The 111,628-nt window shown below is 41.7% G+C and overlaps 4 protein-coding genes across 5 annotated transcripts; 2 read left to right on the top strand and 2 right to left on the bottom strand.

Moving 5' to 3' along the window:
• Positions 1–6,268: 6,268 nt before the first annotated feature.
• On the bottom strand, positions 6,269–18,330 carry CHAC2 (ChaC glutathione specific gamma-glutamylcyclotransferase 2). Its single transcript, XM_088526002.1, has 3 exons — positions 18,175–18,330; positions 9,808–9,843; positions 6,269–6,732 (listed from the first exon to the last, which is right to left on the bottom strand). The coding sequence occupies exons 1-3, from the start codon at positions 18,307–18,309 to the stop codon at positions 6,349–6,351; spliced, it is 555 nt and encodes a 184-aa protein (XP_088382128.1). The 5' UTR covers positions 18,310–18,330; the 3' UTR covers positions 6,269–6,348.
• A 1,303-nt stretch (positions 18,331–19,633) lies between these two features.
• ASB3 (ankyrin repeat and SOCS box containing 3) lies at positions 19,634–34,322 on the top strand. The gene is made up of 9 exons (XM_010218132.2): positions 19,634–19,842; positions 21,769–21,927; positions 25,452–25,564; positions 26,099–26,234; positions 27,333–27,510; positions 28,925–29,122; positions 30,062–30,313; positions 31,493–31,626; positions 34,030–34,322. The coding sequence occupies exons 1-9, from the start codon at positions 19,647–19,649 to the stop codon at positions 34,290–34,292; spliced, it is 1,629 nt and encodes a 542-aa protein (XP_010216434.2). The 5' UTR covers positions 19,634–19,646; the 3' UTR covers positions 34,293–34,322.
• A 10,897-nt stretch (positions 34,323–45,219) lies between these two features.
• PUS10 (pseudouridine synthase 10) lies at positions 45,220–75,960 on the top strand. Its single transcript, XM_010216730.2, has 17 exons — positions 45,220–45,372; positions 46,811–47,077; positions 48,830–48,916; positions 56,201–56,235; positions 59,122–59,233; positions 60,813–60,874; positions 63,387–63,432; positions 65,447–65,511; positions 66,415–66,500; positions 69,427–69,552; positions 70,730–70,786; positions 71,713–71,789; positions 71,882–71,937; positions 72,062–72,179; positions 73,361–73,503; positions 74,078–74,177; positions 75,711–75,960. The coding sequence occupies exons 1-17, from the start codon at positions 45,247–45,249 to the stop codon at positions 75,747–75,749; spliced, it is 1,602 nt and encodes a 533-aa protein (XP_010215032.2). The 5' UTR covers positions 45,220–45,246; the 3' UTR covers positions 75,750–75,960.
• Positions 75,961–79,791: 3,831 nt separating this feature from the next.
• REL (REL proto-oncogene, NF-kB subunit) lies at positions 79,792–111,215 on the bottom strand. 2 transcript variants are annotated; one of them, XM_088525973.1, is made up of 10 exons: positions 111,134–111,215; positions 106,475–106,617; positions 103,340–103,488; positions 98,502–98,593; positions 87,049–87,189; positions 83,029–83,133; positions 82,534–82,746; positions 82,085–82,153; positions 81,898–81,972; positions 79,792–81,444 (listed from the first exon to the last, which is right to left on the bottom strand). In XM_088525973.1, the coding sequence occupies exons 1-10, from the start codon at positions 111,138–111,140 to the stop codon at positions 80,669–80,671; spliced, it is 1,770 nt and encodes a 589-aa protein (XP_088382099.1). In that variant the 5' UTR covers positions 111,141–111,215; the 3' UTR covers positions 79,792–80,668. The 2 variants fall into 2 exon arrangements, with proteins under 2 accessions (XP_088382099.1, XP_088382100.1); XM_088525974.1 differs by lacking the exon at positions 81,898–81,972.
• Between the last annotated feature and the right edge of the window lie 413 nt (positions 111,216–111,628).

Below are 111,628 nucleotides of genomic sequence, written 5' to 3'. Positions count from 1 at the left end.
AGCCTATAAGGAATATATATTGTTCCAATTCCTTCGGATAAATCATTATGGAATTAATGCTTTCATGTGAATAGCTGCGGTATTAATACTTATTTTGCTGCACTCCTTTAGAGCATTTTCTTGTATCAAGTAGGAAGCTTCCTCTGACTCCTGAAAATGCAGTGCTTAGGTGGAAAATTAAGCAGTGACAAAGCATGTAGGGTTCTTCTGTTGTGATTCACTTATGTGCCTAATAGAAAAGTTAGGATGCTTTTAAACCCTGATCCATCTGTAACTGTTTTAATCTAAAATATCAAGAGCTTTAGTTTTTTTTTATACAATATTGTTTTATTCAGTATTAATAATACAGGTTTGTGGGAAAACGAACAGGTCTTATTCTCAATAGTGGTTTACACTTGAGAAACTATTTGTAAGTAAATATGACTACGTACTATAGGATCTGTGGGTATTTTTCTACAATGAGGACTGTACAAGTATTGTAACAGAATAAATAAACTGCAGATAATGAGAAATATTTCCCTGAAAAATACTGATACCATAGTTAGTGTTAGGATAGCTGGGGAGCAGTAGGGAAGCTGCGTGGTGATGCAGCCAGGTTTTAGGCCACATTGGGAGGTCATGGCGTGGGTTGGGTGTCCGGGCACAGCTGTGGCTGCCCTGCAGTTCAAGAAGGGCTGTGGGTGGGAGCAGCAATTTAAAAATCACCTCTGAGCAGGAGGAACCTGCTCAGCAGATCTGTTTGGGGGAAACCTCTTAGGCTTCTTGCAGCCTTTTCTCATGGAGCTCCAAGGCCGAGTGTTCTTGAGCTGCTCTCTCTTATCAGAGAGTTGGGCCTGCGAGAAGTGAGTTTCTGTGCTGGAGTATGTTCACTAGTAGAGCACTACATAGGGAGTTTACTGGGACCAGAGCTTTACTGATGAATATAGTGAGTTGAAAAAGACTGCAAGTGATACTAAGTTATTAAGCATTAGAGAACCAAATCTGACTGTGAAGAACTGCAGAACAGCTTTGATTCTTTAACTGGATGATAAAATGGCAAGTGAAGCTTTATAGACTAATAAGGAAGGCACACTGGTCAGGAAAACAATTCTAACTGCATTTCTACAATGAGCTGACTATGGTGTCTCAGTAATGAAATTTTAAGGATAAAATAAATGTTAGATACAGTGCTCAATGGTGGGGAAAAAAAGAATGGAAGAAAAAAAAAAGAAGAAATTTAACAATGATCAGAAAACAATGAAAACATTATTATGCCCCTGAAAAAAATCATATGTCAATTTTGAATACTGTGGAAAGATTTGGTTCCTCTCACTGGCAAAATTAAAGAGGTAATAGATGTGGACCATGTGCAGTATTACATGGGTTATAAAGCTATGGAATAGCTTCCGTATAAACAGTAAGTAGACCAAGATCCTTCAGTCTGGAAAAGAAGGAATTGAGGGAGATAAGACAGATCTACAAGGTTGGGAGTGTCAGAGAAGGGAGTGAGCATTGTTGTCTGCTGCAGTACCAAAACAGGGAGGTATTAATAGAAAGTTTGTGTGACATATGCAAGCTTCAAGTAGCGCATAGTTAACCTGTCTTGTTTCAGCAACACCTTTGTGGTATAGATGAGGCCTGGAAGACTCAAAGAATTAAAGAATGGAAATTAATAGATGTTAGGAGCTCAGTCTTAATTTGAGGTAAAGTGGAATGAATTGGAGGCCCTGGAAGAAGGGGAGCAGTTGGTGATAGGGTATAATATGGGGATATCTTGTTTTGTACAGCAGTCCTTAGCAAACCCTGATAGAATGGGCACTGAATACTCCATAAGAAAAACAGACTATTTTGTGGTTTGGTCTAGGAATATGAAGGCAAAGTGAGGAGAGGATACCAGGAAAATCCCCAGTGGTGGTGGATGAGGACAGCTGTGGATAGTACCCCATCAATTTGGAGAGGTTGGTTTAAGATGTTTTGTTCCTGGCTATTGATCATCTCTGTTCTGTCAGCAGAGATGCAACATTACGGACTTATTTGGGCAAGAGCAGTTGAGTTTAAATAAACTTTTTAAATAAATGACTTGAAGTTCCTATGTTAACTTTGCCCTGATTAGAAGTACAACTTCCAGCTGGGGTTGTTATGGCTGAGATAGAGCTGATTTCTGTCCTTCTGTCCTTCCATCCTTCCTTGGAGCTGTAGCATATATTTTATTTTTTTAACCTCTTTTTGCTTCCTAGGTTAGGAGTAGAATCTGTGCGCAGACACTTACCAGGATGGGAAGGGAATTAGAGTTCAGTTGGTGAGGTGATATATACCTTATGAAATAATGGGATAAAATAAGATAGTCTTCTAGTATTGATGGGGGATGCTACAACCAGCGTTGTAATGGTGTTGCTCTGGCTTTGAAGGCTAAGTTGTGTTTAAAATGGTGGGTTTATTTAATTATTTTCCTATAAGGGATAACCCGTGTGTGATATTTTGAGCAAATGAGTAATTTTTCTTCTGTTCTCAGTAAAATTGCCTGAAATTTTCAGACTTGAAAAGCTTCTTTAACACTGCAAAGCTGTCAGCTCAAGAACTGCATCTTACATCTTCCATTTGCTGTGAAAACTGTTTCATTGATTCTAAGTTTAGGGTAGTACTGTGTTTTTAAGGAGTATTCAACATTGCTTGCTTCTGAGTGACTAAACCGAGCTCTGAAAGAAAGTACCCAAAGGCTCTGTGTATATAGGTAACTTGTAATGGGGTGATCAGCTGCCTGAAGGATTCAGCACAGAATTTCCAAATTAGAGCAGAATAGGCCAGTTCCATCTGATCTTTCTTCACCTGTGAGAAATAAGGAACAGAGAAAGGGCTGAAGAAAGAAAGATGGGAATTATTGTTGGGGATCCTACGACAACTCTGGTGATTACAGACTGTTTTGACTTTCCTTCTCCTTGGATTCTTTCACAATAAGAAATACAAGTTTGTTTGCAAAAGTTTTATGATTGATTCAGAAGACAGGTCAGTTTACAGTCAGTGGCAGTCAAAGGAGTATGAAGAGTACTTATTTATGAAAAGTTAGACATGAAGAAAAAAGCAAGGAAAATGTTGCATATTCAGGTTACAGATTTCAATAGTCACAGAAGATGATTATGTATTTAATAACAATCTGGATATTAAATGGTTAAGTGATCATATACAAGAATATTGGGTATTACAGAAGTATACTTTAATGTTTGCATTTTGATTTTTATTCACAAATAAGAAAAACTGTATTACTGCAGTCTTTATACAAATTTAAATTTTACCGTGCAAGTTAAATTCATAACTTTTATGAACTTACAGCTTTTTTCAGGGCATTTTTTGGGGAGGTTTCAAAAGAGTTTGCAGGTATATAGCTATATACTGCTCAGTGGTAATTCCTTTCCATGTGGAAGATTAAGTGGATTGTTCACATCATCATGGGGAGATGAGATCTTGACCAGCTGTTGGACAAGTTGCTTTTCCTACAAATGGACTTAAACTTTACTGTGCAGGCACACCAGTGAAGACCGTGTAGCATACAAATACAAACTGCATCCTTCGTGCAGAGAAGGACACAGGGCCATGTGGACTACTTGGTGATTTGAATTTTCTACTTGCAGGGAGTGAAATCTGACAACGTGGATGACTCTTGTTTCCTCGGGCACTGTTTGGAAACAAGTTTCGAGGTAGTTTAGTCTGTGTGTGTGTGTGTATGATGAAACCGTCTCTAAAATCTCTACAGTTCCATCACAGATATAGAGACAGTTCTAGTCAGTAGGAAAAAAAAGAACTAATCACATGGTATAAAAAAGGTCGTGTGTCAAGTAATGTAGCTGACTGAGTACTAGGCTTTTGTGGGTGATTGAAGCTATGGGCAGAGTCACAGCTCAAATCCTGTACAACGAAAGCAGGTGTAATAACGATGCTCCATCGTTATTACTGCAGATTGCATGACTCTGGAATCAAATCTAGACTGTTATAAAAATTACAAAGTTTAGAGCTTAAATATAGTTTTAAAGAGAGCTTTTTTTTTTTTTAAATCAGTAGAATTGTTTTTTGCATCCCCTTTCTCTCTCAAGGGACAGGATAAGCCTTTGATGAAAGAATTAAAAAATAATGTAGAGGTTGGACATGTCCATTTGATCTGATTTAACGTTCCTACAGTTTACTTAAGGTAAGCGGAAGACAGGTGTGCACTCTCTCTCTCTTTATATATATTTATAAATAAAATATATATTTTGGGGGAGAGAAAGGTTAGTATTTCTTTGTAACATTTAAATATTCTTGAAATAAACTATACATAACACTTTTGTTGCAGTTAGGTATCCAGTAAACACTTAAGAGTTACCCTTTAAGTCAAGGGGAATAAATGTATGTGCAATGAAACACACTTGTATTAATTAATGTTCACTTGGGTGTTGACTATCACTGTAAATCTTCAGTCTGTCTGTAAAGTCACTCAAGTAATTCTATCTTCAGTCCTCTTAATGACTCATGTTAACTATAGAAACATGAATATTCTGATCATGCTTCTGTCCTGCTGTACGGCCAAATTTTTGGGGGGTTGCTTTTCCACTCAGTTATATCTGTCTTAAACCACCATGGCTCAGTGGAGAATCAAGACTGTTGCAACTATTCCATCAGTTTACAAGTAGCTTGCACGTACTAATTGGAAAATGGGGCCTCAGTTTGTGTGGGAAGAAAAGATGAGCTTCTGCAGTTCAGGTTAGTCCACCAGGTAGTACCCTATCATGCACTCTTAAAATAGCGGTATATGCCATTAATATTAACTGGTAGCTTCTAAATACAACTAGACTATTTTTGTCTTGATTAATGTTTGCTTAAAAGATGCCAGAAATGCAGTAAAATCGTCTGCAAAACAATCTGGGAAAATAAAAGATTTTTTTTTTAAAATGAGTTATCTATAATTTAGATTTAAATTGTAATATCCTACAATCCACTTAACCTAGGTGGCCTTTTCAAATGTTTCTTTTTAACACACAATTATGTTCTGTTGGCTTTTTATGTGGCCAAGTAAAATGAAAGCAGCTTGTTATTTTGATAATTCTGATATTTTCACACAATTGCAAGCACTTAACGGGAAGATGTAAAGACAAAAAGGGGCAAGGTGTAATAAACATATATGGCAATTGCTGATGCAAAATATAGGCTTGCAAGCTACAGCTGAACACATACATTTTTTTCAATATGAGAAAACATGATGCGATGTGGTATTTGAAATAGGACTTTTTATATATTAACATATATAAAAAAGAGCTTGTTAAAGATTAACCTTTAAAAATAACCTTAAATTTTGAGAAGCAAGAAAAGTTTTTGTTGGGATGGAAACCCTATTTACCTAACTTTTTCATAAAGTAAACCTACTAGCCTAAACTGGTGGCTTTCCAACTGCCTTTGGTTGGATGTCCATACAACATATAGAAGTCTGCTGAAGACACAGTTGCTTTCTTAATTGCCTTTTGTCTGTGAATCCCTGAAAAAATGGCTGAAAATTCTGACTTAAAATCTGTCCTCAAAGACTGGCTGTTCTTTATTTATTTTATAGAAGAGGTTACAGCACCATCTAAAGGCAGAGAGAGGAATTTCAGAACATTTGTGCTATATTGTGGATTCAGGTCATATCCAGAATTATTTTAACATTTTAGCTTTATGCTTTATATTAAAAGATGAGGCACCCATATGATATGGCTTATTTACATCAAACACCTTATGCTTTTCTTTTCAGGGGCTTGAAGTAATTAGCCTAGGGAAAGTATTTCCTTGACAATAGAACTGTTTCTCCTCTCCTAAGGAAAACTAACATGCAAAGGGTAAGGTTACTAATTCAGTGGAATAACTTCACTGAAATTAAGCTGAATCTTGGTATGATAAATGCAGTGTATTTACTGTGCAATTCACAATAAATACTTAACATCTTTCAAGCTGCACTGAGTCCCAATCCTGTATTCTTGAATCAGAAAGAACTATCACTTAAATCAAGGGGAGTTCTATCTGAATGCTGGCTTTGATCTTAAAATAACTTGAAGGCTTTTTCTAAACCTGAAATTAAAAAGAAAATCTTCAAGCAAAATCAGGCTTAAGTTATTTCTTTGAGATTTTTTTATAACGAAACATATGATTCAAACCTAAAACACTTCCCCTGCTCCCCTTTTCTACAGACTCTTAAAGAATGACTTTTTTAATAATGAGTCTTAGCTACTGTGTCTTGAATGCAAGATTAAAATAAATAAGATAGCATAATACAGATAAACATGCTTCCAAGTCATATGCCCGTTGTGCAACAAAACCATTCTTTTTAAGATGAAACAAGATCATTAAAATTGTTTTTTTTTTTTTATTTATTTATATGCAGTTTAAGTTTTGGTGTTTTTCTAGGAGTTCCTTTACTAGTTTCTCTAAGGAGAAGAGATGTTCATCTACATCTTCTGGTACAAGATTTCTGATAGAATTAGCAAGTTCAAATAGATATTCTGTGTTTCTTCCACTAGGACCAACTGCATTAAATATCTGTTCAGCAATTTCTTCTAGAGGTGCTGGGCCAAGGTAATTAGGGTTATCGCAAGATCCGATATATAACAATACATCAAATGGTTTTATTGATGTGTCTTTTGGATAGAAAATGACAGTTGTAGTCCTGTAGCCTCCTTTCTCTCTGAAGTCCAGATACGCCTTTACTTCGCATTCTTGTCCAGCTGGCAATCTATAAGCAACACCCCACACACACCCCTGTTGATATAAGGAAAGAAAATCCAAGCAGGATTTTAGAAGATACTCACAAATTAATGTATTTCTATTTTATTTTGGTAAAACCATCTTAAAATTGCATTATATATATATATATATATTTTCTGTTTTCTGTCTTACCTATTTCTTATGTTGTTCAATGAAAGATTCTTCTTCCACAATAAGAACTTTTTATTTAGGAAATCTTCATTCAGACTAATAATTATGTGGCTTCCTCATGTATTTTGATGCTGGAAACATTTGATGCAGGAATTTTGAGGCAGGAAACATTTTTTTGCAATTAAGTTTGAAATAGTAAAAACACTTTGCTTGGGCTTCTAAAGACTATTGCCTAAAGTGATGATTGAAAGAATGCAATGTATTCTCTTGACCTCAAAAATTAGTGCAGTAAATATTAAAGGTGTAAACAGTGCCAAATTAAAAGTAAATTTAATCAGATCCTTTCTCTATTTCATTGCAGTTTTATTTCTCTTCTTTTACTTGTGTGAAGTGAATGCACTCTCAGTTGAACTCAAGGAGAAGAAAAAAGCTAGGAGATGAACCTTTATTTTGCAGAACTAAACTTGACATATCCAGCACCTCAGCAAATACTGTTAGTGTAAATTTCATTACCACTCCTTAAGAATTTGGATATTTCTTCATTGTCTTCACAGATAAAAGCTCTAAGAAAGTACTTATTTTGGGGGTGAATTAATTACATTGCCCTATATATATTATTTCTATCATACAGAAGGAAATCCATGAGATCTGTGTATGGACCTCTTTTAAAGTAACACAGAAGAATGTTGATCCGCTTTACTCATTAAAGTCAACAAAATTGTTTCTTACTAGTATATTATTTTAAAATGAAAGGTGTTTTTTTTCTGTCTATTGACAACACCAAATGTAGATTCCTCCAGCAATTAAGTTGGTGCATATATACCACTGCTATATTAATGAAGACAGAGACTATCTATTGTCTTTCTTTCTAAAACTGGATTTTAGTATTTATCCATGACATAGGAACCCTCCTCACACAGATGGTCTTAAGTGCTGAATTTTGCAGTCAAGGCCATATGTTGGTCAATGGCATTTTATTTAAAAAAAAAAATCAGAGAAGCTGTAGAAGTTCTTTTTTCTTGCCTCCTCTGTAGATGGCTACACTATTAGATGTACTGTGGTTAAGAACAGCACTGGGCAATACCAGATTCAGTTCTTTCCCTCAACTTTTATGTGCGGATCAACTTAAGCTGTCTATTAGTTTTTTGAAACAGTCCCTTTTGTGGGGACATACTTAGTGCTGACAGAAAAACATATAAAGCATGTTGGTGATGGGATTTCATAACCTTCATTTAAAGCAGATATGTACTGTTAGATCACTTGGGTTTTGAGTGTCGGAGGTTGGAGCATCATGTACAGAAATCTGACAAGGAGTATGTTCACCTTTTCCTATGTGGTTTCCCCTTCACTGACAATGAAATGGAAGAAGTTAAAAAATAATTCTCTGAACTAGTACAGGTTGGAAAAATCTGTGTATCACTGGTGAAAAATAATCTACTTCAAAAGGACTGATAGATCAGCATAGAGCTGAGGGCTGGCATTTGTCAAGTGAGAGAACCACTACTGTTGAAAGTGTGCTTTTGGGGTGGAGAGGGAAGTAACAGTCTGCTAAGATGCCTTCAGAGTAAGGTTATATTTTTTATTTTTTAATGCAGAATTAGTAGCTGAAGTTAAAGCAAGTTACTTTTTTTTTTTTCTCTCTCCTCTTTTTGCTTCTCTGTCCATACCAGTTTCTGGAGAAAAGGAAAAAAAGAAAAAAAGAAAGAAAGAAAAAAACCCAGCAAAACTAAACTGGTTTGCTAAGGGGAAAAAGGTTCCTATGGCAACGAGTAAGTCTGCTTAGCAATACAAACTGAGTGACAACGAATATAACCATTCTTTGTTTATATAGGAGTCAGTGTAACATAATGGTGCCCTACAGTACAGTAATCTGAAAAAAACCCCACACCACTTACTAGAAAGGTACAGAAAATCACAATGAGAAACAGTGCACTGTGTTTTGCTGGTCTTGCTAACTGCAAAAACAGTTGAAGTTTACAGTTATCTCTACACTTACCTCTATTTGTTGCTGCTATTTCAGGGAAATGTCAGTGCTAAAAGTATTTTGCTTTGGCTAAGTAGAGATAACTTCAATACAATGTTGCATCACGCTTGAAGTCAACTTGTGGTAGTGGTGACTAATATATTGATAAGGCAGCATTTTATAAATGTGCAACAATAAATAAAAGCTACTCCCAAAAAGCCCATTTTGCTTAGCTAATGGTGTTGTGTTACATGTCCTTGCTCTACCTGTGCTTCCAGGCCACTCTTCCTGGCCTCCTATCTTCTCTGGAGGCTGCACTAGCTGCAGGGATCCACTTCCTTGAGGTGTGAGAAGCCTGATGGACATGGAAAGCACAGCTGCCCACAGCTGCACGCGTGGGGTTGGATGTGTCCCTAGTGCCACCTTGGGCTGCACCTCTTGCTTATGGAAAGAATCCCCTGGGAACAGGCCCTCTTGCTCCCTCCCCAGACATCGGGGCTTACCTCACAGTATTAAGGAGAAATCAAAATCACACTTGGTGGCATTTATATTCTTAAGCATTTTGTTTATGTAGCCACACACCACTGCAGCATAATCTTGGTATGTTTCAATCTTTACTTTAGGCAGCCAAGGTTCTGATACAACTTCTGTCTAATACCAGGATATCTTCAGGCACTATATGCTGAAAGCAAAATTCGGCATCCTTTGTAACAGAATAGCAGCAGGGACTATACAGGAAAATGCTTCAAAACATACATTTGGTAATAATTGACCCAAACTACTTCCAGTTGCTTAATTTAGACTGATTTATTTTGAAGAGTCAGGGATCACTGGTATTAATCCAGGAAATTTTGGGAGAACGTTTGATAAATGTAACTCAATTTGCTATAGGAGAAGCAAAAAAAAAAATGGAGACTATGTATGCAAGTTGGGATGCACTAGGAAGTTGTGTGCACTCTAGAGTAAATACTATAAACAAACCAGCAGTACTGTACCTCAGGGTCTTCAACAAGGGTCACAACTCTTCCAGGCTAGAATTAAAAGGAATACCCTTATTCAGTTAGAAGCTTTCACTGGAAATCATCAGCATCAAAGAAACACTAAAGCAATGAAAAGTAATAAAAGCGACAGTCAACTAAGCCAGGAGGGTCTCAAGAAAGTGCAAATCTTTGGATGATTGAGGCATGGTTTGTGTATTTTTTTTTAAGAAAGAGTTTCGTGTGTATTAGATTAATAGAAGTGATGATAAAATATTCTGTTTTGAATGGAAAATGTCTGCAACACAAGTTAATTTCAAGTGTAGTGATAAATGGGGAAATTTGAGTATCCTTGCTATGTAGGTGCTATTCAGATTCACTTCTTTTTCCATTTAAAAAGCTGGCAATAATTCACGATTACAGAACTATCCTCTATGCACCCTCCTCAGCCACCTTGCTTCTCCTCAGTTGCGCTGCTGTTTTTCATCTCTAGAAGCAAATGATGTATGTAAGATAATAAATATAAAAATGTATGGAAATATTATGGATTTATATACATTAAGCTTTTTACATGCATACAAAAGTATCATTCGTGGTCATAGGAAGTAATGTAACATGTAGAAGTCTGTTTTATCTGCAAGCTAGCAAAATATTAGCACTTATGGCTTAATTCATGCTAATTAAGTATAATAATGTCAGTTACATGCTATGATGCTTGGCAATTCCTAATCTTATGAGCATTTAGCTAGTTAGCTGTTTCTGAAAACACAGGGCAAAATCTGCTAGTGACTTTTTTAATATGAAGCAGCTCTTCCCTACTTTCTTGTTAAGTATCCTTAGTTCTGATAGTAGGACAAATAACTAATCTTTGTTGTCTGCTCTGAGATGGAGTGTCTGGTATCCCGCACAATATTCAAGGCACAGGTGCACCATTGGCTCATGTGCTATTCACTCCCCTCCTAATCATTAATTTCCTAATGATTCACCTATGTGTGTTTTTGTTTGCTTGTTTTTCTCCTTGCAAGGGTATTTTTTTCTCAGAAAACTATCTATAATGACCCAGTTGTTTCCTGGTTATGACAGGTAATACCCAACCTTTTGTTGTGTATACCCACTAATGGTTATTCCCACAAGGCTGTGAGCAGAAAATTTGTCTGTCATTTTATTGTCTGTCAGTATGCAATTTTTCAGTGAGTCCTAGACTGAGATATGCTGAATAATTCTGTGTTTTCAACATATTTGTTACCTCAATTTCTCCTTATGTTCCTGGTAACTTTCAAGTATGTTGCTCCTTCAACTGTAAAAGCAGATCACTTGATCCTAAATCTTGTGTTTTGATCTTTAATTGTGTTTAATTCCTTTTTCCCCCATGGAAACTTTTTCTCTCCCCCCCCTCCCCAAACCTTACTGAAAACATTTTAAAATGCAATCTGTTATCTTGATGGGATTATCCTTGGATTATTTTTGACTCCTAAACAATTTTTTAAATGGATTTGTAAGGCTTCTGCAAGAAACCATATTCTGCTTGAAATGAGTTACTTCCTCTAGATTTGCAAGTGATGTGTACTTCATTGGCAGCACTGGGATTAAAACACACAAACAAACAACAAAACCTTTTTTTCAGAGGACTGCATTGCCCATACCATTAAGAGTCCTAGGAGGACTCGCCATATGCCACAGTGCAAATCCATAAACATATCAGCTCAATTTTCCACATAGCTTTTTTTTTTTTTTTCCTTGACTATTAATACTTCTGTAACTTGTATGCTCAATACTGGTCATTGGGGTTTTGTAAATTATAGATTAAAGAGATGTTCTGTGGTAGGAAAACACTTTCTCTCTATTTCTGTTTCCCGAAATACCTTCCTTGAAAGCCTGAATGTTAAATGAAAGAGTAAGTACTGTACAGATATCATATGTGATGAAAGAACAATCTGTCTGTTTATCTAAGGAAGGAGGGGTTTTATAGAGTCTGTCTTGCATGAAATTACCCAAATTAAACAGCATTAAGGAACCTTGGGCATTGCCTTTGGTAGCTGAGTAAGAAAGTAACAACTCTATAAACTGTTGATTTTATAATTTAAACCCAAACCATCTTTATTGTGCTCAGAGAGTTCTGACAAAGGCAAAGTTGAAAGATCTAAATCAGATGCCTTTGACTAAAGGATTTGCTTGACTTTGTTCTGGCATTCTGCTGCCAGGAAGGCCCAAAAATGCAGCTCTGCAAGGACCACACTGAAACAAAGCTGAAGGTTTGGGGCCTCTCAAAAGATCTTCCTAAGCATTTATAGCTCTTGCCACTATCACCTCTCTGAATCAAAAGGGAAGTTGCTGGGGAAAATTAATCACATCTTCCTTTAGCTCTGTATTTCAATGCAGGGCCTCAGTCGTCCTATACTCTAGAGGCCCCCAGATGTATTCCTGTGTTAACTACGTGTGGCAGGAGGCATTAACCACCACTGTGAAGTCTGCAGCAACAGAAGCAGTAGTTACTCGCTGGCTCAGATATTTATGTTGGAGAAGACGAGCACTAGTGCATGAAAGTAAGAGGAAGGATGGTTTAAGATCCTGAATCACTTTGGCACCTCCTGCAGTCCTTTCCACAATCATTTATCTGCAACGTTTTGGAGGCAACCAGGTGCCAATTTATGACTCTTACAGATTTTTACCAATCTAGATTAAGTACAACAGGAGAATAGCATTAGCATGTTGTAGCATTCATGCTAGAGGCTGTAACAATCCTCCTGGTGAGGAGGGTTTGTTGAGTTACACTGAGATAATGTTCCCTGGGACCCCATCTTCATGGTTAAACAGCTGAGGTGTCCTCTATAAACTGACAAAGGCCTCCCACTGCTAGGCTGCTCTCAGTGGTTCTGTACCACTGCTCAGATGCTGAAATAACTGAACACCTACCAAAAGAAGAATCAATTAGTTTCAGCATCTGGGCATGAAAATAAACTAGAATGAAAAGAAATATTTACCTAAAAATAACTTCAACTTGATTACCTCAAAACCTTTCTCTAAAAGGGAGTTCAAAGTATGCTAATAAATGGGATTGCAGTAGTTTAAAATGGTTTCCTTAAAAGCATAAGCTTACTTAAACAAAAAGTAGCTTTTTATACTTCCTTCTCCTGTGGCTCACTCTGATCTAACAGTAGCCTGTCTGTTTTTTCCACTCACTGCACTACTGACAGCCCTTCAGCAGGAAGAACCTGTCAGAGTAAATGATTATATAGAACCAAGGCCAGCTGATGAATGCTAAAAGTTGGCCTGGAAGACAGACCTAAATTGGGAGGATATCTTTCTATTGTGATATTGGGTAATACTTTCAGTGTCTGATGAACATTTGAAAAATGATACCTATTGAAAATATGCTTTATACTAGGCAAGGCAGTTATGCCTACAAGGTAGAAGGGCTTTAACATGAGATTGAGATCGTCCTACACAAATCCAGACATTTTACCATTTGGCCACAGTGTATTGATCGGCCTGTGTTTCCCTGGCATGGTGTGTGTATCTAGCTGATTTATCTCATATGTGAAAATTCTGTATGAATTAAGGGCCTGACTTCCTCAACATTGTGTATTAAAACATTAAAAAAGAACATTGTGTGATTTAATATACAATTAATGTCATTTTAACTTCACATTTGAAGTTACAATGCATTTTTTCCTCCTTTCTAAGAAGTAATTCAGTGTTTATTTTGCCATACACGTAAGATGCCAGGAGTCAGAGTGCAGAGGTAATTTCTGAAGGGTGGCATTCCTAGCATTTCCTTTCTGAAGAACAGGAAGTGGAGAAATACAGACTAGCATGATACTGCTAACGTCTTTACAGAGAACCTTATCTGCACAGTTTCCTCAAGAAATGCTTGTCTCATTTCACTTTCAATAGACTAAAGCCCTATGTTATTTTTACCTAAAGCTGAATCATTCAGTAATTGGATACATGCAGAATCTTGCAGGAGTTTTCACTGGGATCCTCTAGATGGAATTTTAATCTGCTAGTGACAACACACTAGCAGATTAACACTAGTTTGCCTGCGAGCAGCTGATAGCCACTCCCAGGTGCACACCCGCACAGATCTTCTCTCCACCAGTGATCCTAGAAACAGGGCAAAGCCATGCATAGCTTTCCATGGAGGGATTGGCAGAGCAAAAATGCAAATATCTGATCAATGAAAGGGGGGAGAATCCCTTGTGTTAGTGTGGTCACCCTGCAGAGCAGTGAGCATGTGGATCTGCAAGGAGAAAGGGTTTTGGACTTTCTGGACTTTTGGACTTTCTAGGCACATCTAAAGGTAATTTCTGACAGAGGCATACATAGAACAAAGGATCCCTGAATGTCAGCCTCGCAGTGTTGGTTTCACAGTATGGCTGAGTTTGACAGTTGGCAAGAAGGGCATCTCTAGCATTCATGTGATGTCAAAGCCACGTTAACCAGAGATGGCAGCAAACAATGTATTAGCGTTCCAGTGTTTTTAGTGAGTTCAGGGAATGTACTATGCAATCAAGTGAGCGCCAACCCTAGCTCAAGGTAAGTGGCAAAAGCAGGTCATCAGAAGCGGGGAGGAAGGAGAGTTATAAAGAGAGGAAGTGACAGTTCACTCCCCTGGCAGCAGCATCTTTTAGATCAGTTCAGACCACATGGTAATAATGCTAGCTTCACACTTCAGCTCTTTTACTCTTAAGTGCTGTTTTTGTCATCTTCAGCAGAAGTGTGAAGAAATAAATTTAGTATCTCACGCTAGAAAAGGTCATTGAATAGCACTGCAACAGAGCTTCTTTATCTTATGTGAAACAGGCCTTGAAGCAAACAGGGCATTCAGACCTCTTCAGCTAAAGGCTCTTTAAATAGCATTGTCAAAAATTAGGACTTTTCAGAGTCATACATCTAAGTAAATCACTGCCCCTAAATTTTAAGCTATTTGAGGAGATCCAAGAACTGGATGATACCGAAAGAATTTACTATTTAAAAAGTGTAAAACTAATAGCCTAGGAAAATGTAGATCAGTTTGATATCATTGGATGAAAAATAGAAAACTGGTTACTTTGAGAGTCTCCTCAAACACTGGAACCTAGAAGCACAATTAATGAGTATGAGAAGCTATAAAATAGCAAGGGTGTTTAATGACGTCTCTAGTTAACCATTTGATCGCGGCAGAAGGTGAGCAGCAGCACGAGCACAGGGGTCACGGCAGTGCTACCTCGAGCTCTGCGCCAGAGCTCGCCACCGCTGCTGTGCGCAAAATGCCCCGTTTCCTTTGTTGCGCTGCCCGTGGAATGTTGGAGCAACCCGTGTTTGCAGGAGAGTTTTGTTGTTTTTTAACCTGTTGGCTACTGTGTTATTGCTGGTCTTTAAAATGTACTAATACTGGAGGGCCAATTTCTCTTGTAACCCACCCACTAGGGACTAACTCATCTCAGATGTAATAGAGGTTTTTTAAGGGTTTTATAGTGGAGTTTGGTTGGACTGGTAGAATGAGAAATCTTAGGTCTGTGTTTTCCTAGTTTATGTTGAGGGACTCTCTTGGCTCTGGAAGTAGTAGTAACAACTTAGGAATTGTTGTAGAGTTAAGAGTGTATTAAGTTGTTGATGCTGAGGAAAATGTGTGTTTTGTCAATGTCAAAGTATTTTGTCAAAGTATTTATAAAAAACATATGTAAAATCCAGTATCCAGTTTACATAAATAATAAGCTGTACCCTTAATATGTCTAAACAAGAATTTAAATGGAAGTTGAACAAAGAAGCCTTGGGGGCTTTTTTGTTTTAAGGTTCATTTTATACGCCTACATACAAATGTGGTTCTAGTTATGATCTTGATTGAAAATACAAATGTCTAAGCTATTGAGGGCAAAGTTGGTACTAACCTGATGTGGCCATTTTAGTACATGAGCAGAGTCATTGAGTGTTCCCCTAGTGGATTTCACCTAGCCCAACAGAAGATAAAGCAATGAGGTCTCCAAGGACACTTGCAAAAAAGAAAAAAGAAGTGGCCTGTTGGGCTTTGTTTCTTTATGGAGTTTAAAGAGAAGGACTTTCTCTGTCATGTGTGGTTTTTGTTTTGTCCTTAGCCTAGTTCCCTAAGGAAAGCAGGTTTATAGGATCACAATCTCTTTTCCCCATCCCAATAATTTTTGCCTGTGTGTTAGTTCATCCAAATTCAACAGAAGAACAAGTATTTCACAATGCTTGTAAGAAAACAATCTTTGTAAAGGGATGACTGGTAGGTGAGAATTACCTAAATTAGTGTTTCCACTGGAAAGGTGAGCAATCAGCTGTCTAGTCACCACTCATTACTCTGTCAGCCACTACACTTGCTGTGCCTGTCCAGCCAGTGAGGTGATGGCCATGGCTGACCAAGCAGCAGAGTTTGGAGAACGGAGGTTCACATGTGAGTATAGCAGGTTGGGTGAGATGAAAGCAGGTGTAGTGTAGGAAAGTGGTACTTGCTGTCTGGCTCTTTAGCACAACATGGGGAAGTGTTTTGGGCCTGAAGTTCAGAACTAGGTTGGTTGCATTTGCACAACACTGCTGCCATCCCCCAGAAACATCTTATGGGCCTGAGCTGGCTTGCAGATAACTTGTTTCACTGCCATAAGCTCCGTTATTTTTTATATTAGACACTCAGCTCCTGATGGTACCTGAACCATGGTAATATTTATTGCAGTAAAATGATCGTAGGAAGGCTTGATATTATCTTTAAGTATTGGGTAAGTCCTCAATATTTCACAATACAAAATTAGACTAACTGGAGTCAGAAAGCATCAGTTGTTCTTAAGACATGCTTCTACGTTTAAAAATAATAATAATTATTGCAAGCCCTGCAGAAATGTTGTGAATACTCTTAATGTCAGCTTCCACTCAGTTCTTCCCTATTGCTAGTAATCACTGTAAGGCATTACCTTGGTTCATTTCAAGCTAAGATGCATCTCCTTTGTGCTCACTCTGTATCTAATACAAAGTATGCTGAATATTGTCCAGTACAAAAATTACTTGTTTGGGCTAATACCTGTTTTTGGTATTCAGAGCTAGCAGGGTGTGTGAGTTAGTACCTGCTAACCTAGGCCAACAAGGTGTGCTGGCTCATCACCTGAGTCTCCATGCTCGTGACATGGGAGCTGCTGGGCAGGGAAGGAGGGCAGAGAGGTTGGAGAACAGCTCTAGGCTGATGAGCAGCGGCAAAAGGTCGGCATTTCTGAAGAAGCAGGGCAGAAGGGAAGGTACAGTGCTCCAGGTAGGATGTATGTATAAAAAGGGTTGGCAATTGCTGGTAAATCGAATGTATCTACATTCGAGTTAGTGCCATTACCTCCTATTCCCTCTCTTCCCTTGATTCTTGTTCCATCATGTGTGTATTTATTACGAATGCAGGGCTGGTGTTTAGAGGGGACACGATGAGTTCCCACCACCTGAGCAGGAGGGGGCCCCTCACTGTGCCAGGGTGACTGGAGGACAAGCACGGGGTGATGCTCGTCTTTACTTACTGGGCAGAGGTGCCTCCTGCTAATGCCCGTTCATCACTACAGCGCCATGGACTTAGTACAGAAATGTCAACATTAACTAGGACTGCTGTTCCTTTCAGGAGGAGGCCGCATTAACGTTGATGGTGCAGCAGTAAGGAGCTGGTTTACACAGGTGATGAGCCAGAGTGCTGCTGTTTACATTTAGCAGGATGGCTATGATTTAGCCACGTAATCAGCTTTCCTTTGCACCCAGTCTTCTCACTGGAAGCATATTAGCTGCCCTGACAGAATTTGGATATAAGTGTGACTGAGAGGAAGCTCAGGTAACCTGCTTCAGCACTAGATAGGAGCTTCATATTTTGTAGTAATGTTTTTTTTTTTTTCCCCATTTTTTGGTGTGAGATTTGAATTTCAATCAGATGCAACTGTAGTAGCAGGACAGATTGAGTTACAAAACTACAATATTTGAATATGGAACTTGCAGGGCATGTAATTTTTTAACACTTAATCTATGTATTTTAAGGTGTGATACAATCTAGGATTTTGGCAGAATACATCCTACCAAGTTTCCAGAGCTCTACTACGACCCGCAGCTCCACAGCGGGATTACTCGGTACCAACACTCGGGCTTTGCCGGCGGGCGCTGGCCGCGCACCGAGACCCCGTTCCGCGGGCCCGTGCGGGGGCGCGTGGCCTCCCGCACAGCCCGCTCCGCGTCCCCGCGCGGCGCCCTTTGCCTCCGCCCTGCGGAAGCGCTGCGGGAGCACTGGGAAAGGCGGGGGGCCGGCACCTCATGGCGAGGAGCAGCAGGGGGACGGGGCCCTGGAGCCCCACTCCGCGCGGCGCCGCCGCCCTCGCCCCCTGCGCGGGCGGCGCGCGGTGACTCAGCGGAGCCGCCCGCCCGCCCTGCCCGCCTCACCTTGCCCGGCACGCCGCGGTGGTCGGTGCTGCCCTGCCAGAAGCGGCGGCTGTAGCCCAGGATGCAGCCCACCATCTTCTCCTCGTAGGGGAAGTCCACCTTCCAGATGAGGGAGCCGTAGCCAAACACCCACATGGCTTCCCGGCCGCCCCCGCCCGCCGCTCGCCGCCTGCTGCCCCGGACTGGGGGCGGAGCGGCCGCTGCGCACTCGGGCCGCGCCGGGAGGGGCGGCGGGAGCCGCCGCGGCTGCTGCGGGGCCTTTGGGCCTCTCCGGAGCCTCCTGGCTGTCCCCAGCTGCTCCTGCCTCCGCAGTCGCCTGCAGGTTCTGCCGGAGTCGTGTGCACCCGGGCTCTCTGCCTGAGGGTGCCCTTCAGGAACGCGCCCGGGTCGCTGCAAACGGGCATCATGGCACTTCAGTGGGATTGCTTTTAGGAAGCAGTTGGTTTTCTAAGGTCGCTCATTTTGCTCATGTGTTTTAGGAGTTACATATTGTAAGTTGCCTAATGCTCTCACACATAATGCGTCTCAGGAAACCTCGGATTGGGTAAAAAGAGAGAAAAGCAGTGGGTTTGTTGTTGTTTTGTTTTGTTAAGAGATTTTCCTCCCCTTAAAAAGCAAAGCAAAACTGAAAACGTGTCTCTGACACCTTGGTAGGCCAATTCACCTTGCCTTACCTCCTCAGGGCTGGGTTCCTAAGCTTGATACTCTAAACTCTTCTCAGGTTTCCAAACTTCATGGGGTCTGCAGCTCAGGAATATCTCTTGACACCTTAGGGAGGAAGTCTTAGCTACTAGTGGAGCTTGAGTTTTCCTTTTGTGTGGGGAGGAAAAAAGAAAAGTCTAGGTGAGCAAATTTCACAGAAGAAGCTGTAGCACTTGTTTTCTTGGCCTGGCAAGACTTGGAACGTTGGTCAAAGCCATTTAGATGTGTCTCATTTTCCAAAAAAAAAAAAAAAAAAAAAAAAAGTATTCTCCCAACTCATGGGGTTGACCAGAATTTCATTAGAAACAGATTTGGGTCCCTAGACTATATGGCTTTGAGGCCAGTGCCATATACTTAGACCATGCGTGAGTCTTTTAAAAGTAGTAAAAGATACTTCTGAAATGCTTTACCTGCTCTAGGACTGTACATGCGATATAGTTACCATCATGATGTAATGATACGAAGATGCACGGGTTACTAACCAAAGCAGTTTTGTGTGAGACTTAAAATGTTACTGAAATGATGTGGCAAAATATTTCTTTGTGAGTGGTGCTGCTGCAAGGCTCCATTTTATAGTTCATTCAGCAATAGGACATGCCTGTGAAATGAGGCAAACTGGACAGACCCAGTGATTCTGTCCATGTATTTAAAACTATTCTGGGCTTTTGTAATCTGTAAATGTATATTTCACACTAACAGATACTTATTTTTTCTCCTCTCCTCATTTCTCTTATTTTCCCATCCTTGCCTCAGAGTTTCCTTTGTGAAGAATGGATTTCTCAGAGGCCTATTCTGATAGATGTTCTGCTGTGGGACTTGCAGCTAGAGAAGGAAATGTGAAAATGCTCAGGAAACTAATTAAAGAGGGATACAGCATTGATGTCCCGGATAACAGGGGATGGATGCCAATCCATGAAGCAGCAGTCCGCAATTCAGGAGAATGTCTGAGGCTACTTATTCAGGCTGGTAAGGAAAATTTGTTATGAGATTGTATGAATTTCTGTTGAAATTCTTCTGTGATATAAACCAATATAAATCAAATGCCTTTCTTGCATCATATTCTTATTTGGCTAGTAAATTTAAAGGTACCTTTCTAATATTTGACTAGATATCTTTTTTTTTTTTTCCTAAAAAAAAAGGCACTTTCTTACTCTGTACAGAGGTTTATTTGATATTATATTTTATTGCCTGGTTGAAAACATGTGCAGTCAGTGCTAACTATACTCACTTCCCGAAGTTCTATTCATGATACAGAGGAGTAACTATATTATGTCGTATTTAAAAAGCTGATGTAGGCAGCGGCCTACATTTAAAGATTTTTTCCTTTGGTAGTTGTAGAGCTCTTTGTACACATGAGAGCTGAGCGTGTCCAATATTCGGACAGTAACAGTGACAGGTGGAGGTGACCACAGGCTCTCTTCTGGAAGCTTTTGTTATTTCAGATGCCTGGATAAGATGGACTTAGAGTTTGTAGCACACTTACTAGAACATTCAGAGCAATCATCTCTCGCTCCTGCACAGCCTGGTCAACATTCCATCGTGCCAACCCTCTGGTCTGATTTAATGTGATCTGCTCACTAGAGGTTAGGTTCTAGGTGGCAACCTACGATGCTGGTTAGGCTCCTGCGAAGTGCTGCACATCTTATAAAGAGAATATGCTGATGGATAATCTGGTAAATCTCTAGCAGTGTAGAGCCACTAAGTAAAATAAATTTCTTTGGGCAAAATGATAAGACCTGTGATGGTAATATGATAATATTCAAAACAATAGCATGGTAATACTCATGATAACACAGTAAATGCTATCATGAGAAGTTGATTAATAATAATGAAAAATAGTAGGAATCATTTTGTCTCTATCTTCTTCTCCTTCCCTAAACCTTTAGACATACCTATCAAATAACAACACATCTTCCTTCTGCTAAACATTCTCTTCATATCTTCTTCCCATCCTAGGTCCTTGAAAGGTCTGATTATTGTGTTAGCTGTAGCTCTCTGTGTTTTACAGAAGCAAGATCACTAGCCTTAATCTTCTGTTTTGTATGCAAATTGTTTGTTCTCATACCCAACTCATACACAAATGCTGTTTTTTTTTTTTTTCCCCCTCTCACTTCGTCATGTCAAAGATGAGTTAGATTGCACACTGTTGATGAGGTCAGGCTCCCTCATATTGCTTACACAATGGATGTTTCTTGAAGAGTTTCCTAGTATGTTTATAGATTCCTCTCTTGGAGATCAAAATCTGGTCATATATACTAAAAACCCACCCGAGTGCCACATAATATATTTAAATGTGCTATGAAACTAGAATCTTACATTTGCTCTAGAAAGCACTTACTTCATGAGAAATCAGGGAGCTTAAGCAACTTATTGAGATACAATCCTGTTTCTAATGGTTAAGAATTGTCTCACTGGGGTGAATTTCACACTTTCAGCTTTCACTGAAGCTTCAAAATGGGATTTATCTTCAGCCATCCAAAAAAAATGTTGAGCTCCACCTCCTAGAACTACCTCCTGAATGCAAGAGAGAGTGGTTGTCTATACTGATTTCACTCATTACATTAAAAAGGCAAAGAGGAAAATTGTACTTATTGCAACAAATGTACTTCTTCACTTTATTGTGGGACAATCTGTCCTGTGGGTTTTTTTTCCCTTCTGCTCTAAAGTATTTGCTATCTGTGTCTGAGATTAGTTAAGAAACAGAATGACAACTGGTTCTGCCTTAACAATCTCTGTCCAAGGATGTACAGCCAGCAATGACTGATACTTGCAATAGTCTGAAACCATGTTCAAGTGTACTCTGTAGGCCATATATCTCCAATTACTCATTTTAAGAAAACAACTGTGTTAATCTATTGCTAAACATACCCCTTCCACGGTCCTTGCTTTTAGCTCCATCTGAGAAGTACCTACAAGCAGAGACGTTTGAAGGCCTGTGTGCGCTGCATCTCTCCGCCAGCCACGGGTGTGCAGAAAGCGTCAGCACTCTTCTGGGAGCTGGAGCTGATCCTAATAAGGTCACTACTGAAGCCACCACCCCGCTGTTTCTAGGTGATGCATGCTTGCTTGAGACCTGAGAATACTGACATGTAGGCAAGAGCCATGCTATAGCCCCAAGTTTATTCACGGCTTATCGTGCTTCATATCTTTTGAAGCCTTTTGTATAAATACTAAGGTTGTAGAATCAGAGATGGAGTGGTTTAAATAGTCTGCTATTTCCCTGCTGCCTCAGCACTGCATTTCAAAATCAAGTTGTAAAACAGAGTAGACTTTTATATCTTTGTTTCTTTCAAGCGCAGAAAAGGTCTAGAATCTTTTGTGTCTTTATAAAAGAAGCGAGTTATTTACATACTGAGTGGGCCAATTCTTTCTCTTCATATGTTCTGTGAGCAGGTGCTCATTGATTAAGTCAGTGCTTTAAAGTTTGCATGACTGTCTTCAGGTACATCTGTAAGAAATAAATAATTTTTGTGTGTTAAATGACTCTTCTAATTGACTTCTGCATGATGTATTTTTCGGTTACAAACTTGCTGGGTATTTTAGTGATCTCCTGTAGCAAAAGGTTGTCAAGGTATTTTGTAAAAGCTTATGAAATTGATAGGCAGAAGATCTTTTGGTTTTATTATGTGTAAACTAATATGTAGAGTTGCATTTCTGCATATGCTTATTTATTAGAATTAGTGCTCTACTAGCCATCTGTGATGAAATGCAAAAATTAATCAAACAGAAGCTGCAACCTATTTCTAATACCTCTTACCTTCTAAAATGAAACTTATTTTATGGATGATTTTTAGAAAAATTGTTCTTAAGTCCTATGGTCTGTTGTTTGGTTATTCTCAAGCACTTCAAAAATGCCTGCAGACGGAAGATTTTAGTCTCTAGTTTGTGTATGCTTCATATGTCTTATCGTTAGCATGCTGTTTAAGCAAATAATCCCCTGTTGGAGGGCCTTTTTAATGCAAGTAAATCAAACCCATGAGGGGTTTTTACCTTGCTAATCCTCAATAAACATAGCATTCATTGGCAAGTTCTTATTTTTATACTGAGCTAAGGAAAAGATCAAGTTGTGCACTGTGTTTAGATTTATTTAGGAGCCCATTCACTTTTTGCTTTCCTACAGCTAAGTAGCTTACTTGCTTAAAACTGCTTGTTCCAGGTAGCTCCTGAGGGGACATTGCCATGGCAGGAGCACCAGGTAGTGGCTCTTTGCACAATATGGGAGAGCCTGCCTAGGTGTGAGGGGATGTGGATGGAGGGACAGTGGGTGGTTGGAAAGCTGCTGTGCTTGAAAAGGTTAGTTTTCATTAATCATTTTGTATGGCTGGAAGCATGTGCTAAAGCTGGAAATATCTGGGGGAGGTAGATCATGGGCCAGATGTGCCCATGTCAAGGCTGAATGCGGAGATGATGTTGAGGGCAGGTTGTATAAAGCTTGGAGTGCCCGTCTTACAGCCACGGAAATGCCAATTCCTTATGCAGATGCCTGAAGGTAGCACCTAGATGCACAGAGAGGAGCAGAGAGGGCAGATCTAGAGCTGCCTGTTGCTTAAGGGCTTGTTGCCTGTGGGCCAGCAGGCGTCAGCCCGAGCTAAGCAACAGGACAGGACAGCCATGCGAGGAAGCCCAGCTCCTCATGAGCATCCTTCCCTTTGGCAGGGTCGAGATGCGCATGTGGCATTAGCTGTAGCTGGAAGCAGTTTCCTTGGGAACTTCTGGAAACCTTGGAGGAGCCTCTTGCTCCGTGTCATGGCGCATTCCACTGCAGCATGTGACAGGATTTTCTCTGTCCTGTTCGTGCAAAGCTGGAGTTAGGGCTTCCTTGACTGAAATTTTGCCAATAATGCACGTGAACATTTTGTAGGCTGTAGAATACTCTGCTGAGAGTTTTCAGGGAAGGCATTTACAGAGCAGCCTTTGCTTGTATTGTTTGCTTTGAGCCTTAGATATCTAACTCAGTTCTCTAGCATAAATATATATAACGGGTATATTTTCATTCCTTGCCTGCTTTGTGGTCTGCCTTAAATCAATGTTGCGCTAATATAAGCACTAATTATAAATGTTAGATGGTAAGAGGAATAGTATATTTTCAGTTTGGTTTCTTTTTTAGAAGTGTATTAACTTAACCAGAATGTTTCTACTGATAATCACTGTGAAATACGGTGTATCATTGATTGTAAAAGTCATTGAAGAACAATGGCCACATTATTTATCTCCAGACAAATGCCTTCTGCCTCAGAGAAATGGTCTGCAGAAGATCACTAAGTGATCTTTCTGTGTGTGCCTTGTTTCGCATAGCAAGTGGTCTGCTGGTTAGCGATGCATCTTGCAGATCAGCTATAAATGCTAAAAGGTGCATTTCTGCAAGAATAAAAATGCTGAGAATAAGGTTGAAGTTGGTTATCATGCAGAACATGGTTTAGGAAAGGGGAATTGACTAGAAATTGTTGCTATGACCTCTTCGATATCTTATTGCAGCTGTTGTCTGCATTAGCATTTAACTGTTCTGTGCTCACCTGGCATTTGGAAAGGTGTATTAAGCATAAGCAGAAGGCTCTCTCTTATCTGAAGGACTGAGGTTTGAGGGGCTGACTGCAGCAGCATGGGTTTGTGCTCGGTACATCTTGATGCAAAGGTGCATATTGTGAAATTGCATTTAGCAGGGTGAGTCTCTGAGCTCCAACGTGGAGTTCTTACAAATCCCGTTGCTTTCGGCTTCCAAGCCTCTGACTTGCTGCACAAATATTATTAAGCTTTATTCAGCAACAAATATATCTTAAATATGTAAAACACGGAGACGTTTAAGCTCTTTCAGTGGCCAGAATCACTGTGCCTGTTGCAATGAATAGTAGCACTAGAGAGAGCCCAGTCTCCACTTCTTTCAGTGGCCTTTTGGGGGGATTTAACTGTTATCATTTCTTTCCCGTCTTAATTTATATTGGTATGTAGCTGTAGCTACATTGTACGCATCCTCTTTGCCATGAGGTTAAATAGGGAATTAGTTCTGATAATAATGAATTATTTTGTGTGGCAATTGTGTGGCAAGTCAGAAGGCAAAACCCCTGTTACCTACATTTTACATTGGCATGCAATGTGTATGCAGCCCGGCAGGGCTGAGCAAGGTGGCTTGTGTGGGTTGTCATACATGAGCATATTCAGAAGATAACATCCCCAGCCTAAACCTTTGAGCCCACTGAAAACAGGTATCTGAGGAGGTTGTTATGGTTTCAGAAAAGCTGGTGTTAAAGCTGGTCTGATAAAAGTCTAGCTAAGCAGAGAAATAGCATTTCCTTAGGAATAAGCACAGAAGGCTCTGTTAGAAATCATTTGCTTTATATCAAAAATGCTGGAAGAGAGGTTGTGTGTGTTTGTTACTTAGACCAGACAATGAATATCATAGTAAGCAGTGCTGCACAATCATTTAGAAGAAATCGGGTTTTGAGGGGGAAAATAAATGTAAAGTAGCGATGGTTATAGCAGTGGGAACTTGGTGACAAGATCGTCTGAGTTGTGTACTGGCTCCTTTAATTTTATATCTGTAAAAAAAATATTTCTTTTTTTAACTATTCTGTTTGAAGCTGTTGAAAATGGACATACAGACATTGTAAAGCTTCTGCTTCAACATGGAGCAAATGTTAATGGACATCACTCTTGGTCTGGATGGAATTCTTTGCATGAAGCTTCTTTTCAGGTAACCTGAAAGTGCATCATATCATTTCTGTGTAATTGGTGTATTCTGAATGATGCTTTGTAATTTACCCTTTTTTGAAGGGATTTTTCCTAAACCACATAATCCATAAGGCAGTCTAAATGTAAACTCTTCGGTGCATCTGAAACTACACAAGGTATCGGGTAGCAATTTCTATTTAAGTATTATAAATGGTTGAATGTGGTTATCAGGTTATATATTATATTTGGGGAGTGAATTTGTTAAAATATTTTGGGGGGGGGGGCAGGGATGGGGAGAAGACTTTTCTTTCGCATCTCATCATAAGGAAATATCCAAGCTATTTCTAGAACAGAAATATGTTTGCTTAATGGTTCTAATGTACTAATTTCATTTCTGTTTAATGGGAAAAATGAAATTAAATTTGTCTAGCTTTTCAGTTTTTATTTAGATAATGGACTATATTGCATCTTTTCTGTTTGTGTTTTGAATCTATGGGAAAATGGGTTTGGTCAGTTTCCTGTTCTTTTTGTTTAAGAGTAAAATTATGTGTTTCAGAGACATACTGAGATAATAAAAATTCTCCTGGAGAAAGGCGCAAACAAGGAATGTGAGGATGACTTTGGAATTACCCCTTTGTTTGTTGCTGCTCAGTATGGGAGGCTGGAGAGTTTAAGAATGCTTGTGTCCTATGGTAATTGTCATCATTCATTCAGCCTCACTGTTCCTGGGCTTGCACTGGGTTGCCAGCAGATACAGTTTTGCTTCTATTCCTGCACTTCATAATTTCATAACTCTATCTTATTTACTGAAATCATGTTATTTCAGGAATTTGAACTACTTATCTGTAAGTGATACTAAGAAATAGGAATTCAAACCCATGAGAAGGTTAAGGACCAGATTTCATGGTCTTACTAATAACTCTCAATAGCACTACATAAGTGGCCTTATTTTGTTATGCTGATCTTGGAGGGAGCTGGAATGGTGCCCCCCAGGCTCATGACAATATTCTCTCCTCTTAAGAGAAGAAAATCAGACATAAAGCTCATTTTTTGGACTATACATGTAAGCCATGAATGTGATTTATAATTCTGCTTCTTACATATTTTTTTATTATTAGGATACAATGCACTGCTAATAATTTGCAGGGTTATGAGCCTAACAATTTGTCAGTAAAGCAAAATTATTGACATATTGAATAATGGCAGTGTCCTTTATATGGAGAAATGTATTTTCCTGTTACTTAAGTTTTATTAGTGTAGCGTAGATAATCAATATCTAAGGATCCATTACTTCACACCACTGCATTTTTCAATGTTTGATTTTTCAATGTTTCAATGATTAATCTAAAAATAGAACAAATAATGTAAAGCACTGTTTCCTCATCTGATCCTTGTGCTAAGGAATGTGCGCACACCAAACTCTACTGTTTTTTGAAAATAAGTTATTTTTTTCCCAAGAACCCGAAGCTGTACTTACAGGACTTCAGATGATCATCAGAACACTATGCTTTATACACACACACACACACACACACACACACACACACATATATATATATATATATACACACACACACACACACATATATATGTGTATTTGCATTTACAGTTTACAAAGCTAGCAACAAGCTAGTAAAATTTTTTATTTTTTATTTTTTTAATATTGCAGTGGAAAACGGTTTCATGGCAAAGTCGATCCGTGAAAAGCAATTACTAATTAACACTGATTTGTCATTTGCTTTGTGCTTACTTTGTGAATCTGTCACATAAAGTATGGGCCTCTTTGGCAGGTGCAAACATCAACTGTCAGGCCAAGGACAAAGCCACTCCCCTGCTGATCGCGGCGCAGGAGGGTCACACCAAGTGCGTGGAGCTGTTGCTCTCTGAAGGGGCCGACCCAAACCTCTACTGTAATGAGGAGGAATGGCAGTTACCTATTCACGCAGCAGCTGAAATGGGCCATAAGAAGTAGGTGATTGGACGATATCTTCACATGAATGAGTCTGATTACTAAAACCTAACCAGCAAAGTGAACATTCAGCTTGAAAAGGAGGAAAAACAAGTTGTCAGACTGATTTGTGGTTTAGGGTTAAAACTCTTCGGGTTTTAAAGGTTTGTTTGTATTTCCAGTGAAGTCAACGATTGCTCAAAATTCAGCATCTAACCTGGGTCTGATCCATTTCCAAAGCAATTTAGAGGGGCTTCCAAAAAGGGAGTAACTGTTGAAATCAGATAGAAATCACATAGTAGGCATATTGCTTTCTCATTCAAAACAAAACAATAGCATATGCTTTATACATCACTTGAACAGCCCTTAATTAGTATTATAGTCCTGTCCTTGAAGGAACAGAAAGAATCATAGGCAAGTAATGAATTAGCTGAACCAGCCAGAAAATCAAAGCCACAAAACTGCTCTGGTAATCCTTGTAAAATGTGTTTATAGCTTTGCCCAATCCCAATGAAATAAGGGGCTTTGCAGCAGAAAGATTACAGGTGGAAAGGAATTCCTAGAGTGGCAGGTCCCTTGGAGCTTCCCTCAGGACCCCTGGGATTTGCACACGTGTGACAGCACTTAAAGCAAGGGAACCACCTGTGAAGAAGTTTTTAGTGTAGTTGCTTTTGCCTTGATTGTTAGCAGAAGTAGCTCCTCAGCTGATTGCTGTCGAAGTGCCTCAAACTGAGGCCTCTACTCGGGTAATGAAGAGGTCAGACTGTCATAGATTGAGAAAGATGAAGAAAAATATCTCAGAGCGAGAGATGAGTTGGCCAAGCTGTCAGTACTAGAAATGTTTCTGAATCAAATGCTGCCTTCACTGCCTTTGCAGCCTCTGAGCATCATCAGTAAATTTTCCTGGCAAAGGAACCCATGTTTATTCACTAATCCCTGCTAGCTGAGAGGAATGTAAGTCAAAGGCATGAGGTGTGAGAGTGATTTTTCTGCTTCAGTCTCTCAATGAGTGCTGTTGAGCAGAAGTGAATATTCATTTTTGTCTGCAACTCACATGTTCAGTTTACCTCCAAACTCTAGAGATCCAAATGAGCCCCCCAGGCACACACTGCTGTAAAATGGACTGTAGGATAACATAGCCAATCAAGGTTTGGTCAGAATGTGTTTGTTGCTAACAGATTCAGAATTTAAGGGTATGTGCAGTAATATCATTCTTTAAGCCAGCCACGATGCAAATCAGTGGCAAAGCCTGTTATTTTTGTGTGGTCACATGGATGAAATGAGGAATGCTCTTCCCTTAAGCAGACTCCACAGTGAAAAAATAAGTAAGCTTTTCTTCTTAAGTGGCAATGAGTTTATGATAATTGACCAGAAAATTAAAAGTCACTGTTTGATAAGACCTCCCAAATAAGCAGTGATTTAAAATATTTGCAGTATCCTGGAGTTGCTCATACCACTTACTGATCGGATCTGTGATCAAGGAAAAGACAAAGTGAGCCCTGTGTACTCAGCGATTTATGGTGGTAATGAGGAGTGCCTGGAGATGTTACTTAAGCAAGGCTACAGTGCAGATGCTCAAAAGTGCCTCACCTTTGCCTGCAGATCGCCCATGTGCATGGTTTTCCAAAAAAAGTATGTATACCTCCCTATTTTCAAATTATTCACTAGTGTGTTGTCATGTTTTTGCTTTCTGAATGTGCAGAGTTGTTCTGCCCTCTTTCCTCCACTCCGGAGATGACAGAGTTAAGCCTGAAGCACCTGAGTGACGTGCGGAGTTTGGATTATGTGCGTGAGCTGCACAACCTTGTTCACACCTCCTTTGGGAAGCCCATCTCTTTGAAGAGCAGTCTTGTCAAACATAATTGCAGTCTAGCTTTCCTGCTTTCAAAAAGCCTTATCAGCCCATCTCTGTCTTCTGGGAACCGGGCTTGATGCTGTAGTTGAATCAGTCAAGACTCTTAATTAGCTAGATGCTTTTTAGTGAGGAAGAGTTATTAGGAAATACTGATTTACTTTCTCCATATGCCTGTGCTGTGCTTAGATAGGTGTATATAGAAGTATGTTTTAGACATACTTCTGTAATTAAAGGTTCCTTCCCATATACATATCCTGGAAATAGAAGCACTGGAAACTCCGCCTGCACGTCAGAACCCAGCGCTTTCCTGGAAGGTGGTTCCATGACACTAGAACAGGCTGCCCAGAGTCTTCATCCTGCTAGAGAAGCTGCAAACCCCAAATATTAAAGGATACATAAATAATATAAAGAGTATTATATAATAGTCAAATATACACATATATATGTAAATCCACACACATATCATCTTATTATAGGTGTTTGCAATATGTACTTGTTACATGTTATTAATCAATAGCATAGCATTTTTTTAAAACCTTATCGAGGCTGTTCCATCCATGTAAGAGCAGTACTGGGGTTGCTCACTAGGGCCTCCTAAAAGAGCCTTGCCTTTTAAGCTGATGTGTTATGGACACAGTGATAATTAGTAAAACTCAGAAGGCAGATGTTTTCTCTGATATGCTAACAAGATGCTATGCTTTGTATCCTGTTTATAGGTTTTTTGATTTAATTGATATTCTCCTCAAATATGGGATCACCCTCCTTGGGATTAACTTGGGATATTGCCTGTTGCATGGGAAGTTTACTTTGTTCCGACGCTTCTTGACGTTGGGGTGTGAGCTACCTTCTGAGGAGCAGCTGCCGGAGTTCATAAGCTATGCAGTGAAAGCACACGAGCAGTATAGGGAATGGCTGCCTCATCTCCTCTTGGCTGGCTTTAATCCATTGGATTTACTCTGCAAGTTGTGGTAAGACATATTTTTTAAATAATATCTGCTAGTTTGTTAGGTTTTTTTTTTTTTTTTTTTTTCAGGGGCACTCAAGGGACAGTCCCTGATAATTTGTTGCCATGAACTGGAAGCAGAGAAGATCATGGAAGGCCTGAAGGGAAAGATTTATGGATAAAGTCTAGGTTCAGTAAAACCGATTTCCTTCCCTGTTTGAGGAAGGAAGTCAGTGTGAGAATTGTTTTCTCTCTACTCTGGATAAAGGCTTCCTTATCCATTTTGATATCAAACATCTGGTTAGCCACAATTTTTGTTTAACTTTGAGTGTGCAAAGCAAAGCCACCAGTCTGTTAAAGAAACGTAGGCTACCAGAAATCTTTCCTGTATTTTTCAGTGAATGTAGAAATGCAGTCAAACGAGACATCTCTTAATGTTGAAAAACAATATGGTATTTTTTAAAAACACAGAAAGGACATAAAATAACCTTAACTAAAAACTCCTACTATGCGATTTTTCTGTGGTGAGAGCTTTTGTTTCAGGTGAAATTTCAGATGTGTATGCATTTAACTAGGAGGTTACTCCGTTAAATGGTATGGTTTTTCATCATACATAACACTGCAGCAGTTTAGTTATACTTGCTTATACTTGCTGCGCTACCGAGCTGAGGTCTTATTGAAAGTTCTTTAGACACTGTAAAGATTTGAAATGTAAATCATACTGATTTCTACATAGGCCGAGAAGCAATCTCTGGAGACAGGAGCATTTGAAATACTTGTGAATTCTGTATTGATTTAATTTAAAAAAAAAAAAAAAGTGGTATGAATTTTTCTCCAAATGTGATGGAAAATATTTTAATATCCTCATAACAAGGCCTTAAAATCTAGTTGGAAATGGGACAATTTGTTAATGGGAAGGAGAATTCTGCCTATTACTGGGGCCTGTAAATTTTAGAACAGTTCAGCCATTGCAGTCTAACTTCTTAAAAGTAAAGGGGGAAGATGTAATTGCAAGATTAAAGGGCTGTCCTGGCAGCATTAGTTTGGAATTCTCTTCAGTGTTTTTTGTTGCTGTGCTTCAGATGTAGATGGTTAAGGCTCTATCAGAAATAATAAAAGCATTCCTGCTCCTTTTTCCCCCCCAATATAATTTTTATGCTATTCTGCAAAATTAAATGATTTGTGGGATTTTATTGTTACGTAGGATTTATTCTGTCAATGGGGATGCCCTTAACTTTGTCCTGGAGTTCACCAACTGGAAGAGACTTCCTCCAGCTGTAGAACGAAACCTTTCAGACTACAAGGAGGGTTCCACTTGGATTCTAAGTAGTCATTTTGGTAAGATTCAATCGGGGAAAAAAGTCCTCTGTATATACCAGTTTCCAGGATGTACATGGAAAACAGTGTTTTGTGCTGCTGTTAGTGCTAATGCATGATGGCAATACAACGTCAAGTAATTAAAAAACGCATGTTCAGAATTGAAGGAGTGCTGGAGAGAAGGACGTTGCAGTAAAGGCTGTTCTTGAGCAAGTTGCTTCCCAGGGCTGGGTGCCTGGACCAAGGTAGGGGATTCGTCTCTGCATCCTCAGGGTTGGGAGTTGGTTATGTCCGTTCCGAGGTGGAGCGGGATTCGGGAGGCCCCTCTCCAGGCACTGGGTACCTTCCAATAATCCTGCTCCCCCGGTGACAGGTCCATGTTTGACAAGAAGCTCCTGGGCTTTACAAAAGCTCTTGTTGCTCTGCTGCCCTCCTGCTCTTGAAATAAAAGTCATCCCATTGCATATGGGAGCCACATAACCCTGGGCTGCTTGGTTAGGGGAAGGGATGGCAAAGATAGTGTGTGATTGTCAGTTAATAAAGAGACAAGCAAACAAATGAACTACCACTTCTTAATAATGAATAGGTTATGCTAAGCTCTGCTTGGGAGTTGCCTTTTGTTTTCCGTTGGCCGGCAGACATGATGTAATGTCTGCACCTGAGCCTTTGGTCAGTGAAATTAGCCTTTTTGTGCAGAACCTGCCTCTCGGTGCCTTCAGCAGAAGGGGTCCTCTCTGCTGCTTCTGCTGCTCTTCCTGTCTCTCCTTCCTCCTCGTTTGAACTGCTCTCGCAGCCAGGCTCTTGCCCAGGCACCTTTGCCAACGCAATTGCTCCCCATTGTCTTTCTGCTGCTTGATGCTGCTGGCAGAGACCCTGGTCTTCTGCCTCCTTTAATGCTTTTAATGTTTCCTCAGCCTTAGTTCAGTCTGTGTTCTTTTTGATTAGGTGTCTCTCACAACATCTAAAAAAAAAAACCCAAATCTCCTTTGGAGGTCAGTTTTAAACAAGAATTCCCTTTTTAACTAGCCTGGCCTTTATTTCTTCTTGCAGTCAAATAGAGATCAACTTCTGCATAGCTACAAAGCTTGTCTGTGTCTTGGGTCTGCATTTTTCTGGTGCTTTTAGCGAGAGCTCCATGTGATGTCTTAGGTTTGTGTTCCTTTAGGTATGTTCCTGATGTGAGTGAAGAAAAGCTTGGTCTAATAGTTGTGTTCTGGTTTGAAGCCCCAAGTTGCTGAAGCTGCAAGGTTGTCCTGGTCAGAACAGGAGGCTTGTCAGAAGGTAGTGAGAAATGTAACTTGTGTATAAAGGAGCTGTGAGCAGCAGTTGGAAGAGGGCAAGTCCTTTTGGAGGCTTCTGTCTAGTGGAATTTTGCTGGCTTACTATCATGCAATTGATGTTAGTGTTGTTGTATTTGAGGCCAAATCTTGAGGTTCGTGTCAGAATAAGCTATACTATAATATGAAAGCTTGCTTGACTGTACTTTTACAGACACATTTTTATATATCTTTGAATGAAGGGGTTGTCCCTGGTCAAATTATTTGGTAAAGTCTTAGACACAGTGCAAACCTTTGGTATTATATGCTAGTTTACAAAGGACTGTATAAAGTGAAAGGGCATTGGAGGTGCTCTCTCTTATTCCAGCTACACTCTGTTCTTCCAGAGGTCACTGTAAGCATTAAGAATATTTATTAAAAGACACGTTATAGAAGACCTTAGAACTCATGCTGTGACAGCACTAATACTCAGCTTGTCAGTATTGCCTTGAAATAAGCTGAGAGTTTGTATGCACCTATGACTCCTGTGTATAATCACAAGAGAAAAAGAGAAGAGGATCCTGAGCACTAGTTTCTCATTTCATGTCAAAGAATGCAAATAACTTTAAGTGTTCCGTACAAAAATGTGTAGTGGTCTTGGCAGGTCTTAATCCATTACAGGAAGTCAAGTTAAAATAGCAATGACTTCAACAAAAATAAATGAGTCTTGTTGCTATTTAATACTATTCTGGAAGAATATGTTACCTTTTTACCTTTTATTTTGTTGTTGTTGCTTGATTTACTGGACTTCCTTATTTTTCATTTCTTGTAATCTGGCATGGGCTTCTCTCTCTCCAGGCAGCTGGTTGTTTTAGGCAGGTTGGATGAAACTTTCTGATCAAGGATAAAACATTGCTGAAAAATTTTGAGAAGTTTAAGGGTTTATTTTGTTTATTTGTTTTGCTTTTTTTGTTTCACATAAGGACTATACTCTGTACTTAAGCTCCTGAATAGTCATTCTCTAGCAGACAAGGGACCTTGGCAACCAAGAACTCTGCTTGCTTATCTGGTACAAACACGGGGCGCTGTCTGAATCGGGGAACTGTGCACAAGCCACGTGCTCCCGTATTTCTGTTCACTGTTTGATTCATCTTTTTAAATTTTTCAGCCATCGTTCCTCCCTTGTCTCATCTTTGTCGTCTTGAGATCTGGTCCATTTTGAAGAGCGAGCGTCTGCGGCCGGAGAGCTTTATCCGTGGATTGCCACTACCAGCCTGTCTCCAGGACTACCTCCTCTACTTGGACATACTGAAGGCCAATGCAGTTCCCACAGTGGTGGAGTCCCTGCGGGATGGCAGCGAGGGAATTGCTCCTGCCGGTCACTGCAGCTCCGAAGGGACAAGGGGAGTGTGTGGTGCTGCTCTCAGGTGATGACACTGCCTGAAATTTAGCTCTGTCACTGTAGAATCCAGAGTGGCGATTGGCCGTGAGCCAGGGAAGAGCTACTCTGTACACAGCGATCTGTAGTGACAGGCCTCTTCATGGCATAGTTTTCTATCAGACTGAGGAGTTTGTTGCAAGATCTGAGGTGCTGGTTTAGAAAGTCTGTCATGGACTTTTTAAGTCTGCAAGAGTTTTCTGTTTCTGAAAGGAACTTCTTAACTCTTAAAGAATAAAATTAGCTTTTTCAGTGAACGGAGCTTAGAAAAGGTTGAAATGTATTTGGTCAGACACTGTTAGTACTAACACTTAATTCCCAGTAGTGCTTATACCAAATGAAATATCTGAAATTATCTGTATTATTATTATTATTACGACTTTAGATGTTCAGGAGTGATCTAGGTGAACCAGAAATAGGACCCCAATAGGAAAAAAGAAGTGTTTGCAGAAGTAATTGTTTGCCTGGTCCTCTGTGTTCACAACTTGAAGACCTGCATTTTTATCATCACTTTCAGCCATCTTTATGTGCCTCTTTCTATGCTGCTTTCACTGAAGCTATTTTAGGATATTCATTTGCATAGAAAAATGTGCAGAGAACATTGAATGCACCACTTACTGTTCATTCTCCTTACATGACCTCATGCACTTAAGTTTTTCTGTGCAGTCATTGCAAAATATCATTGGACTGTTTGTTAATCCAGACGCTCATATGAGTATCATATATTTTTTTCTATGGAAAACATGTACAAACCCTATTCATATCTCTAAGTACTACAAAAATAAAATGCTTTTTGAAAGGCTGAAGTGTCTTATGTCATGAATTTGCCTCCTCAACTCGCTGATGAACGAGTGCTCGGAAGTGCCCTTGTGGTGTTAACTGGTGTCTTCAGTGTCAGACTCAAAAAGAAACAGTTCGTGCTTGCTCAGTAATGGCTGTGCTTTTGCGTGAAGTAGTGGAGATTATTTCTCATTTGTAAGCTGTTTCTTTATTTTTCGCTTGTATCACTGTTGGATATTTTAGTGGTCTCCTGTAGCAAAAGGCTGTCATTGTGTGTCGCCAATGGTTTCTGGGGAGCTACAGGCTTTCGTGCAGCCTCCTGGGGCCTCCGTGCGGACTGGGCTGGGGTGACCCTATGGCTTTTCATGTGTCTTCCCAGGGCCTCCATGTGCACTTGGCTGGGGAGGCCCACGGGCTTTCATGCGGCCTCCCCGTAAACACAAGGCCAGAGGAATCCTATGGGCTTTCATGCAGCCTTCTGTTCCGGATGGACTCAGGATTCGGCAATAATCACGCAGAACGAGGTGGCTACATCGAGCATTTATTCAGGTGAAAGCACATAAAAGCAGCAAAGTATGGATAACTACTCACAAGGTGACACCTGCTGGTGGGATACTGGACCTGAACATCCTCTCAAGCTGGCAGATCAGAGAGAGAGAATTGCTGACCGGCTCCTGCAGAGACAGCGTAGGTCTCAGAGTTAGGAGTTTCTCCTCCCCGCCGCTCTCTCCGCACTGTCCCCTTTATGCTCGATGCATCCTGGCACACAGGGTCATTATGACCCAGGAGGCAGGCCAGGGGGGCAAACTCTGCCTTCAGTTGTGCAACTCTTCCCCCCTGGGTGTGCAGGCGCCCATACCAGTGGGGAGTCCCAGCCCTCAATTCGAGGGTCCTGCCTTCCTCCTCTTCTTCCTCATTTCCGGGTGTTTGGTCTCCAAAGCTAGTTTGGAGGATGTCTGTGGTTAAGTTGGCTACAAGCCTGGTTGAGCGGCCGGCTTCGACAGGTTTTTGGAAGGGGCTGCCTGTGAACTGGGCTGAGCAGCTGCATCCACACTCCTTATTGCTCAGCCTAGGCAGGCAAACATCTTTGTTCTCAAGATCTGGCCTCTGCTTCCAGCAGGAGATTTTTATGACTCTACAGATCATAGAAATTTCCATCTCCCATACATGCCACCCCATGATCTGTAGAGGTCAATCTATCACAGTCAAGCACCCAAACAGATAGCATTTTCATAGCAGTCTCAACCATGCCTTGTGTCAGCATTATTATGCAAAGGGATACAGCATATAATAATATTGTAAATAGAAATAATAGCACTAATAATAGTTTCTGTAGCCATGGCCAACCCCACATCCATTGTCCGAATGGAGTCCAATCACCACCCACTCAATTGGTGAGTCAATTGCTGTAACGTCTGGACCTGGGCGTGCATAGATGTGGTGTGGTCGCTTAGAGTCATGCAGCACATGCCCTTTGCCTCCTCACACCTGTGGCCATGCAAAAGCAGAAGCATATCTGTCGCAGCGCGGTTGCATACTGAACCAAGTCTACATCTACCAACAATTATGACAAAGCTCTCGTTGTAGCATTGCTGGATTTTGCTAGCCAGCATCCCAGTCTGCATAGCGTGGTCAATGCTTGTGCGGTAGTGATCCCTGGAGCCAACGCCTTCGAGCAATGACATTCTTGCCTTTTTTTTTTTTTTTTTTGAACCTGGTCTGTAAAATAGTAAGTCCTCCTGCTGTGCAGGGTAGCGTAAGCAGTCCAGCAGGCCTACATGTGAGTTAGCAGAGCTAGCATAAGCAATTTTCTGGCAAGTTCTGTGTACTTAGTCACAAGTTAATTATGTTGTCACTCATGCCAGCAGCAGGCTGCTTGGTCTACACTTGCCTCCTAGATGACCCTCAGAGAGAGGTGGCCATCACTCACATCAAGGTCTGGCATGGCACGTGTCCCTACTGCTCAACGCCTAATGGGTTGCAGCCAACAGCGGAGCTCGAGGTTCTTCTTGGTGGCAAACACAGAGGTCAACCCAGTCTTGCCCTTGACTATGGTAGGAGGCGCTTAGACTTTTCAGCTGGTCATCAAGGTAGTGTCTCACTTGCCTCATGCAGTAGCAAGCCGCTATTATGGCAACACACAGAAATTCTCATTAAATATGCCTAACATACACAAAATCACAGCCTCTAATAATAACTACATTGTGAGTGCACATATTAGAGTCATTAAACACAGTCTGGTTATAACTTTCATTACTTAGCACATATTTACATGTTGTTCTAGAATACACGCATCCTTCCCCTACATAAGCTAACAGGGTTTTATTATTGCTCTGCAGATTGATCCCATAATGGCATCCACCCTCTTTGGTATCAAAAGGAAACATTGCTCGCCCTAAGGGCATCATCTTTGGGGGTAGGGGCAAGTAGAGCACAGATAAACCTTCTCGACGGTGACATCCACCAGGGCCAGTACATAGGTGATAACTGCGTGGAGGACCTGGTCATGGGTGAAGTTCGCAGGTCTCCATCATGCTTGAAGCTGTCGCTCTTTCTCTGTGGCCACATCCCACACCATTTTTTCAGATCTTGGTGGGGAGGACTCTGTTGTCTCCGTCTCTCGATATACTTGCAAGGACACTCTGCACCCATGTCTGGGTCTGGGTGCAATGAAGAACAAGGGACACATTATTTTGTTCAATTCCCAGTGCTTTCAGCACGCCTAATGATCTCTACATGGGGTCGCTGGTCCTTCTGTGCCCCTCATACTGGAGCTTGGTTGTTGCTTCATTCTTGTATTCTATACTGAAGTTATGTCCCTAGTTTCTCTGCAAGGATACAAGTCAGAGTACGGCTCTCAATCCTCCTCCTTCCCCAGAACATCTGGTCCACTTGCAGGGGAAGGTGGGAGGGGCAGGTCAGGGTGTGGGAGGGTGGATGGGGAGGGAGGGCAGTTGCCTTAGTTTTCAAGAATCCTGTTTTCGCCATCTCAGGGATTATTTTGATTCTTGCCCCCTCCATTTCAACACCATCTCCCAATCCTCCTCCTTCCCTGGAACATCTGATCCACTTGTGGTGGGGAGGCACAAAATGAATGGGGCGGGGAGGGGGCTTAATTTTCCAGAAATCCTCCCCTGGGATCCCATTCAAGTATTCCTCTATGGTTTAATACCAACCCTTCCCTAGCAGGGAAGGTACTAGAGTTCACTCCAGATTCATATACTGCAGTCAAGGTGGCTATTGCACGATTCACATGGGGTATCCCTCTCATCAGGGTAAGGGGCGTCCACTCTTTGGCCAACCCTCTATTGTTGGGCACTCTGATTGATTGAATCATCTGGACCTTCCCTGGTTGCAGCACTCCAGCAGCTTAAAGAGTGTATAGCTTGATGTATATGTGTATAGCTTGATGGCAGTCGGTCGCAAGTTTTCCCTTGACAGGCTGGTCACTCAAACCCCAAACGAAGGTTACTTCACCTCTGCGCTTTTCTGGGTTCCTGTGCAATACTTTGACCTCCGCTCCCGTGTCCACCAAGGCACGAACCATTTGTCTGTTTTGTTCCGACAAATAAATGGTACTTGTAACGAATGGTCGATCATCTTGGCGAGCGATGTTACACTGGAACCTTTCGGACACTGGAGCTTGGCCATCCCCCTATTCTTGTTTTGGGCGTCCAAGCCTCTCCTGAGGGGAAAAAACTGGTTCCAGTTCTTCCTTTGGTCTGAATTGTAACACTATCCACTCTACATCCTCCTGCGGGTGCAATACCTGTGATCTATCAGCCTTGGACGTTATTCCTGAGCGTTGCTTGGTCGCCTGGACATTATATCGGTGTGCTAGTTGGTGTAATACTTCTGTTGGTTTCCCATCAATTTCCTGTCTATCAACGCCCTTCTGTAAAAGCAGACAGAAGAGCCGAGCTCGCTTCTCAGATTCCGACCCTGCGTTCCCACTCAGCCCTCTTTTCTCACTGCTGCCTTTTCCATCCACCTCTAACACCAATCCTGGAAGGTCCCCTATCTGTTGCAATTTTTCAGTTATGTTCTCAATAGGGTTTCCTTGTTCTGACATCAGAACTGGAATTAGATAGGGGCACCATGCTCCTGGGCATCCCTCCAACAACTTATTTTGCATCCCAGGTAACAACGGCTGTTGTAAATAAAGCTCTGGACTTCCCAATTCTATAGCAATCTTCAAGGCCTCTGCATTAAGCATGTGGCACCCTTGTCTTATAGTTACCCAGGAGAAGCTGAATGGGGGCCAATCGCTGTCATTAGTGTGGCGGTAAGTGAGACCCTCGGTTACCACAGCAATAAGACTCTTGTCGCTTCTGTCCGCTCTTCACAGGGCAGACTGTACATACATGTCATTAGTTAACCCCAAAAACCTCGAGGCATCGACACTGTCAATTATCACCGAATCGGCCCCTTCTTCCATTAATCTTACCATCCAGGACTGTGATTTCTCCATGGGTTGTTGTTTGTATTTGCTCAACAGATTTTTAATATCTTCGGGAGTGAAATCGGTTAGTTCATCCTGTCGCACCACTTGTCCTGGCCCTGGCAGCACAGCTTTGCTTCCTATTACCGGGGCGGCTTGCCTTTTTGGTTTGTCCTGCGATGGGCCCTTCTCCTCTGGTATGGGGACTTCCTTGTCTGATTCCCAAATATCCCCATCCCAAGTTTCCGGGCCCCCGTCAGGGTCGATGACAATGGTCTGCACCTGGCTCCCCTTCTGCCCCAGTTTTCTCCCTCTCCTGTTCTTTACCACTCGTACCATGTACTCTGTCGCCAATTTAGCACATTTCTCCTCCAGGAGCTCCCTCTGATCATTGACCTCCAGCAGAGCCTGCCTCTGCAGCACCTGGGTGGCTCGGACTGCCTGTAACTGCTCTTGGAGGAGCTGATTCCTCTCCTGTTCCTCCTTTAGCTGCCCTGCTAAAATCTTATACGCACACAGCAGAGCAACTCCCATCCAACCGGCATGTTCCAGTCGGACTGAGTACTTAGTACGGTCAGTCTCCCCAAACCGACCCCCAATACTGTAACACCGCCATGGGGTCCCTCTGAGTCCACGTTTCTGGAGATACCCGGGTGCAGGTCTCCCATCAGTTCCGTAGAGCATTCCATGGTTCTGGCCCCCATTCAGGGCATTCCCTTGGAGGCACATCCTCACTGCAGTCGCCAGTGCTGCCTGCAGCTCTCCCGAAAAAGAACCACCGCATGTCGCACACACAATAAAGACCACAAACACAATCAGCACGAACACGATTTCTATCTGGTGGCACAACCTCATGTAGCTATGCACTCGTCTTAGTGAGTTCCACTGTTTCAATAGCACAATGTCTATCCAGTGGCACGACGTCACCTAGCTATGCACTCCACTAGTGAGTTCCACTGTTTAATTGCCAAATCCCATCCTTGTCATCACTTATGTTCCGGATGGACTCAGGATTCGGCAATAATCACGCAGAACGAGGTGGCTACATCGAGCATTTATTCAGGTGAAAGCACATAAAAGCAGCAAAGTATGGATAACTACTCACAAGGTGACACCTGCCGGTGGGATACTGGACCTCAACATCCTCTCAAGCAGGCAGATCAGAGAGAGAATTGCTGACCGGCTCCTGCAGAGACAGCGTAGGTCTCAGAGTTAGGAGTTTCTCCTCCCCGCCGCTCTCTCCGCACTGTCCCCTTTATGCTCGATGCATCCTGGAACATAGGGTCATTATGACCCAGGAGGCAGGCCAAGGGGGCAAACTCTGCCTTCAGTTGTGCAACTCTTCCCCCCTGGGTGCACAGGCGCCCATACCAGTGGGGAGTCCCAGTCCTCAATTCGAGGGTCCTGCCTTCCTCCTCTTCTTCCTCATTTCCAGGTGTTTGGTCTCCAAAGCTAGTTTGGAGGATGTCTGTGGTTAAGTTGGCTACAAGCCTGGTTGAGCGGCCGGTTTCGACAGGTTTTTGGAAGGGGCTGCCTGTGAACTGGGCTGAGCAGCTGCATCCACACTCCTTATTGCTCAGCCCAGGCAGGCAAACATCTTTGTTCTCAAGATCTGGCCTCTGCTTCCAACAGGAGATTTTTATGACTCTACAGATCATAGAAATTTCCATCTCCAATACACCTTCCGAGGCCTCCGTGGACACAGAGCTGGGGGAGGGCCCTACGAGTTTTTGTGTGGCCTCCTGGACCCTATGTGTGCACTGGGTTGGCAGGGCACTACGGACTTTCATGTGGCCTCCCAGTGCCTCCATGTGCACTGGGCTGGGGGCCCCTATGGCCTTTCATGTGGCCTCCCGGGGCCTCTGTGCAAACACGGCTGGGGGTCCCTGCAGGCTTGGGTGCAGCCTCCCAGGAACTCCGTGTGCACGGAGCCGGGGGGGTTCCTATGGGCTTTCGTGCGGCCTCCTGGGGCCTCCATGTGCCCAGGGCCGGGCGGGGGGGGCGGACATATGGGCTTTCATGTGGCCTCCCAGGGCCTCTGTGCTCGTGGAGCCAGGGCACCCTATGAGCTTTGGTCCAGCCTCCTGCGACCTCTGTGCGCACTGGGCTGGGGGGGCTCTACGGGTTTATGTGCAGCCTCTACGCATACTGGGCCAGGGGAGCCCTACAGGCTTTTGTGTGGCCTCCCAGGGCCTCCATGTGCCCAGGGCTGGGGGTGGCCGTATGGGCTTTTGTGCCATCTCCAGGGGTCTCCATGCGCAAGGGGTGCAGGGGCAACCTACGGGCTTCTTGGGGCCTCCTAGCGTACTGGGTTGAGGGGGGCACTATGGGGTTTTGGGCGCTGTCCCAGGGCCTCCCTGCACACGGGCCCTGAGGGGACCATACAGGCTTTCACGTGGCCTCCCAGCGTTTTGGGGTGCAAGGGATCGGCAAGGCCATAGTGGCTATCATTCAGTCCTGGGCCTGGGGCCTCCATCTGCACTGGGCCAGGGGGGCCCTATGGGCTTTCATGCAGCATCCTGGGGTTTCCATGCTCACAGGTCCAGGGATAACCTACAGGCTTTCCTGTGGCCTCAAGGAGCCACCATGAGCACATGACTGGGGCGTCCCTAGTGGTATTTGTGTGGCCTCCTGAGGCCTCAGCGCACAGTGGGCCGGAGAGGGGGCCAAAGGGGCTTTCCTGTGGCCTCCCGGGGCCTCTGTGCGCATGGGGCTGGAAGGACCCTACGGGTTTTCCTGTGGCCTCCCGGGGCCTCCGTGTGCACTGGGCCGGGGGAGCCTCATGGGATTTCTTGCAGTCTCTGGGCACTCTGTGCACATGGGGACAGGGAGGCCCTACAGGATTTCGTGGGGCCTTGCAGGGCCTCTGTGTGCATGGGGTAGCAGGGGCCCTGTGGGATTTCCTTCTGCCTCCAGGGGCCTCTGTGTGCACTGGGCTGGGGCGGCCCTACAGGGTTTCTTGCAGCCTCCTGGGGTCTCTGTGCGCACTGGGCCTGGGGGCCTACGGGCTTTCGTGCCACCACTTGGGTCCTCTGTGCACACTGGGCTGAGGGGGGCCCTACGGATTTTTATGCAGCTTCTGGGACGTCCGTGCGCACTGGGTCGGGGGGTCCCTATGGGCTTTCATGCAGCCTACCAGGGCCTCCAGGCGCACGGGGCTTCATGGGCCAAACGGGCTTTCATGCAGCCTCCCGGGGCCTCCATGCTCACTGGGCCTTGGGAGGCCCTATGGGCTTTCACGCGGCCTCCCAGGGTCTCCATGCGCCCAGGGCTGGAGGGCCCTACGGGCTTTTGTGGGGCCTCCTACAGCCTCCGGGTGCATTGGGCTGGGGAGGGGGGCCTACAAGTGTTTGTGTGTCCTGCAAGGGCATCCAGCCATATGGGGCTGGGTGGGCCCTATAGGCTTTCGTGCTGCCTCCTGGGGCATCCATGCACACTGGGCCTGGAGGTGCTATGGGCCTTCATTGGACTTCCCAGAGCCTCCGTGTGCACTCTCTGCCGGGGGGGCCCTACGGGCTTTCGTGCAGCCTCCTGGGGTCTCCGTCCAGCTGGAACTCTAGCCTAGGTGAAAGATACCCATGTAAAAAGCGTTAAAGCTATTCATTGTATTGATGAGAAAAGCATGAAATGCTGCATCTGGATTCAAAATTGATACTGTAATATCTAAGAGACTTCTGTGTACATAGTAGCCTCCCTTATGATCTACCAAGATCATTTAGGAATGTGGCAATGGAAAATCTATTTTATTTCCAGCACGTATTTTTGGCTTTGCTCTGTAACAAGCCCACTGTACACCAGGGCCTCCTTTGAGCTTAGCATTAGGGAAAAGGACGTGTGACGTAAATTAGAATCCAAGCAATTATAACACAACATCTGGAAGAGTTCTGGGTCCTCCGATTGCTCCCTCTCCTTGTACTATCTAATTATTTTTATGGCCCACCTGTGAACCAATTTATCCCCATTACTACTCGGCAGAAAAAAAAAAAAAGTTATGGGACAGTTTTATTATTTTTTTAAATGAACTTTTATCCCTTTGCATGCCCATAAGTCCATGCTATTTTCTCTACGCCTTGTGGCAGGACTCTGCATGCAACACGACGGGTATTCGACCTGCACGAAGCAGCTCTCCCAACTGTTGCTGCTTCATGAAAAACCAAGCGCGCAGAATCCCCCTTAAAGCCAAACATATTGCTCAGCTCCCGCGAATCTTTGAGCCCCCACGGCCTCGGCACGAGGGACGCCGCGGGGAGCGCCGGCCCGGGGAGGGGGCGGCGCAGACACCCACTGGAAGGCGGGCGCCAGGCTGCCCGCGAGCCGCCCGCTCTCCTGGGGCCTGGGTCGCGGCAGCGGCTGCGCCGCCATCTCCGCCGCGCTGCGGGCCCCCCTCCGCCCCGGCCCGGCCCTCCCGCCCGGCAGGCGCCAAGTGAGAGCGCCGAACCGTCCACCGCCCGGCCTCCAGGCGGGGGCAAAGCTGACTCGCCGCCGAGCGCGGCTTGATGTCCTCGGCCTGGCGGCTACCTATGCCTGCGCCGGCTGCGCCGCGAGGTGAGCGCCCCTCCGCCGCGCGGGGGTCCCGGCCCGCCCTGCCGCTCGTGACGCGTCCCGCCGCGCGCGCGGCTCCGCTAACGGTTCTAACGGTCGCGGCGTGCGGGGCGGAGGGAGGCGAGCGGGGGCGGAGGTGCGGGCGAGGCGGCGTTTGTGCCCTGGCGGCTCTTAGCCCGCGTTTTGGGGCCGTAGAAAACGCGTGAAATCCGGACGGTTGCATGTGTGGGGGTGGCGGCGGTTGCGCGCTGCGGAGAGGGGCGTCAAAAAAAAAAAAAAAAAAAAGTCTGCCCTTGTAGTCCAGACACGGCCTTGACAGTCCCCTCCCCCCCCCCCGCTTTTTTTTTTTTTAATGTACCTTAGTTCAAGTGATTGTAGCTAGAAACATCTTGTGACGATTCAAATCTCGATTAGGTAAAGGAAAAGAAAACAAAACAAAAAACCCCTAAATGTTAAAAAAATAGTAGCAGCTTAAAGTCTTCTAGTAGTTCTTACATTCTGTCTTGAATAATCCATATTCAGGAGAAAGTGAATTAAGTTAAGTTTGCTTGTACTGAGAAGGGTTCGAGAAGGACTGAAACCTTAATAACAACTATGCAGTGAGCTCTTTGGTGGTACAGGACACTGGAAGACACCGGAGACTGAGCGGCATGGGGAAGGCAGGGATACATTGCCTCCTTAGCATCTTGTGATATATAAGAACTAGGAGGTATCAAATGTTGCTCACAGAAACAAAGCCTAAAACAAAATCAGGGGATTTTTCCTTCACTAGGTAGTAAACCTGTGGAATTCCTTGTCAAAGGATGTAGCAGAAGCAAAACATTTCAAGCTGACTGGACTTGACAGAGGTGCAGCACCTACTTGCTCTGCTTTTAATCTTCCTGTGCCATTTATTTCTGCTCGCTGTTGGAGACAGTCGGCTAACTGAGCCCTTCTTTTGAACAACTATTCTTATGTGAAGAAAAAAGTAGAAGTGAGTATCTCACAGGGGTTAGTATTTCTGGGAGTTGGTCCTCCCAATTAGTTGTGCCTTTGACTTAAGACAGCTAGATGTCCCAAACTTTTTCCAAAGGATGAAAAGAGAAGAAAAATCTAAGTGCTGCTCTGTTAAGTGAGTCATTTTTTTTTAATTATATGTATTCTAAGCTTGCTTTTTTCTTTGTTTTTTATTAGAATTATCCATCATGTCTTCACTAACAGAAAAGGACAGACCTATTGTTCAGCTGTTATTGAACACGGGCACTTGCCCGCGATGTATTTTCAGGTTCTGCTGCGTGGGATCACAGGCACCTTATAAACGTCCATACAAGGTTTCTTCTTTGTATTCCTAATTAGACTCTGTGAAGATGAATGCAGTGTTCTTTGCATTTACTTGATTTAGAAGGACATTGTATTATTGGGCTCTTTACCTGGGAGAATAATGCTTTACAAAATGAGTCAGGAAAAATGACTGCTGCTTACATAATGCAATTTTATTGAGTAATTACGGGAATGGTAGAATATAACAATTGTTGTGGGTTAAATGTTAAGTTTGACTGTGAAAGTTGCTAAGTATTTCCCGAAAATACCAGAAAACAGGGCATTTCAGCTGCTTCACAGTATGATTCTATCACTTTGGAGCCAAAGCAGCTATGACAGCTTTCTCTGTTCTTTTCCGTTTCATATAAGAAGGAGCAAAGGAGCAGTGGGTCAGTGCAGCTGAAGTGGAGGAGGAACCATGTGTGCGCAAAAATGTGCCTCCATGTGCACCATGTGTACCTCTTCCAGTAGAACTGATTAGAGTGCTGTAATTAAGAATTGCTGAGCACAAGCTAAGTGGAAGTTTTCCTTTTTTAATCATTGAAAACAGTGTTATCGTGCATCTTTTTTGAGTAAACTTACTGAATTCCAGCAGTATTACCAGCATTTTTCTAAGTGTGCACCATCATTCTTGCCCTTATTCTGTCTGATGTTCCTCCACCTGTTTTTGTCCTTCTGTTTCTTCTCCATATGTTTTTCCATTTTTTTTTCCAAGACCTCTCTCATTGTTCAGTGAGATAATAAACCTCTATTTATTTAACTTTAAATAAACATCTTCTTTTGCCTGGTCTAGTGCATATACATTTTGTTGTTACGCTTTCATTTGAAGGTGTCTGTCTTGATCTATTCTACTGATGTTCAAGTTCAGACTCTGGAATTCATCTTTTATAGCTTTCCTCCCTATGCTTTTCTATTTTCTGTCCATTATTTCAGACTTGTATGCCATTTGTTGTTATTTGTGGCTTTACCCACTTTTCCTGTGATTTGCAACAACACAGTAACTGCTTGTTACTGAAGATATTTTAATAAATCTTTCTTTCTGAACTACATTTTAACCTTAACATAGTTCCTAAAATTCAGAGATGTGCAGGTAATTCTTCCCTGTCCTCACTAGCACACCCTTTAATTTTCATTTAGTTTTCATTGATTAGTGATGGGGCCAAAGATAAATGCATTTCTGTAGGTGAGGAATGTTCTAGTCTTGTTGATTGATATGAAGAAGTCTGTTCAGTAAAGGTAAATTTCTCTGGGTAACGTTTTGGCAGAAGTGCAACTTTGTGCTTTTTAAATGGTGTGGATTTTTTTTTTTGGTATAAATAACAAGTTTTTAATTAGACTAAGGCTATTCTGGAGTGATTAACACTGCCTTTTAGAATGTGTTACAAGCTTGCTACAGCATTGAAGAAAAGAGGAAAAATCAACAGCAGTGGTATTTGTCTTTTATACTAGGATTTAATGAAGGAGTTGAAGGAATTTCTGAAAAAACATCCAGAAAAAGATGGTACAGTCTGTTTTGAAGTAGCTGATCCACCCTGTAAGAGAATCAGGCTTGAAAACCTGGAAGAGGGGCCTGATGATCTGTACCAGAATGGAGTGGTCAAGCAGATTCCTTTGGTTAATGAAGATAATACTGCTTTGGAGAGCTCACCAGTGAAGGTTTGCAGTGTGTGTTTGGGGATTCTTCAGGAGTTCTGCGAGGCGGACTTTGTTAAAAAGGTAAATGTTTGGTTCTTGATTTGTATATTTGCTTTTCTGGGAACTGATGAGTGCTGGAGCCTTAAGGTGTACATCTGGTGATTACAAGCCCATGCAACTAAACCAGCAAGATAAGGGAGAACAAGCTGAAACATTTACTCAGGTTGAATGTTTGAAGTGTAGGTGGCGCTATTCAACTACACACTGCTAACTGACACGGTGCATGCCCCCCTCCTCTGCACTTGGGAAATAAAATTTGTGTCTCTGTGACTGTATTTTACCCAGGCCTGGGGGGGCCTAGCTTAAAAAAAAAGGCGGGGAGAAGAAGAAAAGAGAATGAAGGTGCAATGGAGTGACTTATTGAAACATATTTTCCAAACCAAAGAACTAACAGATACTTGGTTAGATTAATTTAGGAGACAATACTGGGTCAGCTATTTAGAGTACCACTCTCTCATTGTAAATAATGATGCCTCTTCACTTCTCCCTTTAATGGGAGAGTATGGAGGCTGTGCTATTCAGCTTAGCTTAGCTATGTGCTGTTAATGTACCAGAACTATGTCTTTACCATATACTAATACTGAGAAAGTCACAGAAGAATACAGAAGAATTTTGATGGAATAACAGATTATAGGTGCTGCAGGAAGTATGTATCAGGGGAGAATATGGGCGTAATGAGTATTGCAGACATCATGTCTGAGAAAAAAAGTTGCCTATGTAACCAGCTGAAATATCAGCTGGAAAATCCCAGTGCAGTTGAGGTGTTTAAGTTTTTAACAAATAAGTTAAGAGTAAGTCAGATTAAAAAGTATTTGGCATAATGGCATGAATATATCAAAAATGAGACTAAATAGAAACGATATAAAGCATTGTATGTAGTTTCTGTTGTTGCAGGGCATTTTTTTCAGTTTAAAAGTTTCTTTTTTGTTTCTGTTGGCAGAGTGTATATACTTGTTTCAGATTCACACTTTTGATGTAAAATCTGACAGCATTTGTAAGGCCCACAAAGCCTGATTCTCTAACAAAACCTGTTTCTCTAACAAGGAAATTTCCTAATCTGAGATATTGTTTTCATCTTGAAAGCTCAGAACAAGTCTTTTTTATTTATAATCATTGACATTTTGGACATTCTCTTCTTGCATGTTTAAGATTATTTTTGGAGAGACATCTAACCATTAGCTCTTAGTAGCCTACTTTAAAATGTTTTGGGAGTGTTTAGCTTTCTGCTTTATTTCCAGTGGCAATTTTGTTTTTTATGTCAAAGCACACTAGAAATCTAGGCTATGTTCTGGTCTATGTGTGTAGTAATTGCATACTAATCCTGGAAAAACATAGGCATTCTGTTGTAAACTAAAGGATGAAATACTACTTTCGATTCTTACTTTGAAAAGCAATAGAATTAAAACTGTGGATTTGTGTTTGTTCCTGGCTTGTCCCAGGACCTTACACATATTTATTGTTGTAGAATACATGCTGAGTCAACTGTTCTGGCCTTTGATCATTGTACTTTGATTCTTGTACCAAAAATTATGTATGTGATTGGTTTTAGGCTTAAAATACAGAGTTAGATATTTCATAATGCTGCAGTAATAAGGATACCATTTATTGGTATCCTATTAAAAGCCAGACAAAACTTGTGTTTCACTAAGTCGTTAGAGATTACCATTTTGCATATTTAGCATCTGACAGTGTATTAATATGGATTTGCAGTGATTACACTAGATTATCAACTGAGTTTCATTGCTGGAGTTTAATATTGAAATCTTCTTGCAGGTGTGTCAAAAGGTTAAATCTGCTGACTACCAGTTTACTAGTTTTGTGCTTTCCGTATCCCTGCCCCCACAGCTGTCTGTTAGAGAGGTAAGTGCTTATAAATATTTCTTGGTTACTTAAATGCATAGTAGAGAAAGCATCTTGGTAACATGCAAGCTGGAGGTGGTTTGATTTTAATTGCTATTGTTTTAAAAGAAAACACATGCTAAAAGTGAAATCTGTCCTTCTCTTCCTTTTTGCTGAGCATTATTTTAATTAATAAAGTGTCTGAGTTGCTTCAGATGTCAGTTAGCCCAGAAGTACATCAGAAAAACTGAAAGGAGTTTCTTTAAACCCTTGGTGTCTTGCTGCCTTTGGTACAGATGCCAGCTCTGCTTTGTGGATCTTCTTGGAGAAGGAACTGCACAGCTGGTGCCTTTCCTGAAATAAATGATAATTGGTAGTGCAGAATGCAAATGAAGGAATTTGAAGATGGACTCTTTATCTCTGCAGCATTTTAAATGATGTAAAAATATGTATTTTTAGTAGTCACCTGTCTTGGCCATTGTTGAAAAAGTAAATGAATGTAATTGTAAAAGTACTAATTTTGATGGCAATTTTTATCAAACTTAAATTATTTACATTTCAATTATTTAAGTATAGAAGACAGCAGTAAGATGGACAGGTATATAAGTGACGTATTTTGGAAAATTGAATAAATATCCTAAGTATAGTTTAGCATGATCAGTTGTGCGATGTTTTACAATGTTTACCTGCTTTGTGACATGAAGTGATGCGAAAGTACTATTGTAAAGAGCAGCATGTAAATCTTCCAGATAGATGCCTCCTGTGGTAAGATGTAGTAGAAGCTTCAGTGAATGTGGCAAAATGAAGTGTAGGTCATCCTGAATTTATACATAAATCTGAGGTGAGGCCTGTTCTTATCCCACATAGTTTGATTATTAAATAACCTGCAACGCCTTTAGACTTGAATAGCAGTGTTAATTCTGGTATCTCAGGCAAATATCAGTGCGGTAACTGTTTTGTGCTAATGTATACTTTACTCTAAGCCTGCTAAGACTCTTAACTTTCCATCCTAAATTAAGTATACTTAGTGTGTTCACTTCAGCTGCCAAAGAATACCAGAACAGATTGCTTTGTGCTTTCTGGCTGGATTAAGTCTTTCAGACTAGCCAGGTGTATGGGTGCATGTGTTCATGTCCATGGTGCTCTTCAACTTCTCAAAAAGGTCAAAAGTAGCCCAACTTGATGTCTCTAGTGATAACTTCTGATGTGCTGGCCTGTGTGTTTAAAAAAAAAAAAAAAAAAAGAGGAGCCTTATTATTTTCATGGTACTATAGATTAGTACTTTTCAGTTTCCAGTTTACTTTGACTAATCATTGCTGAGGCCTTCTGTGTTCGTTGTTGTAGCCTCAGTCAGCAGAAAACAAAGGGATGTGCGAATCCCAACTGCAGTTTCCATGCCATCAAGTTATTAGTACTTTTTTTATTTTTTCATTCACCTTTAACCTGGCTACAGTTTATCTGGCTTAAAAATAACCTATTTTTCTTATTCATAGCTTGGCTATATAATTATATATAAAGAAAGAAGAATGTAATGCTACTGGTCTTTCACAGCCTCTCCGTGGGTTTATTGCCATAATGTCTCAGTAGAGGGTGTTATTGCATTGCAGTTTGAGCTCTGTCATGTTCTCACAGTAGTCTGAACAAGTAGAAAAAGTGTTTCTGCCTGTTTTTGAGGCAGTCTTGGCTGCAAACAGAGGCTAAAGATAATCGTTTCCTTCGAAGAGTTCCTCTTGCCGATTGAATTGTTGCATGTTGCCTGGTACTTGATGCACTGAAAGTGTGTGAGCTAGAAAAAATCACCTGGCAAAGATAGTTGGTGAAAATTGTACATTTATAGCAACTTTGTCTTCTATGTGCAATAAATTATCAGTTTGATAAAAGGAGTAAGATGCTGCTGTTATTTTTATCAGCACTTTTATCTTTATATTACTTCACATCCATTCCCTTCAAGATTTCTTGCCATTATGTTCAAGCAAGCAAACAGTACTTCAGTATGCCGTAGGACCAGGGGAATAAAAAACTGGTTAAGGAATAAGTAAGTGGGGTGGGATGATGGAGTAAAAACCTCCAAAATCAGATCTGCTGTCCTAGTTTCAGGTTACCTGGGAGCAGGGCTGTCTGAGGGGGCTCCTGCAATCCCTCTGTTCTATACCTGCCAGGTGCTAAAGCAGCTGGTCGTGTAGCTGTGCTCTGGTTGAAGGCGTGAAAATAGGGAGAGGCAAAAAAGAACCTCTTCAGAGTTGTGAATTTTTATTTGCCATCTATCCATTACTTCTAAAAATAATTAGTAGAAAAAGTTCCTGTTTTACAGTTACAGAAGAGCAGCAAGTAAAACAATAAGGCCATATCCCAGGATGCTTTGTGTTGAAAAACAGAACTTTAGAACTTTTTCTAAGTTCTTCTTTTAATTCTTTTGAACTGCACTGTACAAGAACAAACGTCATTTTTTTCATAAAAAGATACCCCCAAAGACAGCCTCCCTTCCATTGACCTTTTGTATGACACACAGATTTTTTCTGACTTCCTTTAAAAAAAAAAAAAAAAAAAAAACAGAATTTGTCTCTTAAAATTACCCTCAACAAATTTAATCATGACAATTGTCGTCCAAGCTTAAGATGCAGGGCAGGGCCTGAACAAGAGTGTGACATACAAATACTATCCAAGTGTAAATTTTATCTGCAATGCAAAGAATCTATTACCTCTTTTTGCAGATAGGATATCTTATTAAAATAAATCATAAATACAAGAGTTCCAAGTTTATCTCAGTCATGAGTGAGTCGTGCCCTTCAAGAAGGTGACTGTTCGCTGTGTCTGTAGTCTCAGTTGTGATCCGTCATCCCAGTACTTGCTACAAGGACATTGATGCAAATAGCATCTGTAGTCATTACTCCCTATAGGACTGTGTATACCTCATCATGGAATTCCCCATCTCAAGCTCTTTTCTAATACAGTGAACAAATGCAGTGGCTGGAATTGCACATGGTATTTCAACTGTTGCCACTGTGATCCCTCAGATAGCATTAGAGCATAGTGTCCTGCAGCGTGTAATCAGTATAGTGCCTGAGCTAGTGTGTTTCAGAAATCTATTTGCTGTTAAGCATTGCCCTGCGGGCTTGAGTTCTGTAATGAGCATTTTTCATTTTCAAACTACTTCACAAACATAAAGTAATTATGAAATAGAGGGTCTGGTCCCCTGCTTTGCATACAGAAAAAAGCAGAGAAAGCAAGGCAGGGGACTTGGTTGAATAGGATTCGGAATTTGGGATCTTTTGGCTTCTGTGTTCACAGTACCTTAGTTTATTCTTTCCTCTTCATTGAAGGGGGAAGGTAGTTTATTTAATTCTCTTTCACTTTTGAAATCAGGGGAAAGAAGATGAAATTTGATACGGGGTCTCATTTTATCATACTTATGGGCAGAAGATTTCTCTAGTTTGTAGTTGTGCCACTCGTAATATGAGTACAAGGGGTGAGATTAGCCACCTGAGTACTAAACCTGCAGGTACTTTAAATCATGAAATATAAGGCTGTTTGAATCAGCATTTGTCAACTGAAGAGCTGTAGACCTTGTTCTGTGGTTGCTATGTTCTCTAGTTAAGATGCGTGCTCCAAGAATTATGATTAGAAGCTCTATTTATTTGCGATTTCATCTACATAATATTCAAAGATTGCTATATGCTTCATAGTGTTTTGTGAAGCAGTCTTGCTCGCATTTGCTACATGTATAGTATAATGAATCACATTCACACCAAAACAGTATTTATCAGTACAATTACATTTATTCTGTTCAATAGGGTGCTTGTTTATGTATCGTGTATTTAAAAAGTTTGTGTTCTCTCTAGAGCATTCCTCTCTCCCCTTGGTTTTAAGATTCCACCATTCTTCTAGGCAGACCAAAGGCAAGATAGTAGAGAACAGTTCTTTTGACTGAGATATTTTGATTTGTTTGTTTATTAAAGCACTATATAAGCAGAAAGAAAGATAAAGAAAGAATTTAAAATGTTAAAGAATGTAGATCAGTGATATTTACTACTTTTGAAATAGGAACTCTTTTGGACACTGCAAGTGTGTCTGTAACTACATGAGAGGTTTATGGAGCTGCCTCTCTCTGACTCCTTACTGCTCCACAGGTGGCAAGCTACTAATTTTGGTTTCTCATTGTAGGCATGTAAGTAAGCTAAGTGACTTTGGTTTGGAATTCAGGGTAGTGAGACTGGACCTCTGGACTTTTTTTTTGGTTGGTGTTAGAGGAAAAAACATTTTTTATTTTTGTTCATAGAATCATAGAATTGTTATGGTTGAAAAAGACCTTTGAGATCATCGAGTCCAACCGTAATCCCTTCAACACCATTCATTTCTGTTAAACCATATTCCTAAACTCCTCATCTACATGTTTCTTGAAAACTAGTTATAGAAGTTTTTGGGTGTGATTTTACCCTTATTAATTGCTTTTGCACTGATAGGCATTTTGTTGAAATGTTGTGCAGCTCTTCTGAATATCTATGTCTAATATCTCTCTTGACAGAAATATAAGCATATAAATTAGTGTTCATAAAAGGGTGTGTTCCCCCCCATCCTGTCACTATGTTATCTTGTAATTAAAGGCAAAGATCTGTTGAGGTCAAAATTAAAATTATGGTTAACCGTAGGGCACTTGCACTGTACTGCAAGTGTAGATTAGTAAATTATGTTTTCATTGTGGTACAGAAAATGGAATTCATGCTCAGAGCACGTGGAGGAAAAAATTAAAGCCTTTAGGCTTTCGCACTAAACAAATTACTACAGTGAAATATCCCATCATTTTGTAGGATCAGGGTGTCAGTACGAAGAGGAATGAGTGAGACTGCGAAGGGATGCACCTCTAAAAATGTTTAGTTTCCCAGGGCAAAGCTGGTAAAAGATATGTTTTTGGAATCTTTTGCCATAGACAGCATTGGTTTTTTGAAACTCTTCAATATCTGATCCCTTTTCATTTTAAACTGTGTACAATTGTGTTGATTTGATGATAGTCCCTTGCACTTGCTTTTGTATTTCTTCTGTTGTACCTTCACACCACTGGTAGTTCTAGTTCTACTTTTAACTATTGTTAGAGTCAGTGGCAATATTGCCGCATTCTATTCCTTGGCTGGGACACTTAAGGGATGATATAGGGTCTTCTTTTTTCATCAGTGTCACTTATTCCAGAGGCCCACTACATTATGTTGCTTTCCATATATTAAGTTTCCAGAAGAGACAAATAGAATTTGAGGAGATTTTTGCTTGGATTGAGTACAGTCAAACTTTGCAACACATTGTCCAGAGAGGTTGTGCATTATCGGAGTCTGTTTTTGGAGGTTTTCAAGACCTGTTTGGCTATAGTCCTGAGCAGATTTGACTGATCTGCTCTGAGCAGGAGTTTGGATAGGGACCTCGTGAGGTTCCTTCCAACTGAATGATTCTATCGTTCACTTCAAGCAAATGCTACTTCTTGGCAGCTCTATACAAAGGAATGTATCTGGAGCTGCCGAAGAGGAGGATATCCACAGCAGGTCTGCAGAAAGCAACAGCAGGCAGATGAGAAATGAAAAAGAACTTGGGGTAAAATCTGCTCATCATTCTCAAATCAGGTCTTCCAGCAGTTTATAGATATGCTGTCTGATAAATAATTGTTAGTGAACTTCAGAGTTTTTATCAAAAGCAGTCTCTGATTTCTAATATTGTTCTTCAGCTTATGTCTCCCAAACTAAGTGATGTGATTTAAACGAGGGGACACTCCTCAGAGAAAGAGATTGTGATTACCATGAAACCAAGAATGGCTTTTATTTCATGTTTTGCTTTTGCTTTTTCTTTTTTAATTTATATGCCAAATCAATTTCCATATATGTGATCATCCATTTAGATATGCTTTTTCATTTCTTTATATGGTAGATAACCACTAGTTGCACTTGACTTAGGCTGTCAAAGCCTTTTTTTTTCCCCTCGTTATAGTGTTAATAGCAAGATTCAAAGTGTGTTTAATGCAACCTGATCTTTTTTTAAAAGCAAGGCAAGATTTGTGATAAATTGGTGGTGCCTTTGCCAAATTATATCTTAGAAAGATGCACCATATGTTTTGGAGATCTCGGCCTTCCTGGTGTCTTTTCAGTCACTTTCCAAATCGGTGCAATAGAAGACTGAATGCTCATTAATATTCAGTAATACTAATTTGTTTTTCATTTAGCCAGATATGCACATATATTATTAGAAATGTTTTTAAACGAGGTGATACTTGGTCTGGAATCTAAAGAAGCCTAATTGTTTGCCTGTGGGATAAAGCCAGTCTTAACTATCTCCCATGTTGAGGAGTTAAATTTTCAATGTATTCAAGTACAAGTGTACTGTAGTCAGAACACCTTTTAATTTTGCCTGTTTTATCTCCAATTATTTTTCAGTATTTTTCAGCTGGAAGAGTTGCCTAAAAAGGAGGGGAGATTCTGCATTTTTTTTCACATCATATGCCATATACACTTGTTATTTCAAAAAGATGAAATTTTAGATGCGACAAATAGGAGAATTGGAGGGAGGAGTGAGGAAAAGTAGAAGTTTTTAAAAGAAAGATAGAAGATTGAAAATGATATGACAGGCTATCTTTGGAAGTATTGTGTTGGCTAAAATCTAGTGAAGAAGAAAAGTAGTGAAGTATACAAGAAACAGGAAAATTTAAGTTGGCTTAAGAGAAAAAAAGAACTTTTATTTAGAAGTGTTTTCTTCTGACCATCAGCTTTTTGATGAACAGAGTTTTCGTGTGTCGGATTGCCCTAGAATCTAATCAGAGTTACTGCTGCTGGGACAGTGTCTCACTCGAAGAAGTGTACTTTCTGCCAAAAAGTTGTCCTTTTGTTTTACAGAGATACTAAGGCTTCCAACTGATGCAGTGGTAATTGCTTCAATTTTCTATTCCCCCAAAGACCTTACCATTGTTTTCTGTCAGGCAAGAGATGGGATAACAGACAATAAAATAGGCAACAGCCCATACAGAGCAAAAGATTCTCTGAGTGCTTTTGGGGAAAAAGAAAGAACCCTTCTTTAGATAGGCTTGCTGGTTAGTCTGCAGAGGAAAGTGCAAACTCCGGTTCTGTCCTACATACTTCTAAAGCAAATGCTAACTTATAATTCTAACACTTTTTAAATGTATATATATGTGTGTATATATATCTATATATTTCTCCTGAGCTTTGTAAACTTTAGTGTTCTGTCAACAGTCTCCGAATCAGTTGGAGTATTTTTGAGCCTGAATTTCACTTGCATTTTTTTTCTCTTTTCTTCCTGGGCATGGCTGGTGATCTATAGTGTGCTGCTTGGATGCTAGTAAAACGGGAAATCGGGTGAGTAATTTATTTTGGCAATCTTTATACCACTTATGACCGAATCCTCCAGATTTAGAGAAAGGAGAGAGGCTCTTACTATAATCTTTTTTTCCAGCATAGCAGTAATGAGAAACTGCTCATTGCACTTGACCTCCTGAGATGTGTCTGTTAGGAGAAATTTATGATCAAGCAATTAATATCATATTTTCAACATCAAGATGGGTACTTTGATATACAGGTACTTCTAAAACTTGTGGAATATGTAGAGTTGTTTCATCTGTCCTTGGCCAGGATTGTTACTTATTTTGTCTCCTCAAAGCTAATCATTAAGAAATTCAAAATTGGGATGCGCTGTCCTTTTATTTGTTTTGCCTTTTTTTTTTGTTATTGTCCATAGCTTTTATTATCTGTTTGTCAAGTAAGCCAGATACATCTTGTGCACAGAAGACATCACAAGATACTGACCTTTCTGTTTTTTCAAAATATTAGGTTTAGCTTACTTTAATAGTGACTGAAAATTGTTAGTCAGATGATGGTGAAAAATCCAAAATTAATGTCCTTGACAAACAAGTTTATGTGTAAAAGAGGTTTCTGTTGCAGCTAAGTTGGAAGCTGAGACTTGAACAGGAATCACCTGGACTATCCTTTCATTCTTAAAGCTGTGCTTTATAAGTTTGTTCTTAAAAGACAGTAACTTAGAAATTAAAAGTACCTTAGAAAGTAAATGGAAAGAAATTTTCTTTCATTCCTATGTCGTAATCTGTGATAGAAGAAATTGTCGCTGATGCTTTGAAAGTGTTCCTTTGGCTCTCTAGTTCAGTTGCTGTCTTTTCTAAGGCTACCATCCATTGTACCAATAAATTGGTGGTAATCTGTATCATTAATTGTGACTGGACCAGAGCTATCAAGTCACTTAATGCCAGCTATCAGAACTGGACACAGGGCATGCCTTTCCTTCCCTGGGGAGAAACAGTAAAGTAAAACAGTAAGCCAGCAGAATGGTTTCATATGCTGTAGAGAATACAGGAATCATTCTCTTCCAAGTGTTTTTTTCCAGGTATTTGGAGGTAGCATGCACTTTGAAAGAGCTTGCACTTCTGCATTAACTACCAAATCATTTTAGTGTACAACTTTTCATGTGCTTTACATCAATATAGAGTTTTTCTTTTTGAACTAAAGGAGAATGCTCATTCTGGGTAATTCAGCATTGCCACTTGTGTTCAGAAAAATCTAACTCATATATTGTTTTATAAGATTGAAAACTCTTTATTTTGCTGCTTGGATGCATGAACAACTAGGCATAAGATGGTTACAATATATAGTTACAGTTCATTACAAGTTAGAATTCAATTTTTGTTTCTATAAGGATAATAGTAATCAAGCATAAATTTGTTTTGTGTTTTCTCCAGGTTCCATTTTCTAGAATTATTTTTAAAATGGCAGGCCACTCAGTACAGGGACAGTAGCTCTGAGATACTAATGTGTTGTAGTGAGAAAGATGTTAGTACAGTGTTTACAAGTTAATTTTGACCCTTCTTTTATTCCTCAGTGTTTTGATGTTAGTTTAAGGGCCTGATTCCTTGTCTACTCCCATTCCTGGCCAACTGAAAATGTGTAGAGCTATTTTGAATGCAGAATTGTCTCTCAGGGCAAGATGAAAGAAAACTCCTGGGCTCAAAGTTAGTTTAGTATACTGGATTAATTTTTGATGGAAGCCGTGTTGGGTGGAAGTATCATTCGGAGACACAGTCAAAGATGATGAGTCACAAGTGAATTGAAATCATTTAGTACTGTCTTCACAGGCATCTGCTCTTCTACATTTCTCCCTCCAAAGGCAAAGACACAGGAGTTGAAATGTTGAGAGAATCAGTTGTGCCTGTCCCAGAGGATCAACTGAGATTGTCATGTGGGCTTCTGTCTTTATGAATTTGTGTTGATTGGAGTTTGTGCCTCCTTTAATGAAGAGCTAGATGGTTCTCTTAACAAGAGAATACAAACATAAATGTGTATATATGTATTTCTAACAAAAAAACCACATGCATATCTCTGAGCTGTTCTGTGGACTCTGAGGAAGCTTTTATAGCTTTGAATCTATCATGGAGCTATGGCCTGGGTTTCTGCAAAGCATGTTCCCACATAAAACAGAGAGAGGATCTATTTTAAAATTGTTAATGAAAGAAACATTGGCAAATAGAAAAAGGGCAAACCAAGGTATTTTTGGTTGGAACCTGTATGGGAGGCTTCTCAGTTGGCACAGGTGCTGCCCTGCAGGATCCAGATTCCCAGTTTACTTAAGCTGGACTAGCTCTTTTAGAAGTATCCTGCCTCCATCTGCATGTACTGCTGTCTTGCGTTAACACAATTGTTTATGTGACCAGCAAGAGAGCTGATCATTTAACTGATCTGACTGAAAAAATAACTTTCCTGGTGAGTTAGGATTCATTTTAAATGGAATCAGTGGACTGGTATGATTTAACATGCTATCTAGTGTCAGCATATGAAGGCTGACAGAAGTGTATGGCCTTTGCCAGGAAGAGACAACACAGTCTTATAGTTGCATGAGCTGATTGTAAAACTATACCCTTAGCTACTCCCAGCCAAACTCTGAAGTGTTTATCGGGAAGCCTTTTACCTGGAATCAATGACTGACCTTATAGCTTTGTAGTAATAAACACCTAGTTTATTAACTCTGTACAAACACTGAGTACGATCCCAGGAGATGATAGAACAGGCTTGCATTCTTCTGTGGCATGGTCTGTATGCCTAGTAGTTTGGTCCTGTTTATTTGTGCTTTGCTTGTTTGTCTAGGACTAGTTACTGAAGTTTGTGTTGGAATAGCATGTTGTATATCCATCTTGGAAAGACTCCTGTTCAAGTTATTGTTTCTTTATGCATGTGATTCAGAAAACTGGGCCTTTCCTTGGCAAAGGATGACATTGTTCAGCTGAAGGAAGCTTATAAGTGGATTATTCATCCCCAGTTGTCGGAAGAGTTGGGTGTTCCCGCTGATGGAAAGGTCCTGTATAAAAAAATGATTTTCTTTTCTCTCTTTCCTCTTCCTCTCTCTCTTTCTCTCCCCCCCGCCCCCCATCCCTCTCTCTCTCCCTTTCCTTGATCCTCTCATATTGATGAAGGTACATTCTCATTAAGCAATAAAAAAGTTGCACTCATGTTATCTTCACTGTAAGGAAAATTATTTTAACTTGAGATCTAGCTTCAGTACTGAAAAATCCCAATATACCTTTTTGTAGGCAGACCCCATTGCAATGACAGAAGCCACTGCAGTCTTTTACTACATCTCTGTTCTAGAGCAGCCGTCTTCCTTTTATCAGTGAGATTTCTCAGTTTTTTCATTTTCCAGAATCGCTGTTCTGCAGATGCTAAGGAATGCTTACATATTCCTTCGCGGACTTCCTGATTCTGCCTACACTGTTAGTGCATTTTCAGGTTGTTAGTGTGTTGTATTGCCATGTAGAAAAAGGGCAAACCAAGGTATTACTGGTTGGAACCTGCGTGGGAGGCTTCTCAAGTAGCAAGGCAAAATCTATTTGGGAAACGCTGAAGAACGAAGGACTGGTCCTTATTCATTTAATGACTTCTAGAAATAGGCATGTTGGAAGCTGTGATTGCAGTAAAGAGCTAGTAGGGATGCTATTTTTTTCCCCTATTTTCATATTTGATGTTTAAATTAACTAGACATTATGTCCATAACTTTTACCTGTCTCCAAGCCCTAGAAGTGACCACAGAACTAGACTCTGTGTGTTGATTGTCAACTTCCATAACAATTACAGGTTGCTTTTTCCACAGGGTACCAATTGAATGCATCCTTTTTGTCTTAGTGAAGAGAGTTATCCAGAAGTTATCCTGAAGAGGATCCAAGAAGCAAACTTCATACATACTGAGTTAGCAGAAGCCGTTCAACGCTTAGGCACTGAGCAACTCCAGACACTATGATACAATAAAAGTTACTTGTCTAGTGCTCTTTATGTACAAGGCACTTGAATATTACCCAATCTCCTCAATAGCCCTCCTGAGATATCCTGGTATCTGAATAACAGAAGTAATGAGTGTTGTTTGCCTAAGGCCAAAGAGGGAATTGGAAGGAGAATTAAGATTACGCTGGAGTTTCTGGTCTAGCTGTCAATCTACTAGGACATGTTGCCTTTCTTTGCCCCAAGGCCATTCAATCATTGCCCACAAAGCCCTCCAACAACATTTTGCAGTGGTGGCTACTGAGGTTTTTTATTTTTATTCATGCAGTACCCTGCTCTCGCAGAAGGTTTGTTAAGTTTAGTGACTGTAGTAGGCTTTGAGCAAATACTGTCTCTTGACTCAGTTCCCCTTGTGCAAAATGGGGCCAGTATCTATGATGTGTTTTTATGTTTTTAAGTGCTCTGAGATCTTTGGGTACTGCAGAAATGCCAATGCTATCATGATTAAAGATTTATTGCCCTTTTTTAGATGATGTTGCCGCATAAATGAGTTACTTTCTCTTTTGTCTACTTCACTGTTTTTCTAGTACTTCAATAAGGATGCTTGAACATACCCTCTCTATGCTTGTTTAACAAACTATTACCTTCCTTTTTTAATTTAGAGTTTGTTTGAAGTTAGCGTGGTCTTTGCTCATCCAGAAACAGATGAGGAGTGCCATTTTCTGTAAGTTTTAACATCAAAAATAAACAAAGATTTTTATCTAAATATTGTGCAACATGGTTAGTCTGGATTTGCAAATGAGAATTTGAAGTGTTTATAAACTAAAACTGCATCTGGATCTAAACTTCCTCATAGCCATATGGCACTTTCAAAGTCATTACTCTCTTCAATATAGGTGCATCATTTAAAAGAATAAATTCTAATAACACATTTAGAAGGAAAAAAACTCTTGAGGTGGTGTCTCGATTTTTCTGATCTTGTAGGAGACTTAGATAAGAGGGAAGGCATGGAAGTGAATTTATCTAACTTAGCTGGTCCATTACAAAAGGAAAAAAAGTCCCCTGACCACTGCATGTAGTCATTTTTGGGCTGTCAAAATAGAGCGTCTACTATTTTAATCCTTCTTTAATGCAAAAAAGCAAAATATTTCTGGGAATTTAGCTACCGTCTAATCTGATTTCTCAAAATCTAGCAGTATATTCTGGATAATTAGGTACCCTCTTCCTGTTTGCTGTTGCTTCCTGGAAAACAAGTTTCACTCAGTTTCATCACTTGTGCTCCTGCTACGTGTAAAATCCTGTCGTAGAAAGAGGCTTCCCTTAGAATTTCTCTGACCTGCTGCATGATGACTTCATATTTGGAGCCTCGAAATGATCTTTGGAGCCTTTCTAGATATTTCTGCGTTTACACCTTCCGACATTTTGTCATCTTTGCTTAAAAGACCCGTCTGCCACCTTCTTGCTTTTCAGAAACTGCATTCTTTTTATGTCTGGGGACAGGGAGCGGGGAGGCAGGAGTGTGATTGACCTGATACTAGGAAGAATTTATTGCCAGCGTCTGCTTGACTACCTTCCTTTCCAGCTTCTTTGGGGAAAAGGAAGAAACTTCCTTCCAGCTTTCTTCTGGGGAAAAAGGAGAGAAAGCAGCAGGGCTAAATGGCAATTCGAAATACTGAGAGCTGTAGTCCAGTTAAAAACTCAGGTCTCCAGATCCTACACCTTTTTTGTTCTTAATTTTAGTCGATCAATTCTTGTTTCTTACAGTACTCTTTCTTTGAAACCTAGCAATTCATATTTCCACCTTTTCCTTCCAGGTATTTGCTGCTTTTTCTGACCTTTCAAAAATGTTGAGGCAAAGCAAGTTAGGATGCTAATGTCAGTCCCTCAAGAGCAGTAACTGGAGGGTAGAAAGCTATAAAGACTCCTAAGTTCTGACTCTCCAGTTCCATGCTCCAGCTGCTCACGTCTATTCCATGTAACTTGATAAAATCTGTCTATTTTGCCTTCTCTTTATAGCATACTGAAAAGTGATTAAGGCTTAATTAATTTGCTGTTTCTTCAGAAAACCTTTCATTGCATGGTGTTTTCTCAGGTATCAGGGCATGCCGTGGGAATGGCTGTCTCTGGGCAGATGATGGGGCAGCAGTTTGGTTTTGATATAAATGTGATAAGTTTGGTAAATGCTAGAACTTAAATAATAACAGGTGTGTTTGTTGTGAAAGGAAAGTAGGACCCCATCTCAACCAGAAGTCCTCCCAACTTTAGGTCTGCTTTTGGATTGGATTTTCAAAAACGGCATCTGCAATTTCTTCTCTTTCAAGCTGTTTTTATATAGAATCCTTGGCTTGAAGTGGAAGATTGAGTTGCCTCTTGTTAGCTTATTTTTGGAGATTTTTATTTAAAGGAAAAGTGATATTAGAATTCTGGAAGAGGGAAGTTGTAATGCTTTGTGCTACAAGTAACTTTCCTGGCCAGCTTGTGTAAAAACACCAAGGGGATGTTTGTTACATGCTTCCTTTCGATCTGGAGTAATTGCAGAAGTCTTGAAAAGGAGCAGTTAAAAATGCTAAACTGTGTTGTAGGCTAGAAATGATGTCTAATTGCATACGCAGAAATCCACTAATAAGAACAACTTCCTCTGCAGTACTCAGAAAGAGGTTTTTCTCTGATTTAGCTTTCACTTTCATGAAGCAGCCAATAGTTTCATTTGAAGAGTTTTGAAGAGGCAAAGCACAAAGCATCAAACACTTGATGTTACTTTTTCCTGTAGTAAATTGCATATTCCTGTCTAGAAGCAGCAGCTCGAATCTCTGACTTAGGTATGTCTAGTTTGCAGTGTGCATTGCCCAAGAGCAGCAAATACAGATTTGAAGAAGTCAGCATAGGAGCTAAGCGTTAGTCACCACTGTTGTTGACAAGGATTAAGAAGGACTAAAAACTAAACTTCTTGTGCGCTTTTCCGTCCCATTTCAAAGCTGATGCAGCTGTGCTGCTTGGAGCAAAAGATGCTTGCTCAGCTTTATTCATGATTTATGTGTCTTCTAAAATTTCTAGATCAAGTAACATAAACTCACCATTTGTGGTTTAAGATAAAGTTCAGTTACAAATCTGCTCCACTGTAGAGGTGAGATGTTGGGCATTTCTGTACAAAGATTAATGTAGTACTTGCTGTGCTTATATGCTTTTAAGTCTCTCTCTTTTTAAGAATAACAACTAATTTTAATTTTTGTATTTAGAGCCAGAGCCTGTCCAGATTGTTTCAAACCAGCGAAGAACAAGCAGGTACAATCTCATTGCAGTTGCAGTTCTCTGCAATTCAGAATTTCATGGCAGGAGGTATATTGAAAAGCTGGATGATTGGAACAACAGAGTAGTGGTTAGTGGGTTATATGCTACCTGAATACCTATGGGAAGTGCAGTGCCACAGGAATCTATCCTGGAATTTGTCCTATTTAACATATGTATCAATTAATTGGAAGAGATTGCAGAGTGCATTCTTGTCAAGTTTGAAGGTGAGACCAAATTGGGTGCTAGGGGACTGGAGTACGTGTCCTAGGAGAAGAGACTGAGGCACTTGGGCTTGTTCAGCCTGAAGAAGAGAATACTTTGGGGGGAACCAGTGGAAGCCCCCAGGACCTACGAGGGCTTACGGAGAACAGGGAGCAAACAGCACACTGTGGTGTGTTGTGGGAGGATGAGAAGCAGTGGGCATAATTTGGAAAAGAAGAGGTAGAGACTAGATAGAAGGATTTTTTATTATTATTATTTTGCCACGAGGACAGTCAGACAGTGGAGTGGCCTACCGGAAGAGGTTGTGTAGCCTCCATTCTTGCAGATGTTCAAGAACAGACTGTGAAAAACAAAACAAAACAAAACATGAGCAACCTGGTTCGATCTCATAGGTGACCCTTCTTTGAGCAAGAGGTGGCTGAGACCTGTGGTTCCTTCCAGCCTTATCGTCCCATGACTTGGCAGCCTGCAGTGGCCTTGTTTTGGCAGTGGGCCAGCTGCAGCTTTGTGTCAGGCTTTCAGTGTTTTTATTTTTTCCCCTTTAAAGACAGTGAGCTATTTTCTGTTCATCAGGTGATTTTTTTCTTTGGGCAGCGTCATGGCTGTTTCATAACAGGCATGCTCCCCTGCTCATCCAGTTTCTTCTCTCTGTGTGAAGTAGGATATATATTAGCCCTGGCAAGTCTGCTTTCCTGTACAAACATGTTCTGCTCTGAATTTCCAGGGCTGCTTTGCTGTCTGTGACAGAAGTTCTCAAATTTTATTGCCTTGCATATCACCACCAATGGCTGCAGCAGCGATTCCTATAATTTCCCAAACAAGGACTCCAGTCCTGTGTTTTCATTTACTGTCCCAAATCTACCTAAAGCAGGACAGTACCCCAAACCCCTGTTACTGCTCTTGTTTCTCCTATACTAGAACTTCAACATGGTTTTCTCTGTCTTAGCCTCAATGAATTGGAAACAACAGCACCTGACTGTGTATGAAAGGATGGTAGTAGCGGCAGGAGCATCTCACTCAAGTCACTTGCTTTCCATGGTTCATGAGCTGCTAAGCTTTAACATTCAGCACTCTTATTTCTGAGCATGAATGAAGTTAAGAACTCTGTAAATGGATTTTTGCTCAACAGTCTTATTTTCAGAAGAACTAGCTACCTACTGGCACTGAGATAAAAGTTAGGATTTAGGTGCTTAATTCTTTGAAAATAGGGATGGTAGTTTAGGTGCTACTTTTTTTTGTTGTTGTTCTTACTTTTGCATATTTTGATATATCATCTGAAATGATGATCTCTTTCTAGAGATCTACTTAATGTTTCTTTCAGCTAGCCAAGGGCAGACTTAGCAACTGAATATCTTAAGGAGACCCGCTCAGAGTCAGTGAAACGTAGCTTTTTTTCCTGTGAGAAAACAAACAATACTGTTCATACATGTCATCTATAAACAGGGGGCAAACTAAAGATACTTGTTCAAATCCCAACTCTCACTTTGGCACTGGTTTAAATATACAGCTTTTGTCTCTCCTAATTGTATTGCTTCCATGTCATGAATAAAGTGACTCAAATGTATTTTGGAAAAAATGTTGCTTTGTATGGCCCTATTAAAGTTAGGATTAAGAACTCTTGTTGATACAGAGCTGCTTTTAGGCATAAGGAAATGTGAAACACAATTAAAAAAATGTATTGTGAGAAGTGTGTAGTGTTTATGGTGGTTTTTTTCCTCTTTAGGCATATCCTTTCTAAGCTTCTCTTTTTTTTTTTTCTTGACTCATTTTTTATTTCACTGTGCAGTCTGTTTTCACTAGAATGGCAGTTATAAAAGCCCTGGAGAAGATAAAGGAGGAGGATTTTTGCAAGTAAGTATACATTGAAACTGTTGTTAGGATGGGGAGGAAAATATTAGATGACTAAACAGTGCGCAAGATACCTATAAAAACAGTTTTAACTGTTTAAATTCTATTAGTATATCAGAATATATTGCTGTTTCTGTACTTTTGATGATAATAAAATGCCCTTCCGTATCCTTTAAGGATTAGTCTAAAAATGCTTGAATTAAGCCACAGAAGATAGGCAGTTGTACATGCTGAAAACAAAGGTCTTTTCCATTTTAGAAGAAGTGGTTCATTGGTTTATGGTTCACTAGTTTTATCAGGGTCCTCACAGGGGAGAAATTGTGGGTCAGAGCACTACAGCTCCACTCTGTGCTTTCAGCAGTGTGTCCTTATGGGTCTCTGGTTTGGCATGGAATTTAGAATGATTTGAAAAAAAAAAATAAATTTTGTTGTGGTATTGCCAATCATATACATTCAAAAATCTTTATTTACATCCCCAAATCATAGAAGTCTTTTACAGACTGTGGAATTTTCCTTCCATGTTTTGAACCTTAGAGATTGTAAAGTAAAATTCTCATCATGAGACTGACTTGTTTTTCTCATATATGTAAAATACTGGGAGTTAGATATTAATAAAGCACCAAATATTGTAATGGAGTAAAAATTCCAAAAATTATTGGCTCACTTAGGGGTATTATGCATCAAGAATACTGGATGATATATGGATAGAAGTGTGTTTTGCAATGCAGTGTTGTTGATTTGCTTAAAGTTGATTTGATTATTGGTGTTACAGCTTTTAATGTAAATACTGAGTTTATACCGTAGCTGTGTTTTGTGTAACTGAAGACATCATATGTCATTTTTGCTACAGTGATTGCCCATCATGTTCTAATATTACTCGTCTGTCTTCCACCTTTTCTTATACAGGCATTTTTCATGTCCTCCAAGTTCACCAAAGAACTATTGTGTTGCTCTGGAAATTCAGTGCAGTAATGGTGCAGTTTTTGTGGCTGGTACGTGATCCATTTTTTTTTTTGCTGTTGTGTTGTCCTAACTGTATAATATTGCTACAAGATCCAGGAGACTCTATTTGCTGTTTGTTTTTGTGCATTTAATTATATGTAAGGAGCAAGAAAACCCACAAGGCTAGCTCTGTCCAAGGGTGGGCTTCTGTTGAAAGGGGAAAAAATAACACTTATGCTACCTTTGCTGGAGAAATGTTTGTGTCAGAAATTACAGATCAATTTGTTAAAATCCATTCTGTTTATCTGCTCTTTTATTTTGAATTAGCTCTTAGAGATGGTGGACACGGTTGGAGGGGCTGGGAAGTGTAGACAGCTGTGTCTGGAGCAAGGCAGGGCTCCCCTGCGGCTCCCATATTCGGAGCTGGAGCAGGGGAGCATGTCCCTGTGTAGGTCACCATCTCCTTCCTGTGCAGTTCGGAAGCTCCCGCTTTTCCATGCCAACGTCCTTCTTTTGCTATCACTGCTGAAAGAGCTCTCTCTTCTGAAGACAGCACAGGCAGATGTGAAGATTTAGCAACTTCCTTTACCCCCTTGCTGATTAGGAGGCTCAGCCAGAAGCAGTTTATGAAATTAAGTATTTTATGCTGTTGTCAAAGCTTGCTTTTTCCTTGGAAGAGCCCTTATTCCTGCAAATCTTGCAGTTGCAACATGAACCCTGATGATAAGTACACGGTTTGGGAAAGGCACTGCCCCAGCAAATAAGCTCCAGCGAAGCTGTTCACTTGCTTGGACTTTGATTTGGATGCAGCCGTGTTCACCATCTGGATCTATCTGCGTATTATTCCAGCTAAAACTGCTGATCTTAATGCCATTAATAAAGGTTAATTTACAGAAAGCATAGCTGTTTTTGGTTACTCCTCCAAATTAAGATGGCATCTGAAATAATTACTAGTCTGATATGGGCAATGCAACATCACCGCGCATCCATGAGCACTGATGATTCTACAAACTTTTCCATCATCCACCTAAAAGAGCGTCTACCTTCTCCCAGCCCTATGCATAAGCAACCCATTATTTAAATATATGCGAATGACTGGTTATTTTTTACAAACCCTACAATTTTAATGCAATATAGTATGTTTAAAAGGATGTTAAAAATATCCTGAATAAAAGAAAACATAGAATGAAAAGAGAATAATGCAAAAGTGAATGTTCTCATGCAAGCTAGTTTGATGTTCATGACATGTCTGTTCCTTATTTTTAATTACTGAATAGACAGTTAAATATGCATTTTTGTGGACTCAAAATAGCCAAATCTTTTAGCCTTTTCCAAACATGCTGCTTTATATCAGGTTGGTTTGTTGGAGGGCTGCAGCAGGATTCATATATATGGAGTAAGAGAGGCTTGGCTTTCTGCATGTGATTTAATTTGTTTGTGATTTACATGTTATAGACTGTGATGGTAATTTTCTTTCTTCCTTTCCTCCTTTCTTTTTCTTCTTCATTTTCTTCTTCTTGCTTCTACCACTAAAACCAGGATATTTTCTTTAATTTATGAGGAATTAAGTCCAGAACATAAGAATGTATTTGATACAATACAATTATTTTGCTATTGCAGCACTTTAAATGCAATCAGGATCTTAATATGTAATCAGGATCTTTCAGAGCTAGAATTGCCTTGTTGACCTTATCTTGGATGTTTAACTGATCCCTTCCCCTTGACTCTTTTTTTTTTTTGACTCAGGAAAACTGTCGAACTGTGAAACATCTTTTTTTTTTTTAACCCAGTGTTGCTCAGATCAAAAGTTAAAATTATTAGATTGAGTTGGTGAGAGAAAAATATTTTCCTTTTGCCATTTTATGGAAAGAGAATTTAGCAGTGTGAATCTGACTTACAAATGATTATTCATAGTAATTTCATTATTTGCCTCAGTGAAACAGTATTAGTCAGATTGCCCATTTGTTTGTGCAGGATTTTTTTGCAGATCAAAAGGCAAAAAGGAAGCATTGTTAGAAATGGGAAAATATGATACTGAAAAACAAAAAAAATGAGAGGACAGAGGCATAGGTATAATATGCATAGATACTTTGAACTGCCTTTTTATTTTACATAGACTGGGTTTCAGATTGAAACTTGTTAGTGGAGGGGGTTACTCATTAGTTTTTATGAATGACTTTGTTCTTTTGTGCATGTTTTTATTTCTTACAAAGCCTACAGATAAGAAAGCTTGTCTTGGTCATCCCTGTCAGGCTTGTTCTCTGATTGCAGCAGTCTCTGCATTTCATGGGAGATGCCATGTTAATCTGAGATAATATGAGAATAGGATGCTCATCCCTTTAGGTGGTAATGTTTCAAGCTTCTGGGAATTTGTTCTAGTGTATTGTTAAGATATTTTGCTTGTGTGATTTTCCTAGTAACATGCCAAAGCATTTTAGTTTGGGCTTTGTTGTTGTTAAATGTACAGGAAATGGCAGAACCTATGTTGAAACCTGAACTACTTGATATGGAGTGGTGGGAACTTCTTTATTTGGGACCCAACATTCGTTGCTGGGCAGGCGTATGTATAGCGATAATTCGGTGTATTGGAGACTGGTTCAAGACCATGCTTTGATTCAAAAAACAAATTTGCATTCAGAATAAAGTTGTCTCAGACTGGGCACTTGAACCTCTGGCTTTTCATTATAGTTTTGTCAGACTTTATACAATTTTGTTTCTATGACTGTGCTGGAAGTTGTAACTACAGCTGTAGGCTCCACGTGTCTACCCTCAAACTGGCCAGCTCAGAGGCTAAACCTCTTGTAGATGTAGCAGCACACGTTTCATGTCGTTGCCATAGTACTCTTGTTGTAATGCAAGTTTACCCCTGTAAATTTATTTTCACGCTGCCCTTGTGAAAGCTAAGTGTTTTGTGCTGTGAAGCTGGAGCCCATTGCTCTAGAGTGATTACTATTAACATCCTTGTTTTTCTAACAGGAAGATACAATAAATACTCAAGGAATTTACCACAAACCCCCTGGATTATTGATGGGGAGCGGAAGCTGGAATCTTCAGTAGAAGAACTGATTTCACAGCATCTAATGGCAGAATTCAAAGCAGACAGTAAGTGTCCAGGAGATCTCTTGCAGTATGTGTTTTTCATTGTTACTAGAATACTTAATATAAGAGTACACTGGAAAAACTAGATTCTTCTTTTATCCTTTCAAGCCAAACTTGTCAACTTTGTAAACTCTGATCTATAATCAGATGCTTGCTTTTTTTATGTAGTACTTTTATGTAGTACTTTTATCTTTCTAAAATATCCTCTCAGTTGATCTTATGGTGCAAGTGTTATGGTTTTTTGTAGTAGTGTTCATGCAGTGTCTTCTAATCAGAAAGTTTTTCTTTTTGGGTACCTGTCTAGCCTCCAAGCCCTTCATGTTTTTGTCTTGATGAACTTATTTTTTGCAATGCCTGAAGTTACAAGCTAAATGCTTATCTAGCGGTTGCTCAGATGAAATAATAATTGCCCATCATTTGCCATCAATTAGGTCTAGAATTAGTGATTTAGAAGGTCCAGGAAAAAGTTGTATTAAATGCCAGTTTAGAAAAAAGCAGCTACTGTCATTTTACCCTCCTCTCCTCTTGCATATGTTAGTCTGAATGCTAGGAAATAATATGTCTTTAGGCCAGATATAGTGCAGTGCCTGATTTACCACAGGTAACTAGCAAAAGTGCATGTGCACAGGTGCTGAGAAAAGATACAAACAAATAGGAAAGGCACTGCCAGCACGTCAAGGCAGGAGACCCTTTCTGTCTGCACTGGTGAGGCTGCACCTGTAGCGCTGTGTCTAGGGCTCCCCGGTACGAAAGAGACACACACGTGCTGGAGGAATCAGCAAGAGGTTAAGGGCTTGGAGCATCTAACACAGGAGAAGAGGTTGGGAGCTGGGACTCTTATGCTGCAGAAGGGAAGCCTGAGGGGGGAACTTATCAATATACCTGATGGAAGCGGGAATTCCTTTAGGATTCTGCTGCTTTTTCACAGATTTTCAAAGCTCTGGTGTTCTCATTCAGGCCAAAAAACTAGAAATACTCAAGAAACTTGTGAATCTGAAGGACTAAACGGTATTTTTCCTCTGATTTGTTTAAGTATGATACAGGCTACATTTATAAGGTTAACTCTTGGACGTGTCTTTACAAACAAGTTAAGAAATAAAATATTTCACCTTTTAAAAGCTGTGGAGAGTTTTAAAAAGGTATATTGGAATCTCACCTTCCTTGTTGTAATCTATTGCAGGTTTTAATTTTTCTTCCTCTGGAAGAGAAGATGTAGATGTAAGAACACTAGGCAATGGTAAGGCTGAAATTCTCTTCTTAGACAGAGAAACAAAATGATTAGATGGAGCTACTCTGATAGATCTTGCTCAATGTGAAGTATTTAAGTGTGTGAATAGAGAGTGCTCTGAAACTTTTCTCTCAGAAGCGTTTTAGTTATATGTATGTATTTATTCCCAAAGACAGAATGGTTTCATTGAAAGAACTGGGGAAGAGGAGACCTCTGTTCAGTATCCTTGGCTGCACAGATGCACATAATTGTGTAGCTTATTAAGAATATTTTATTTATTTCCTTTTTCTGAACTGTTTGTCCCCCTGATTCCTGTGTTGGTTTCTCCTGAGTCCTCCTTTGCTTCATGGTCACTGGGGTCTAGGGAAGCCTTATTTTCTTTTTGAACATAGCTCCTTTCTAAAAGTCACTTGCTTTCCAGTGCGCTGAAGCCACTGTGGCCAAATGGGGAGAGGGGAGAAAAGACAAAAGTTAACGAGTTGTTCCGGTTGCTGTCTGATTTGCAGCACAGCTCTTGGCATTGCTTATACTGGGAACATCCCTGGCCCTGAGCATGGAAAGTGCAGCCATTGCAACAGATGTTTAGCTGAGGGAGCGGGATTTAACATTGTCTTGCACCTGGGCATTGCTGTAGGTGACAGAAAATAAGCTAATTAACTTTTTCTTCTTATTTTATTTTTTAATTAGCACAGACTTGTACAAGATGTCTTCTGGGAAGTTGTAATTTGCACATATTGCTGATACTGGGGTTTAGTAGCCAAAAAAAAGTCCCTTGTTTCTATCCTTCCATCTGATGCTACATCCCTAAACCCGCAAGCCCTATCCCTGTTTGCATAACAGCAAACAATCTTCACACCTTCTAACCTTACTGCATAAATGCAAATGTTAATTTAGAACAACATGTTTTTATGTTTTATGACTGTGCACGTTGCCAGGAAGGCCCTTTGCAATTGAGCTTGTGAATCCTCGTAGAATACATTTCACTGCTGAGGAAATGAAAGGACTTCAGCAGGTAAATCATTTGCACCTCATGGAACTCATAAAGCACATGCTTCTTCTCTAAGTGAGCAGCTTTGCTAACTGATTCTTTTTTAAATATCACAGACAATTAATAACTCTTCAGACAAAATACAGGTTCGAGATTTACAGCTTGTCACCAGGTCAGTATTTATCATCTTTGGCAAGGGATTTCAAAGTGGCGCTTTGGGATTCTGCAATCATTCTTGCTCATAGCATTATATAATTATGCTTATGCTAAGTGATTAATTACTTTCTTTTGTTTAGAGAGGCAATTGGACATATGAAGGAAGGTGAAGAGGAAAAGACAAAGACCTATAGTGCCTTAGTATGGACAGACAAAGCAATACAGAAAGAAGATATTGTATTTCTAGATCATCTGAAGGTATCTGAAGCTAATTTTCCAGAGCACCTGTCTTGGTATCTTAGAGGAGAATTAACATACATGCATCCACAAAGATATCTGGTTCTTCTTAATATTTTAATTGGATTCTTTTTGCCCTAGGGACTTTCATATCTCCCTTCCTTTTCTCAATCTTCCTTACTTCACCATTGCCATGTTACCAATATAGCTATCTGTTAGCCAAGAGAACAAATTATTGTCTACTGGAAAGTAGATGTTATTGCAAATAGTAAAAAGCACTGAATGGGCAAGAGGGGAATCTGACACCCACACCCCTTCAAGTGGCTTAGATTTTCTGTTTTGATTAAGTAAAAGGAGTGAAGATAGTCTTTTGTTATTCTAACTCTAAAGCCACTTGTCCACAGCAGCGGCAATTAGGAGCTTGGGAAAATACCAGAAAGAAGAGGCTTGGTGTAAGAAGAATATTTTGTTAATGAGAACCTCTCCAAATGTTGGCCAGAGAGAGACTCCACTGACAGTGGAGACAGAGGGAAGTGTTCAGATTTCATTGTGTTGCACTATGGTTCTTGGCCATGAAATAATTCTCAAGTAAGGAAGCAAAGGGCTTGAACCATTAGAATTCAGGAAAACAACAGATATGAAGCTTTTTTTTTTTTTTAGCATGCCCACCCTTGCCTTAAGGGTTGTCTTTCAGACTAATGCATCTTATTTGGAGGAAGGAGTAGGGTGGAGAATCAGCTTTTTTAATCATGAAATCTTACCTCATTTCAGTTCTTTTCTCACACTTCTATTTTTTTTTCGAGAGGGTTGGCTGTAGTTTAGACAAAGCATTTTGTGAGTGGGTGTTTTTTTTTCCTTTTTTTTTTTTTTTCTTTTTGGATTGCCCTGAGGCTCTCACTGAGCTTTTAAATCCTGGAGTTATTCCAGCAAAAGTCTATGGAGATTTCAAGGTTATTCCTCTGTATTTGTGATTCTATTAGCTTGTGTTCATATGAGGCCTTGTCTCTTACCCTTTGAGATAGTTGTCTTTTTTCTCCTTTGATAAACATGAAAAAAAAAAACTTCCTGGGGAAGATTTGAGCCATCATAATACACTATTAAAAAGAGATAACTGATTAACAGTGTGTCTGGATCTTTTTTTCTAGTCTATGTGGTATGTTGCACAGTTCTGTCGTCATTTGTTTTCTTGCCTCTCCTAACAGGAATTAAAACTTGACCAGAAAACACCGCTGCGGGTGCTTCACAGAAGGCCTCTGGCTGTCAGGCAGCGGATCATTCACACTATGGAATCTGAGTACATAGATGAGCATCATTTTCGCCTGCATCTGAAAACTCAAGCAGGAACGTATCCTTAGACCCTATTGTCCAATATATGTACAAAATTTGGGCACTAGAGTAATTCAGGCAATGGAAGTTTTCTGTTTGTGTCACTCCAGTGTTTCTAAATCCCTGCTCTTCAGCAGTTCATAATTTTCTGTATAATGTTTGTGTTTATTTTCAAAATTTCATATTTGGGCTTTCATTCAAAAAATCTTACAAGCTACTTTCTGATGAACAGTGTGATAGTTTTAAACCATACGTTACTGCAAAAATGTACTAGTTAAGGATACATTTAAACCCTTTTTGTTTTAATTTAAAACAATTTTGCCTTAGAAAGCAAACTTTTCCACGTAACTCAGCATATTACAATGCATGCTGTGTAGATTGTTGCTACAAGTTAACTTTTGTCATAAAATCACCATCCATCTTGGGGTGGACAGAATACATAGGCTGGCAATGCAGTTCTTGGCACTAGAGTCAGAAGTCAAGAATTAGGAAGTCTTATAAGGGCTTTTTTAGCCATTGCCTCCCGCTGCTTCCCCCTTCCCCTTCAGAGTACTTTGCAGTACAAAGCACCTTTCCTTAACCAGCGTTTCTAGCTACATTAAAGAATTTGTACACGGAGATTTTGGAAGAACAAAGCCAAATATTGGCTCGTTACTGAATCGAACTGCTGACATTCTGGAGTTGGACGTAGAAGTAAGTTGCTTCTTATTTATGTTCCCTGGAAATCAGTGATGTAGTTGGATTTGTGGGATACTTTCAGTAGAACTGCTCTATCCAAATTAACTGTCCCAACTATCCATTCCTTACCACAGTTGGTACAAAAGTTGATTTTAGTGCAGAGAGAATGGTTTGGACCATGCTCACATATTAGATACATATATACATACATCATTCTTTCTCTTGGAATTTTAAAAAGGAGTTGGATGAAAAACAGGAGTCTTTTGACTTCATCTTTCCATACCAGTTCAAACAGCAAGAAAATATATCTGTTTTCTTCCTGGAAGGGAATGCTAACTTGTAGCTACAAAATTCATAGTTCAAAAGAATGTACGCAGCAATTCGGGTTTATTATTAACCTAATGGTTGGGCAAGGTTTATTTAAAACACGATTATCCCTGTGAAGCAGACAGTGTCAGCTTGCTCGTAACGCAGAGGCAGTTCTGCAGAAATACATGAGAACATCTGCTGTGGCAGGTAGGCTTGCAGTTGTGGAGGAAACTTGTGTTAGCTCTGAAGATTTGAGCAGCTGCCTGGGCTGCAGATGACAAGCATTGCCCTCACATGGATAGGTGTCACTGCAATTATTGGACATAACTGTGAAGGATATCTAGGGTACTTGAAAATAATTGGCAATCTTGCTAACAATGCATTTTGGCTTGGTCTAAGAGCTTAGTTCTTTGATGAAGTTATAGATTAAGTGAGGAGTAGCTGTGATTGATTTAGGTGGTCTTGAAGCCAAAGTGTTTAATGTGCCATATTGTGATCCCTGCTTTGACAAATGGTGCTGCTTCCCTAATGTAGGGTGGCTGCTTTTGGAAGAGGGGGAGCATAACAAGCTTGCTCTAAAGGGCGCTGGCGGTGAGGCAGCAGCGAGGCCAGGACAGAAGATGTGATCCCAGTTCTAGTAATGACTCCATTTGCTTTTCATTAAGTGTTGAGCACATTCTGCGCATTTTGGTCCGCAGTCAGGCCGACTGCTTAATTGCCTTGCCTGTGCATAACACTTGCCAGCCTAGTCTTTTCAGGGAGTTATGCTTGCTCAAGAGACAGAGCTGGGGACAGGTGATGGCTTTCTGCTGAAGTCTTGCACACACTGCCTGGATTTTTCTGCTGCATCAGTCAGTTGTTCTCACATCATCACAGCACATGTGCAGGATTTTCTGGCAGAGGATGCCAACACTTCACATTTCTGAATAACTGCTCTGGACACTTTGCAAATGCAGCCCTGCATCAGTTGTCTATGGGAGCAGTAGTACCAGCAGTTCTGGTTCTGCTTCAGGAAGAACATCCAGTGTCCAGGGAGTTCTCTCCAGGCACATACAGAGCCCCTTGAGAAAGGTGGCTCTTTCAGATACTGTCTCCTTGTCTTGTGCTGTATCTCTCATCATTGACTCTGCTCTCCGCTGTTAACCTGTAGTTGGACAGGCATGGAGTTCTAGCAACAAGTCTCACTGTTGTCAAAATGCCAAATCTGATTTTGCCTTCCCCGTCCCCCTTTTCTTCTAGTCTGTTGATGTTGACTGGCCTCCAGCCCTGGATAACTAGCTTTTCAAGTTGGGACAAGGAAGAGCAGCTCCTGTGTCAGCAGCTGGTTACTGACAGAACATTGTGCAGTTTTGCAGCTTGGTTGCTCATTGCAGAGTCTTTGTGCTGAACATTTGGATCATGTTGATCTGCCAAAAGGTGACGTTGCTTTGAATTGACTTTCAGCACTCTGGAACAGGTAGTGTTGGTTTGTTTAATCTCTAGCCTTATTTTAGTTTCTGTCTTTCATAGAAGAATTGGTAAGCTAGTGTACTGGTAGCAAGTCTTTTAAAAGTAATTATTTGAGAGAAACACAAGTGGTGTAAAACGCAAAAAAGGTACTGAGTGAGACACATCAAATAGGCTTTCTGCAGGACTGCCTGAAGACATTTAAATTGAACATAATCTTCCCTCAGATCTTTTTATTATTATTTTTATATCAGATGTTTTTATATGGGTGGCTTTCTTGTCAGGGTAAAAGTGGCACCGGGCTGTGTGAAGGCCAGTGCTAGCACCTGCTGAGCACCGCTCGTGCCTGGCTGTTGGAGGCCGGGCTCCTCGAGGTCAGGCAGACTCTGGGAGCCGGGGGGTAGTTGCTGCAGTGAGGTGACACTGTGCTGACTGCTTTTTGGTCCCTGGCTCTTTCAGAGATGCACAGATTTGTCTCTCAAAGTAACTGTCAGAGGGAAAAACAGTTTTCATGTGAAAAGTTTGCACTGAAAACGTAGGTCTTTCTTTGTTCTCAGTTTAAAATATTAGCGATGCTTCCTAGGAACTACAGTTGAGGTGCATTGGGCCTATAGTCTATTGGCTGTTTGGCTCAGTTGCAGTCCTCTTCATGCACAGGATTTCCCCACTGTTGAGTCACCATATATAAAAAGAGCGGGTATTCCTGGCAGCGGTATATGATGGAAATCCAGAGAATAGGGATACAGAGAAGCCAGAAGTGCAAGTAAATAATAAAGTGTAATGTAAAATATTGGTATTGAGAGATAAAGGCTTTGCTGTGTCTGTGGTGTAAATATTTTAAATATCTTGTACAGAGCAGGGCAGTCTCCAAGGGAGAGTCCAAAAGCCCCAGCCCAGAGGAGGGAAAGGACTGAGCTGCGTGCCCAAAGCTGACGAGGGGAGAGGGCCCGTCCTCTTACCCGCACAGCCAGCACCCAGCGGTGCAGGAATCTGGCTCATTAACCTAGCAGGGGCTGGACAACTTTTATGCCTCTATCCTGTTGCAAAGCCCAAAAAGGAATTAAAACCATATATTGTATTTGATTAAAAACGGGTATAAATATAATGTAATAAAATGCAATCCATTGTTAATGTGCAAATGCATTCAGAAGATACTTCTGCTCACCTGAAGCACTGAAGAGAGTCCACAAGAAATGAAGGTTTGGAATTTAAGGGTTAATGAACAGTCTCAAGACAAGCCAACATTTGGGGCTTTTATCATTGAGATCATTGGATCACTGAGATGCTTCGCCTCCAATTTAATGGTGCTGGGGATTCTTAATAGTAAAAAAAGAGCTGCACAATGTTAGCTGTAGTCAAGACATGACTACAGAGATTTTAAAGGAGCTCCTAAAAACTGCTTTGGAAAAGATAGTCTAAATATTACCCACATTGCCTATGATGGGCCTCAAAATTTCTGTCATTGCTTGTTCAGCAAAATAGGTCTGCTGCAAGCCTGCTGTGACGTAAGTATAGCTGTAGTTCAGAAGTGCCTCTTCTTTTTCTAACACACAAATAAGTGAGAGGAGTATGAGCAGACAGCAACATTTATTGTTTTTAATCTTAAAGCTGTTATGAGCAAGAGATTCCAGCAGCAGCTGTGTCAGATAATAATCTGTGTAAGTAGCTACAACCACCTAGAAAGGAAGTGATCAGGTAGAAAACTTAAACGAAACAAAAAATTAAGTCTCATAAATATGGGATTTCTGGAAAGAAACTCAGAGGTAGATAGAATACAATTTTTAAAGTGACAGACATTAGAAGGGCTGTCCTCAAAGTGAAACAGGGCCAAAATGCAGCAGCAACAGGGGCTACTCACTGCTGTCGTAGTGCGAGGACACCGGAGCTCTTACTTTGGGCTCTGTCTTTATGTGCTAGAGGGGGCCATGACAGTGAAGACCAGCTAAGATTCAGCATGCACGTAACTGAGGCTGTAAGGATTAGTGTAAGTGTGCAGAGTCTCATCTCATCGTCATGCATTGTAGAGAGCTCCATCAAAAATGTCTAAATCACATATTTTCTGTGATTAAATCTGAGGCATCCAAATGAGGAGGGGAGGGGGAAAAAGCTGAAAATGCAAATGCCTGTCTGTACAGCTGTTCAGATTGTTCACTGATTGTTCAGTAATCAGGGGAAAATATGAAAATGAGAGATGCAATCTGTTTTCAACTTTGTTTAAAGTCTGCAGTTTTAATAAAGGAAGATAAATACTTTGAACTGTCATAATCTATAATAGCAACAGTGGTACTAATGTTGTACTTTGGTCCTCATCTTGTTTTTCAAGTAAAATACCTATTTGTGATACACAGTGAATTAAATAGGATGCTTTGTGAGGCTAACGAGCAAGATTTAATCTCGCTCTTGAAGAGAATGTATGAAAGAGGTAAACATTTTCTTGCGCATTGTGTGGAAAATGCTGAAAAATAAGGTCTGAGCGGTGTTTTTTAGTATCATTCTTCATGCTCCAAGCACTCAAGTCTCTCTCCAAACAATTGGTCACTTAAAAGCATCCTCCTAGATTTTTTTTTTAATCACTTTAGCTGAGCTTGGAGATTTAGGAGAAAGCAGTTTGCCAAGGAAGATGCTTGAATGCAGCTGCACTTCGTGGACTTCCTGAGAAAAAGAATGATGAAAGCTGAACCCCTCTGTACCCCATGTTCTAGGTTGTGTAGCAATCACCAGGAATTGTGTGCAGAATAAAATACCCTAGAAAGCCCCAGGATAAACAAACCCAAACCAGCTTCTCTGATTTCTGTGGCTTTTCTAAGGCAGGGGATATCATTTTAAACTTGAGGAGGTTGCAGAAGCCGAGTAATTAATGATGATCAGTTTTTTAATTACCAAACCAGCTTGTTTACAAAGGAAAACAGAACATTGAAAATATTTAATTATACAACAAAAACAAATTATACTATAGAGCCTATATAAATGAGCAAAATGTTTACATTAATAAAATTGAGAACTTCAAAAAAAAAAAAAAGAGAAAAAACAACACATTTTAAGCTTTCTGCTGTTCTTTGTATTTCTTTGGTTTTTGTATTGCTTGAGACTGATGAAGAGCTCCTGAAAAGGTAGGTGTTTTGAAGACATGAGGAAAAACTACTTTTAAAGTATGAAGTCAGTTCACTCCATTGTGTATCTGGAGTTATGGGAACAGTTTTCCATGCTTGTTCTGTTTGTACTCAGCCTGTGAGGCGAATGACTGCAGCAAGGATTTACTGCTCCCCTGCTCCCCATGAGCGTTCCTTGGGGCTCCTTCTGCCCTGTAAACCACTTTACATCTCGGCAGCCTCTCTTGACTGGGAGCTGCAAGCGTTTTTGTTTGTTTATATAGGCACATGTGTAAGGGAAATGGCTATTGCTTCTCTCATTGTACAGTATTATGTTGCCAAGCTGTAACCGGTTAGTTTCTTGAGCCATATCTGCCATAGGAGACAGCTGTGCTCATGGCTTTGGAGATGTGTTGCTTCTTAAAAATAGTTGTTACAATAATATTAAAACAGCAAAGCCCTATATGCAGAGTGAAGTGTCTTACCTAGCCAGTAACATCTCATGAGGTGTCATTACACAACCCATGTCTGAGGCCAAGACCGAAGGTTGGGAAGGGGAAACGGTTCAGATCTTGGGTCCAGCGTGCAGAGGGGTCGCTAGGACTGCCCGAAAGGGCCTTCCATGGTCATGTGGTGAATGGGGAGCAGCCTGCACAGAGGCAGGGACACCCCAAACCTTCTTATCAGGGGCTGGGAAGGGAGGGAGGATCAGGCTCTGAGCCTCGGTTAAGCAGTCACTTGCATAGCAGGAAACTGCCAGGATACCTGAGGAAAGAAAAGGTAGATGCCTTGGCCCAATATATTTCTGCTATTCAAAATAAAATACGTAGAACAGCCACACAGGGGAAAAAAAAAATCAGGAGAAATAAGAGCATGCTCCATTCCTAAAGCAACATGGTATTGTCATTTAAAATAGTGCACTTTGGATGAAGTGCTGAAAAGTCCTTATTTTCTGTTCATTCTTTGTGCAGTGATTCATTTACAACAGAGCTGGACTACTTAAAAATTCAAACAAACCTTCCGGTCTTTTAAAATACATCGAACAATGACATAGTCATTAAAAATTTTTGAAAGCAAATTTGCCTTTAAAGCAAATGGAATGTGACGAAGATGTGAGAAAAAAAATCCATGCATAATCTTGTTTTAGAAGAATATATTCATATAAAAGAGGGTAAGAAACCAAAAATTTTCAAATAAGTTGAATAAAACTTTTACATTATTAGGCAAGTTTGAGCAAGAATGCCCATGTGTATCTTTTTCCTAATTTCTGTTGTATCAGAATTTATTTCCATAGCAAAAAGGGTTTCTTTCCAAACAATTTTAACTCTGTGAATTATTTGAAACTTGACCCTTCTGAAAATACCAGCTTTTACAACTGAGCTCCCAAAAAGTAAGGAAGCTTTAAGTGTTAAAAATTCCGTATTTTGTGTAAAAATGTGTATGAGGTACTTCTAAGGTAAAGAACTCTAAACCCTAGTCCCACCTCTGTTAACCGGCACCAGTCTTAGGGCTATAATATATAACCGTAAGTTAAATCATGAAACCTGCATAGTAACATGCTGAGAGAGAGAGCAGGCAATCCGTAAGGATAAGTTCCTCTTCTTCCCCCAGCTAACCATGTGAAAAGCTCTAGATACCCACGTGCAGCCGGACAGCGCTGGCTCAAGGATTATAGCTCGGTAAGATGCTATCGAATTGGAAAGATGCGTAGAGCTCGTCGCCATCCGCGTCATAAAACTGGGTGTCTGCAATGCTATTCTGGTGATTCTGGAGCGGGTTGGCGGACAGGCTTGATTCACTCAGAAGCTCTTGGTCTGTAAAACTGTAAGCTGTGGGATCGGCTAAATTAGACTGTGAATTAAAAGCTGTGCTGCCAGGGGCTGCTGCAGGTGTGCATGCCGGGGGCACCTGGTGGAGCTGCTGCCTGGCATTGCTCGCAGGCAGCACTGGGCTAAACTTCTCGAAGCTTAAACTGGCGAAGTTTATGTCCTCGGTCTCCATGCTGACGATGCTTGCGGTGCTCACGCTGGCGGGGTGCGCCTGCTGCGCGAGGCTGCTGCTGGGCACACTCTGCATGTCTGCAGGCGGCACCAACCCAGCGCCCAGGCCGTTGGTGCTGCTGAAGCCCCTGTAGAACCTCGTGTCCTTCTCGTCAGGCCAGTTCAGGGAGGTTTCGAAGGTCTGGAGGGAGCTGCTGCCCTGTGCGCTGCCCTGCAGCACCTCTTCTGCAAAGCTGCCCTGTGGGTGGGCACCAACTAGGCTGCCCACAGCTGGGGCTGTGTTCTGCGGGGGCCAGCACAAGGAGAGCCCGTCCTGCTTCCCCGGCACCACCGGCATCGGCTGAGGTGGCATCTGATTGCAGGTGGAGTAAAGCTGACTAGTGTTGGCCACAGCTGCAGGCCCTGGCATCAGCAGGGTGGAGGAAAACAGGTTTGGTTCTACAAAAAGGAAAGACGTTGCCACGTTTTTATTCTACTGCACGTATTTTCAAGTTTACGAAAGACAGACAGCACAGCTAAGGCTGCACAGGCTGACAAAGCTCAAGCTTTGACCCAGCAAAGCTATAGTGGTGCTATCTTAACAATACTGTATGTGTGTTTGCACTTAAGTAACTTGCTTAAGTAAGTGCTCTCCACAGTATGACCTAAGAGGTCTTGACAGCAGCAACACAGTTATCCTCTACCTTACCCCTCTGCGTGGCCAATACTGAAGAGAGCAGCCTAAGTATAAAACAACCAGTGGCTTTAGTTGGCACGGTCAAAAGCACCAGTATCTTATGGCAAGACAACCTGGAGAGAATTTCAGAACTTCAAGCAAGGAAGAGGGAAAAAACCACTTGTCCCCATACCAAGTTGACACTGGCAGGCTGGCACATGTAAGCAAAAACCTACCTTTCTTAATCAGTTTCCCTTCAGAAGCAACGGGTGAGAATGGAGCTACTTTGGGCCTCTCTGATGCATTTGATCCTGTAGTGGAAGGAATCATGAATCTACTCCAAATTTGTGTTTTTAAATAAAAGAATTCCATCTAGTTGTGCACTGTGCACTGAAGCAAGAAAAAGTCAAATATTTTCCTTACCACAGTCCTGTATGAGTTTTTGCCAAGCCAACGTTGATCTTTGCCTTTTCGCTTTGTTACCATATGGATCTGCAGAGAAAGAGTGCAAGGAAAACCCAGGTTAACAAAGATTTTCTTCAATGTAATTTGTGAAGGAACTTCCTAAGAGTTATACTTAATTGTATATTGTGGCATATATGCATATAACCCCTAATTGTAATACGGTATATTTTAAAAATTTTATTTCAGACATACGACTAAAACCAAGACAATGTCATTAATTATTACTCTTAATACTTTTATGGAAAGAGAGGCTAGAACAACTGATAATTTAAAAAAAAAAAATCAAGCCCTACTCTGTAGAAATAGTGTTGCACAATTTTTAACCTGTGATTAAGTTCAAATCTATTATCAACAAGAGCTCTGCAGGGAAAATGAACTTTAAGAAATCCAAGTAACTGGGATGGTACCCTTTTCATCTGGAAGGTATCTGAAATCCATGGGCTCGCTGACTTCCTGGTCGGAAGGTCTCCGCAGTTGCATCTTCACGGTGACGGGCTCCGAGATGTCTCTGAGGAAGGGCGGTGTCCTGAAGACAATGGCAACCTGGCGGTGAACATCAGCCTGCGAGAAGGAGCCTTTTGCCTCCCAGTTGTCCAAGACAAATCTGACTTCTATATCATCTAGTCCATCAGAAAAAAAAAAAAAAAAAATGCTTGTTAAGCTAAAGAAGAAAACTAAAAACTTGCAGCAGAGAAGGTGGGAAGAGAAAGAAGAAAAGGAACAGAGTAAATAAAGCTGCACAGTGTCTTTAGTATCTTTTAGAGGTGCTGGGAACAGCTCTTCTGCCTTGCTAAACCAGAGCACTTCTGTCAGAGTGTGGTGAAGGGTTCAAGCTGCCAAGCGAGGAAGTGTCAGCGTCAGCATTGGGAACAAAGGAAAAAAGAGACAGTTAAGATGATCACCTTTTTGAACCTTGTCACACAGTAGAAATATCTCATCTCCTCCTTTTACACTTCCACAGTTCTTATTCACACGACAAATGCGCAATTCTGCTGTGTTGGGAGCTCCTGGAAAAAAACAGACAAATTTGATGGTTAAGAATTTCTATAAGTTTATTGCTATTGAAGAAGAAGTGCACAGAATTAAGGGAGATGACAGGAATGAATGATTGGAGAAATGTGACACACAAAGGTGTGAAACCCTGAAAGCCACACTAAAAAAAAAAAAGTCCCATTTCATTTCAAGTGGGCAAGTTTTGTAAAAATCACCCATGATACTGCAGATGAGCATGCATGGCTCACAGAGGGGTCTCCACCTGTCTGGTGTTTATGGTGCTCCTTTTGGGAAATATCAAGGCACGGTTTCACTTTCCATGCAAACCTGGAATCAGCAACTAGCAGGGCTGTTTTACAGCTCTTGTCTGCTCATCTCTCAACACAAGGTGCGAGGCAGCTGGTCTATGCCGCTCACTGCTGAAGTTTTCCAGATCAGCCTTCCCAAAACACTTCAGATGATGCTGTTGTGCTTGGCATCACTGGCTTCAAGCTGCAAAATTCAGAAGTCTTTGAGTGCCTGATCACCTGTTACAGCCACTTCTTCTTTGGAAGAGCTGAGGCCAGCAAGTCAAGAATTCCCCTCTTCACGTATCTGGTTGAGGTTTTATTTACAGACCTGTGCAGCCATCAAACCTCTCCTCCGTTACCTAAGCAGGCTGGGGAAATCACAGCACCAAGAGTGAGAGCCTGGGACCCAGCGCTGGGGAGGTGCAGGCAGCAGCCTTCCTATAGAATAAATATGGCCAGGCAAATACCGCAGGTCACTGTCTTTTGTAAATACTAAACGTCTTTCAGAGTGGAAATACCTGCAGGGAACAGTCTGCTAGGAGCTTTGGGGGCTCTGTTACCCTTCATTTAAATGAAGTCACAGCCTAGGGATTCAGCAGCACAAAAATGCCAGAATGGAAGGACTCCTGCTCCAATGCTGAGTTCACCTCCTGTTCTTATACCTTATGTTGACATTCTATGTATATGAACACACCATTTTTTTTCCAAAAACCCTGTCTTCACTCAAAACAGAAGGTAACTGATGCTCCTTTCTGCTGCTGCGTGTTGACTATGCATTTGTCCCATTTACTGCATTCTCTTCCAGCCCTCCATTCCAAACAACTGCCCTGAGCTTGCCCATGCTCCTCTAGCTGCATTACTCCCAAGTCCAGATGTGTTGAAAAGCCTGGGCGGACTGGGCTGACCCAGGAATCCCACCCTCCTCCCACTGCCTGCTCCCTGTCCCATGCCTGGAACTGAAACGCAGGGAGTGAAGCGCAAGGCAGCACCCCCCAAACATCTGCGTAGTTTGGGGCCCTGCTCCAGGTGGACTCACGGCCGGCTTGGAGGGAGGCTGCAGCTCCCTCGCCTGCCTCAGCCACTGTGTGACTTCACTTGCTGAATGAATCAGAAACTTTGAAGGGTGGGGGAAAAAAACCCGAGCCTAAACAGTACAGGATCATATGATTGACACTGTCAGCGCCTGGCAGTGTCACTGTGTGCTTTTCACAGGAAGAATAAATTAAGAATCGCAAGGAAAAGCTTAATTTTACCTCTGTTTCACTTCTGCATGCCCAAATGGCAGCCAGGGTCCTTTTCACAGGTTTTGGGGGTGGCATCCTGAGCTTGCTGACTTTTTCTTAAGGGGTTTAGAAGGGAGGAAACAAGACACCAGCACCAATGGTCGTACTGCTTCCCACCTCTCCCCCTCCTGCCCATTCCTACTCTTCATTCCCTGTTTCTGCATTTTGCTCTCTCCTGCACCCCAGGGCTTCTGCACCCCACCTTGCTTTCCCCCTGCAGACCTTGCTTTCCCCGCGGGCTCTGCACAGAGCCTCATCTCCAGGTCTTGCCCTGGACCCTTAATTCCCCTCAGCATTTCCCTGAGGCTGTAGAAAGGGCGCAAGTCGCCCCAAACACAGCAGAAATCAACCCCCTCACAAGGAAGCCGAAATCAACCCCCACGCAAGGAAGCCCGCATGGTCGCGCTGCTCTGCAGACCCCACGTCACTTGGACCATGGGCAGAAGGTCCTTCTGCTTAACTGTGTTTCTCAGAAACGCCGGGTTGCCTCATCTGGCGCTTCCCAAGAGTTTTCAGCTTTGTAAGATACCCGGCCTGGGAAATTTCTGATCAAAGCCAGTTAACGCTACAAGCAACTGCGAACAGAAGCTGCCCGAAATATTGCGTTCTTCTATCTGCTCAGTCTCTGCTAGTGTGACTGCTTCTATATTATGTTCACATTATTCTTAAATTCCATAATGTATTTATGCATCTCAGCTATCCAAATTAGATGGAGACTAAAAAAGTATTAGAAAGCAATGCAAATACCAGATCTAAAATGTGCAAGAGAAGCTCTGAATACTTTTTTTGCTCCTGATCTGAACAGGTTCACCAGAGCATCGAGGTAAAAGGAGAGGTTTCCCCACTTTACTGGCAAGAGAAACTTCATGTACCACGTGCCATATGATTTTTCTCTTATCTAAAATTATAGCCATTTCTGTATGACAGAGCTAGTTTAAAAAGGTTAACAATTTTTTAAAGAAATTCAGATCTGAAAGTGCTGTTCCACACAAGAGCAGCCTAATTTTTATAATGTGCAGTTGCAGTTACGCTCTGTTTTATTTACACTGCTGCTAAGTTACCCGTAGGCTTTTAGATGCCTAGAGAATAGCAGAAGTCGCCCACGTTCACCAGCGATAAAAACCCCAGGCTGCCCTTGCCCCACAAGCTCTGTCACTTCGGCAGCATAGCCCAGACTGACGTCAATGAGCGCGCGCTCGTAATCATGATTTGGCACATTTCTAAATGGCACCTCAAACGTGGCTGCGGATCCTCCACATCCATTTCATCTCAGCCTTAACTACCCTGCTGCAAGCGTGCTAAGCAGCACCACGTGCACAGTTTCAAATTGCAGGCAACGCTAGGGCAGGCTGCGAGGACATCAAAACCAGCTGAATTCACATTAAATGTGTTCACAGTGGTGGTGTAAACATCAACACAGTTCTGAACATCAGCTGTATAAAATGCAGATCTCACTCAATTTCTGCTAAAACTTAAATGTCCTTAACATTTAGCAAGGAAATACTTTCACACTGCTGAAATAAAAATTACCTTGAAAACTTTTCAGTGAATAAAAGCTACTCTGTGAAGACAGACAAGACTATAGACTAGTCCCCAAGAATTGCAAAATTGCTTATAAAGCCTCGGCAACAAATATTTGAAATATATGTTAATATGGACAACATACTTTTCCAGGGCAGAAGTCCCACTCAAAACTATTGTAAATGTTGAGGGTTAAAATCCTCAGCTGAAGTGATCTGCCAAAGCCATATGGTAGTCCTCTCTTTTTTGGAATAAGGAAATAGGTGCTAAAGAAGGGCTATTTTGCATCTCTGGGCACCCTCCCAGAGCCTCCTCAGATACACCCTCCCTCATTAGCTACCAGCATCCTGAAAATACTGACAGAATGGGATACAACAGGGATACACAGAAGCTTTAAACCAGTTTCCCAAGGGGCCAACGGATTAGACACCACCCAAGAGCCCTGTCTCAAAGTGCTCCCAGGTAGAAGGCAAGTCTCACGAACACCAACAGCTCTGAGATGACATCCTTGGAAAACAGATGGGCCTTATGGGAGCCATCCACCTCACTCCTGCTTTAATGAGGCTGGCCTTTCCTTGCAGTCATTACTGGGATATGAAACAAGGGCTAAGAAAGCATCAAATGAGCAGGTACAGCTAAAACTTCACTCCTGAATCATCTTGCGAGTCCGCAGTGTGAACTGCATTGCCACGTGGCAGTCATGCACCTGGCATGCAGTCCCAAGCCACAAACGTGGCCCAGAGGGCTGACAAAGAGCTCAAAAACCAACCCGGCACTTTGCATCTCAAGCAAAGGAGGGAAAAAACAAAACATGTTTAACTGAGCTGGTACTTACTGTTGTCGTAGATGGGGTTGGAAATCAAAGGAGGAAGAGCTAAGGTGTAGTTGCCGTGTTCGTCGGGGAGGAAAGCCTGGAAGCAGAGGCGGACAACGTTGAGATCGTACTCATCGATGTTGTGCAGCTGCTCTTCAGGCACTGCGTGGCAGAAGGAGAGACACTGAGGTTACTCCTTCCGAAAGAGCAGAAATGCTATAACCAAACTGGGGCTGAAAGCTCACTGAGGAAAGAAACGGCGCTGTCAGTGCCGGGCAAACGAGGCCATCGTCCCCACCGGCATCAGAGAGGCTGCGCGCATAAAATCCTTGTACACAACAAATGGAACTTTAATGTCTTCCCTTCATAAAACAAGGCTAAACCTGAAGCAAAAAAGTAAAAAGCTTTCCTTCTACCCGGGCATCCGTCTCTGCACTGCTGTGTTTCACAGACCCTGCTCTTCGGCGCAGCCGTCTTGGCCACGTGCCAGGGCCCGGCCTGCCCGGGCCGCGGCAGAGGCCGAAGGGCTCAGCACGAGCAGGGGCACCGACCACGGCCACCGCTGCCCGTGCGCAGCGACACGCGGCTGCTCCCGCTGCCGGCCCTCTGCAGAGCCGCTGCTCCCAGCCAGACAGCTCAGCCCAAAATGAGGGTTCCCAGCGCTCTGAGGCTGCAATTCCTCAGCGCTAAGGGATCTCTACCACAGCCTCGCGCGTGGACTGGGCTTTTTGACTCACTCCAGGTCAGATTCTCAGGCTCTCACCCTGCTATTTGAGTTGAGTCGTTCCTCGAGTGCTCTTTGCTCACCGGCTTCCTCACCTTGCCTTCCAGACCAGTGTCATGTATCTACACATTTAAAAGCCATTCTCTGGATACACATTTCTCTTTCATTTGTGTCATAATAAAGTTCACAAAACAAATGTCACTGCCCAACAGAAACCTCTCAGTACAAAGAAATCTGCGGGTCTAGCTGAAGATCTTCAGCAACAGCAGGAAACTTCTGCTACATTACCACTATTTTCCTTTAGAAGCTGAGAAGGAAAAATGACCAGAAGGAAGTTCCTGGGGTGAGAATGAAGCCAAAACAATACAAACAACCCGCCCTTCCTGTCAAGATCTTTGTCACTTCTGTGCTTTTGAAAGTAGTGATTAGTAGCATCATTTACTTATGTAACACAACAGGCAAACCCTTTCCGAAAAGGATATTTAGTTATATACTCTTCCCAGTGTAAAATGCAGTAATGCTAAATCCAAGAGCAGCATTTCATTTTTTTTCACCTTCCTCTCATTTTCATTTCAACACATTGGGCCTAGGATATTATTACTAAACATTTCATGTACTCTTAGCATAACAGGTGATTCTGGGAAACGTGGCAGTATATGAACTTGGTAGCACTTTCCTTTACGCTCTGACATTAAGCTATTATGTTGACACCCAGCGACAGCAAATGAAAGACTGATTTTATTTACATTCAAGTACCGATAATTAAATCATTTAAAGAGGTTCCCTTTTCAATGTGGCAGTTCAGCTCAGCAGTTATATACAGGTCTGCAGACAACAGATCACAAACTCCCCTCCTGCCCTTTCACAGATCCCCTGCAAGAACAGAGCATTAAATGTGCCTGAGATAAAAGGCCTGGGGGTCCTGCCCTGCTGATGAGGTTGCGTTCTGACCTTTCGTGCTTATCGCTGGGCTACCTGCACCCTGCATGGGCAGGATCCCTCATGCCCACTCGACCCATTTCTTCCTTTCACCTTTTGATGGTGTGAAGTACTAACTGCACTCAATTCACAATACTTTCCACTGGCATTTTCAGTCTTTCTGATGTTCTTAATATGGCAGTTTCTCCTGATCTCTGCTGTAAAAGGAAAGCCAATCACTTGCAATTTTACAAGCCCGTGGTCAGCAAAACCAAGTACTGAATATTGTAACTTTTATATGTTGGACCCCAGCTAACGGGTGCAGAGGCAGAACCGCCACAAGGACTCTGCTTGTGTGAAATTTGGGGGCTGTATTACCAGATATGCAAAGTTTTATTCAATGCACCTCACCAGCTGGCCTTGGTGACTTCATAAAATTGGATCAAAACAGCTTTTCTCACCAGTGTCACTGTGTTTTAAGCGGCTTGCTCCCTCAGCCCAAACTGACACTGCAGAGCCTGGGAGAGGAGTCACAAGGAGGCATCAGTACCTGAGAGACATGAGGGGCACTGGACCGGCTCTCACTGGATGCAGGAGCACCCTTCGTGAAAATATAAATTGAAATCCAGACTGTTATAATCCAACTCCAGAGCAGCTCCTGCTGTCGGGAATGCTGCAGACATGGCAGAGCCCTTGAGGCCATTCCTACATCCGTGTTCTGGTGGCCGCTGTGATGATCCACTGGCTCTCAAAGAAGCCAAGCAAGGATGCAGTAGATTAAGGCTAAGCTTGGGAACATTTCTAGGCTTGGACAGGAATTCAAGAGGAGGTCTCTGAACCTCAGCACTTCTCAGCAAGAAATGGCTCTACAGCCTAAGTCAGCTTTGACAGTCGCCACTGCTTCTTGATACAATCCGAACTGGAAAAAAAAAGTATTCTCTAGATTAAGTCTTGCAGAATGAATAACCAGAAGTGTAATGCTATTTTACTCCCAGCAGTTCAAGTGATTCTTATCTGTGCTCCAGCATCTTAGCTAGTAAGCAACTGACTCCCAAGGACATTTAGACTTGTATCAGTGTGTTGGTAGCCTTTGGTGATAATTTGGATTCAACCAGAAAGCCCACCAGCCAAATTTCAAACCCCCTAAAAATGAAACCAAATATGGAAATTCAGTACCTTTGCCTAATTCAACTCACTGTAGATAGAAACCAAGCACAAAATCTGGATCTGGCTTTTGATTCTGAAACAAAGTGAGAATTTTGTGGTTGTGGAATCAAGTGCATCTCTCAAAAATTAAAGCATCAGTCCTGGACTGTGGTTCCCAGAGATACAGTAGCCTGTACCTCAGAATTAAACCCTGACAAACAGCTGTATAAACACAAAAATACATTAGATATCGGTAAAATAAGTAAGCATGTTAATCTTAGCATCCAAATTACACAGTTTTATATACTATCAACTTTTACAGCTTCCCTATAAGTGTGCTTGTTCCACTCAATCTTGGAACGATACAGTGGGTCAGCAACTGCGAAACACAGAATCATTGTATACAGCTCATTGTACTGCTGCAGAAAACACTGCTGCTAATTTGCATGCTCTTGTAAATGATTTAGTATATTAAAGAAATTGGCAGCTTGAAAGAGGAAGTGCTCAGTCAAGACTGATTCCTCTTGGGCTATTTTTAACCAGATGAGAAGAACATAACAGAGCAGAAAAGGAGAACATGACAGCTGCAACTCCATCTTGCAATGACTTGTTTAAAAATATACAGAAGCTAAACCTCATTCTTGAATAGCAAATCTTTCATCCATTTCAAACCATATCCCACTCACACCTAAAAGACAATCATCCAAATAAAATAAAACAATGTTATTTTTAATGAATGTCTAATTCTGCTCTCTCTGAAGTCAATCTGAGACTAACCGCTGACCTGAATGGATGCTGGCTCACACCTAGAGGATATTAAAAACAAACAAAAATGAGGCAGACATAAACACACTGACTAATGCTTGGAAGATGTCCATACACAGGCTGGTGGTGTCGTTCAGCATTATTTCACCAACTTCCACATAGAAGGACAACAAAAAGCACCAAACCTAACAAACTTAATGTGACTAAAGTTTTAAAAAAAGATGTTGAAGATTTTGGGAAGAGAAAGGACTGGAGAAGAACAACCCACACAGCACTTGCAGTGTGAAGCTCAGAGGAGCCGCTCCACTGCAGTGTGTGACATTACACATGTGAAGGAAGGATTGCACAAGGGCCTACACACAACACATTAATAAAAGGAAAAAGTACTACGCTCTTGGCAAGGGTTCAGCTTCCTCTTTTTGCTTCTTGCTATGTGGCACCACACCTTATTGTCTTCACACAAATCCCACTAAAAGAGCTGGAATCCAACCGGTAATCTATGTAAACCTTGCAACAAAGTTCCTATGATGTCCCTGGCTAATAAAAAATGAGCCCTCATTCGGCAGGAATTCATTCTCTGCAGTTCTCTCTGCAAACAGGAGTATGTTAAGGAATGTTTGTAAGTAGGGGTCTTTTGCTAGGTGAGAGAGAACAACTTTCGAAACTAACCTTTAACAACTCAAAAGCACAGAAAATACTATTTAAAGGAATTAAAGCTCTCGAAGTAAATATGGGGGCAGTTCCAAGCAAACACCAAACAAACAAAAAAACCACAAAAAGCTCTCCCCTCCCCCAAAAACAACAAAAAAAACCAAATTCACCTGAAACTATGACAACAAAAAATAACAACAAAAATACACAACTAGAGCAATCATAAAGGAAAAAATAACCATCTCACCAAGATTCTAGCAATGGATTTTTTTAAATGTTATGCTAAAGTGTTAAAAAATTGGACTTGAGAAGTATTTGCTGTTGAACCAGAATGGGGCTACATTAACTAGTAAATTCTATCTTAATAAAACTACTTTCAACTCTTCTAAAAAACACTAACTCCTCAGCTTAAAAAAATAACTTCCATTGAGAGACTTCCCTACCTGCATGGGGAGAGCCCAATGCAGCCCCAAGGAGGCTACCTCAAGCTACCTCCTTGATGCCTCCCCAAGCTGAGCTGCCTCATCTGAGCAGCCATTCAAACTGGCACCGGGTTTTGGTTTGGGTTGTTCCTGTCTCAGACATCACTGAAATCCAAATATGCCCAATGGGCTTCCTACAGAATAAGAGATCTCGGAGACTTTCCTGTACTTGCTCCTGTGAAAACTGGATGCTTTTTGGAGTCAACTCACCAAAAGCAATTCCTCACTCTGGCACAAAATTAGAGGTGCATCAGGCCTCCTGTTTGTTAGTGTTCACTGCTATTTAATTTCTTAAAATTATTTAACAATAGCCTTAGCACCTAGAGAGAATCATAAAATCTCATTTAGGTACTGATATTGTCGGGGGATTAAAGGTTTTGATGTTTACTCATAAGACAACTTAGAAGGAAAGTGAAGTTTGATTCTGAGCAAGGAGGAGCACTGCAGAAGGGTTTGTTCTTTGAGTGATACCACAACACCCGATTAAGCAGCAGATCCTTCACGTCTCCCCCTCCACGCCAGCCTCTGGGGCGCTGATGTCACAGACCTCTGCAGTGGGCGTAGCTGCAGCCTGGGCAGCATCTAAACTTACCTCGCACGGAAACTTCCAGCGAGAGCGCTGCGGCATGGCCTGCGCCGAGGGCTGTGCTGAGGGCGCCTGGGTCCCCCACGGAGGGACCTCCTGTGACCCACGTGCCTCCAGCGGGGGCGGAGGGGGCGTCCAAGCCACCCGCAGCTCCAGTGCTGAGGAGATGGCCTCCCATAGACAGAAATGACACTTCCCTGTGGTCATCACCTCAGCCCCCGTAGCCAGAGTGAGCTTAACCCTGCCGATATCAGAGGGGTTGCTCTGCATGGTAGCAGCACTTTCCTCCTAATAAACTCATGCCTGGGAATTCATGCACCCATGAAGAAAAGCTTCAGTCAGTTCTGCAGAAAACAATGCTTCGTATGTGCCTATACACAACACATGCAGTTAACAATACCCAGTAATGCCAAAAGGCAAAAGAGGCAGGTTTAGATTAGCGCAGATGGCTGCAAGATGCAGATGCTACCCTATGGTCAGCACATCTCCATACACACAGCCAGGGAAGTGGCATCTTCTGCTTTACAGAAGAAATATGCCCAGAGAGGACAACGACCTGGCCTAATACAAAAACCAAGCGAAGAACTGGAAGTAGAAAATAGAGATTTTGAAATTTAGTCTTTGCTTTGTCTAGACAATGTTACCCATGTTCTCTTCCTGCTTTAGATCCAATCAAAAAAAAAGAGTTGAAATTGGAACCAAATTCATCCACCAGCCCCCGTACATTTCTAAGATTTAGCTTATCTGTTTCTGTTAAGAGCATTAAAAAAAAAGTCAAAATTTTCTGTTTCTGCATAGTGATTTTCTTTTTCAGTTTTAAACAGTTGAAAAGGGGCTGTCCTTTAGATTAATATACAAATTTCTGCACAAACAGCAAAAAGCATGCACATGAGGAATAAAAGAACCAAGGGACTTCCAAAGGTAAAAGCTAGAGTACTGTTATGAGGAGGACACTCAGCTTTCCTCAACTGGGATTGCCCTTCGAAAGTCGACTGCTCGCGCTTAGCTTGAGCGTGACGAGGCTGACACATTTAATGTAAGGACAGTAAGTTTCAAGTTTCTTTAAACACCTGGAGGACTCTTGATGCTTTTCACTTTCAGCCTTTCCAAACTCTTCTTTCTATTGAGACTAATGTGCCGATTCGCAGATAAGTCAGTGACCCAGTAAAGGCCCCTGCGCAGCCCGTGGCAAGCATGGCCGGCGTGGGCGAGTGGCGTCACAGGAGAGGGTCTTGCGAGCACCGCGGTGCAGGGGCCGCGCGGGAGGCTGCGGAGGAGACGCTGGGTGACTACGTGCATGGGCAGGAAGCTGCTGTGAGTGGCGCGGGGCCGAGCCCCAGAGGATGACGAGGCGGAGGCGGGCAGGAGTGTCGTGGAGACGGTGACGAGCGCAGCGCCAACGTGGGGTCAGCTGCCCGGGGGCGGAAAGGGGAAACGGAACAACCGAAAGGCTGAGGAGGCGAAGGGAGCTGCGCGAGCAATGGGTACACGGAAGAACCTAAAAATGAATTAGGTGCTTGCTAGCCAGAGCAACTACAAGAAAACAGGAGCCTTAGGTGGCTTGCCAGGCTCTAGGGAAAGCCTATTCCTACCCTCTCCATCAGTTGCCTCGAATTCACTCTCTGTGTTTCTCACTCAAGACCAAGTCAAATAGGGTTTTCATGTTGTCATTTACTTGGCTAGAAATGCTTTATTCCTCCACAGGACTCTGCTATGTACAGTTTTCCCCTAAATTTACAGGGCATGTTCAGGGTTTTCCCTCATTGATAATTAACTCAAGTTATTATTAATTCAGTCATTGCTTCTATGTCAAGTCACACCCATCCACAAAAGCTCTTCGCTCAAGACTGGTTTTTCTTTTAATTTGGGCTGGCAGTACATCAGACAACACAGGGGAAGTAAAGGATATGGCACAACTCAACAACAGCTAAAGAAAACAAACACCCTAGAAAGCAGGCACAGACCAGCTCCATTGGAGAGGCACCTCTGCTCCTTCGATGCTGCTCTAGCCATCCCTCCTCAAGCCATGGAGCCTAAGCTGCACGTGAGGCTGCCGCACTGCAAGGTGTGGCGCTCACTCACCTCATTGCCTTGGTGGGCTCAGGGATGAGACAAGTTTTCCCACCTTGCTGAGAGAGATTTCTAGAATTATTCAGGGAATTTCTAGTGAAAAGCCTTTTGGATGTACTTTCATGAGGACTTCAACACGGAAAGCTCCAGTTGGACACACAGTATGATCACAAATACCTTGTCATTCAGGAGGTCTAACGTAAGTATCAACTGCTTCAAGAACACAGATAAGAGCACAAAAGAACACTATCTTAAACAATATCATCTTTCCTGAGCAAGTCCCTAGTGCTGCCAGCCACGACCCTTACTTGGTGTGTCCATACAGCACCCAGCTGGTCGTTACAAGGGTGGGGTGATGGATTACCAGAGAACCATGGAGCATGACAGCCCCTTTACCCATGGAAGACTGGAAAGCAACTTTGCAACCCCACATCTGCCTATTGCTTCCGTCTGACCTTACTGACATGACAATTAACAAATCTGTTGACAGGCTGGAGATGTTTGTATCTGTCAACAGGGTCTATATTCAACTTCTGCCCCAAATAGGGACTCAGGAAAGGGATTGTTTGCTCCTGTCCTTTTCTCTTCCAGTGATAGAAAAAGAAAACATGAACAGTTGGAGTACTAGCTTTCTCCCTCATGAAAATTCAACTGTTCATTAAAGCATCTTCTACCCAGCTGAAAAATATTAGCAATACTTCAGAACTTGATGTTCATATGAGATATGAGTAACTCTAACTTGTGACCAGCGTGGAGGATACACCTAATTCTATGAGAAAATGGACAGAAACTCTAAATCCATACATAAAATGCAAATCAAGCAGCCAAGATTACAGTGCCTACTGCTAGTGAAACTCTTTTGATCAACTGAATACACATAATCTAATCCTGTTTTATTAGGCCCTGGCGTGGGACTGTGCTGGGAGTCGCTCTCAGGGCGGCTCTGCTTTGCGCAGACATGTGAACAAGCGCCCCAAGGCAAACGCGCAGGCGAGCGATGAGAATTGGTCCCTTCACCACAGCTTCTGCCTAGAGAAGGGTGCCAGGGCAGGGCCGCACGACAGTCTCCCCTGCTGCAGGAGGGGAGCCCAGGACCTGACCAGATGCTACCAGGCACAGCCTGTAATTGCCCTACAGCGATTAGTGAATCTGCAGCTACATGCCAACCGCGCTAAGAATGTCAAATATTTTTAGGTAAGCACAGCCTTGCTCTCTCATACTCAGTAGCACCACAAACAGAACTAACCAGGTCGCTAAAGGTTCTTGTGAGAAATAAGCTGGAAAAAATGATTGTGTTGTATTCTTTTGCTGCACAACAGCAGGAAGAGGAAGTGGCGACTCTGTTTTTATTCATGGAGTAAAGGGAAGAAAGCCAAGAAGGCTGAACAGGGGAGTGCCTCTCATGTCTGAAATCAAGGTGGGACTGACTGAATCAAGGTAAAATGAGCACGGCACTAAATTCAAAGCTGTTAAGTTGTGTTAAAGCACTGAAAACCCACGTAAAAATACAGATTCTATTGTTCGTATATATTATCAGAACCAGGATAACTATTTAGATGGACCATCGGCCTGACTCTGAACCACTATTCTAAAATTAGGAATGCAAGACAAATGTACCTGGCTGTATTACATTTTTTTTAATTACTTATGGCAAGTAAGCAGATCAACTTACTTGAAAAAATACAGCTAGAACCCTCTCCTCGCAATCTCCCCCACTAAAGCTGTCAAAGTTTTTTTAACCATCAGGGGAAAAATTAAAATAAACCCATTTGTTTGGTCTGACTTTACCAGAATTTGCTTTGCCAAATCAGTGTGAGACATTTAGGCCCAAATATATTCAGCTGCAACTAACTGACCACCCTCTGAATATTAAAATTATTTCATGTCACTGTTCTACAGATTAAGAACTTTGGAAAAAGTCTAATTTCCCATGATACTTAATAGTATCCATGATACTTAGCATTGCATGCTACCGTGAGGCTACAGCAGAGTGACTTTTCATAGAAACAAATCAACAGCTGTTAGCCCATGAAGACAAATAACAGTGAGCTGCTATGACAGAATGAGCTCTAGGATTTATCAGTGACACCAGACCAAATATTTTAGTTAAATTAACCAAATTGTCGGTGCAATGTTTTTTCCAGAAAAGAAGATCCAAGACATCTAAGACATCTTTCATTCTGGGAAAAAAAAAAGTTAAATATGTATCTTGTTATCAGGAGGAAAATCAAGAGTGCATATTTTCAATCAGGTCAGAAACCCAGCTCTCAGCATTCCAATGAATGCCTCGTCTGAATTTAGCAGGATATATATTTACATATATATATAGATACATATATCCATATATTTATAAGGTATAAAATAAAATATTTGAAAAGTCTCCAACCTCTGGCAACCCTTAATCAAACGTGCAACTGCATTCACAATAACATTTCAAATGTTATTAGAGCTTGAAATCAAGTAAGTACAGAAGTTTCCATAATTTCCAATCTACATTTTTTTTTAACTTCTACAATTAAGAAAGATTATTAAAAAGAAAATCAATATCAAAGCAATATAATCTTGAAGTAACAGTATGAATCACTGGAAGTCTAAATGACTTTTATTTTGTATTACATAGTCAAGAATTGTTGTCTCATAGGTTTTATAAATATTTCAACTTTCTTGATTTGTAGAAGTTCAAGGTGTCAGTCAAGAGGTTGCTTGTTTAGCAACTGTTTTGCTGTATGCATTATCTTCAACATAAAAAATAGAAGGTTTTTTTCCCTAAGAGATACATATTTTAGTTTTGAAACTCCTTAATGTAGAGTAATTAGAATAAAAAACCAAAATTCTTCCTGTAGCTACAAGATTAATGACACAAACAAGGAGATAATGGAATATGGGGAAGTTGGAACGCGCAAGTTAAATTATTTCATTTTCTAACCCACTTTACATAGCGTGACCATGAAGATGACTCCACTTGTGCACAGTGGATTCTGATGTCAAATGTACCCTTCTCTACAGGATGACCAGAAGCAAGAACAACAGCATCTACTAAAAGCAGAAATTGCTTAAATACAATTCTTTTCCAGATAGCAATTGGAAAACAAACATAACTGGAAAGAAGCACCTGGAAGTGTATTAATATTACATTTACTAAGCAGAGCTGCTTTTCTACATCAGTTCACTTCTTGCCACACTAGCATATGACAACAAGCCTGCCAGTAAAGTGGTGAAAGAGCTACAAAGAGTTAGTATTTATGCTTATGCTTTCCATCTAAATCCCCCTAGTTGTGCCCAAGTGCAGAAAACATTGGTCCTGTTCCAGTCAGACCTGCTCCTTGCTATGGATTCCCCACCTTTCCTGTGCATCGAGTTTAGTCACCCGTTGGAGCAGCTTGCTGCGTCCACTTGCTGTAGAGCCATAGGATCTCTAGAGCTGTGGCAACAGAAGCAGTGGAAACATGCGGCCAGGGTGGAGGGAAGAGCAAGACCACTCTTTCTGAGAGCAGCCCTGTGAAACTGCAGCTCCTGGGCTAGGTCCCTATGGGGACAGCTCTACAGCAGCAAAGCTTGCCTGAGAAAAATACTGCTGGGGACTTCCTGATGGCCTGTGCCAGCTCCCGTGCTGTAAAAATCCATCAAGGAACAGCTTCAGGATGGCTGTCAATAGGCTCAGCTCCATGAGGGCCTGAGGGACATGAGCACCAGCATCAGGCCAAAAGAAGGACCAGGACTATGGCAAGCTAGATGTGTATTGCTTTAAATTGCTATGGAAGCACACTAACCACACTAGGGAACGTCATTCCTGAGATACCTGGAAAAGTTCCCAGGGAAGGGCTCTCCTGCTAGCTCATCACCTCCATTATATGTATGATGGCCTTGCCCATGCTGTCTGGCCCACACCACACAGCTCACTCACTTTGCTACCAAAGGCAGAGAAGGGAAAAAAAAATAGTGAGTAGATTTGCCATGTGATAAGGGTGAGGAAAAACTAGGAGGGACACAGAACAGGAAAGGTATTTCTCTTAGTAAATAAATAAATAAGACTATGACTCCATCACAAAAGCAAAGGCAGAAAAGGGAAAAAAAATCTCACCATCTTGCAAAGTGAACTTGCCTTTCAAAAACCCAGTAAAGCACTACTCACCATTAAAAGGATTGATCTTCTTTGAGATTCGTAAAGAAATCGATTCCTTCAGCTCTTTCTTTTTCACACACTGAATGCCCAAATTCTGAAAACTGAAGCACATACGGCAGGACGTCAGTAACTAATAAAATCCCCTGTGCAGAAAAGCTAAATTAACTATTTGCTGGTAAAAGATACTCCAGTAAGAGATGGTGTAAGAAATGAACAAACATACAATAACAACAAGAAGGGGAAAATCCTTATTTTAAGAAGGGTGTAAAAGATCTAAAAAGCAGGAACGTCACTTTTCTAAAATGAGAGCAGAAACAGAACTGAGTCATACTGAAATAAAATGCTAGAGAGGAATACACATTTCCATATAAAAATTGTTACCTCTGTAGTAATACTACAGTGATTAAAATAAGTAAACTTAAAATATTCAGGACTGTAGTTTCAGCTAACGTGACAAATTTCTTTGGATAGTAATAAAACTGTTAAGGTGCATTAGCTAAGGATCTGCCCTACATTTTTTTTAAAGCAAGGAATGTAAATATCTAAAACACTATTTAAGAGTTTTTTTAAAACAAGTAAAAATGCTTTTGAAGTCTCCTCTCATTATGGAAAAGTTCTGCAGAGCTGCAGCCTTCCTTATTTGCATAGAAGTACAGATCACCCCAGCACAGGAGGTGGGGGCAGTCCCACGCAGGGTGACTCTTTCCCACATGGAAAAACCATGACCTCATCAAAGCTGAGTGGATGCGAAGCAGGAAGTAAAGAAATCGCTGCGTGCGATGTGACAGAAAGCTCAAAGATAGGCCCTGCCAGCAGGCTCTGCTGATCCTGCTCCAAGAGCACTGGTAGCTTCCTTTCCTTTGAAACCTCCCCAAAATATCTTTATTTTAGCTATGCCAAAAAAAAAAAAAACCCACTTGAATCCACCTGCAGACACTCTTTTCTCCTGCCACAACTCTCAAGAGCAGCCCTAAGTTTCCCCACCCTGGACTAGACCGTCCCAGTTTGTAGGAGTCCCAACAGCCACCCTGTGCGCTCCATCCGAGCGTCCCGAATTCTCCACAATCACCAACTTCCCTCACAAACCTCCCTTTGCCACAGGCCTACTGAGCTCCCTACTGACCTTTACAGGGATCTAGAAGAAGATGAAGGGCAGCAGTATGTTATAATTCAGCGCTCTGGCTTGATATCGTGCCTACTGACATGCAGTACTTGTACTGTACATCGGTGACCCATCCTAATTCCGTGTTGCCTTGTAGGTACCACCTCTCTAAGGCAGCACACACTGAGTGAGTATGCTGGCCAAAACCCAAAACTTACTCTCCTAATATAACTTGAAACATTCCTTGATGCTGCGAATAGGCCCGGTTTCACATTACATCCGCAAGCAGGGGCCCAGCCGTGCCAGGCTTCCCAGCTGCACGCTGTAAGTCATGGCACCACCCACGCCTGTACGAAGAATTAACCTTGAACAAAAGCTGCGTGTGCTGTGCAAGAACCATCAGCCACTGCTCTGCAGCTCCCAGACATGGAGGACCAAGCGCTGGCAGAGTCAAAACAGACATCTAAGCACGCTCCAAGTCCAGGATCACAAACGTTCTCTCAAGAGAGCCTCGGCACAGTGAAACTCTCGGCTTAACTATCACTAAGTAGAGGGCCGGAGCAGAGAAGAAGCTGGCGAGAAGCTGCGCAACCCTGCGGGGTTTCATATCCCCCTTAGCTGACAGGAAGCAAGCAATATAACGAGAAGAGAGAGGGAGAAGTAGGAAGAGAGGGGGGAAAAAGAGAGAAACTTAACTCTCCCCACCCCCAAGCCCTATGATATCATCTGTGTAGAGAAAGTGAACTAGGAGGTAAGAATCTCAGCGCACAGACAGGCACTTGGGTGCCAACACTCCTACTTTCGCCTTGATGCTTTAGCTGTGGCCAAGCAATGGCTGATCACGTTTAGGTAGTGGTAGGTGCATCGTTACACAACAGGCAGAACATTTCACTCAACTGAAGCTACTTGGGGAACCTTAAACAAGGCGAAGGCTCCCAGATCTGTAGCTGGTAATTCCCATTTGCCAACATATAAAAGGAATTTTTAGTCAGTTCAGGATGCTCAGCATCAGAGGCAGCCGGGGCCACTACCAAGAGGGGATATCTCCTGCTCACCGGTTTTACGTGAGGCTTTTCTTTAACATGGACTCCAAGCAGAGGATGTGAAGTCTGAGTCACCAGCCACAAAAAGGAAAATAACTTTAAACATCCAGATCCAATTATGCATCATGCAGTTCTTTCATCTTAAAGCCACCAGTGATTCGTTACAAAATGCGAGTGTACTAATGCTGGGAATATTCCTAAGAGAGTGTTTGGAGCCTCTTCCCATCAGGATCCTAGATGCTAAGCTCAGCTAAAGTCCAGTTTTGCATTATCGCCTTTGCATGAAGGGAAAGTAGCCCGGTTACCGTTTTGCAAGAAACGCATGGGCTTACAAGCCAATAGTACTGAGAAGAATTCATGGATATAGCAAAAGACCAGACGTACTTTGGGGAAATGGAGAAACATCACAATGTTGAAGAACAGAATTTAATTATATGTATGCATATAATGCAAAAGAGATCAAAATTTGCAAATATAGAGCATCCCAACACATTTTGGCATTCCACCCTGTAGTTAACAAATTCTTGCACAAGAATGCCAGGAGGAAAACTTCTTATCAGTGCCTACCTGCACCAGGCAAGTGTAACATGTAACCAGAAAAGGGGTTAAGAATGAGGCTTTTTTCCCTCAGATCAGAAACCACAGAGAAGACAGCAGGAAGTGGGATGGGCCAGAGCTGCAGACATCCTTTGACCTTGGGTGGGGAAGCCTAGTTTGAGAAGACAAAGGGGAAGCTGGGGAATGGATGGTCAGAGGGAGCCAACAGGTTCCTTAATAGTTTCAAGATATCCACAGCTGCTTTTTAGATGATGCAAGATGTATTCTCAGAGGGCAATGAGGGTAAGTTAAAAAACAACCAAAATAGATGATAGTGCCTAAAGCATGAGCTCCACCTTTCTAGAGATTTATTACAGAACACATGTGGGGGGCCGAATTAAGAGGAAATATATTTTCTAATCCCTTGTATACAGTATCAGTAAGCATTGGGTGAACATTGTGAACACAGCTAGAAGCAATAAATAATAAAATTGTTTGCATCTGTAACAGCAAAAGAGAGTACAGTCAACATGTGTGCTACCTGCATACATCTGCTGCACATTCATAATCAGATGAGCCCAGGCTGTGTTTAAAAAATGTCTCCACTATTAGAACTGTTTGTTTCATCATCAGACCATCATCATCAAACAGACTGTCTTTGTCTCTCTCCTTTAATAGTGCTCTACTGACTAAACCCACATAAATATGGAGTGATTCTACCAACATCAACAAAATCACATTAGACTTAAAAGCACTATGTAAGAGCTACCAATCTACACCCTGAAATATTTACCATATTTTCTTCTCAGTTTTCATCTTCTTCAGTGCAGTTACGTTTACCTCAAAGCAATAACCTACTTCCTAACCTACTAGTAACATGCTATATCGCAACAACATCTTGTCAGTTCTTGATTCCCTTCTAGGGAAACAACTGAAGTTTACATTTTTTTAGAGTTCTCTTTGTTCTTACTTTACCTCCTAGAACACTTGTGGACTTGAAAGAAGTGTCCTCATATCCAGTTGCATTTTAGGTTCTCGTAGCAACCTTCAGATTAGCACTCAGAATTAAGACCTCATACGAAGCCTGAATTTTTCTCACGGTCCCCACAAGCAGATCCTTCCCTGGCATGTCTGCCCTACAGAGTTGCACAATATACTGGTCTTGGCCACATAGTCATAGAATCACAGAACCGTTGAGGTTGGAAGGGACCTCTAGAGATCATCTAGACCAACCCTTCTATCTAATGACTTCCTCTCGAGCACTGCACCCCTAGTCCTACCAGCCCAAGATACCATGTCTGTAAGGATGACAGTCAACCCTGTACATCTGTCAATACATCAAGGGCAGGATTTTCACAGGTGAACACTGAGTTTGGATAGCTAGCTTGAAAAACCTTGAAACCTTCCTTTAATACCATGCTAAGCAAGCAACACCAAGGTATTTGAAAAAGCTGTTAAGATAATCTCTGCAAAATAAGACCTACTTCACAATGAAGAAAAGTTAAAAAGGCTGCCAGAATCTTCTAGCACAATAACCATGCATATGAATTTTATGGACTTCAGCAAAATCTACATTTTTACTCAAAAAAACACAACTAACTCAAACAAACACCCCAAATCAAGAAAACAGTCACAACCTACTAGTACATTCCTAGATTTCTCTGCCACAACCACAGTCTTTGAAAGACATAACATTCAGTCAGTACAAATGTTTTGTTTACCAGTCTCCATAAACTTAAAACACAATTCTGTGGTAGATGTGAATTTCCTCACTCTCTTATCACCATAAAGCACTAATTCTAATATTTTGTCATTCCCCACTCTATTACTGACTGGTTTTGCATATTCAGTATGTGAAAGACAGTCAAGCTCAAGAGTAAAAACTGCTACTGAACAAGACTAGAAAAGTAAACAAGTGGGAGAAAGGAAAGAAAGACAAATAATGGGGGAACAAGCAACACAGACAAAGGATGAGTGTGTGAAGTATTGAAAAGAAAGGATATACTTCAAAGAAAAAAAGCTGTCCTCTCTCTGAGATGGATTAGTAGAATTCTGCAGAGATAGCGTACTAGTTGTCCTCTTCATCTCTGGTCAGAATCTTAAACCACAAGATCAATATATCACCTGCATGATTTATCTGATTCCCAGGCAGCACTATTACTTACGACAGGACTCGTCGTTCCGGCCCAAACTCTGCTTCGTAATAACCATCTCTGCAGTCTTTGCCAACCAGATCGTGAGGATGCGGCTTGTAGGGTTCATTCTTTGTCACCAGTGTAGTCCTTATTTTGACTTTTCCAAAATAGTTAAGAATCTACAAAAATATGACAGATTTTCCAGATTTTAGATACCAGGTAAAGTCCTCACATTTAACAGAAACAGACTTTTTTCCAAAATACTGCATGGACAAAACACCACAATTATTTCACAACAATGAAAATTGTGTTACTGCATTGTAAAAGAAGAGCCGGAACCACAGCTCTGAAAATTCATAAGTTTTGCTCATTATGTTTCAGTTTAGTTAATTTTACAATAAGAAACAAGCATTTGGCAAAATATTTGAAAACTGTAAGTTTTCAAAAAGTATGCTTCATCTATTTGAACAACGAAACCAACATAGTTAACCAGCTGCTTTAATAACAGCACCAGGGGATTTGCAATGAAAAATTTCACTGGTCACTGTAAAACAAGTCAGTATTTGACATGCAGGTCACTGCATTCACTTATACTACACTTACTACACATACACACTGTGAGATTGGGAAGGAAGCCTTAAAGCCTCTACAGATTTTTTTTTCTTTCTTTGAGAATGGAGATTCATTACTTCAATATATCAGCAGGGCTCTTGATATGAATTGAATTTACCCCTATGCAAAAGGCCAGAGGTAATATGTAGGCTATAGAGGCTTCGACCTAACAGTAAAATACTCTGTAATACACTAAGACAACACACAACAGACCATATTTCATTATCATATCTTGCCTTGTAATGAAAGATGTAAAGTTTTACCCAGGTGACTGCACACAAATGCTTACTGAAGGACATGACTAGGTTCAAAGATCTTCAGGAAAACACTCTTAGAGCCTCTGGGATAATTACCTGTACACCAAGCAGTGAATGAGGATCTTAGGATAACAATGACAGTGTGACATTAGCTCCTATGAAGTCTATTCTTCCTGATTATTCACCTGAGAATTAGGAGAGGGCCACTAAATCCTCAGCCTCCTATTAGAGCTGTCACAAGCCTGATGCCACACGTCTCAAGTGCCTACTAGCCTTCCTTATGCTGAAAGCTACCAGGGAAGTCAGCAAGGGTTGTGTGGGTGAATCTAAAAACAGAAGGTGAAGAACAGGGCCTTCACCTTCGTATAAGCCACTGTTTCTTTTTACCCTTAAAATAAAACTCTCCCATGACTCTTTCAGCTTCTTCAAATGTTACATCATTCCTCTCTCATTTCACTCTCAGCCCCTTATGCTTGAAGCCTGGTCTAGCTGTTTTGATTCTCCAATTCCTCCTTGATGTTCTTCCTCTCATCTGCACCACAAAATTTAATCTCTTCCTGGCCTCTCTGTTTTCATCCTCATTGATGTTTCCATCTCTGGAAGGAACTCCCCTAGCACTAAAGCCTCTTACAGTCTCCAGGGAGGCAGGGATTCACCTAGAAATCACCTCCTATCAGTAGCAATCAGCTTTGTCACCAACAGTCACTTATATTAAAGAACAAATTATGCCAAGATTAGTCCCTATCAAGTCCCATCTTCCCTTCAGTAAGGCCAATCTTCATGTGCAGCAGAAGTCCAGGTTAAGAGGGATCACATGCTCATGCTGCCCATCAAACCTGTGTCCTGACAAGGACCTACTGCTTCAGGCCTGAGGATCTGTGGAAGTATCTGCTATTTCTAGCAGCTCACACAGTTCCTTCTTCAACTGGTGGAACTCTGAAACTGAGCTTCAACCACAGCTCTGCTAGTCAAGGGGTCACCTTCTTAACAGCTTGTTCCTTTAGTAATTCTGGCTTCAGGGCTAGACCAGCTTCCACAGCAGCCTGGTTACTTTGTGTAGTAAAAGCTCACTGTGCTGCTCAGCTCACCATTGTTAATACCCTTGTTTTCAAGGTTTGCCCTTCTCAAGGAGAAGGCTGAGGCTTTTATGTCTCAGCTGAAAACATCCCGTATCTTTTGGATTTCACCTCCTCCATATCTCTTTCTCTGCTGCAATTCCCTAGACTCCATTTTTAGTTCCATTTTTTTTTCATATTCGCACACACTACAGACATGGAGATACTCGGCTTCCATTCCTGGGGACCATAATATACTTAAAGATTGCAAATACTGGTGCCTATTTGAACCTTCCATTCTAATCTCAACTCTCAAAGATATTCCCCAGTTTTTAAGAGATAAAAGAAAAACTATTACCTTAAAACTTGAAATAGCAAACCAGAAATTCTTCTTTCTTACCCTCCCCCTCTAGGATTGCCCAGACATTCTTTTGTCCCACATATGAAAGTAACTGCTAGTCTTTCTATCATTTCCTTTACTACATCTCCAAAACCCTTCCAATCCATCTCCACTGTCCATACTTTTGCCTCTGCTTTGATCATAGCTGTCAGGACTAGCCTGAATCCTTTCATTCTGGATTTCTCAACCTATCCATAATGCAGCCACCCAGCTCTTCCTCACCTGCAGGTGCTCTGACCACATAATTACCCTTTTCAGCTCATTTTAAGTTTTCTATCCCCTTCTGTCTTCGTATACTTCATGGTAGTTTCTTTTGCAGAACCTAACCACTGAATCACACTGGCTGAAAGCCACTTTTTTACTTCACTTCTTTCTGCAGAGCTCCCTCTTTCATGCAGCTCCAGCAGTTACACTGGCCTTTTTAAATTCTGTACACAGACAACCTCCTTCAGAGTCCTCCCAAAATTCACATTACTGTTCAAACAGTTAAACCAATCTCACGCCCCATAACTAAGAAACCAGAACAAGCACACATATGGAAAAAATTAATAACAAATAGTTCTCTAGCCCTGAGTAACAGTATTTTTGAATTCTGTCTATATGGGTGCTTTGTTACTTACTTGAACATCTTTTCCTGTTCAGGTAGATTTAGCACAAAATCTTTAGTGACAGCAGTAAAAAATTCATTTCTAAATCTGTTTTAAATATATTGGATGTCAAGGAAAGACTAGCATAGCATGAAATGAGATATATCCCCTTTATTTACTTCACCAAGTCAACCACACAGCTACAGAACAATAGCAAAGTGAGCAATGCTAATTCTGGATAAAAGCAAAATTACCTGTATGGAAGGGAACGTCTTATTGTTATCTGTGCTGTGCTCTCCTGGAATGCTGCCTGCCGATCTCCCCTCGCATTTGTATCTGAAGCGCATTCCCCTTTGCCTGGGCTGCTCAAATATTTCAATGTAGGGTTGAGGGCCACCTTTAAAAAAAATACATACTTTTAATGTTAGTAGTAAAGACTGAAAAGGAGCAGAAGACAAGCTGGTTAGCTGCTACATAGAATCAGGAAAATCTAGAGTCTTTTATTGATAGTACATTTATTTTACTTGGTCTAGCTTTTCAGACAATCAGTGTGCATCACTCATGTCACATGAACAGTTCACATTTTTAATTATAATATATTGGTAAGAATGGTTCTCTCAAAGTACAGGTACTTTCAGTACTATGGTGTCTAGAGTGTCCTCTGAAAGTGAAGAGTTTCCTCAGAATTGACTGATTTAGTTCCCATTAGAGTGAAGCAGAAACTATGCAAATTATGGGAAAAAAAAAAAGAAAGAAAAAAAACTAACTACTATTTTGAAAACTAACATTGAGGGCTCAGAAAATACATGATTGCTGGTGCTGAATTCTACAGTCTGAACTGCCTGCTTCCCGCAGCAGCTTCTAGTTGCAGGATCTCCCCATACACAGCCAAGATCTTAGTAAGGACTATTGGGCAGTTGTCAAAAGAGGCTTTTCAGGAAACATGACAGACAAGAATGAGAGGCAGCAGAACTGCTTTTAATGAAAGGTTTAGAGACTTTTACTTAGCACTGGTACTTTTAAAGTGATGTTGCACTGACTGCCAATAACAAGCTATTTAGTGTATCTCCAAACAGGATAGTCAGTCAAACAGTGACAACAGGGGGATGGCATGTGAAAAACAAACAGCAGAGGGAAAGTAAATATTGTAGAAGTTGAATCATGGCGACATTAGATGATCAGAAGAGCATAGCTTATGGGAATGCCTACCCTGCTCTCTGTCATCTGCAAATGACAGCATCCTACTCAAGCAAGGCTAGCGAACACGACAAACAAACACGACAGGCAACATCCTGTGGCAGGGCTCTGAAAACAGTGCTTAGACACTGACATAACATGGAAAATAGTTCAGTATATTGAAAACGTTAAGCGGGTAAAAGCTCCCCTGCTTCCTTCTGCCGGTCGATACCTCTGTACAATGAGTTTTACTAAGAGGTGGATTCCAATCTTAACTCCCTAATAAGAGCTCTTCTGTTGCTGCACTCGCAATGACTTGAGTCCACCTGCTGACACACAGCTCCAGCTTTCACTGGGATCCGCTGGCCGCAAAAAACATCTAACCTTGCAGCAGTGCACAACCCAAAGCAACGTAAGTAACGTAAATTACATGATAAAATAATTAAGACAAGGAAAAGAAAGAATGATGCCTGAGATGTCCCCTTGGTCTTGCCTGTATGTCTGCTTTACTCAAAGACATGTATAGATAGCTATGGCAGAGCAGCAAGTAGAAGGAGCGCTCGTGCTGGAACCTCCAACACCACCCGCCTGAATGCCTTTTAAAGCGCAAACAGCATTTCAGCTTCAGCCTGGGTTTGTGCTCCCAATACTTTGTCTTTTTGGAAGATGCTTCCAACAAAGGATGGGGAGGGATGGGCAATATTAACAAAAAAGCCTACAACTGATGCAACACTGACTGCAGGGAGAGGGCAGATGCCTCAGCAACTCAAAGTGAAGCTCATGCACCAGCACAGAACTACAAAACTTGCGCACATAAGGCTTGCTTATGCTAACATATATATCATATCAGTCCAGCAGACAATGTGGAGTGACTGCTGGGTATTCGTCAGCTTCCCATTTACCATCACTTAAGTGAGCAGAGAATGTCATTTATCCATCCCTAGATAACTCAGTGTATCACAAATACAGACATGTACCTCTACATTAAAAATCTATTTTAGATGCTAGAGTGACAAAATCGGTGTAAAATGCCTACTAATCAACTTACTTCAGGGGCAAACACATGCTCGCAGTGCTACTAAACAAACCCATGATCCACCCACACACATTACGTATTTGTCAAAACTAACTTGAGCCTTGCTGTGTGAAACTGTTCTAGTACACAAGCATTTCCAGCCTTTAACTCTCTCTGCTTGGGCCAACAATCTACCTTCACGCTCTACTAACACTTGCTTAAGAGGACTTTTGTTTTCTCACCCATTAAGAGCACTGAGTACTTCAGAACTGCCTGCTCAGTAATCATTAGGGGACTGTGGTTGAAACAAATGTCATTGAAGGCAAAGCCACTGCTGAACAGCAGGTGTGCTTGTGGGAAAGCAGAGCTTGGTGACGTGGTAGCCTCCACAGATTAAATATTAAACTTCATTTTACCTTGGTTCTCACTCTCCCTATTGAATAATCACATTATCATCCCCACTTCAATTATCGTGCCTTGTGCAGAGAGGAAACGCAGCAAGATGGCTGTGTGAACTAAAGGTGCTACTGCACTCTGCGACGAAGCGGAGCCCCCTATTTCTGCAAATAAGCAATACACTTGGCAAGCAGCAGGGTTTAACTGTCTCATAATCCACACCTGCACACCCAGGTCTGCTAGTTCCCAAACGCTGCTGATGGTTTCTCTCCTTTTCAGAGCTTGTTTCATTTATCAGAGAAAGATGAACTATGTCAAAAGTGGACACTTTCACTAATTCTGCAAGAGAAATGCAAGGCTGCTTATATTACCTAATTGCCTGCATCTACTCAGACAAACCTTTGAAACGGAAGCAAAACAAAAATCTAGCTAATACCTCATTTAAGGGTTAGCTAGATGAAAATCTAGCTATCATTTTTTCATGTGCATTTGTGATTGTAACTGCTAATACACATCCCAGCAATAGAAATCTTATGCTTTTCATTGCAAAACTGTTGTCCCCACAATGCTCCAAAAATCATTTTAAAGGAAAAGTAGGATGCACAAGCAAGGATGCTTGAAAGCAGTAAGAGCACTGAGAGTTCAGCCAGGCTACACTCACCCAGGAACAAATGACTGTTATATTCTGATCTCTAGGAACAATAAAAAAGGAACAAAAGGACACAAGATGAGAAACCCGGGACAGTTTAAAGTCTAAAATGGCCTAAGCTATTAGTATTAAAAACTAAGGGATATAAATAACAGCTTCCTACTCTCTCCTACACCCCACCGCAGAGGCAGCTTCTTTGAACATATGTGCCGGAGAGTATTTAAAGACCTATGTCTTTTAATTTATTCTGGGATGTGCGTTGCGGGCAAAGGAAGAAGTACTGGCAAAGCATTCATCTTAAAATAAGGGTCTGTATTCCTGAAGTAGAATTCCTGAGGGAATGAGGACATTCAGAGGTGCAGTGAAACGGGAGGAAGACAAACTGCCACCCAGCAGAGGGACAGCTGCCTGGTGGAGTCACGTCTCCTCCGCTGCCTTGCTCTGGAGGGAGCCCGGGGCCGGCAGTGCGCTCGCACAGAGCAGCTCTGGAACCACGGGACAGCGAAGTGGGTGTGGGCTGCGAGAGCCACTGCAGCGTGACCTTTGTAGAAGACGTGAATACTTCACCCGAAAACACACGGTTTGAGGTGAGCGCACGGAGGCACGCACGGGGAAAGTGATGCCCTTCAGCTCCAGGGTGATCTGTGTGACCCCGTATCCTCCACGGCGAAAACCTTTTCTAATAAGTCATAACAGGCAATCTACGCACTTACAGCCTGAGCAAGGGCTCACGCAAAAACCACCACAGGGGAAGATCTGCTGCGGAACAGCCTGGGTCAGTCTAAAAGCAACGAGGGTGTGTACACATACACGTTTTAGAAAACAGCAAGCTACTTGGGGCTCCATAAACCGCCCCGCGTCTAGCCGAGACCAAACTGCTCGCAAACTTCCTCTTTGCTGCCGCGTGACGTTACGGACACAAACAGCAGCTACAAAAGCTGGCTGGGACCAGGAAGTTAACAACTTCCCCTGCTGAAAAATTCCTTATCGGGTTCCCACACGAAACAGAAGAAGAGAGTGCCATCTCCTGCATCAGTTTAATCATTAGAATAAGTACATAAATAATAATAAAAAAAATTAAACTATACCCTCCAGACAAATCTATTTATTTTATTTTTTATACTAAGCGCTAACATTTACATATGTCTATCCGAATGGAAAGCATATACTCAAGTAACAGACAGCAGAACACACGCACCTAAAATGGGAGGCTTCCCTAAAAGCGCCGCTGTAATTAATTGCCGTCAGGCATAATACCGAAACAGATTTTCTTTAATCCTCCCCCCACCCAGAAAAAAAAAAAAAACTAAAACTAAAAAAAAAACCCAGGAAGTTACTTTAAAAAAAAAAAAGAAAGAAAGAAAGAAAGAAAGGTTGAATTTAGACCGAAGAACCAAGTCTCTGCTTTTCAGACGCAACTGCTCGGCGCAGGATCCCTAACCTACTTTCCCCTGCGCGCAGGAGCGAGCGGAGCGCCCAGAAGCCTCCGGCCTGTCCCGGCCCGCCCCGTACCCGAGACCCGTATTTAACCCACCTCCCCCTCCTCCCCGCAGCGCCGCAACGGGGCCTCCCAGGCCCGGGCGACCCTGCAGAGCAGCCGCGGTGGCGCGGCGCGGGGCGCGCGCTGCCCGCCCGGAACGGCCCGGCCCGGAACGGCCCGGCCCGGCCCGCACTCACCGGCCATGCTGACAGCTCCGCGCGCCGCTCGGCCCGACTGCGCGGCGGCGCCGCCCGCGCTGCGCCGGCACCTCGGCGGGACGGAGCGAGGGCGGGCGCGGCGCCGCCTCCGCCCCGCGCTGACGCGCGGCCGCCTCCGGCGGGGGGATTTCCCGGCCCCCGAGCCCCCGCCCCGCCGCCGGAGCTGCTGGTGCTTACAAGTTACGTTACTCCCTTCCCCAAAGCACACTGGCTTTATTCGAATTGGGAATCGCAGGATTTCAGCTGTACGTGCTCTCAGGGCGGGTTTTGCAAAAAGAAAGCTGTGAACCGCCGCTGATTGAAAACCGGGTCCTGCAGATGACCCTAGGAAAACCATATCGGTATCATGACCATATATTACTTAAGCAGCAGGGGGTTTGTTTGCCCCATGTCAACTTTAAAACTTTAAAACAAAATGGGGGAAGCCCACAGATCCTCAGCAGGATGATTGACATTTCTCTACCGTGGGCTCTG

The sequence above is a fragment of the Tinamus guttatus genome, unplaced genomic scaffold, assembly GCF_059628265.1.
Source record: "Tinamus guttatus ecotype Peru unplaced genomic scaffold, ASM5962826v1 Tinamus_guttatus_pri_ptg000241l, whole genome shotgun sequence".
In the NCBI taxonomy this organism is placed as follows: Eukaryota; Metazoa; Chordata; class Aves; order Tinamiformes; family Tinamidae; genus Tinamus; species Tinamus guttatus.
The sequence above is the reverse complement of the archived record's forward strand: the minus strand, read 5'-3'. Positions and strand labels throughout refer to the sequence as shown.

Coding starts and splice junctions, on each gene's coding strand:
- CHAC2 (XM_088526002.1), bottom strand. CDS start 18,309: ATGTGGGTGTTTGGCTACGGCTCCCTCATCTGGAAGGTGGACTTCCCC. Junction 9,844..18,174: donor ACCGCGGCGTGCCGGGCAAG/GTGAGGCGGGCA, acceptor TTTTAATTCTAG/CCTGGAAGAGTTGTGACCCT. Junction 6,733..9,807: donor CCCTTGTTGAAGACCCTGAG/GTACAGTACTGC, acceptor TTATATCAACAG/GGGTGTGTGTGGGGTGTTGC.
- ASB3 (XM_010218132.2), top strand. CDS start 19,647: ATGGATTTCTCAGAGGCCTATTCTGATAGATGTTCTGCTGTGGGACTT. Junction 19,843..21,768: donor GAGGCTACTTATTCAGGCTG/GTAAGGAAAATT, acceptor CCTTGCTTTTAG/CTCCATCTGAGAAGTACCTA. Junction 21,928..25,451: donor CACCACCCCGCTGTTTCTAG/GTGATGCATGCT, acceptor TTCTGTTTGAAG/CTGTTGAAAATGGACATACA.
- PUS10 (XM_010216730.2), top strand. CDS start 45,247: ATGTCTTCACTAACAGAAAAGGACAGACCTATTGTTCAGCTGTTATTG. Junction 45,373..46,810: donor CTTATAAACGTCCATACAAG/GTTTCTTCTTTG, acceptor CTTTTATACTAG/GATTTAATGAAGGAGTTGAA. Junction 73,504..74,077: donor CTGAAAACTCAAGCAGGAAC/GTATCCTTAGAC, acceptor CAGCGTTTCTAG/CTACATTAAAGAATTTGTAC.
- REL (XM_088525973.1), bottom strand. Junction 82,747..83,028: donor GTGTGACAAGGTTCAAAAAG/GTGATCATCTTA, acceptor CTGATGGACTAG/ATGATATAGAAGTCAGATTT. Junction 81,973..82,084: donor AAAACTCATACAGGACTGTG/GTAAGGAAAATA, acceptor CTTCCACTACAG/GATCAAATGCATCAGAGAGG.